The 141,105-nt window shown below is 51.1% G+C and overlaps 4 protein-coding genes across 12 annotated transcripts; 3 read left to right on the top strand and 1 right to left on the bottom strand.

Annotated features, from left to right (window-relative positions):
• The first annotated feature begins 21,016 nt into the window (after positions 1-21,016).
• Positions 21,017-44,959, top strand: LOXL1 (lysyl oxidase like 1). The gene is made up of 7 exons (XM_060097025.1): positions 21,017-22,487; positions 36,194-36,302; positions 39,090-39,227; positions 39,718-39,874; positions 40,446-40,541; positions 42,457-42,572; positions 44,621-44,959. Exons 1-7 carry the CDS (start codon positions 21,359-21,361, stop codon positions 44,625-44,627), a joined length of 1,752 nt encoding a protein of 583 aa, XP_059953008.1. The 5' UTR covers positions 21,017-21,358; the 3' UTR covers positions 44,628-44,959.
• A 17,258-nt stretch (positions 44,960-62,217) lies between these two features.
• On the bottom strand, positions 62,218-71,749 carry STOML1 (stomatin like 1). Its single transcript, XM_060097024.1, is given in 8 exon segments — positions 62,218-63,669; positions 64,196-64,351; positions 64,354-64,404; positions 64,858-65,053; positions 68,088-68,291; positions 68,572-68,721; positions 69,786-69,892; positions 71,503-71,749. Coding segments are annotated over 8 exon segments (1,221 nt in total). The 5' UTR covers positions 71,666-71,749; the 3' UTR covers positions 62,218-63,475.
• A 2,503-nt stretch (positions 71,750-74,252) lies between these two features.
• Positions 74,253-119,327, top strand: PML (PML nuclear body scaffold). 9 transcript variants are annotated; one of them, XM_060097015.1, is made up of 9 exons: positions 74,253-74,462; positions 76,185-76,651; positions 94,952-95,532; positions 97,060-97,130; positions 103,398-103,517; positions 103,948-104,206; positions 105,663-105,715; positions 114,656-114,806; positions 115,875-119,327. In XM_060097015.1, exons 1-9 carry the CDS (start codon positions 74,334-74,336, stop codon positions 116,657-116,659), a joined length of 2,616 nt encoding a protein of 871 aa, XP_059952998.1. In that variant the 5' UTR covers positions 74,253-74,333; the 3' UTR covers positions 116,660-119,327. The 9 variants fall into 9 exon arrangements, with proteins under 9 accessions (XP_059952998.1, XP_059953003.1, XP_059953000.1 ...); XM_060097020.1 differs by having other exon boundaries at positions 115,880-115,971; XM_060097017.1 differs by lacking the exon at positions 103,948-104,206 and having other exon boundaries at positions 115,880-119,327.
• A 12,625-nt stretch (positions 119,328-131,952) lies between these two features.
• Positions 131,953-136,210, top strand: ISLR2 (immunoglobulin superfamily containing leucine rich repeat 2). The gene is made up of 3 exons (XM_060095165.1): positions 131,953-131,962; positions 132,411-132,524; positions 133,959-136,210. Exons 1-3 carry the CDS (start codon positions 131,953-131,955, stop codon positions 136,208-136,210), a joined length of 2,376 nt encoding a protein of 791 aa, XP_059951148.1.
• Positions 136,211-141,105: the final 4,895 nt, after the last annotated feature.

Here is a 141,105-nt window from a genome sequence, read left to right as displayed (position 1 = left end):
GTATGTGTGTGTGAGAGAGAGAGAGAGAGAGAGAGAAAGAGAGAGAGATCATGTGCGCTGAATGCCAGTCTGGACAGGGTGGAACCACGGAAGTTTCTGAGCCAGGGAAGGAAGGAATGCAGAGAAGTCTGGGTTTGAGGCACGTTAATCTGGAGCCCATACAGAAAGGACTGGGAAGGGAGAGCTGAGTAAGGAAGTAACCACTCTGGGACAATTAAAAACGTGGACTGTGACCTTCTGTGGTTGTCTCCAGCCTGGGACGGGGGCCTTCATGCAGAGGTCCACAGAGAGAAGTGGGCCAAAAGCTTTAAGACTCCCTCCGCGTGTGTCTGGGAGGTTGGGCAGCTCCCACATAGGGATCCCAGTGGCTTCTGGCACTGCAGCTGTGAATTAGGTGGGGTTTGCTTCACTCCCCTTCTCTACTGTGGATTCCAGGGTGTGAGGGCTGAGCTGCAACCCCTGGGCTCCTGCAAAGCCAACACATTCCCAGCCCACTGCGATCCAATGTGTGGCTTTTGTAAGAATTTAAAAATGTTATCCCCTCTGGGCAGATGCAGCCCCTTGGCAGATGGTACCTTTGTGCCAAGCAAGAGGTGCCCAGTGTGGGCTGCACTTCAACCACCAACTCCTCCTTGGCCAAGCTCCGGCACATAAACCACATGACCATTCCCAGCGGTCCTGCATAATTCCCAGCATTAAGGGAAACTACAAAGGTGACAAGTCAATCTTGAAAACCACAAGCAGCCAGAGATGACTCTCCCTCCTGCATCCCCCTCCTCTTCTGGATCAGGGGCCCAGAGCTACCAGGGACTGGATGGTGAGGGGGAAGCACGGGGCGGGGGCAAGCTTGCTGGGCCCAGGGAGTCAGAGCAGCTGGCTCACGGGCCCAGGCACAAAGCCTGCTACATCTCGTCTCCTTGGAAGCCAGGTGAAAGCAACCCTAGGAGGGAGGCACAACAGAGAGTAGAATTCGTTTTCCAAAAAACTGAGGCCAAAAGAGGTTAAGTGACCTGCTCAAGATGACACAGCTAATAAGAAAATGGTGGATAGTGAGAGGCAATGTCACAGGGCAGTGAATGTACCAGGCAGACCTAGGGCGCATCCTGGCCCTGACCTTGGGCATTCATTTCACCCTTCTATCAGTTTGTTCATCCATAAAATAAATAATAGCTTGTGCTCCCCCTAGGATTAAAGTCGGCAGCACATGTAAAGTACTTAGTAACAGTTCTAGAAACTGGGACTAAAACCCCCATTTCTTGCTCAGGGAGAGATGTGGACACACTGTGGAGCTCCTCAATAGTTGAAAAAGTTCAGGATGTTAGAAAGTTGTCCAAGTACTGGGCCCGCAGACCTTAGGAAGAAGGCTCAGAGAGGTGTGCCTTCCACAGCTGTAGGAGCCCTGCAGGACCAGGGTGAGTATGGCCTGCAGGGCTCACAGTCCCTCCCCATGAGCTGCTCTCAGCCAAGGCCACATCCCCTGCCCAGGGCAGCTCCATCCAAGAACTGCTCAGCACGAGTCATGGGCCAGCTCTCTGCCTCACCTGGGGCGGCTCTGCAGGGCCACATGGAATCATCTGTGACTCCACAGCGGTTCAGCTGCCTGGTCTGCCCACGTCTGCTGCCTTCACTCCCTACAGGTGAGGGGCACTCCCCACTCAAATCCCTACACGCAAACCTTTATTGCTAAGTCTGCTTCCCCGGTATATTCATTTCCTCTGGCTGCTGTAACAAATCACCACGAACTTGGTGGCTTAAAACGACATCCATTTATTCTCTTACAGCTTGGGAGGCCAGAGGTCCAAAATCAAGTCTCACTGGGCTAAAGTCAAGGCGTCAGCAGTGTTGGTTCCTCTTGGAGACTCCAGGGGAGAATCTGTTTCCTTGTCTTTTCTAGCTTCTGGAGGCTGCCTGAATTCCTTGGCTGGCGGCCCCTTTCGCACATCACTCCAACCTCTGTGTCCATTGTCATGTTTCCTACTTCCTCCTTTGACCTTCTTACCTCCCTCTCATAAGGACCCTTGGGATGACATTTGGGATCCATTTGATAATCCAGGGTAATCTCTCCATCTCAAGAGCCCTAACTTAATCACAGCTGCAAAGTCCCCCCCCACTTTTTTTTTTTTTTTTTTTTTGCAGTACGCGGGCCTCTCACTGTTGTGGCCTCTCCTGTTGCGGAGCACAGGCTCCGGACGCGCAGGCTCGGCGGCCATGGCTCACGGGCCCAGCCGCTCCGCAGCATGTGGGGTACGAACCCTGGACTGGGGTACGAACCCGTGTCCCCCGCGTCGGCAGGCGGACTCAACCACTGCGCCACCAGGGAAGCCCTGCAAAGTCCCTTTTGCCATGTAAGGTAACATTCACAGGTCCTGGGGATTAGGACATGGATATCTTTTTTGGGCACGGGGTGGCGGGTGCTGCTATTCAGCCTACGACACCAAGGAACCAAACCTAAGAAAGCAGCCTCTTCCCTTAAGCTGGAGGCCCAGTGTGACACTCCTCCTCTCCTTCCAATCATCCTCTGTGACACTCCCCAACAAGGGCAGTCTGATCCACCAAAGGATGCTGGCAGGGGTCTGGCTATGAAAGGATTGCTTCTGGCAGCAGTGGATCCCTAGTCTTGAGGGCGTGTGATATCCAGTTACCAGGAAGGCGTAAGCAGGCTAGGAAGGCTTTGAAGTCCAGGAATGCCTGCTCCCTCTTTCCTCTACCTCTAAATACCCCTCATCATTCCAGGCTTGGCTGCCTCAGCCCAGGCACAACATCTGTCTCCTCTCTGACTCTACCACGCTTCCTGATGCCTCCACTGGTGCATGCCCCCAGCCTGCTCCCTGCATCTGTCATTGCACGGCTGCAACTTCCCTAGACTATGCGGACAGGTCCTCCTTTTCTCACCCCCTTGATGCCTAACATGGGGTCTGTTCCCCTGGAGAGCAGAGCCCTGTCTGCTTCCAATCAATCAAATAAATGCTTGCAGAACTGGTCATGGCGAGCCAATCCGTGATGCCCAAGGAGAAATATGGAAGCGCAAGACGTCAGCTAGGGCTCGGGCTGTTCAGTCTGAGTCGGTGCAGGCTGGGCGGGATGCTGCTGCTCCTGTAGACCCACCTGCTTGCTCTCCTGGGCTCTGAGCTACTCCGCAGTCTGCATGCAGCTCACCTTTTCCCCAGCCCCAGGGGCCTTGCAACAGTTCCCCTGTTGTCCCCGTACTTTTTGGAATCATTTATATTCTCTGTATCGTCTCTCATTCTTCCCATAAGTCAGTCCTCTCTGACTTCTGCCCCTTTATTCCTGTGAAACTGCCCTCCCCAGAGTCACCAACGACCCCCGTGCTGCCCAATGCAAAGGCAGCCGTCAAAAGGCACTGGCCACATGGGCTTCTCTGCCACTTGCCAGCCTGGGACCCAGGTCCTAGGCATATTGGTCTCTCTTCATAAGGGCATTTTCTGACCCTGGACTGAACTTGGCACCCACGTGGGTCAGATTGGAATGCCGGGGGCATTGACACCCCAAGAGCAACCCTCCATCAACAAGGAATGAACTGTAGTGGATGAATAACCCTGCTTCCCACCCTTGATTTGACAGTTCTGAGGCACGTTCCATACGTCAGTGGGGCCCCACCGGGCCGGGGCTGCAAATGCCCACAGCAGTAGCCTGATCATTAACACACGCTTTCTCCACTGTTCTCCATCCTGTCTACTTCCCTACTCCCTCGCCTGCTTTCTGGAATCACCTGGCAAACAAATGTCTTCACCCAAATCCTTGTCAAGAGGCCTGTTTTCACGGAAACCGAACTAAGGCAACAGATCACATTACTCTCCTCACTGCCTTCCAGAAAAGACCGGGCTCCTTCAAAGCCCTCCAGGACCCGGGCTCGTGTCTGCCTGTTCTGCACGACTCCCACCTTCCCCAGCCTCAAACTTCACCCTCTGGTAACACTGAACTGCTCGTGGTCACCAGCACCACCCACGGCAGCTATGTCCCCACCGACCCCATCCCCACACGTGGTCTGGCTCCTGCCCTCTGCTGGGAATGCCCTTCCGCCCTCTCTGGTACCTCTGCCTTCTGCTCCATGCAGGTATTTCATCTTGGAAGGCTTCCTTAGTGACTCTGGAAGTCAATCCTCCGGCTCCCTGCCCCACCCTAAGGTGAGCGTACTGTGAAGCCAGCTTCGAGGAGGTAGTAGCCAGGATGGAGTGAGGTGTTGGCCCGGAGCCGAGCCCCATCAGGCCCAGTGAGGCCTTGTCCTGGGGAGGCTGCAGTGGGCTGCTCTGGGGTCAGCCCTGTCGGCAGCCCCCCTCCTAGGTCCTGCAGGCAGGAAGGAAGCCCCTTCCACCCCCTTGCCTGGAGGTGTGCTGCAATCAGCGGGCACTGACTCAGAAGAACCAAACTTGTGTATCTCTTCCCAATTCTGCATTCAGTGACATTGTGCTGGTAGCTTGGAATCAGCCATGGTGAGAGTATTAACACCATGGAAACTGGAAGTGCTACAAGGCAAGGATTTCGTTTTCTTCCGAGAGCCACCGCTGCCTTTGCCCCATCCCCACCCCCTGCTACCGGTGGTTCCCAGGTGTAATGGAATCCTGACTGTGTTTGTGGGTTTGTAGCACAGGTTCTGGCTCTGATTTCCCTCAAGAGGCAGGGCAGAGTCAGCTAGAGGGAGGGAGGTCAACTGGGCAGCATGGTGCCAAGGAGCCAGGGACCAGCATACAGCTGGGAAAGCAGAGCAGGGAGGAACTGGGGCTGGAAGACAAGGCCAGGTGTGTGTGTGTGTGTGTGTGTGTGTGTGTGTGTGTGTGTGTGTGAGAGAGAGAGAGAGAGAGAGACTCCAAGGGAAACAGAGAGACAGCAAAGGAGAGAGAAGGAGGGGAGAGACATGGAGAGATAAAGCAAACACAGACAAAGCAAACAAAAAACACAAAAGAAGGGAAGAAGACAGAGTGGGACAAGGCGAATGGAGGCAGAGGCAGAAAGGCGAGGAAGACAAACCAAAATGGAGAAAGCCAAGGGCCGAAATCGAAGAATCTGGGGACAGAGGTGAAAATTGGGAAGTGATGAGCAAAGACAGCAGCACGAGAGGACCCAGGAGGGCAAGCAGGCCCAGGCCTAGCTGACGATGAAAACTGCTCCCACCGTGCTGAGCTCCTGGTGCACAGGGGGCAGCTTGCTACCGAGGCCCGGAGAACCAGGTTCCCACGCCGCCCACCCCAGCCAGGTATGAATACCTCCTCCGGTGTCAATGAGCTCCTCGATTCAAAGATGCAAATGTTTGATTGCTTCTTCAATTTAGGCACTAAATCCCTCAGTAATTCAAAAATACATTGCCCAAGTACTCACAGGACGGGACGAGCGCTTTTTAAATTAGGTAAAAAAATATGTAGGCAATTAAATTGCTAAGTGATCTGATTCTTGCTGAAAGAAATTCCCTCAGAAATGCACCCTTGAGTTTTTTATTCTCCCCTGTTAAATTGACCTGTGGAAGGGGCGCACAGATTTAGGAGTCTGCTTGCCGGCTCTTCCCAGCTGAAGCCAGCACATCCTTGAGGTTCGGGTCCCTGGATTCTGCCCTTCCCCTTGCTGGTGGTGTGCTGAGGTCAGCTGGTGCTGGCTCAAAAAAACACATTTGCACACCTCTTCCCAATTCTGCATTCTATGCAGCATGTTGGGAGGCTGAAATTGGTCATGGGGCTGGGGGGGCGGTTGTACCATGGAAGTTGGCAGCTGCTACAGGCCAGGGCTTCCTTTTCTCCTCAGAAAGCCACCATTGCCTTCACCCACCTGCTCCACGCCCAGCAATCTATGGCTCCCAGGTGAGCTGAACTGTGAGCACTCCTGTGGATTTACAGCATTTGCCCCAGGTCCTGGCTGTGAGCCCCCTCGGGGGCAGAGCAGAAGCCCTGTGGAGGTGGTCAAGCGAGCAGCTTGGTGTCTATGTGGACCTGCTGGGGCCTGTCCCAGGGCAGGCCTGTCCCTGAGCCTCCCCTCAAGGCATTGCGGTCTAGAGGGAAGAGAACTCAGACAAGGAAATCCAGGCCCAGCAGGGGAAGTAACTGGCCATGTGTCACCTGCAATGTGGCTGGGTGTGGGTGGGGCACAGGCAGGTCTCCTGTGCTCCAGCTTCGGGGCCTCTCTTGCAGCCTCAGCTGCTCAGACTCAGAGTCCCAGAAGGTTTGTGGTGCTACTTCTACATAGAAAAGTATTGTTGTTATTTATATCAGGAAGGTGTGCCTTGGTGCCTGGTGGCCCTTTGTGCTGCCCACCTTGAAGGATGTGGTGGGTAGGTGAACGGGGGGACCTAAGTGGGGAGAAGGGTGGAGAGAAATGTCAGAAAAGCATCTCAAGTGTTGCACTGGGGTGAGAGACCCTCCCTCTTCTAGGTCTTTCCACCCAAATTGTCAATAAACTCCAACTTGTTCTTTGAGTGAGTGAAACCTGAGGGGGAGGGGCAGTTTGAAGAGAAGGATGAGGGACCAGCCGCATCGGTTACACAAGGAGGGGACAAAGTGGTTGAGGAGGAGGGCAGACGGGGATAGAACCACAGACATGTGAGGAGAAGGCAGGAACTTCTCTCTCTATTCCTCTGGAAAGCAAATTGCTTGGGAAAACCAAGCCCAAGGCACATCCAGAGCAAGTGCCTCAATCTTCCCTTGTGAGAAAGAAGAGGAATGTCCGGGCCCATGAGGAGGGGCAACTGAGGTCACGTAACTCGAAGGGGCCTGACCCCAGCCATCCAGGAGGTGGCTGCAGTGCTTTGGATCTGAGCTTTGCCAAACGTTGGTCTACAGATCCCCCCTCACCCCGAAGCTGGAATGGCTCATAGGGCAATATCATGTATGCGGAGAAGACAATCGGAAAGGCCTGGAAGATTCTCCTCTGCAAGCCCTGTTCTCTGTCCCACCAGCCGTGATATAGTAGGGACTCCCCTTCATAAAGAGACCCCCAACCAGTCATGGTTCCATGCAAAGCTGGCCACAGAGACCCAACTCTGAGGGCGAGAAGCCAGGCCAGTCAGCTGGGCACCTCATTCCCATTCATTCATATTCTCTCTCTCTCTCTCCCTCCTCCCAGCCAATCTGGGTCCTCACTCTCCATCAGCTAACTAGCCCACAGCAAACAGCTAAATATAGTCCCTTATTCCTTGAATCCCAGAAACTGCCACTGTCCATCAACATTCATTTCTCAGTCATTCCAGCCACGAGCCAGCTGCTGCTCCTGGAACCTCACTGGCTGCTCTCAAGCCCATTTTCGGGGCGGGGGGTGGGGGGAAGTGTCTGCATGTAATGAAAACACAAGTTTGAGAGGGCAGCTTTAGAAGGTGTGAAACCGGCATGGACTTTGGAATCAGAGAGACAAGGGCTGGAATCTTACCTTCACCACTTCCTAGCTGTGTGACCTCAGGCAAGTTACTTAACCTCCCTGAGCTGCCTCATCCTCATCTGTATAATGGGACTAATACTGCCTGGCTCACATGACTGTTGGGATTGGCCAACCAAGATAATAGGTGTCAAGCTTCTAGTCAACGGCACAGACAGAGAGCTGGATCACTGTTCATTCCCCTCCCTTCATGCAGTCATTCTTGGCCTGTCCCACAGTAGGACAGAAACTAGAATTATAATGCCTGCCCAGAAAATGGTGTTACTGAGGTCTGTAAAATCAGTGGCTTTGTTACGGACAGAGTATCTCTCCCTATGCCCTGACCCGGGACTTCCTCTTTGACACTGGGAGAACCAGACACACACACACACACACATACACACACGAAGGCATGTGCACATTTATCGGCTCCAAGTACAGGCGCACAGAGGACGGGCTGACTGAGGCAAGAGGAATGGTCAGGGAGCATGCGGTACCCACCACCCTGCCAACCTGCCTCTCTGCTCTCCCCTACAGGGCCGGGCCTGGGCCCTGGATGTATGAAGAAGCTTTGGCGCCCTCTGCTGACGACGGTGCTACCTGCAGCCCACATCTGACCTAGCTAGAGCCTGTGTTAACAGGCCCTGGTTGCCTGGGGGAACTCCCCCCGCTCTAGTGCAGGAAGAGGGAAAACCAGAAGGGAGGAGAAAGAAAGGTGATGCGGGACAAAAGGAGAAGGGAAGAGTGGAGCCTGGGCCCCCTTTGTCCCCAGAGCCATCAGGATGGAAGATCAAGCTATGCGGCCCCTCCATCAACCACAGCAGTTGCGCATAGCAGAGTCACCTCTTCAGATACTCATCAGGACCTTCTGGAGACCTCATGGTGACACAACAAGTCCCCAGGGAGTTTCTCAGGCTCTGTCTGTGATGTCTAAAAGTCCATAACAGGCCAGGAAGACTTTTCTACCTTCTCTGGAAATGCCAAGGCCCAGACCTTCAGTCTTAGAGGCAGGAGAGCTGAATGGTAAAAACTTGTGGACTTGGGAGTCAGACAGACCTGGGCAGAGGGCCAATACTGGCCCTCACTAGCCACATGCCCTTGGGTTCCTAATCTTTCCAACTTAACCTCTGCATCCTCATTCTCGAAATGGATGGAAATAATACAGTTGCTGTGATGATTCAATGAAAACTCATATAGAGCACAGCCCACGGCCTGGCACATAGTAAGTGGGCAATAAATGCCAGCTATTATGATTTCTGTGATTGTTTCCCTTGCCATGGGATTCATGAGGGGTGAAGGCCACAGTGTCATCAGAACTTCTGCAGCTTGTGTGGCACCCTGGCAGGTGGAGGGGTGGTGGGGTCGTCAGAGCCCCATCCTTACAGAAGACCACAGTGTCAAAAGGTCAGATGCCTGCCAGGAACACCAGTTGTGAATGCCTGATGGCACCAATCCTCTTTTTCCTGGGATGGGCCTTCCCTGCTCCTCTGCGGAGCTGCCCTCCCCAACCAGGCTGACTGTCCAGGGTGTGCATCTGGCCTGACCCGACCAGTGAAGCCGTCCTCTGGGATCTTTAGACTGGGACCACTGAGAGTCAGTTCTCTCTTGGGACAGAACCTCCACGTTACAACACCTGGAAGCCGTCAGTGGCCATATTTTCTGTCTTCTGGGCAAAACCTGCATACAGTGAGAGGAAAGAACGAGGCTGACCTGCAGCAGGAAGGAAAAACGAGGGCTGGGAGAGGGCTGGTTCCAGATGTCACTCGTGCCCACCTGCATCACCACCACTCCCCTGACTCAACTACTGAACTCTTACTTAGATTCTGTGAGATGCTCCGGGATCCCTTCAATAAGTCCCCACTTCTACATAAGCTAACAAGAGCTGGGCTCCTGTCCCTTGCAAGCAAAAGGACAAGACATGCTCCTTGACCCCCTCGGTCCCCGGCCGATGGCCTCCCCTCTCTGTTTTCACTCACAGAAACTCCCATCCCCTTTTATACATTCCTTACCCCACAAATGTTCCAAAGCTGTTTTTTTCCCCTTTTGCTTTTAAGAAAGAGTTTGTCAAGTGTAACACGTTCATTGCAGAGTCTCAATTTGTTGGGGTATAAACATGAAATTGTTTTCTAACAACTAACCCCCCCTCACCCAGCTGTGTCCTGCTGAAAGCTCCTCTCCCGCTGGGTGGCAGGGCTCTTAATGACATCTTGGTTGCATCGCACAACTCCCCTACCATTTTCATCTATTGGAACAGTCTCGTTTCAGCAATCAACACTCAGTCCTGTTCGTCTCCCCCGGCAGAGCTGAGACCTCAGAGTGAGGGGGAATCTGGCTCTAGAGCCGTCTTCCTCCTCTCTCTTCTAGGGATCTCTGGGACTGGGGGGCCAGGAGAGGGGTGTGGAAGCAAATCTCACAAGGCTGTCCTCTCCTGGCTGCATTGCCACTGCTTCTCTGGCTACTCCCACCCATCCTTTGTTCAAAAGCTGACTCTCTAGGAGGGCCTGTGCATTTCTTGAAGCCTTAGAGCAAGGCCCTCCTGGGTGAGGCAGCAGCATGTCAGCTTGAGCCCAGCCACCTCCCACAGTGCTCTTTCTCCCCGCCCTGCCATCTGTCTCCTATTTCCCTTTCCCCTCCCCACGCAGCCCGGAAGTATATCACAGAGTCCACAGATGAAGCAGACATCCACCTGGGGATGACAAGCTTGTCTCGCCTTACAAGAAATTCCCTGTGGCTTCAGGGAGGAAAAGCACCCCGCCATCACCCCCCAAGAGGGGAGAGAGTAGCCTCGGCCACATGCACTGCACTCCCCACGTGGCAAATGACTCTCTCCAACCTGGCTCCTCTTCCAGTCACTGTGGGCCGTCATGGTGCCAGGAGAGAAGAGCCAGTCCAGCCCCCTTGCGAGCCCTGCAGAAGAGAGATGGTGTGAGCTCCCGGAGCTCACTGGTAACTCTCTGAATGTAGGGACACAGGGTCCCTGGTGTCTTTTGTTCTCAGTTTGGGGTCGTAGCTGCATCCGGAATAAGACAAGTCCCACACAGCAGCAGGGCATGCTGTTGCAGGGCTCTCCTCCCTCCCAGAGCCCAGCTGAACTGATCAAAAGAATATAAAAGAAGGGAAAGCCCAAATAAATAAATATATAAATACATTATTTTAAATTGAATTTAAAAACAGAAGGGCAAGCCTGAGTCGGCTTGGAAGCCAGGGGAAGCACATTCCCATGGCAGGAATGCTGAGGATCTGTGGAAAATATTCACAATCCGGATTGAAGGGAGACCCCGAGGGTTGCTTCACAACTCCAGTTTCTGAGAAATCTAAACTTCCTTCATGAGAAATAAGTAGATGAGATCCTGGCAGCATTTGCCAACTGCCTCTGAATTTGGAGGGCAGGTGGTGGGACGTGGGGCTTGCAGAGAATATGTCATTTGGAAGCCCTTTCAGTGCTGCGGATCAACAGCGTTTCGGAGGAGCTGATTGGGAGGCCTTGGGGTGCATGTGGTTGCTAGGCCAAGTGGATAACTGGGGGGAAGCTCTGAATCAGTGTCTCCCTGATACCACGTTTCTCCTTCCCTGACGGGGTGGGCGCAAGTCTTATCATGGCTGCTTATCAATTACCTAGAGTAGCCTAGCGTATAGCAGGCCCCTGGTGCAGAAGCAAGATTTCCCAGTGGGTCTAACCCCAGCCAACTCCCATTCTTCCCCCCAGCTAGATCCCTGAGCTGGTAATGGCCTTTGGAAGGCTCTGCTTGAGTGGAGAAAGAACAGGACACACACACACACACACACACACACTACAGCCAGCAAGACCCACAGGTCAACTCTGGAGATGAGTGGGGGGACATATGACATGGGCAATTTGTGTTCACAGCCAGTTGGTGACATTAGTTTGCATTTACCAGTCCTTCAGCCTAAAAGGTAACCAGACAGCTGGAAAAAATTCCAGGTGGATGGTGAGCTAAAGAGAATCCATTTCTTTCCCTCTTGTTTTGGGGAAAATAATAAGATTTTACAAAACATTCATTTTTTAAGGAGGAGTAAAAGCAAACACCCACCCACATGCGCACACATACACTTGCAAACACACAGAATCTTTGAAAAGATTCTGTATCATGAAGGGAAAAGAACGAGTCCCTCAAAGGGCAGAGAAAAATAATTCCTTTGAAAAAGATTTATCACAGACACATAAATAACTTTCAGGCCACATCTGCTTTGAGTGCGCTTCATTTAATTAAAATGTGAACTCTAAGAAAGGAGAGTGGAAAAACAAGACGGGAAGAATGAAATGAGAAGGCTGCTGGCTGAGAGGTAGGTGGAAATCAGAAGCAAACCATATAGGAGAAAGAAAGAAAGGCTGTAAAGAGACTACAAAGGCAGCAGCAGGATTTAAAATTGCATTACGATGGTAAAGAACAGAACTGAAACTACAGAAGATTGAATCTGTAAACGTGGAGACAGATATTAAGTCCTCTGAGAAGGCAGAGGAAAAGCCCAAAGGGATAAAAACAAAGGGAGAGACCACAATAGACATCGAGACCAAAAGAAGAAACCAAACAAATGAAACAAAAGCAAGAATCGAAAAAGAAGAGGATACTCCTGAGCTGATGGGAAGCCTGAGCCTATACATTTAAATGGTTCCTTTTTATCTAAGTCAAATTAATTTAAAAAAACAAAACAAAACTTAGAAGTACCATGCAGGATTTTGTCCATTTTAAGGGTGAAGAAATAATCCTATAAGCACCCATGCAGAGGGGAAAATGGGAGGAACATCTACAACATTCCTGAATAATGTTTAATCGGAAGAGAGTTTCCATTCCATGGAATGTTGGGAAGTACTTATGTTGGAGAAAAAAGCTTCTGTCATAAAACAAACTTGGGAGATGCAGAGTGAAGCAAAACAAGACAAGATTCTATACTGAAGCTTTCTCGGGGCTTTTAAAGCATTTGTGAAATTAGTGATATTAGCAAGCACAGTTTTCCAAGCTTATTTAACGATAAAACCTGTTTCCATTGCCTCTGTGGAAAGACAGGTGCTCTATGGAACACACTTTGGGAACCACGCTTCTACAGAATTTTGAGGGATCACAATTTTGTAACCTAAAATACTAACAATCTGCCAGGTGCACTCATGCATGAAGACAACAGAAAAAGACTTTCCTGCACTGCAGAGCTTAGGATACATGCCACGTGTTGTTCTACCTTTCACGGGAGAGAATCCTCAGGGATGCACTCTTAGCAAGCAGGAAAGAATCAAAATAAGCAAAATCATAGTAAACAAACAAACAGAAAATCAGTATGGGGAAGCTGTTGTATAAAGATGTGGAAGTGAATATTAAAAACTTGTCAGACGTATGATTATGTATGTATTCATCAGAGTCCAGTCACGAGACAGAAACCACAGCAGAAACCACATCCTTCCCTGTCTAGTCCCAGGCCCCAGGGGGCTGACTCCACAAACCACATTCATCCCCCAGGCTTCCTGATCCTCCAGCTTCTGATTGGATTCTGACAACAGGGCGCAGGGCAGGAGCCTGGAGGGTGGAAGACGAGAAGCATTGCTATATTCTTCCTGCTCCCTCCCCACTTTAGTGCCCTCTCTCTGGCAGTAGCAGTGTCCCCAGCCTCAGCTCTTGCCTGGACCTATTCTCCAAGGTGCCAGCTCTCTCTGGGTTCCTCCCTCATCCCCACAGCCCTGGGGATGGTGGTGTCTCCCCACTAGTGCCAATTTCTGGGTGCCTCACTGTCCCTGGTTTGTTCCCTTCACCTTATCCACACTTTTATAGGGAGTACCTTCATTAAAGTCTCTCTATTTAAACCATTTGGGGGGAATGTTTCTTGCCAGGACCCTGATTCACACACTTCTCAACTCTTTTGTAAACCTGGAATAACCCTAATACTAAAACTTGACAAATGGCACAAAACAGAACGAATGAATGAGTCATACACTAGTCTCTTTTATATAGATATAAAGTCCTAATAAAAATTTAATCAAAGTCCAAAGCAGTCCAAGAATGTATCAAAAGAGTGTGTCCAATGCTTTCGCCATAAGCATCCTTGCCACAGAAATCTTTGCCGAAAGCATTTTTGCTGTATAACTAATGGGCCGTAAGGCGATTTTGCTGAGAAAGATCAAATAACTGGTTGACAGTTTTTGGTTTGACAGTTTGCTTTCCACTGGTTGAAATGTGTTAGCATTTCTTCCAGTTAGCTACGTTATTGACGGCTTTATGGAGCTGACAGATGACGATGATTTGCACCAAGAGTTGGTTTCTTATTCTGAAACACACTACACTGGAGGAGAAAGAGGGCTCGAGGGACTTGAAGGTGCAGAGTTGAGCCCACTTTTCCCACACAAGCCTGGAAGGATGATCAACGGACAGGGGACATTATGGCAAGAACTAACGACAGTGTAGAGGCTTTCACGGCTCAATACAGGGCTCAGGTACAAATACGACTTGGAAACGGATACCTCTCCTAGTGAAGGAAGAAATTTTAGCCAGAAGGAAAAAGAGCGATGCCAAACGAGAAGTCAACAAGTGAAAGTATAAAATACTATGAATGAAAGACCTGGAAAAACAAGTGCAGATAGGGACAATCCACAAAATATAATCAGTTATTTGTAGAGTATTGCCATGAATCTATGCACATTTTAAATGTATTCAAATATTTTGTAATAAAGTCTTTTAAATTTCATTGCTCATTTTTTCATGTTTCTGTCCTTCTTAATGTCCCTCTTTAACTTTTATGGCAAAATTGCCTTACAGCCAGTTAGTTATGTGATATAAACATTTGTGGCAAAGATGTCTTGGCAAAGATGCTTACAGTGAAAGTACAGAACCATGAAAAGAATACACCGTGAGCGAACATTCCTGGAATGCACGAATGATGCTATATCAAAACTTCAGGAAACTGATTAACCACAGCAATAGGTCAAAGGAGAAAAAAGATCATTTTACGTGCTGAGTAGATGTTTGGTAAATTTCAACATCCATTCCTGATTTTCTTTTTAAAAGCTCTAGTGAACTGGAGATTGAAGTATAATTATTTCACATGGTAAAAAATATTAGCTCTCAAATTCACAGCCAACACCAAAACAGTGAAATACAAGAAGCATTCTCGTCAAATATGGGAACAAGACAAAGATTTCCACTGTCTTATTATTCAACATTACTCTAAAAATTCTAGCTAACGCAATTAGAAAAAATATAACCAGAGAACAAATTATAATTATTTGCAAATATGACTCTCTTAGAAAAACTAGGGAAAGAAACACAAAATTATCAGAATAGAAGAGTTTAGTAAAGTGGACAGTTATAAAATAACCACAGAAAGTTAATATCTTTCCTACTTCCTGATAACTTGTTAGAAAACATTATGCAAAAATTAAATAAATAAAGATGCTGTATTGGTTATCCATTGCTGCATAACAAATTACCCCCAAAGCTTAGTGGTTTAAAACAACAGCATTTATTATCTCACAGTTTCTGTGGGTCAGGAATCTGGGTATGGCTGAGCTGAGTTCTCTGTCTCAGGGTCTGTCACAAAGCTATGATCAAGTAGTTAGACGAGACTGTGGTCTCATCTGAAGGTTCAAATGGGTGAGCTCACTCACATGGCTGTTGGGCTGAGGGCCTCAGTTCCTTGTTGCACGGGCTTCCCATAAGGCAGCTCACAACATGGCAGCTGGTTTTATTAGAGCAGGCAAGTGAGAGAGCCCAAGAGAGAAAGAGAGCTCCAGCAGGACAGAAGTCACAGTCTTTCACAACCTAATCTCAGAATTAACATACCATCACATTTTCCCACATTCTATCCACTAGAAGCGAGTCATTAGGTCCAACCCACACATAAAGGGAGGGGATTATACAAGGGAGTGACTACCAGGGATCACTGGGAACCATTTCAGAAGCTGCCTACCGCAGATGCCATTGCCACGTTTCATGAAAAGAAGCACCAAACACATATATTCATCTATAAAACTTGACTGAAGAACAACAATTAAGAAGACCTTAATAATAGAAACATACACCATGTTCCTGAATGGAAACACTCAGTGTTGAGAAGAAGTTAATTATCACTACATTAATCTATGAATTTAATCCAATTCCAATTCCCAGAGGGATATTTTGTTTTGTTTTTGTTTAACGTGGCAACAACAACAAAAATCTAGAATTCATCTAAATGACAAGCACAAAAAGTAATTTTTGGCAGTCCAGTGGTTAAGATACCATGCTTCCATTGCAGGGGGCATGGGTTCAATCCCTGGTCTGGAAACTAAGATCCCACATGCTGCACAGTGAGGCCAATAAGTAAATAAATAGGACTTGTACTCTCAGTTAATAACCCTTGTTTAAAAGTCACAATTACTAATATAGGGCATATCAGTGTAAAAATGATCTGATAAGCCAATGGAACGGAATAGAAAGCCCAGTCAAACAGAAGAATATTCAGTATGTGATAAAATGGACTTTCAGATCACTAGGAATTCATTTATGGATTAATTTATGATTCATGTTGGGACAGTGGCTTAATTTGTTTTAAAGTTGTGCTCTTACCTCTCACCACATATGAAGATAAAATAGATTAAAGAGTTAAATAAAAAAGTGAAATGAAATTATAAAATCTTGAAATTTAATTGAAAATGTATACATTCTTGATGAAGGCAAAGGTCATACAACGATAAAGTCTGAGATCATAAAGGAAAAATCAATAATTTGACAGCTTAAAAATGAAGCACTTCAGTATATCAGGAAAGTATTAAAAATACTGATGCAAATGACAAACTTCAAAAATTACTTGCACAATATGTGACAAAGCGATATACAAAAAAATGCTAAATATACTCCATTTTATAAATCAATACTAAGCAGATGAACGTTACAATAGAAAAATAGTCAAAGAATATGAACAGGAAATTCACCATTTATTCATTTATTCAACAAATATTTATTGAGTGACTCAAAGGTCACAGAGTCAGCACAATGATTCACCTTTATTCAGGACAGTCACTCTGTTCTTGTCTGTTTACGTGTATCACTCTCACTAGACTGTGAGCTCTTTGGGGATCCCGCAGCCAGCACAGGGCCTGCATGCAGCAGGCACCCAGGGAACATGCTGACTGAATGAGTGGACAAATGAAGGAATAATTGGGAGAAACAGATGAGGCGGAGTAAGAGAGTTGTGAAAAAACAGAAACGAATAGTAGAGACTGCAAGCCACTGAAACGGAGGGAGACAGAGAAAAAGAATGAATGAAAGAATGAATGAGAAAATAGGGAGTATTGAAAAAAGAAACAAAAAAAGATAGAGTAACCCAGAAAGACCCAAAAGGAAGTTAAAGATATAGAGGCAGGAAAACAAAAGCAGAGAGACAGAGAGAGAAAAGAGCCTCCCTTAACCTTGCCAGGCTGCTATTAGAAGCACTGGGTTCCTGCCTCAGTTTCTCTGCCAGTTCTCCAGAGTTTGCCACGCTGCAGCCCAAAGGACTGGCATCCTGCTTGGTCTCACCAGCTCTCTCCTTCGGGCTGGGGGCTCTGTTAGCGCCTCCCTACCGCATGCTGGCTGAGAGCTACCCACCCCCCAACGTTGACATAAGGGGCTCTCCTACCCAGCAGGCCACACCCAACATCTTCAGCAAAATCCCTCCCCGCAAGGAAGGCCCCTGGGATGGTATCCCCTCTCCTGTTCCTGTAATAATGATCTTCCCTGCCTCTGCCAGCTCTGGACCCTGGGATGGAGGGATGGGGGGCGGGGGTGGGGTGGAGTAGGGTGGACAGGGAATGTTACCATTCAGCAGGCCCCAGAGCCCCGCCTGCCTCTCCCGAGGGGGAGAAAGTCAGGAAGGGGAGAAGCTGGCTGGGCTGGTGGCCGAGGGGATCAGGGGATCAGGAGATCGAGGAGGCTTCCTGCCTCACAGAGCTTTGCCTTGATGCCCAGACGATTTTATCAACTCTGGTATTTCCAATTCCCCAGGGAACCTTGGAAGCTACAAGGAAAAACAGTAGGAGGTGGCCAGAGCCACTGAATTCCCCTGGGTCCTAGAGAAGGGTGGGTTCCTTCCCTCCCCCCTCTCCCCTCACCCCATTTGTCCCTCAAAAGACTCTGACCTCACCTCCCCCATTTCAGGGCTTCTTCAGAGTTCCAGCCCTGAAGAGAGGCTCTTCCAAACCAAAGGCCCCCAGCTCCTTCCGTGGGCCCTTCCACAGCTGCCTTCCTTGGTTCTGGGGACCAAAGCCCCCCTGCCTCCCCAACCATTGCACCAGATGTGGCTTCGGGGCAGGGGTGGGCACAGGGCCCAGCTGGCAGTGGTCACTTGGTGGTCCTCTCCCTGCAGAGTCAGCGTGTTCTGTGCCAGCTCGCCAGGCCTCCTCACTCAGCACTTCCTCCCGCCCAATTCCTAGAGGCAGCGGCTGGGGCCTGCACAGTCCAGTGCTGGCTGGACTGGGGCTTCCATCCCCAGTTCAGCACAAATCCCATCAATGGCCTTTCCTGAGCTTCCCACCCAGGTGCTGGGTACTGGGCTCAGCAGCCAGGGATCAGGGTGGGTGGGGGAGACCCAGGCCTGTCCCATGTTGGGGACAGAGGGCAGGGGCTCCCGGAGGTTGTCTCATCATTTTCCCCCAACCATAGAAACATTCTGACCCACAGTGGGCCTCCTGGTCCTTTCCTCTGCAAAGCAGTAAGGCATCCCACTGCTCCTGTCCTTTCTCGGCTTCCCAAACCCTCTGCTGATTGGGTCTAAGGCCTCCTCATTCCCCCACAGATTTTCCAGAGCCTAGAGTTCCAGCACAGGGTCAAAGGACACTGGCTGTCCCACGAGAAGCCCAGCAGCAGAGCAGCCCGGTCCAGAACATATTAGATTCTTAATAAAGTCACACACTACCAACAAGCTCTTTCAGCCTTATACCCCAGCCCTCCAAGAACGCTTGAGCCTGGTTCCTAGTGCCAGGGACTGGCAACAAGCCTCAACCACATGGCTAGGTCTTAAAACTGTGGGTGTGAACACAGCCTGTAGGGACTGGGCCTAGTAAGGAGCCACCCACCACCCCATCACCTCCAGACAACTCAGGTCCAGCCTAGCCTGGTGACTGGAAGCCCTCATTTGACCTTAGCTCTGCATCCTTTGCAGCCTGCCCAGGTCTCTCTCAGACCCTCACTCTGCAGCTTCCAACCAAAGGATGCCAGGACATCTCCAGCTACTTGGGCAAGGTCTTGCCCTGTGTGTGGAGAGGTGGAACCAGGCAGGCTCCCCTGGGCTCAGAGATCTGAGGGGGTGTTGCCAGCAACTTTGGGAGACCCAGACTGGAAGAGAGAAGGAGGACGAGGGAGGGAGTGGAGAGGAGGGAAGAGGACAAGGCCCCAGGGGTTCACCCTGAGCTGGGCACAATGAAGGATGCTGAAGACAGATAAAACATATGAAAGGGACAGAGAAAATGGGGAAGGGGGGAACACCTTTGGGGATGAACCCCCCTCTTCTCTCACCAGTCCAGAAGAAAGAAAAAATAGTGGCCACATGCCTGGTACTGTGCTGGGTACTTTTCATAAACCTCTTATTTCATCCTCCCAAATATACCACAAGAAAGGTATTATTACCCCCAAGTTATAGATGAAGACTGTAGCTCCGAGAGCCTAACGGGCTTCCCCAGGGAGCATCTGGAGGCCAGGCCAAGACCCCAGGTCTCCAGTCTCAGCAGAGATGGCTGGCAGGGCCGCAGCCCTGGCCCCAGGAGCCTGCGCAGAGGCCCAAGCTATGCTCAGAGCAGAGTTTATTCAAACAGAGCCTAACAGGAAACTTGGCTCCTCTGACTCACTCTGATTCGACCTTATTAAGAAACAAGAAAGAGCAGCAGGAGCCAGCATTGGGTAGGGTTTCACGCCAAGAGCTGGCTCCCAGGCAGAGGCCGGCTGAGCACAACAGCATGTGCCCTGATCTCCCCACAGCTCCAAAGCCCTGAGGCAGCCCCTGTCCCCTGCCTGGCTCAGGAAGAAGGGTTCTGCCTTCTCCACTCTGCCAGTGGGGCTCCCCTACCTCACAGCCATCCTGTATCCTTCCTCTGTTCCTCCTCTTCCCTTCCCCTCCCTGCCTGGGGGTACCCTGAGGCCTGTTTCCACTGCTCCTCCTCCTCTCCTGGCGCTGCTGCCCAAATGGCTGGCGGGAGGGCCCTACAGGACCCCAGGGATTCCAAGCAGCTGAGGCCAGCACTGCAGGGGGCAGGGGGGCGGGAGGGAAAGCTTAACCCTCCTAGTCCCGGCCCTCAGCATCTGGTTCAGTGTCCTGAACCAAACCAGTTGCTCTTTGCAGGATTCCTGTCTGGAGTCTGAGATCAAACCCCATACCGGGGAGCTGAGGGGCTTGTGTTGAATGGTTGCTGGCTGGACTATGAGGGTAGACAGATGCACCGAGTCACCTGAACCGAGCCTCCTCCTGAAGCACAGTGGGATGGGGGAACAAATGCCGGCTGGCAAGGATGAGGAGGCAGGGGTCCAGGGTGTCTGAGGAATGTCCACTCTGGCTGTCCCCTCCCAAGGTGGTCTCCAGGCATTTCCAAAGTAGAAGGGGAATCTGGAGAGAGACCAAGTTAAGGGCAGGTTCTTCCTCCTTAGTGTATAAGCACAAGAGGGAAATTTCTGTCCTCCAGTTCTCATGACCAAGGTTGGAGAAGGCAGTCCAGAGGAGGCATTCAGAGTGCTTTCTTGGATGCCAAAGTGTTCAAGCTTCTGAGGCCCCTCTTATTTCTGCTGAGAGAATAGAGAACCTGCCAAAGCACTCTTGGGGACCATCTGGTCTAATCCTCCACTGATCAGATGTGACTGGATCAGAATGGGGAAAGGACTTGCCCAAGATCACCCAGCAACCTAGTCACAGCAACTGGACTAGTCCCATTCTCCTGACTCCCCCTTTCTGCTATGTGCTTACAGCACATAGTGCCTCCCAATGACGCCTACCCCATGTCAAAGACAGCCCCTGAGTTTCACTTTATCCATGTGCACACTCAGGTTATTTCTAGGTTATACAGGACAGAAACCACACAGGATGGGCAGGAAGTTGATCTCTCCCATGATTTCACAAATTCTGTTCAGCACAGGGGCACACTTCCGTTCTACAGACTGGGAGAGTTAAGGCCCAGGGATGTGCCAAGAGGGAAAATGCTGAAGCTCCATCTGCTTTGTGCTCAGGCCCAATGAACTAAGGTACACCCGAGGTCCAGTATTAGAGAATGGCTCAGCTGGGATTTAGCATCTTGCCCAAGAAGGCCCACCAACAAGGAGGGTGTCTGATCACTGGCTTTGGAGAATGGGAGCCCAGGAATCCTGGGGAGAGGCTGGAGTGGACACGAGTCAGGGGCTTATTCAAGCCCAAACAAGAAGCCAGTAAGGTGAGACCAAGGATGCTGGGTCCAAAGCAGAGAGAAATGGTCAGAGTGGTGCTGACACCTCAGCCCCGTTATGCCTGCCAGGGCCCCACTCGCCGGGCCTGAGTCCCCGGAGGCCCCCTCCTACTCCCTTCTTCATTCCCTTCCTCAGAGGCAGGTCTGGGGCTTGGCTGGGAGCTCCAGGGACTGAGGGAGCACAGCAGCTGTGGGACAGGCCACATAGCTAAAACCCGGCGGGCCATAGGGCCCCGCGGAGGAGGCCCCAGCAGGCGGACCAGGCTGCCCGAAACCTCCCTATGCTCCCAGCCTGTTGCTTATTCATTCAGAGTGGGAAAGCGCCAGCCCAGCGGCCAGCCAGTGCCGGGCTGGCCATGTAAGGCCCCCAGGCGGTCCTGCTTGCCCGGTGCCCTGCAGAGAGCCTCGTGCAGCCCTGGGCACAGCCCCTGCCCTGCCCCGACCCCTTGGCCTCGAAATGCTGTCATCGGAGGAGCCGTCCCGCTCGGGACAAGGCCAGGATGGACAAAGCTAGAGCTGGGGCAGGCAAGGAGCCGTCCTGTCCTCGAGGCCGTGGGAAGAGAAGCACGCACAGGGGGCCACTCCTGAGAGCCTCTCAGTCCACCAGGCCTCTGCAGAGGGGCCACCATGGCTCTGGCCCCAGCCGGTTGGCAGCTGGGGGCCCTGGTGTGGGGCGCCTGCGTCTGCGTCCTGGTGCACGGGCAGGGCTCGGACCAGGGACGCTGGCGACAGCTGATCCAGTGGGAGAACAACGGGCAGGTGTACAGCCTGCTCAACTCGGGCTCAGAGTACGTGCCTGCGGGGACTCAGCGCTCCGAGAGTAACTCCCGGGTGCTGCTGGCGGGTGCCCCCCAGGCCCCGCATCGGCGCAGCCAGGGGGGCCTCCGGCGTCGGCAGGCCCCGTCGCTGCCCCTGCCCGGGCGCATCGGCTCGGACACCGTGCGCGGCCAAGCGCGGCACCCATTCGGCTTCGGCCAGGTGCCCGACAACTGGCGCGAGGTGGCCGTCGGGGACAGCACGGCCATGGCCCGGGCCCGCACCTCCGTCTCCCAGCAACGGCACGGGGGCTCCGCCTCCTCGGCCTCGGCCGCGGCCTTCGCCACCACCTACCGCCAGCCGTCCTCCTTTCCGCAGCAGTTCCCCTATCCGCAGGCGCCCTTCGTCAGCCAGTACGAGACATACGACCCCGCGTCGCGGACCTACGACCAGGGCTACGTGTACTACCGCGGCGGGGGCGGCGGTCTGGGCGCAGGGACGGCGGCCGTGGCCTCGGCGGGGGTCATCTACCCCTTCCAGCCCCGGGCGCGCTACGAGGAGTACGGCGGCGGCGAGGAGCAGCCCGAGTACCCGCCGCAGGGTTTCTATCCGGCCCCGGAGAGGCCGTACGCGCCGCAGCCGCCGCAGCCGCAGCCAGCCGACGGCCTGGACCGCCGCTACTCGCACAGCCTGTACAACGAGGGCACCGCGGGCCTCGAGCAGGCCTACCCCGACCCGGCCCCCGATGCCGCGCAGTCCAACGGTGGCGCCTACGGCGGCGACCCCCGCCTCGGCTGGTACCCGCCCTACGGCAACATGCCACCCGAGGCCTATAGCCCGCCGCGGGCCGTGGAGCCGCAGCCCCCCTTCCGCGTGCTGGAGCCTCCCTACCTGCCGGTGCGCAGCTCCGACGCGCCCCCGCCGGGTTCGGAGCGCAATGGCGCGCAGCAGGGCCGTCTGAGTGTGGGCAGCGTGTACCGGCCCAACCAAAACGGTAGAGGTGAGTACATCCCGACGCCCAGGCCCTCCTCCATCCTTTACCGAAGGCCTCCCCCAGCTGCTAAGTAAGGACCCCCACCCTCCTCCCCATAGGCAGCCCCAGTGCTTCCCACCTCCCGGCCCTCGCCCTGTCCAGGCATCATCATCGGTGCCAGAATTTGGCCAGGCGGTGGGGGGGGGGGGGGTAGGGGGTGGCGGGACTGGACAGGCTTTGGAAAGAGACACCTTCCAGACCTGGCTTGGGTCATCTGAGGACAAAGTAAAGGAGCCCCTCCCCTCCTCTCCCTCATTCCCATCAGGGCATGTCCTCCACTCTTGGAGGTGCCCCTCTGCCAGCCTCACAGGGTGAAGCAGGGAGCATCAGGGTCAGAAAGGCCTTAGGGGACGCCTCTGGAGGTGTGGCAAGTTCCAGGTCACTGGGCATATGTGAGCTTGGCCTGAATGAACAGGAGGTTAGAAGAGAGATTCTGGGCTGACAGGAGTGCAGGCTAGATAACCCAGAGTTCCTTCAGGGGCACACTGCAAGGCCCAGACTAGAGAGGCGAGTGGGGCACCAGCCTGGGCACCGAAAAACTTACTAATCGAGATAAGTAATATTTTAATGCATTTTTAAATCAAAAATAATGCAAAAAAATGAACAAAATATCAAAATTTTAAATAGAATCAGTTATGGTGACATGCCAAATTGTATTCAAGCCTGAGGCACACTAAAAAATCAGCAATACTGATCGTCTTTATTTGAAATTTTGATGTTTTGTTCATCACAGATTTTTTTTGGCGTTAATTTTGATTTTTAAAAATATTGCCTGAAATGTTACTTCTCTTAGCTACTGAGTTTTTAGGCACCCTCTTAACTTTTGCACCCCAGGCCAGGGCCTCAGTCACTTCACTCAGTTCACCCTAGTCCTGGCCCTGGGGGAGAGTCCCAGTAGGCAGCTGTGGACACAGGTGCAGGGGGTGTTGAAGATATGACCTAGTCTAGGGAAAGCCCAAGCCATTTACACACGAGGACTCAGTGGAAGGGGCAGCCTTCCTTCTTCAGATGAGCAACTCCACATATGCTGATAGCAGGCGGGCTACCTTGGCAAGGGCCCACTAGTGGTCTGGGCAGGGCCATTGGTCCTGCTGTCCTAGAATTCCCCTTCCTGCTTCTGTCTCTGCAAGTCCAAAGTCAGCTTTGGTCAAGGTTTTCCATTCAGTCCCCAATGCATATGCGTTCCACCCCAGCCTTGCCTCTTTCAGGCTGCAATTAATACCCTGATTCTTTACTCCTGACTCTCTGCTCCACAACAATGTTTCTGTGCCAGGCGCACCAGGTGAGGGCTGAGCACTGCAGGGCTCAGGGGCACAGGTAGTGCACCCCCAGCCTTTGCTCCTCTGCCTCTGTCCGCACGGGGACGCTTCCTTGTCTCCAGCCATACTGACCTTGGGCGAGAGAGGCTGCCGCTGGGGTGCAGAGGTGGGGACTCCCGTCTCTCTAGGGGCTGCTGGAGCCCAAGGCTAGGGGAGAGGAGTGTCCACACTGGCAGTACTCACTCCCTCACGTTCAAGGCGTAGCATTCAAGTTGGGTGCTGAATCACACTTTGAGAACCTGCAGGAGCTCAGGACAGATGGAAGGCCCTTCTGTGATGTGATGAAGGATGCATCCTCCTGCCACCGTGGCCTCACCCACATCTGATCCTCTCCAGGGCTTGCAGCATCCCTGCAGCAGGGTGTATTACAGCTCTGCATCAACTGCTCCCAGAGCTCCGTGGAGGAGAGCATGTTTTACCTATAGGCTAAACTTTTGTGGTAGCTTTTCTTAGAATGCAAGACCGCAGAGTGGGGCTCAGCCAGAAGCACTCCACCTCTGGGCAGAGGAGAAAACCGAGGCCTCAAATAGCACTGCTGGCAGAGCCAGGCCTGGGACTTGACATCTACGCCCCAAGCCAGTGGGTTTTCTAAGGTCCTTCTTTAGCCTCTCAGTTCTTAAGGTTCAGAGGGGGACTGGCCAGAGCAAGGCTATGTTTGGAGAGGGGGGTGCTTGGTGCTTAGCAGGGCCTCTGGCCATTGCCCCTGAGCCCCCGTGTTCAATTGGGATGAAAGACATTTCTCCCTGGAATGCAGTATACTAGATGCCAAGCTGAATCCAGGCCCTGCCCTGAGGAAGGAATAGAAAAGGGGGCACCTCAGTTCTGTGATTGGGCAGGCAGTGAGGGGATGGGTTAGGGGACCCAGGGGAGGGGCCTCCCCAGTCGGGGGGCTCTAGGAACTCAGGAAGGACTTTCAAGAGGAGGAGGTGCCCAAGCATTGCCACAAGCTGTCAGCACCCTCCAAGTGCCCCTTCCCTCGTCATGGTGGGGAAGGTGTGGGGGGGGCAGTGCAGGCTAAATTGGGGCTCACAGAGAGGCCAGAGAGGGAGCAGTACCTTCTCCCCCATCACTTGTTCCCCTTCCCACCCTGCTAGGCTGGGACCATGGAAAATCACGGTTTGGGGAAGGCCAAGCCTTGTGCTTGAGATCAGACCCCCAGGCCTGGTGTGGGAGTCCAGAGCGGATTCTCCGAGACTGACCTCATTCCTCCTGGCCGCACACCCAGGGGTCTGAGGCTGGGCGCTGGCAGCCCGCATGCGTGTGGGCGTGGACGTGGACATGTCCTCACAACACCAAACACATGTGCGCACCACCCACGTCCTCCACGTTTGGGCAGTTTCCAAGCGCCTGTCCAGAGCCTGGTTTCTTCCTTGGGTGCCTGCACCCCCTTCCCTCCCACCCCGGGGAGGGGGGCTGCCCAAGGCCTCCTGCAGTACCATTGTCTCTGAAATGTGTAACGGGAGGGAAGGCGAGGAAACAGAGGCCCAGGTCACATACCTGGTCTGCCTGTCACAGCAGATCCGTGCAGAGGCCTGGAGGGTGGCTGCCTGCTTCCCAGCCCCCTGCGCTGTGCCCCTCCCTCTCCCAAGTCGGGCCCCTTCTCCTAGCCTCCTTGTCCCTGTTCCTGCCTCCTCACAGCCTCAGCTTCTCTGAGCTGGTGGTACCGGTGCAGACTAAGATGACTTATGGCCCTAGAAGACCACGGCTTTTCTCTCAGGGCCTCCCCCTTACACCCTCAGCCTGATTCACTGCCTCTGGCCACCCTATGAAAGTAACGTGGAGCAGCCACCCTGGCTGTCCTCCCAGGGCATCTCTGATGGCTATGCCCATCTTGCCTGGCGTGGGTCTTCCTTCCCTGTCCTCACACAACCAATCGGAGCTGTGACTGCCTCCTCCCTGGTCCCTTCCAGTCCATCCTACGCATGGGGCAGATACACCCTTGCATTGCTGACCATATTACTCTCCTGCTCAAGAAGGCTCTGTGGCTCCCAAGGCCTTCAGGACAAAATCTCAGTGCCTTAGCCTTTTGCACCAGTACCTGAGGCACCTCCTTCCTCTCCTCTCCTCTTTCTCCCTCTCTCAGGCCTCCACAGCCCCCACGAGGATCGTGCTGCTCCTAGGCCTAGGTGTTTCATGTCCCTGCACTCACACAGGGGTGTTTCTAGGGTACATCCCTCTCCATCCAGCCTCCTGCACCCAAGAGGCCAGACGGGGCCCCTTAGTCCCTGAGAGCAGCCCTGGCTCCCTGCTGCACCCCCTACTTCCTGCCCCCCTGACTCAGGTCGCCCACCCACCTCCACAAGGCTTGGAGTAGATGCAGGGAAGGACAGAGGAGGCCTGGCCACCCAGAGCATCCAGAGTTAGAGCCCCCAGGTGAGGATGATGATGACAACTTCAGCCATTGCAGAGGAGTACTTGCTGAGCTTTGTGGCTTGAATGTGCAATTTCATTCACCCACACAGCCTCCTAAAGAGGTGGGGATTATGGTCCTCTGGTACAGATGAGAAAACTGAGACCTGGGGAGGTCTCACAGCTGGATGCAGCTGAGCCAGAATTCAAACTGAGCCTGTCATCTCTGCATTGCACTGAGTTGACCCAGGAGGACCCCCACACCACCTGCAAGCCAGCTGGGGCAGGACTTGAGCCTGGACCTAGTTCCCCCAGCCACCTCCATAGGGATAATTCTGTTAGCATATGCTGGACATTTTATACATCATCTCTTAATTCCCACAGCAACCCCACCAGCCACATGCTGTTATCCATCCCGTTTCATAGATGAGGTGACAGGCTCACTTGCTGATTGTCACACGACCTCTTAGTAGTGAAACCAGAATTTGAGTCTGCATGACTCCCCATCCTGAGTTCTTAACCCCCATGCATTATTTTTTTTTCTAAATTTTCATGTATTAAGGCTTACCTTGCACATCCATTTGGTCATTCAGCAGATACTTGACTCCTACCATGCTCGGGCACTGGTTGCGACAGAGTGAGATGAAACAGAGAGACTGCACAGCTTTGAGCACCTCCCCAGTGAGGTGTTAGCATGAAGCCTTGTCATTCCCACTCTATGGACTCCAGAACATTTGTTTAACAAGCACATCTACAGCACCTGACACTGTTCTTGGAGCTTTACAATTAGTCGCTTAATTCTCATAACAACCCTCGGTATTGTTATTACCCCCATTTTGCAGATGAGGAAACTGAGGCCCTCGGAGGTTAAGCCCAAGGTTGCATAACTGGTGACCGGTGGAGGCAGAATCACAGCTCAGCATCCCTCCTTTCTTCCCAGAAGTTGTCTCAAGTTGCTCCTTCAGAAAGAAATGGAGTCTTCAGGCCAAGGAAGTTGGGGTAAAGGGTCAGACAACTATGGAGATAGAGGGACCTGGGTCCTCTTGTTACTCCCCTGTTTGGCAATGGAAGGTCACTAGTGTCGGAACAAACAAGTCGTGTCCGAGGCAACTTCATCGCAGGCAGATTTCCCATCTCCTCTCGTATCGTTTAGTTGCAAGGCCACATCCTCTCTCCCCTGTACTCAAACTGGACCATCCCTGCAAGAAGAGACAGCTCCCATTTTAAATAATCATAATAGCAACTGCTATTATTGAACGCTTAATATGCACCAGACACTATGCCAAGCATTTTATTTTTATTTCCTCATTTAGTACCTCCAGCAAGCTTGTGAGGTAGATGATATTATACCCCCATTTTACAGAGGAGGCAACTGAGGCTAGAGAAGTTCAGTAACTCATCCAAGGTGTCAGAATTCATCAGCAGCCAAGCTCGGACCCAGGCTGACTCTCTCCCCCACTGAACCATCCCAGCCTTCCCTCTGCTTCTGCCCCTCAGGGAAGGGTATGTCTCCGCGATCATTGTTTCTCTCAGGTCTAAACCCCCTAGGACACAAAAAGTTGGTTTTTTTTTGCCTTGAGTTCACAGGCTCCACAGAGCCTTTTGGGATGGTGGCTGAGCAGGGTGGGGTGTCCTTCGGGACTTATAGGCACCAGGCTACTGCCGCACTTGGCCCGGGAATTCTGGCCTTTCGTCCCGGCCTTTCATCTCCTCTCCTCCCTCTCTCCCCACCCCAGGGACCCCCATCTCAATCTCCTCTCACCTCCAAAGGGGCACTTCTCCCTAGTAGTCCCAGCCCAAGTCCAGCCCAATCCTGTCCAAGCCAAGAGCACATGGAAAACTCCCCAGGGCAGTGGCTGGAATGGCAGGACAGGAAGGGCGGGGGGGTTGGGGGGAGCGGGTGGTCCGCCCAGGCAGCCCACACCTGCTTCCAATTCTGTGCCCGGCATTCCTGCGGAGTAGCAATCCGCTTGGGAGGAGGCTGGAAGGAGAGGCTGGGTCTCGTGCCTCCCCTGCCCTGACCTAACAGCCTCCTCACCACAGGCGGCTGGACCCAGAGGGCCTTTTTGTCTGGATTCAGGATTACAGGACCGAGGCTGCACCTGGGTCCCTCTCCCCGTTACTGATGGACACCCAGAAACTGGGCATTTAGGTATCACCTGAAAATGGGAAGAGGGTGTCAGAACACCAGAGCAGGAAGGTACACGAATGTGGAAGTCGAGGCCTGAGGGGCCTTTGCCACCAAAGTCTCAGGAGACAACCCACCCTTCCTCCCCCTTGTGGGCCAACTGGAACCATGGGTTTTCCAACCCCAAAGCTAATCCTTTTTCAAAAGAAAGGGCTTTTGGAGTCTGTCCCAGCCTCTGCCTGATAATAAAGGCTGTGCTCACACAGGCAGTGCCAAGAGACCCTTTGTGGGGTGCCAGTATTTGTGCTTGTGCTCGCTGAAGGCGTACAGGTGCCAGTCCCTGAGCTGGGTACAGGGGATTCAGGGGCTCCCTGGACCCATCCCTGTTCTCACAGAGGTCTCAGCCCAGCAGCAAGAGACCAGGGAGGCAGGATGCCGCAGCCCAGACCCACTTCCATCTCACCCAACTCGCCAGCTGTCAGAACACTCTGTGCACCAGAGACCTGGGCCAGCAGCTGGGCGGCAGAAAAGACAGTCCCACCCTCCCCTTCCCCCAGGGGCTCTCGCCTGGCTGAGGAGAGCAGATGTCATCGCATGAGGAAATTCAGCCATTCAACAAGTAGTCATGGAGTGCCTTACTTTGTGCTGAGGCTGGTCTAGAGCTGGGTATTCATTAGTTTTAGGAAAGAGACAAAATCCTTGTCCTTGTGGATCTTGAATTTTCATGGGTAAACATAATAAGTAAATAATAGGAGGGGGTAAGTGCTGTGGAAAAAATAGAGATAAGTCAGGAAGATCTGGAGTGTTGGGAGAGGTTGCAAGGGTAGTCAGGGTGGGCCTCACAAAGGTGACATTTGAGCAAAGACTTGAAGGAGGCAAATGAGTGATCCATGCAGCTATCTGCAGGTGGAGCATTCCAGACAGAAGAAACAGCCAATGCAAAGGCCCCAAGGCAGGAATTCCGTGGGGCTTTCAAGTGTGTTCCAGTGTGGTTAGAGCAGCATGGCATGGGTGTGGGTGCATTACGGGAGACAGGTCAGAGAGGCAACTGGGTCCAGACCATGGAGAGCCTGTAGGCCACTGTGAGGACTTTGGCTTTTACTCACCATGCATTGGGGAGCTCCTGCAGTGACATTTAAACAGGGTCTCTGACTGCTATGCTGGGAATGGACAGTGCGGGGGGGAAGGCAGGGGGAGTCCGAGAGGAGGCCCGTACAGAGATGCAGGCGGAGATATTGGTGGCCGGGCCAGGGGTAACAACAGAGGTGGTGGGTAGTCAGTTTCGGGATATATTTTGGAGGTAGAGCTGATGGGATTTTCTGATGGATTGGATGTGGAGTGGAAGAGAAAGAGAAGGGTCAGGCATAACGGAAATGGTTATGTCCTGTGCAGCTGAAAGGATGAAGTTGCCATAAGCTGAGATGGGAAAGCCATGGGCCGAGTGGATTTTGTAAGAAAGATAAAAAGTTCAGGTCACTGTGAAGGATCTGAGGGGCAGGGAGGGAACCCAGGAGACCGCACGATCCTCAGGGGCTTCTGGAGGTGGAGAGAGGGGCACTAAGCAGGGACTGCAAGGGTGGGCTGGCAGGAAGGTAGGGGCTGTCTTCACACTGGGAAGAGTGTGAGTGAGTGAGGTGTGCAAGGAGGTGGCAGAAAGCTTGAACAGAGAGGAAGGTAGCTTACCTCCCCAGAGGTGAGCGGCAGCCTCCTCCCAGCCCAGCCCCGGCTACTTCCTGGGCAGTTTGCTCAATTGAACAAACGCACATCCCGTCCTCTGCGTCTGGTCCTGCCACTCAGAGGAGCAAGGCCATCGCTGCCCGTGAACTGCCTCTCCCAGCCTAGTGGGAGCAGCAGGCCCGTGCTGGAAGAGGGAAGAGGGAGGAGGGAGGAGCACCGGGTGGTGGCAGAGGAGGGCCTACAAGGTAGGCTTTGGGGCCTAAAGGCTGTACCCGATAAGGGGTGTGTGTGTGTGTGTGTGTGTGTGTGTGTGTGTGTGTGTGTGTGTGTGTGTGTGTGTGTGTGTGTGTGTGTGTGTGTGTGTGTGTGTGTGTGTGTGTGTGTGTGTGTGTGTGTGTGTGTGTGTGTGTGTGTGTGTGTGTGTGTCAAGGAATTCCAGGACAAGGGCACTAGGGGTCAGAGGCCAGGGGCAGAAAATGTCAGTTGTGTTAGGAGCTGCCTACTGAGCCTTAGGGTTAAGAGATCTGGAAGGCCAGACCACAGAAGGCCTTAGCTGCCACTCTGAGAAGTCTGGGCTTGATTCCGTAGGTGATGGGGAGCCAATGAAGGTTCTGGGCCAGGCTTTATGACCATCCTAGCTCCTTTGCCTGGGCTGTATTGCCCTTCATGGTGGACCGCAGCAGATCCTGCAGGCACCTTGCCTGCCTGCTCGTTACTCAGGTGTGGCACTGCCAGGCTGATGCTGACAATTTAATGTCCTGATTATTAGATAATAATTTCTCAGGACCCAGAGCGCTGGCTCCCGCCCTGGAGGCCCTCCCAGCTCATCTTTATTCAGGCCATGTTCTGTGAGCTTTCCGCTTTCCCCACCTAGGGGCTCCTCTGGAGTCTGGCCGCTAGAGCTAAAATATCCCGCTCTGTGCATATTTCACAACCCACTGACCGGTTCCTGCTGGACATTGTTTATCCTCCAGCCCCAGGCTCAAGAGATTAGGGCTCTTTTGCATTCTATTTTCCTTCATCTGCTGCTTGTGAGCAGGAGGCCTGGTGAGGAAAGATTTCAAAGGAGACACGAGGTTTAAGGAACCCACAGAAAAAGGGAAGCCAAAAGGAAAACAGGTGAGGTGTGGGCAAGCAGCAGGAATGTAACCTCAGACCCTCCACTCCGGGCAGCTGCCAGGAACTGCTGAGCAGAAAGGAACAGATTCCTCCTAAAGCAGGAAGGATTTAGGTCAGACGGTGGGAGAATTTCCTGTCAGCTAAAGTATCGTCTGCAGAGGTTGTGAGAGGTCTTGGGCTCTTGCCCAAGGCTGGGGAACGGACTGAATAGCTCCTGAAAATATTTTAATCTCCAAGTGTTTATGGAGCCATCAAAACTGCACTCAAGGGGCAGTTAGTCTAATCTCCCCATCGTCCACATGGGAGACTGAGCCTAAGAAAGGGAAGGGACCTGGACAGTAGGGCGTTGGGCGAGATGGCAAAATTGCCTGCTGGAGTCTTTCCCACAAGAAGGCCTGGCTGAGTCCTGCCAGGGAAGGGGAGGACAGTCCTCGGCTTCCCACGGGCTGGCATGTGGGCCAGCTGGCAGCTCCAGGCCCAGCCTGGGTGAGGTAGGAGGACATCGGTCCCGCAAGAGGCCTTGTGAAGGGGCCCTGGATCCCCCACAGAGGAAGCTCCAGGGGCAGAGCAGGAATACAGAGTGCTGGTGCTTGTCCCTCAGCTCTGTGTCTTCACTGCCCTGGAGGGTCTGATGGGGCCCCCCAAGGCTGAAGGGCTTCCTCCAGACCAGAGGCTGCCTGCAGAATGGCCTTGGGACCCGATTCACTCACATCCAGCCCCTCCCCAGCCAAATAGCCTGGCTTTGGTCATCCCAGGGGTCTTTGCTACCCTCTGACTCAGTGTCCCTCCAATCCTGGTCCAGGCTCTGTGCAGCCTGAACCCCCATGGTCAGCACATTGCTTCTGGGGAAGAGTTCTCACAACGGGCCGGCCCCAGGGTCCTGGGCATGAGTGAGGTGGAGGACAATCAGTCTGCATAAATGGAAGCAGGGAGGCCTAGAGAGGGGCCGGGCCCACCCAGGTCCACGCAGAATGTCTGTGACAGCAGGGTAAGAAGTCTGGCTCCTGTCTACCTCCTGGGCATGGAAGGCAGGATGCTGATGGTGAACAGGCCTCCCTGGGTAGCCTGAGCAAGACCATCCACCCAGCCTTTGAGTGGTCGGCCCCATCCGCAGGGGTCCATCCCTGGGAGACTGGCTAGATGGGCCATGGAGGTTGCATACTGTGGAATCCTACTACCAATGACAAGCAATGCACTTGACATATCTTAAAAGTTTACATTGGAAATCAAGAAACAGAATGAGACTATAAGACAATGTCATTTATACACTTCAAGGATACATACTCATTTCCAACACACTGCAGGTTTTACACAGAGACACAGATGTTCAAAGATATGTCTGAGGGTCAGGGTAAGGATAAACGTTAAAAAAAATTAATTACAAGAGGGGCCTTGCATAGACCAGTTTAGTTTGTTAGTTTGCTCTGAAATGAGAATTATGATCAATTCAGTTCTCTGCATTTATGAAAACGAGTCTCTGGGAAAACTTCCTACTGGAACCTACTTTATAATGTCTCCAGTGCCAGGTCCAAGGGCTGGATGACTCCGTATATTCTGGATAAGAGATCCCAGCCCCCCAACACACAAAATTATATCCCATGACTGATGGTTCTCCCTGCCTTTGAGTAAGCTTTATCCTCTCTCCAGGATCTTCCTTTAAAATGCACACTTCTTGGGATGGTGGGGAGGGGAGGGGAGCACAGGTCTGGTTGTAACCGGACTTCACCCAACATTGGCCACCCTACCTGGAGGGCCTGGTTGTACCCCACAAGCCAGAGACAGCAAACTGGTACCCTACATCCACAAGCCCCCACTCAAGCCTTCCCTTATCCTCCTTCCAACATCACACAACCCACCCACACACCCAAGCCCCTATGGAGGGGCTGAAAGCCCAAGCCTGCAGGCCTGGCTGCTGATGGAATGCCTCCTGGGAGAGCAGTGGAGAAGGAGGCATTGTTCCTTCCTGGGAAAACATACCAGCTGAGGGAGGGGGTCTGCTGTTCCCAGGGACCTCTCCAGGGATCCTGAAGGCGGGGGGGGGGGGGGGGGGGGACGACCCAGCCTGAACTCCCAAGGCTGCTCTCTTTTCCAGCAGCTTACCCCAGGGCAGTGAGGGTGTGACAGGGGTGGAGGGCGGGCCAGGGGTAGCTGGTTAGGGGAGTCACAGGATCCCAGTGATGGTCAGAGATGCAGAACAGAGAACATAAAATAATGATCAGGGTGATTCCATTTAAGTTCTGGAAAAGGCATAACATCTAAAGTGATTTAAAAAAAGATCAGTGGTTACCTGGGGAGGAGAGAGGGGGGATTTACTGGGAAGGGGCTGGAGGGAACTTTCAGGGATGATGGAAACAATCCATAGCTTGATTGTGGTGGTAGCTACACCATGTATACATTTGTCAAAACTTATCAAACTGTATGCCTAAGATCTGTGCATTTGACTGTATGTAAATTATAACTAAAAGAAATCATTTTTATAAAAAGAAGAATAACAAGCAGAGTCCTGGAAGGAGTTTGGGACCTAAGAGCTCCTCCTGGGGCTTCCCTGACTTGCTGTGTGACTGTGGGCAAATTCATTGCCCTCTCTGAGCCTCTGTTCCCTCCAGCACCTCTGTGTGCCCTGGTGTCCTGAGGGAGACAGGGTGAGGAGCACGCTCGTGGATGATTGGAACAGTAAAGTATGAAGCCACTAATCATTAAAGAAGCCTGCCTGACAGAGACTGACTGCCTAATGGTCAGTCAGCCCTGAAGCACGGTGGGTTGCCCCACTGAGGGGGTGAGTGGGGCCCAGGCCCTGCCCTCAGGGAGTGCATAGTCTGGAGGGGAGTAGACACAGGTAAATACAATAGAATCTAATTATAGATCAATACAGATCTAGTAGTGAGACAGAAGTGTGTGCAGCTTGGAATGTCACTGCCAATCAGGGAAGACTTCCTGGAGCAGGAGGCACCTGCCTGAACCTGAGATTCCTCCACAGTAAAAAGAAGATGGTCATCTTTGGCTCAGTATAGGACCAGAATCAGGACTCAGTATGTGATCATAGCTGGGGTGTAGTCAAAGGCCAGGAGTGGTACAAGCCCTTGCTGGCCCTGAATACCCCTGGCCTCTTAGCTGGCTCTTCCAGCTTCCTTGGACTGCATAGCCAACTCATGAAATGGCCTAGAGAGGAAGGGTCGGGCCAGAAAAGCTTTGTAGAGCCATCTGTGCTGTGTTTATTGAAACCGGGCCTGGGGTGGGGGGTGGTAGGCCATCTGGTGCCAAATGCTGGGTCTCATGAAGCTTCAGGCCCAGCTGACCCACCACCACATGTTGCTGAGGGAAAAGCTCTCTGGTAATGGAAAAGGGGACCATTCCTGTCTTCTTCACCTCCCCCTCCCCCCCCCCACAAGCTTCTAGGGACCAGAGGGTGAGAAACAGCTTGATACGGAGGTGGCCCTTGCTTTCAAGGCCTGAGGATCCCTTGGGAAATGACTGCAGGCATTCCTGGGGGCTTGAGTAATGGGGCCTAGGCTGGCCAGGACAGCCCCCATCAGCCAGGAGCCACCTCATCCTCACCCACCCTTGTGTTCCAAGCTTCCTCTTCATTCCAAGTAGGTGAGATCACACCGGCTGCTCCTGCATGAGGCCGGGGCCCCAGGGCGAGCAGGGGTAGGTTCTGGGAACCCCAGGCATGTGTTTGTGAGGGGTGGCGTGTAGCAGACACCTCTGGGAAAGGCTTAGAGGCCAGAGTTCCCCTCCTCTGCCTCATCTTCTGGACGTATAAGCTGACAAGAGGGTTTTGGCAGCAAGAAGGGGCTAGAAGCCTGTCTGCATGACTCAAGCCCCTTCACTGTGCCTGCCCCCCAAGAACAGAGGGCTTGAAAGAAGCTAAGAGGAACTTACAGCTTCATTTTATCATTTATCTGCCAGAATCCCTGCAGCCTGAGAGGGGAGTGTACATGGAGGTCCAGGCCCATTCCCGTTTAAGCTGGTGGCTGAGCTGAGATGGAGCCCAGGGCTCTGGAGTCCCCCTGCCCACCTCCCACCCCACCACGTGCCCCACCCCTTCCACACACCCAACATCAAGATCTTTCCTTCTTTATTCCATGTGGATAGGGTCTGGACACCTGAGTTCGGTTTCTGCTTATTCCTAATCATTCTCACTGGGACTAAGTTATGTACGGGGACGGGTGGGAGGCAGAATGGACAGACCCCTGGCTCTAGCATAACCTGGGGAACAAGTGATCCAGGGGCTGGAGCAGACTCCAGACTTCCCCTGGGTACTGGGCCCTAGGCCCTGCAGGGCAGGGAGCCAGGCCCTCCTCGGATTGGAGGCCTGAGGCTGCAGACAGGGGAAGGTGTGGTCAGGTCTGGGGGCCAATGACAGGATGAAAGGAATCCTGAGAAGGGCGGGCTGGGCGCCCAGGCTGAGAATCCTGCCCGGTCAGCAGCCTGCTCTGGGGACATGTTTTCCTGTGAGCCCCTCCCTTCCTCATCACCCCCACTTCTGCCAACCACCATTCACCTGGCTCTGCCCAGGAGCCTTCTGGGACCCACTTGGGGTCAGAAGCCCAGGGTTCTCTCTTGGCGGTTCACAAAGAATGCCAGCTGCAGGGGTGAGAGGAGCAGAGGGTGTCTGGAGTCTGGTGACCAGAGGCCTGGGAAATAAGGACACCAAGGGGAGTGTCTCTGTCAGGAAATTACTTGGTTCACTCAGTCCTCCCTCCAGGCCCTTGTTCATGCTACTCCCCCTGCCGAGAATACCTTTTTGTCTTCTCCTGCTCTCCAAATTCCACCCAGTCTCCCAGATCTGGCTCATGTCCCAGGAGACTCAGCGGTCCCAACAGCATGGAACTCCAGAGGTGAGCCCCTGCTCCCTGACCTCCCTGACCCCACACCTGAGCCTAGGGAGAATGGTTCAAATCACACACCTTGCTCACATGGGGAGGCTTCCAGGAGGAAGTGACAGCCTGTGTAGAGGAAGGAGAACAGCATAGGGTGTTTGGGGTTGGGGAGGTCTCTGGGCTTTAAACCTGACCAGCCTGACCCTCCTCAGTGCCAACTATTACTCCCTCCTCCCTCTCTCCCTCTCCCCACTCCAGGTCTCCCTGACTTGGTCCCGGACCCCAACTACGTGCAAGCGTCCACTTATGTCCAGAGAGCCCATCTGTATTCCCTGCGCTGTGCTGCAGAGGAGAAGTGTCTGGCCAGGTAAGGAGATGAGGATGAAGCGTGGACAGTCCCCAGGAGTCACCCAGAACCTGTGTTCATGGCGGCCAGGCTGCCTGCAGGCTGCACAACCCTGGCCTCTTCATCGGTGGGCCTTGCCTGCCTCAAGGCAGTCAGGTGGGGAGGGGAATGAGAGTGATCCAGCATTTCTGTATACATCACTATATGAGGAACTTAATGGTATTTAATCTTCACACCAGACCCAAAGGTCTGTGTTGCCCTGTCAGTAACTGAGGAGCAGTGAGAGGAACTAAAACCTGCAGATCTGAGGTGTCTCATGAGAAGGTTCCTCGTGGGGACCCCGGGGAAGTCTTACAGACGCCTTCCGGATAGAGGGCAGGATTATGGAGCCATCTCCACAGAGGACAGGTGTGGGTTGTCCAGAAGGGGCTGTGGGCATGGGTAACAATGAGGCCTCAGTTATATGGTGCTCTAGAGAGAAGGGAAGGACACCAGTTTACTTGAACCTGGGAGGTGAGCACAGCCAATCCTCCATTATTCCTGGGTTATTCTGCCTCTTGCGGAGCTTGCTTCTGAATTTATTGACAGTGAATGTTCTGTTCAAATATGTATGCTTTGGGGACATCTCCCTGTGCGAAAAGAACTAGTTAAAGATTATATTGACCTACTTCTTTTATTGACATCTGTCTATGTTGAAAGCTCCTATTTTTCTTAATTATTTGCTTTTTTTAAAAAACATTTGAACTCTATTTACTTTCACTTTTGAGTATCTGGGAAGCCCTTTAGAATCTCAATGTTTTCTCACTAATGAAATCTCGTTCACTGCCACTCAGAATAGCTGACCACAAATTGTTATCTATCTGTAACAAGATAAGGAGCTTGCACTGGAATGTAACTCAACTCACTGCTTCCTTCATCGAGGAAGTCTTGCTTCAAAAAAAAGAAGTATCAGCTGAACTAGACAGTGTGATTCGTGATGTAGTTGGTTTACATGCTGGTGCAAGTTCCTTATCTCACAGCAGACTGGCAACAGACAGTGTGCGAACTGGCACCAGTCCAGGAACCACACGTGAGTTCCACTGAGTCGGCCTGCCCACTCAGGTCTCGTCTCTGGGAAGAGAGCATAATGTACTTACTGCTCCTGCTACAGTTCCTCCAGTGGGGAGGAGCTCAGCCTCCACGGCCGTCCATTGAGGCTGAGCTTTGAGGAGTTTGAGTCAAAACCAAACTGTTATTCTGCCTTCGTGGAATACCCCGTGTGCCCACAACTGAGCTCCCAGATGGGCTGGGGCAGAGGCACTGGGGCTCCATCCCAGGGCTGTCCTGGTCTAGCTGGAGAAAGTGGCCTCTTACCCAGAACCAAGTGACAGGGAGTGGAAGGAGAGCTAGAAGGAGCAGTTGGCAGGCTGGAACTGTGGGCGGCCAGAGGAGGGAGAGGTTGGCAAGGGCGGAGGCATCAGCGGAGGTTGGGTGTGGGATACAGACCTAGAAAATGCAGCAGAACTGAAGCCCTGGAGCAGCAGGGCCCTTGGAGATTATCGAAAGTGTGGGCTGCAGACCGGTGCCAGTTCACAGACAGCAGGCAGAACTCAGATGAGGGAAGGGACTTGCTCCAAGTCTCACCACGAGTTTGTGGCCAAGCTGGGCCTAGAACCCAGACCCTAATGGTTTCCCACGGTGTGCTGAGCCCAACAGAGGGGTAGGACTTAACTGAACAGAGAGAAGAGGATGTTTAGTTCCAACACAGACAAAGACAGATTCCAAGCCTCCCTCAGACAAGGCCAAGGGCCTTACGTCCTGGCAGACAGGAGCCTACACTGCCTGTTGTCCAGACATCCTCTCAGAGAGAGCTAATCCCCATGACTGGCCACCTCCTACCTCTAGCCTTAGGGCCCAGACCTTAATGATTGCCAAGGAAGTGCCCCCTGAGTCTGGCCAAGACGGCTGTCCACAGTCAGCTGAAGAGGAAGGAGCCTTCATCTAGCCCTCGTTCCTACCTGTGGGACGTGGGATGTGTGTCCCCTCACTGCTGCCCCTGTTTTCTCTCTTTTCCCTTCTCTCCTCACAAGGCCCATCTCAGCTGGAAATTGGGGGTCAGCAAGTGAATTGTGAACAGGCAATCTACACCAGACCAGTGCTTCCTGAGCAAAAAAGGGCAGGTCGCTGGCCCTGAAGCCACACAATCAGGGAGAGGTGGTCTACTCACACTGACCCAGCTCAGGAGGTGTATGGTATCAGGATGTGTTGTAGGCAGCACTGTTAGATCTCACAGGCAGTCACGATTCCTCGAAGTGGAGCAATCAAGGCAGACTTCCTGGAGGAGAGGACCTGAGTTGGGTCTAGGAGGCTGGGCGAGTTCTGGGTCAAGTGCACGGCACAGGCAAAAGTACAGATCAGTGAAAGAGTTAGGTCTGTTTGGGAGACAGTGTTTGAAGCTGGAACCCAGGTGTAGGGGGAGGGAGAAGGTCAGAATCTCCCGGATAGGGCTATTTTATAAAAGCCCTCCGAAGATTTTGATTTGCCCCCATCCTCAGGGGCTGTCCCCAGCTGAGAGTCACCTGCAGGTATCAGGGACCCTCAGAGGGTCATTATCAGGCCAAATGCTGCTTTAGAAAGACTCCTTTGGCAGCTGCCAGCCACATGGCAGAGGCCAGAAAGGAGGGGCTGGCCTGCAGAGAGGAGCAGAGGCCTGAGCCTTGGCTGCAGGGCAGGGTTCAGATGTGAGAATCTTCAGGACCAAGCCGACCTACGCCGGGTGTTTGCGTCTGGTACCCAAGCCCACTCTGGTCTCCCCTCCTGTCCCCACAGCACAGCCTACGCCCCTGAGGCCACCGACTACGACGTGCGGGTGCTGCTGCGTTTCCCCCAGCGCGTGAAGAACCAGGGCGCCGCAGACTTCCTTCCGAACCGGCCGCGGCACACCTGGGAGTGGCACAGCTGCCACCAGTGAGTGGGCTGCCTGGCCCGCCCCCTCTTCTGGGCCAGGCCCTGGGCCTGAGTGCCCCTCCCCAGGAGCACTCCAGAGGGGCAGTGCTGGTGGGAGGGCCCCATGAGTTGTTTTCTGCCAAGGGTCCATCACTGGGGCAAGGATTTCTCAGAGGAGCCTTAGCAAAAGCTGCAATGGAAGAGGGGACACAGAAGGATCGGTCTTGATAGGGGGTGGAAGTATCTAGAATACAGGGCATCACCCAAGAGAGGCCGGTACAGGTGGGAGCCCAAGAGGAAGTGAGGGGTCCTGAGGAGGTACCCTCCTAGGGTGACTGGCTCAGTGAGGACACCAGAGATGCTGCCTGGGGGACACAGCGACCAAGGAGCCCCAGGAGCCCTCAGGAGGCGGTGTCACAGCAGGGTCACCTGGGCCCATCTCAGGAGGGGAACAGGCTGGGAAGCCAGGGGTGACTAGGCCCTCTTCTCCCTCTTCTTCTCCTGCCCCCAGGCACTACCACAGCATGGACGAGTTCAGCCACTACGACCTGCTGGACGCAGGCACAGGCAAGAAGGTAGCCGAGGGCCACAAGGCCAGCTTCTGCCTGGAGGACAGCACGTGCGACTTCGGCAACCTCAAACGCTATGCGTGCACCTCTCACACGCAGGTTGGGCTGGAGGGGCAGGGCAGGGGCTCTGAAGGACGGGGGGGAAGCCCGCCAGGGATGGGGAGGCTAAGCCAAGCTAAAGACGGGCTAGTGCCAAGGCTCCTGGCCGCTCAGCTCAGAGAGTGCAGGTCTTCTTGCCAGTCCTGAAGCCACCAGAGAGCCCCTCGGGGACTACCCTCCACCTCCATTCCCAGGGGTGTCTGCTCATGGAAGGAGGGGAACATTCCAACGAATTCTGGATGGCATGATATTCCATTTGCCTAGCTGTCCACCCGAATCCATCTTTCTGTCCAAACATCCAGAGAGTGTCCATCTATCCTGCCTGTCTGTCTCTCTATCCATTCCTTCATCTATCTCTCCCAGGCATCCCCCCACCTTCATTTCATCCCTCATCTCTCTGGTCCATCCACCCAGTGGGCTTAGGACGGGGCAGACCCACTCTGAGCAGCTACCCCGGGCCAGGGTCAGGACGAATCACAGAGGAAGGAGGGCCCCAGGCTGCTGACGTGGGCGTGGGTTGGCTCTGAGGAGTGCACAGCACCCCAACCTCTCTTCCTGTCCCTTTTCCTAGGGCCTGAGCCCAGGCTGCTATGACACGTACAATGCAGACATCGACTGCCAGTGGATTGACATAACCGACGTGCAGCCCGGGAACTACATCCTCAAGGTGGGGCCCCTGGTTGGAGGCACTCCTCCAACCTGATGCTCACCCTCGGTGTCCCCGCCTCTGACATAAGCTTCACCCTCTGGGCATATCAGCTGATGATGTCCCTGAGGTCTGCACTTCCCACCTGAAGGTTTTAGCCTCAGGCAGACACAGCCTCTTCCCATAAAAACACCGAGGAACCTTCGGCCCAAGTGTGGTGATCCTAGGGGAGATGGTGACTCTGTCTTCCCTAAGTGGCAGAGGACTTGGAGAGCCGTGGGGTCCATTCCCCTGTCTGTGGGCAGGGCAGGCTCTGTGCCATCTGGGAGAGGACACTGCCCTCCCTGAGAGAGACCCTCAGCTCCTCATACGACCCCTGCAAAGCCAAGGGCACTTGTGACCAATAGTTCCTTGTAGCCTGAACCCCTCCTCCACGTACACTCACTCCAGTGCCCCATCCCTTGCGGAGACAAGTAGAAGAGCACGCTAAGGACACACAGCCCAACATGGAACATCCATGCAGGCTGAGCGGGGTGCCGGGTCATCATGACCTCACCTGGGGAAGACAAATCTTAGCCTCCTCTTGGCAGGTGCAAAGCGAGGGTAGGGCTCACTCTAAGAGGCCCCCTGGGCCCACTGCTCTATGCTGGAGTAAAGGAAGAGCAGAGAAGGTAGGCCTGGGAGGCGGCTTTAACCTGCATGAGGACGGGCTGCTGGGTGACTGCATTCAGGACACGGCAACCTGGAAGCAGTTGGTTGCGCCCCATCCTGAGCACCTCTCAGTGGGCTCGGTGAGGCCTCTGCTCAGCCTCACCCAAGGGCCAAGATTGTCAAGGGTATTCTTTTTTTTTTTTTTTTTTTTTAATTTATTTATTTTTGCTGCGTTGGCTCTTCGTTTCTGTGCGAGGGCTTTCTCCAGTTGTGGCAAGTGGGGGCCACTCTTCATCGCGGTGCGCGGGCCTCTCACTATCGCGACCTCTCCCGTTGCGGAGCACAGGGTCCAGACGCGCAGGCTCAGTAGCTGTGGCTCACGGGCCTAGCCGCTCCACGGCATGTGGGATCCTCCCAGACCAGGGCTCGAACCCGTGTCCCCTGCATTAGCAGGCAGATTCTCAACCACTGCGCCACCAGGGAAGCCCCCAAGGGTATTCTTTTTCTTCCTTTATTCATCCACTCTCAACAAACTCGTACAAAGGCCTTTCTGAGTTCTAGGTTCTGAGGATTCAAGACACATAAGTAATGCACAGTTCCTGCCCCTAAGGAATGTAACTTAAATATAACATCATTTCCTCTCTGCTTAAATGTTCTGCAAATAAGGCTGGGTGTAGCCCACCCCAGCGAAGCCCTCCCCTATCAATCCAGCATTTAAAGGATTTCCTTGTGTCCAGACAGCTCCTCTTCAGACAGGTTATGCTTGCTTGGGTCATCATCTCAATGAGTGTCGGGTGCCTTGGGCTCCAGGGCAGGAGATGCTACCTGGCATCAGACAGGCCTTCCACGGGTCACCTAGACAGGCATACGAGGTGAAAGGGTGCGAGCCTCAGAGTCAGGGAGACCAGGTATGGGATCCCTGCTCGGCCCCTCACTCACTGCTGGGTTCCCTGGGGCAGTGGCTCTGAATGCCCCATGTGGGGCCCCCTGGCCTGGGCTCTGACTCTGGGGAAACCTATCTTCCAAGAAGGATGATCCAGTGATGCTTCCTTTGACTATGAGCTGTCTCTCTCTTCATTCCTCTCTCTGTCTCTCTGCATCTTCCCCCGTCTCTCCATCCGTGTGTCTCTGTCTCTGTGTCTCTTGGTCTCTCATGGTCTTTCTCCATCTCTCTGTCTCCCTCTCTCTGGCTCCTCTGTGTCTGCCTCTCCACCTTCCCTGGTGACCAAGTAAAGCACAGCCTCATGACCAGATCCCTTTTCCTTCTGTTCCTTTCCTTCTTCAGGTGCACGTGAACCCAAAGTACATTGTTTTGGAGTCTGACTTCACCAACAATGTGGTGAGATGCAACATCCACTATACAGGTCGCTATGTTTCTACAACAAACTGCAAAATTGTCCAGTAAGTGCTCTTCCCCCAACTCTCCGTACCCCAGCCCCTCTCCTACCTGAGGAGCAGGCAGGGCCACATGAAACACGTAGGATACCTGCCCTGTGGCTCACCTTGATGGCCGCACACAGCTGTGGCTGGACCAGCCACCCTAAGCGGAGTGCTCAGGCTGCAGGCATTGATCCGGGGCATGGCTCCCGATCTCTCCTCAGGTGGAGACCTGCAGTAGGCAGCGTCGTTGGGTGGAGGTGCATGGGCTCTGCATTCCTACTTCTGTGACTCCCTCACTCTGTGACATCGGGCAGTTCACCTCACCTCTCTGAACTACTTTTCTCTTCAACACTTCCCACACAGGCTTGTGGGGAGGATTTAAAGTCCTGACATCTGTGTGTGTTCCAGGACCCTTCACACTGGTGCTCAATGAATGGCAGCTGTGTGATCATTCGTGTCCGTATCAGGTGGAATGAATTAAGCAGTCTCAGATTAGAACTGATTCTGGTTGGAATCACTTCTAACAGTCATCAGTCCCTGGGCCCAGATGTGGAGGGAGTTGATAAACTCCCAGGCCTTTGGCACGTGGCACCTCAGCTGTTGCTGCCCCGGACTGGCTGTCCTCAGCCTCTCTCCTGATTCCTCACGTGAAGTACTTTGCAGAGGGACCCCTTGCTTACGAACTCATTAAAAACCCCATCCCACTCCATGTGAATTTTCAATGCTTGATCAGGTCAAAGCAACTCTTTTCCATTTAAAAAATAACGAAAAAAAGAGTAGTCTCCTAGAGCTTTAGTCCATCAGCTGAGGAACAAATGGCAAGGAATCCAAGGCCCAGAGAACCATCTTTCCCCAAACATGTCTGCTTATTAATGGTTGATAGGTATGAGAGGTTTAGGCTGTCACCAGGATTAAGGCTCAGCATGCGACCAGGGTCAGGGCTCAGCGTGTGACCAGGATTAAGGCTCAGCATGCGACCAGGGTCAGGGCTCAGCGTGTGACCAGGCTCAGAGCTTGGTGTGTGAAGGCTCAGTGTGTGTTTAGAGATAGCCCTTGCACCCTTGGCTGCTACCACTAAGCTAACGTTCACAGTCCTCCACCACACTGTGAGAACAGTAGCCTCTGGTTCAATTCAGAGATTAGATTCCTCATTCGCAGAATTAGATCAGAATTATCCAGGTCACAGAGTGTGTTTGAAACAACTGACTCCCACCCCATCCCTGGCAACTTAGCCCCTTCGGCAGGCCTGGGTTTGCAGCACCTTCTCGCTCCTCAGGGCTTGTCTTGTTCAGCCATTAAAAATCCAGGAGTCACCTAAATGGTAGAGGTTTTCTGGGAAGCAGTTCTAGGGAAGGAGAAGGAGGACAGGTACAAGGGAGGTGGGGAGCCTACATGCCCTCTTGTCCCCCCTGCTGCTGGGAAAGGTACATCCAAATAGCCTCCCACTTCCCCAGGTGGCACCATGAGCTGGGCCCCTCAGCAGGGCGGACAGAGAAGTTGCCCTGCGTCCCCCTCCAGCTACCCTGGGGCCTGTGGACGCAGGGCATGCCGAGGCCCTTCCTCCCGAGCCCTTTACATAAGTGCTTGGAGAGGCTCAGGTCTCATTAGTGCGTCTCCTCGACCCTGACCACAGGCGGGCAGCTGGGCCAGCGTGCAGGAAGCCGGACGGAGCATTTCCAGAAAGGCCACGGGACTGACGCCTGTGGGTTTCAATCATGTTTCTGAAGAGGAAAAAGGAGGCCTTTTTTTTTTTTTCCAAAAGTACTGAGTTAGAGAAAACAAGAAAGTATTTCCAGACAGTAGCAGCTCTGCTAATGGCCTAGAAAAGAATCTGGAACTCAGGGCATGGGGAGGGGTAATACCGAGACCATGCCCTGCATGGGAGTCCATGAAACCCCTCCTGAGCCCAGATTACTGACAGAAATGGAGGCCCGTGCCTGCCCTCCTACTTGGGATCCAGGCTGTGGAAGGGAAGTGCTCAGCTGGGGAGGTAGTGGTCGCCTTGCTGACAGTTGAGCGAGGGGCCCATGCCTCAGCCTGCCTTTGACCTGCTGTCTTTCTTTCCTTAGATCCTGATCTAGGAGAGAGTGTGCAGATGGCCAACCTCCCCACCTCCCAAAGCAGGCCCTGCTCCCCAGGCAGCCTCCTGCCAGGACAAGCCCGGCCCACGGGGCCCAGCCATCAACCACAGGCAGGGGCAGCTGGACGCTGGGAGCATCCTTCCCTGCCCGCCTCAGGGAGCGAACGTGGACCAAAACCACAGGGATTCCGGATGCCAGGCCCAATTGTGTACTTAACTTTCCCCTACAACGTGATTTTGTTGGTTGTTGGTTTTTATTTTTTATATTTTGGCCATACCACAGAGCAAGATTGCCCAGGCCTGGGCTGAATAAAACAAGGTTTTTCTACTCTGTGGTTCTGCATGTAGCCTGCCGGCCGGGTTGGCCAAAGCTAGGTTGGGCTCAGAGGACATCCTTGGGCTTCGTCCTTCCCTAGCAGAATGTGGAAAGGGCAGCCACCACCGTCTGAGGACCACAGCTTGACCAAGAGGGCATCAAACCCACTGTGGAAACCCCACAAGGTTTATCTCAGGGCCCAGCCTGCTGTGTGGGAAGAAGCCCACATCCTGCTGGGGGCGGGGCCCTGGGTATCTTACCTTCCACCACCACCCACCCTGCAGCCTCCCACTCCCACCCCCCTGCTCACTCACACAGTCACCAGCTCCACCTGCCACTTGCTCCCTTACTCTCCTATTGAGCACCTACTGAATGCCAGGCCTGTGGCGGGACTAAGCACACACAGGAGAATCAGATGCATTTCCTGCTCACAGCGGGGCGGGTGCACCCACCAGTGTGAACCCCTTACCTAGTGAGACAGCCCCTGGGGGCAACCGTGGAGCCTTCATCTGGGAGGCAGTGTCTCCCAGGAAGGGAAGGGAGAAAAGTTTACTTGGGAGAGGCTGATGGGGGCGGTGGCCCTCTAGCCCCTATCCTGGCAGTGGTACCCCGAGCTCCTGGACACTGGATAGGGGCAGGGAGAAGCAGAAGGAAGGCACCTCCCCTGTTCCTTCCCCTCCCAGAAGCCCTCAGGACACCTTTGCACCCACCTGCCTCCTGCCAGCTCCCTTCCTTCCCAGGGGAGTAACACTAGTGTGAAAGGGAGAGAAACTTGGTCCAAGAACCAGGGCTTTGGGTTCCAGGGCCAGTTCTCCTGCTCACTGTGTGAGCTGTGTGAGTTTGGGCAAGGCATACTACACCTCTGGGCCTCAGTTTCCCCATCAGTAAAGCAGGAATGCTCTCCTGCCTGGCCCATATGCTGACCTGGAGAGCCGGTAAGCTACTCCTGCAGAGGCAGGTACTGGGTGAGCTGCAGGGTGTTGGACCCACCCCTCCATATCACTGTGGTCTCCCCAGCCTATTGCACTCAGCACTCAGAGTCCTCCAAGGAGAAGGGGGTCCCCCCTTATGGCTCTCACACGATTCATGCCTCAGGGTCCCTGGCAGCAAGTAGGTACTCTGCCAGGGTGGAGAGGGAGGGCTTCTTGGAGCCATGCTGTGCCTCCAGAAGGACCTGGCCCCAGCCTACTGGAGCCCCTGGGCCACTCACCAGCCCAGGCAGGGGATGGAGCGGAATGTGGCTGCAGCCCCTCTAGCCTTCCCTCACTGAGTCTGTCCTGGCATGGGGTGAGTGCTGTGGCTCCGCCCCTCTCCATATGGGGCCGGGTAGCAGGACTGAGGAGGGGTGGGGGCAGAGGCCTGTCATCCAGAGGTCACCGTTCTGCTGCACCCTGCACCCATGTGCGCCTCAGAGATGCTGTCCTGATTCCAGCCCCACCTCTCTCCTTTCTAGGTGCCCCCAGGAGGGAAGGGGAGGGCTGAGACAAGGTCACCAAATTCCAGACTGTCTACCTATGAGGTAGAGTCAAAAGTCCCCAGTTCCCAGGTCAGAAAGCCGAAGCCTAGAATGGGAGCCTATCCCACTGAGGCCACAGGCTTCAGCAGATGCTCAAGGGAGGCTCCTGGGGAGGCACAGTGCTCTTGGTTCGGGGAGGAGGTGCTCTGGCTCTGGAAGGGCTAGAGGGTGGGGATGAGCAAGACCACAGCAGGAGGAACAGGAGGGGAGGAGGAGCAGACCACCTTCATGCCTGAACCAAAAAAGGGTTGTTCCTTGGAAGCCGTATTCCAAGAAGACAGTATGGGGCTTTCCTGGGCGGCAGGGGGCTGGGTGCCAAAGAGGCTCTCTCTTGGTCCACAGCAGCGCCTGTGCGCCCAGCCCCTCCCCTCTGCACTGGAGGTCCCTCAGCCTGCTTCCACGGCACCTGCACGGGCCCCACACCTGATGCCTACCCCTTGGGCCAGTCTCCTGAGGAAGGTTCCTGCTTGCCCTGCTGATTCAGGCTGAGGGAGCTTAACAACATCCGCCCTTCCAGCTTGGGGCAGGGGGATCACTCCCCAGCTCCCACCGGGCATCTCCCCTCCATGGTCAAGATTCCAAGGCCATCCTCCAAAGCCTCTGAGCCCTGCTGGTCACGCCCAGGGATGGGGCCTCCCCAGCTGCTCCACACTGGGGCTGCATCAGGTACACACGCAATCACAGCATTTGTTGGGAAGCCCTACACGCCTCCCCACCAACCCCTGCCATCCCCCAGAGTTAGTCTTACAGGCAGTGTCTGTGGGCAGGGTTGGCACCAGCTGGCCAAGGAGAATGAGAGGCAGTGCCCACACCCTGGAAACCTCACTGAAGTCCAGGGATTTGCGTGAGGAGAGCAGCCAGAACCCGGGACTCAAGGGTGCATCTGACACACATCACCTGGAAATAGCAGCAGAACTTTCTAAGAGTGAGAAAGTCCTGAAAAAGCTTTAACAAAGAAACTCAAGGTATGGAAGGCAGGGGAAGCAGGTATGGATTTTCGTTCCCATATGCCCTGGCTATGTGAAATCACTTATTTAAAAAAAATTTCTAAATAAAGTTTTATCCACTTTGAGCCTCTGGCTACCAGGTGGGAAATTCAATGTCCTGAGTAATTTTACTCCCACCCTGGAGGCCTCAAAAGGCCCAGAACATCAGAGAGGGGCCCTGCGGTCTTCGGTCCCATCTAGTCACTGCATGCAGGCTCGTTGACTGAACACCCGAGGGCGGGTGTCTCCACTTCCTGCAAAGCTTGGGCACAAGGACACCCAAGCAACGTGTCCCTCAGGGTTCATACCTGCTCAGGGCACCACCAGGAGCAGGACACCCTCCTTGCTACTAGAAGAGCCATGGCCCCCATCTCCCAAGTCTGGGGGAAGCTGTCTCGACCTCTTTCCTCTGCCTGCTTCCACCACATCCTCCCTAACTCCTCACTCCTTTCCTCCTCCTAGTTGGTTGGGGCAACCTTCCATCAACCCACAGTGTGCCTTGGCTCACCAAAGCCACCTCAGATCTGGCCCTTGGCGTGGGAAAGCACAAGTACCTCCTGGGGGTGGAGCGAGAAAAAGAGCCAGCAGGAGAATACCACTATTGATGATGATGATGATGTTTTAACTTCTTGAACAGTTAGCCATGTGCCAGGCTCTTCCCTAAATGCTATACAAAGGTTATCCTACTTAATCCTCACAATGACCCTATGAGGAAGGCACTGTTATTATTCCCATTTTGCAGATGGGGAAGCTGAGGCATAGAGAGTCATGTAACTTGCCCCAGTTCCCTCAGCTAGTAAATAGGAGAGCCAGGGTTCAAACGCAGGCAAATTTCTGGAGACAGGGGCGTGGCTTCCACCAGATCCTCAAAGGCAACTGAAACCAGACAAAAAGCCACATGCCGGTGCTTTGAAGCACAGCCAGGTCACTGTTCAAACTATCATATCCTTCCTCCTCAGCTCTCTGGATTCATGACTCCTGGAAACAGCAGCTCAAAAAGTGGCTGGGCAAGGAGAAGCATAATTCCTCCTAGAAGTAGAGGAATTCACATTTAGATTGTTCTTTATGGGAAGAAGCAAATTAAAATAGACAGCCCATTAACTGGTCTAATCAAGAAAAATACTACAAAATGTAAGGTTAGAAAGGAAATATTAACACAGCTATGGAGATGACTTTTGTTAATGTACTTTTAAAAAATATATTTATTTATTTGGCTGCGTCGGGTCTTAGTTGCGGCACGTGGGATCTTAGTTCCCCGACCCCGGACCAAACCCATGTTCCCTGCGTTGGAAGATGGATTCTCAACCACTGGATCACCAGGGAAGTCCCTGACTTTTGAAATTTAAGAGAATATTACATACATTCTCCATGCTTATTAATGACTGTTTCAACATTAAATAAAAATATTCTAGGAATATATTTGTAAATTGCCAAAATTGACTCAATGAGTGAAACACCTATAACTACAGAAGAAATTTTACAGGTCATCTCTAAAATAGATCCGAGATGTAGAGAGTATTCGCATGAATTCTTTCAAACTGGAAAAACAGGTCATTTCTACTTCTCTATTTAAACTTTTCCCAAGCATATGGAGGAAATGATAGATGAATTTTATGCTTCTGAATTGATTTTACAAAGCTCACGTAATCCTGACACTCAAATCTGACAAAGATAAGCATGCTACCCTACCCACCATCATGATGATAACCACAGACCAGTTTTACTTTGGCAATGGATACAAAACCCTGGATAAAAGGCCAGCAAATGGAACCCTGTATTATGGTGTTGCCTAATGCAGTCAGCGCTGCCCACAATTGTCCAGCACCCAGGGTCTGGCATGCTTTCCCGTGCCCCAGATCTGTGCCGGGGCAAAACTGGACCCGATATTTGGATCCAGGCAATTTGGACACAACATTCCCTTTTTATGGTCCAAAGTGCCCCTCTCAGGAAGCAGAGAAAATAAAATGGAGCAGGTGTGCAAAGCTTGCAAAAATACAAAAAGGCTACAGCTTGAATAATTGCCGCTTGTTGGAAACTTGCAGTCAGCTAGAATACTCTGTTAGGTTGATAATTTGTCATTTCTTTTCCTTTTTGAGAAGTTCTTAAGTGTTTGTTTGTTTTTAAATGTTACATTCTCTGCTTTCTCCCTGCTGGGCTTGGCAATGTCTGATTAAATAGTTAAGTCCTGGCAGAATTCCCTCTTTGCTGTATCAATATGCATACCCCCAAAAAACTTGGGGACAGTGACTGTGGGGACCTGGGCAACAGAACCCTGGGCCCAAGGGGCTTGATCCAGCTGGCAGCGCACCCCTGGCAGACAAGAGAGGTGGGTCCTTCGCCTCTGTCTGGGGTCCCAGTAGCCTGGGAGTTTCTCAGCTAGCAAATAGGACTGTCACTGCCCCTGGAGGCCATCACATAGCACAGGACTCTATTTCCAGAATATGTGACATCAAAGCCCATCTTCTTTCTTTTTTTTTAGAAATATGATTTCTTTAGGATAATTTTTTTAAATTACTTTATTTATCCATTTATTTTTGGCTGTGTTGGGTCTTTGTTGTTGCACGCGGGCTTTCTAGTTGCGGCGAGTGAGGGCTACTCTTCGTTGCGCTGCGCGGGCTTCTCATTGCAGTGGCTTCTCTTGTTGTGGAGCACGGGCTCTAGGTGCATGGGCTTCAGCAGTTGTGGCTAGAGCACAGGCTCAATAGTTGTGGCACAGGGGCTTAGTTGCTCCGCGGCATGTGGGATCTTCTCGGACCAGGGGTCGAACCCACGTCCCCTGCTTTGGCAGGCAGATTCTTAACCACTGCGCCACCAGGGAAGCCCCAGGCCATCTTATTTCTGATTCACAGCTATTGTCTCTTTCACTTTTGAAATATAATTCAGGCATTTTAAGGAATAATCCGCATCCAGTAAAATTCACCCATTTTAGGCATACATTTTGACGAGTTTTGACAAGTATGTGCAGTGGTAGAAACCCCCCCCCACAATCAAGATGTAAAATATTCCATCACCTTAAGTTTTCTTACGCCTCTTTGTAGTCAATTTTCTGCCCTCACCCACCATCCCCTGGCAATCATTAGTCTGCTCTCTGTCCCTACAGTTTTATCTTTTCCAGAATCTCATATAAATGGAATCACTCAGTATGTGGCCTTTTGTATCTGTCTTCTTTCTCTTAACATAATGCTTTTGAAACTCCTCCATGTTGTTGTATGTATCAATAGTTTGTTCCTTTTTATTGCTAAGTAGTATTCCACTGTGTGGACCACAATTTTTTTTCCATTTATCAGAAGATATGTCTTTGGGTTATTTCCGGTTTGGGGCCATTATGAAAAAAAACTGCTGTCAATATTCACCTACAGGTCTTTGAGTGGGCATACATTTTCATTTTTCTTGGGTAAACACCTAGGAATTAGGTTCTTAGTCATATAAGTGTTATGTTTAACTGTACAAGAAACTGCTAAACTGTTTTCCAAAGTGGCTATTGCTCCACGAAGTGGCTATTGCCAGCACTTCGTATCGTGTGTGTTTTTTAAACCATTCTAGTAAGTATGTAGTGGTATTTCATTGTGGTTTTAATTTTCATTTCCTTAATGACTAATCATGTTAAGCATCTGTTCACATACATATTTTCCATCATATCTCATGCTTGATTTAGTTTCTGTTCAAATCCTTTGCCCATTTTTAATTGACTTGTCTGTCATTATGGAGTTGGAAGAGTTCTTTATCTATTCCGGATACAAATCCTTTATCAGTTATATGTTTTGCAAATATTTTTTCCCAATCTGTGGTTTGTATTTTCATTTTCTTACCAGTACTCTTGGAAGAGCAGAAGTTTTTGATTTTGGTGAAAGCCAATATAATAATGTTTTTTATTTCTTTTATGGATTGTACTATTTATCTTATCTAAGAAATCTCTACCTAAACAGTCATATTCTCTTCTATTTTCTAATATAAAGCATGTAACGCTATAATTTCCCTCTAAGTGCTGCTTTAAATTTTGATATGTTGTTTTCACTTTCATTTAATTAAAATGTTTCTAATTACTCTCATGGTTTTTTCTTCTTTGAATCATGAATTATTTAAAAATGTGTTGTTTAATTTGCAACTGTTTGGGGTTTTTCCTGATATCTTTTGGTTATTGATTTATAGTTTAATTTTATTATGGTGAGAGAACAAACTTGCGTGATTTTAATTATTTTTAATTTGTTGAGACTTGTTTTATGGCTCAGCATATGGTCTAACTTGGTGCAGTTCCATATGCCTTGAAAAGAATGTGTATCCTGCTGTTGTTGGGTGGAGTCAATCCTATAAATGTCATTCGGATTAAGTTGGTTAATAGTGTTATTCAAGTTATCCATAGCCAGGCTGATTTTCTGTTTAGTCACTCATTCTATCAAATATTGAGAGACAAGTGGATTTGCCTATTTCTCCTTTCAGTTCTATCAGTCGTACTTGTATGTATCCTGGTGGTCTGTTCTCCAGTGCATATACTTTGAAGTTGTTTTTCTTCTTGATGAACTTGACCTCTTTATCATTATGTATTGCCCCTCTTTATTCCTGGAAATATTCTCTGTTCCGTAGTCTACTTTGTCTTGTGTTAATATGGACACTTGAGCTTTGGATCAGTGCACGCCTTTTTTTCTTTCTTTTACTTTTAACTAGCTCTTTATATTTAAGATGGGTTTCTTGTAGACAGCCTTGGGTTCTGGAGGGTTTTTCCCCCCCTGTTTGCCTTCAGACGTCCCTGCCTGCCTCCACCTCGGAGCGGGTCCCTCTAGATGCTCTTCCTCGCCCCTTGGTGGTAGACTGCTGTTGCCGTCTCTCGGTCCTCCTGGCCCAGCCTCACTGAGCCTGCACACCTGGGGCTCAGAGGGTGGGCCTTGGCAGTGTTCCTGACCGTCCTCTGTGGGTCTTGGACAGGAGAACCTTTCCTGCCCCTCCCACAGGGACAAGTGGGTGCGTTGACTTACCCTTCCCCCAGAAGCAGTGGATCTTAGTTTCTGCCTCTCTTTCAGCAGCCCTGAGACCAAGTCTGCTGTGGCCTGCCCTCGCCTCCCTCTCACACAGTGGCTTTGAGAGAACTTCCTTCAGGAAGAAGGTGAGGTTGTGAGCCTGCCCTCCAGCAGCAGCCAGTCACCTCTGGCACATCTGTGCCACCAAGGGGGTCTCTTCCCTCTCCTACTACTGCTCTGCCTCCAGTCTTCCTCCTGGGAAAGAGCTGGGAGGTGGGGAAAACTCCCCACCCCCATACATGCTCTCCCCAAGGCAAAACCCCGGGGCTCTTTGGAATTCAGTTCTCTTGGTTGTCTAGGATGACCTCAGTTCTCTGATGGGTTTAAAAAATTAAAGTTTTGCAAATTACCTGGCTTCTTCTTGTCAGAATGGGAGTAACATTTTCTTGTGGCTTTCTACATCCTAAGAGGAAGCGAAACTCATCTCTTTCACTTCTACATGCAAATAATCAAAGGGGTTTCTGTACACTAAGTGCCCTCTGAGTGATTCCTAACGCTTTCTCGGGCGACATTTGTGGCGTATATCTCACGAGTTTTTTAATTTCCCCACGGTTTGGGTTGTATTTGCTGTCACTTGTGTAGCTGACTGACATTTACTGAGCCCTTACTATGTTCCAGCACTAAGTGCATTAGCCCATTTCAAACCACCCCTCTCTTTTTCTCTCACAGCCACATCCAATCTATCAGGCGATCCTTTGGCTCTATCCTTAAAATATACCCAGTTCAAAACTAAAAGCAGAATTAACAAGGGCCCAGCCATATGCCAGAGAAATGAAGACTTATTTTCATGGAGGAACTTGTACACAATTGTTCACAGCAGCTTTACTTGTAATAGCCCAAACCTGGAAATTACCCAGATGTCCTTCAGAGGGGCAAAGGTGAAACCAACTGTGGTGCATCCACACCACAGAATAGCACTCGGCAATAAAGGGGTGAACTGCTGACACAGGCAACACGTAGGATGCATCTCCAGGGAATTATGCTGAGTGAAAAAGCCAACCTCAAAAGAATACATACTGCATGATGCCAGGTATGCAACAATCCTGAGTAACAATCACAGAGATAGAGTGCAGATTAGTGGCTGCCAGGGTTAGGAACAGGAAGGAGGGGTGTGGCTATAAAGGGGTGACACCAGGGATCTCATGGTGATGGTACCATTGAGCGTCTTGATTGCTGTGGTGGTTATTCCAGGCTACACACGTGACACAATTGTGTAGAGCTACACACACACACACACACACAAATAAGCGCACGTATAACCAGTGAAATCTAAGTAAACTCGATTGATTATGCCAATGTCAGTTCCTTGGTTTTGATGCAGTTCTGTGGTTATATGAGATGCTAGGATGGCTGGGAGAGGGGCACATGGGACTTCTCTGTGCATTTCTTTGCAACTGCTAGTGAATCTATAATTTCAAAATAAAAATAATAAAATATGCATAACTATAATCCAACCCCTTCTAATCGCCTGCCCTACTACCAGCCTGGTCCAAGCCACTATCATCTCTTGCCTGGATTATTACAAAGGCCTCTTAATGGGTCTCCCTATTTTACACACAGTCTGTTCTCAACAGAGCAGCTTGTATAATGTAAGGCAGTTTCCATCGTTTGTGGAAATAAATGAAGACCAGCCAAATGAGAAAAGCAAAGGCTATTTTTTCAGAGCTTGCAAGGGAGTCAGCCACTATTGCTCTGTTTTGGCAGAGACTCAGACAGGCAGAGGAGTGGAAAGCTCTATAGTGGAAAACAGGGAAGGCTTCAGGTGTGTCCTGACCGGGGACTGCGAGCCCCAGGAGCTGGAGGCGGGCTGACCAGAAGGGGGCAGCCTATGGGATTGGTTAGGGATGCATATTTGGCTTTCTCTGGTTGGTCCCAAGTTGGAAGCAGGGACAAAAATTAGTGAAGCTGTGAGTTATTAATTGAGTCCTGACCATTGGCGGCTGATTGTTATGTTTCCTGGATTGTCACTCGAGATAGCAGGCTGGCTTCCTGCGAGTCTGACTTCTGGCAGGCTGCCTTTCTGGGCTGACTGTTGCATATAAGGGGTTGGTTTCCTGGCAGGTTGCTGCAGGTTGAGGATCAGAGTTGTTTTTATGTGTGGTCTGGCCCTTGTCTGTTTGTACAGTCAGTCCCCCATGTTCCCCTCCTAGAACTCTCCAGCAGCATCCCACTGCAAGAGTCCTTAAAATGGCTACAAGGCTCCACATGAACTGGCTCCATTTTCACCTGTAGCCTCATCTTCCACTCTCCCCCAGCTCTCCACTCCAGGCACACTGGCCTCCGTGCTGTTCCAAAACATGCCAGGCCCTCTCCCAAGGCACCAGTGGCCTTCTAACATACTGTATGACTTTTTTTTTTAAAATAATGTATATTTAGGCGAAGGGGCAGTGATCAGGGGAGCTGGTATCAACATAAGCTGCCCTCTGGAACCTTCATCCTCTGTGCCTGAGTCGCAGACTCGGTTTTTAAGGTGCCAAAGCTGAGTTTGGTTAATCGAGGCTGTTTGCAGTTCTTCCCAGCCCAGTATCCCGATCAGCAAGGGTGTCAAAATCAGTTCCGGAAGAGCAGGCCCTCATGCGGTACCCATGTCCTTTCTTATTCTTAATGCTTGTTGTTTATGTCTGGCTCTCCAAACTAGAATGTAAATTCCACAAGGATAGGCATCTTGGTTTATTCATTCACTACTATTCCAACACCTATGACATTGCCTTGTCTAGCACAGAGTGAGTGCCCAATGCAATTTTTTAGAATGAATGATCAAAAGAATAGGGGGTTATGCGTGTGTGCAGATATATTTAATGACATCTACTAATTCTTATTGGGTGCTTGGAGTTTACTGGGCATTGTGCTTAATGCTTTCATATATTATCCCATTTTTATTCTTTATAGCTCTCCTATAGGGTAGGTATTATCAGGGCCACTTAATTGTTCAGGTAAGGTAGTCCCAAGGGTCACAGTGCCCAGAGTTGCAGAGCTTCTCAGGAACCTACATAAATGATTAAAACCTGAGAAAAGTCTGACTCCAAAATGCAAAAACTACAGAATAACCCAAATTAATAAATGTTTAATCAAATGTCTACAAACTGTCATCAATTGTTAATTTATGCCATTAATTCTGTGTCAATTTCTTTAATTACTAAATGTAGTGTTCATAAGAATTTCATTCTATTTGAAAATAATTTGTAGATTAGATTTTTTTTTAACTCTGCAAGTACTTCCAGAATGCAAACGAATGCCCACAGAGTGCTGAGAACTTGCAGATAATTATACTGTGAATGAATTACTCTTAGCCAAATAATTTCCAAGGCAAACTTATGAAAATCACTTCATATTATTTTACAGTAATATATTTAATGTAGCAATTCTGTGCCTTTTAATAATTGATTTGGGGGAGGAACCTCCAAAACTAATAGCACCTTATCCTAGGAAGGCCTTAAAATGGCCTTTGATATAATTAGCCCCATTTTGCAGATTTAGCTCCATGATCTGCAGTTTCCTGGTTGCTCTGGTCAACCTCCCCCAATTCTCCTTGCCAAATTCTCGCACCTTCCCGTCCCTCACTTCTCTCCCTAACCCCATCACCGCTCAGCCCGCCCTGGGCCTGGGTGCACACAGGGATGTGTGTATGTGTGAACGTGTATGGGAACGGTCAGGCAAGGTGAGCATCTCCTAGGCCTGCACCTCAGGCTCTGGTTCTGCTCTGCGCTTTTTCTCCACAGTGGCAACTCCTCTGTCCCCAAGATCCTTCCCAGCCCTTGAAAGCACATCTGGAAAGAGAAACCAGCCGTCTCCCAAACTGCCACAAGATGGTGCCACAAGCTCAGGACTGGGCTTCTGTGGGCTCCCTTCTAGGAGAGGAAACTCAGACCAGGAGGACAAGCCGCCCGGGAGACCACTTGAGTGCCCTTCTCACAAGCATCTTCTGCTCTTCAGGGGTGACTCTGGCCCCTCCAGGGTGACTCTGAGGGCCCTGTTCTGGGCCCTGGCTCCTACTTCCTCTTGCTGTCCCTGTCTCCCTGTTGTTTTGTCTCTCCTTGTTCATCTTCCAGCCTCCCTGTCTGTCTCTATCTTTCCCTCTCTCTCAGTCTCTCCCTCCGTCTCTCCCTCCGTCTCTCCTCTCTCCCTATCCCCACCTGTCTCCCTCTGTCCTCTGTCTGTCTCTCTATACCTCCATCTTCCTCGGTAAATCTAATGCTGCTTCATCTTATTCAATAAGTTCATTTTAAAAACCAGCCGCTGGGACTTCCCTGGTCATCCAGTGGTTAAGAATCCGCCTTCCAATGCAGGAGACGCGGGTTCAATCCCTGGTGGGGGAACTAAGATCTCACATGCCGCGGGGCAACTAAGCCCGTGCACCGCAACTACTGAGCCCGCAGGCCACAATCTACAGGCCCTGGAGCCTGCGTGCCACAACTGGAGAGAGAAAACCCATGCGCCACAACTAGAGAGTAGCCCATGCGCCACAACGAAGAGCCCGAGCCACAACGAAAGATCCCACATGCCTCAACTAAGAGCTGATGCAGCCAAAAAAATAAAAAATAAAGGAAAAAAGGAGAAATAACTATTAAAAAATAAAAATAAAAACCAGTTGCTGGTGCCCATTATATGGCGGACACTGTGCCAGGCTCTGGAAAGTCAATGACAGCACACTGGACTCACAGTCTAGGGGAAGAGGCTCCTAGCACAGGACTGTGGTGGGCAAATCCCTTTTATCCTCAGCCTTCTCCCTCTCCTCGCCCTTCCCTTTCCTCTCTGTTCTTTTCCCGTCTTCTCTCCTTTCCTCTCTCTCTTTCCAGCCTCTCTCCTGGCTGAGTGGCAGAGAATCTGGGGCAGCAGATGGGGAATGCGCCCCTCTCTGTCTACCCCTACACAGTCCACACCCATCCCCATACAGTGGAGTCGGGCTTAGCAGAGCAACACAAAGCCCCAGGATCTTGAGACCCCCTTTATTCTAAGCCATTCCCACTGCCCCATGGCCCCCACTGATGTAGAGGAAGAGTCATGGGCTAGGAGCTATGAGACATAGGTTCTGGGCCCAGCCATGCCACAATCCCTCTGGGAAGGCTTTCTCTGGGCCTTGGTCTTCCCATCTGTGGACCAATCATCTCCTGCTCCCTTCCAGCTCTGCACCCTAGTTCTCCAGGACTGTCCCTACCTGGCCACCTTCTAGGCTCACCTCACACTCCCAGCTTCTCTTTGTCAGTCTTGAAGACATTGGCCTGTGGCCATCACTAAACGACTTGCTGTCCTGGCTGGGGAGCTGGACTCCACTTGGCCTAGGATGGAAATCAAGAACCACTCACCAGGATGAGCCAGAAAACTTCTCCTTCCAGCTACCCCTCCAACACACAAATCTCCCCAAGTCCCCACCCCCTCCACACTCTCATTTCATGGTTTTTGGCTTGGAGGCCCCACCGAAAGGCTAACCCTGCGAGGCCTGTGTGAACGACCCAATGACTAAGATTTTACCCAATGACTAAGATTTTACCACTAGCACTTCTTTCCCTTGAAATTGTTACAGTTAATAAACATCCCAGAGCCGCACCCCTACCCCACCCCGTCCCCATGTGCTCTAGGCTGTGTGTGGGGGAGGGGTGGGGTTTGCCCCCATCCTTATTTCCTCCCTTCTTTTTTTTTTTTAATATATATATTTATTTATTTATTTTTGGCTGTGTTGGGTCTTCGTTGCTGTGCACAGGCTTTCTTCATTGTGGTGCGCAGGCTCCTCGTTGTGGTGGCTTCTCTTGTTGCAGAGCACAGGCTCTAGGCACACGGGCTTCAGTAGTTGCAGCACGCAGGCTCAGTAGTTGTGTCTCATGGGCTCTAGAGCGCAGGCTCCGTAGTTGTGGCACGCGGGGTTAGTTTCTCCACGGCATGTGGGATCTTCCCGGACCAGGGCTTGAACCTGTGTCCCCTGCATTGGCAGGCAGATTCTTAACCACTGCGCCACCAGGGAAGTCCTCCTCCCTTCTTTCTCCAGGGTTGAAGGAGGTGTCAGTCTTCATCCACAGCTAATCCCTCCATCAGGGCTCAGGATACCATATTCCCTTCTCTTCCTCTAGAGTCTCCCTTTCTCTCTCCCTACTGGATCTTTCCCCTCAGCATAATACCCCCTCACTTCCACCTTAAAAATACCCACCTCTATGCTAACCAATGCAATTACACGAGAAAGCATTTTAAAGCACTGAAATGAGGTGACGTTTGCAGGTGACTGTATATTGAAGATGAAGTACTATGAATAAAAATACAGTTAGTAAGGTAAGAATTATGTTAGTAATGTACAGAATTCCTACAGAGCAGTAAATTGCATTCTGATCGATAATATAATGAAAGGAAAGACCTTATTTATAGTAATAGTATCAGAAAAGGTAAAGTACCTGGGAATAAGCTTGATAAGAAATGTTCAAGACCAATATGAACACTGTAAAACTTCTGAAGAACATTTAAAAAAAGACATAAAAACATGCCAAGTTCACAGACAGGAAGAGTCAGTATCATAAAGATTGCAATTTTCTGAGTTACTTCACACATTTAACATGATCTCAATAAAGATATAAATTATTTTAACTAGACTGGGTAATTCTAAAGTTTATTTTTAAAAAAACAAAAGAAGAAGAAGAACAGGCAGGAAGAATTTTTTTTTCCTTTTCTTCTTTTTTTTTAAATTTGGCCGGGCTGCACGGCTTGCAGGATCTTACTTCCCCTACCAGGGAATGAACCCATGCACTCTGCAGTGAAAGTGCAGAGTCCTAACCACTGGACCACCAGGGAATTCCCAGGAAGAATTTCTTAAGAAGCATTAAAAAGAATTAATCTTACAGATATTAAACATTTTATGAAGCCTCAATCATTAAAACCATGTGGCCCCAGTGCATGGACAAACATTAGTCCAGTGTAACACAACAGAAAACCCAGATAGGGACCCCAAGACAAACAGAAACACATGGCATTGAAAAAAAAATGTGGTTCTATATTTTATATTTTATGCTCATTTAAATCCCGAGTGGATCAAACAGCTACATGTAAAAAATAAAAGAGTACACAGAATTCCTTTATGATCTCAGAATGGAAGTTTTTCTTATGACTTAAAACCTAAAAACCATAAAATAAAATATATATCATTTCAAATACATTTGTCAAATTTCATGGAAAAGTATCATAAGCAAAGTCAAAATACAAACAAATTGGGTTAAAAAAATTTTACAACTCATATAAAAAACAGCTAATCTCCCTAGCATTTAAAGAGCTCCCAGGTATCAGAACAGAACTAGAAACAATCAACACTAAAAAAATGGACAAAGTAGATGAAATAACAGTTCACAGAAAAAGAAACACAATGGCTCTTAAACATATTACAAAATATTCAACTTCACACAAAATAAGAGAAATGAAAAAATTTAAGTTTCGAGGTAATTCAATGGGGAAAATATATTTTTTCAACAAGAAGTGCTAGAATAATTGGATACCCATGGCGGGGAGGGCGGTGGGGGGAAACACCTCAGCCTTTTATCTCATACCATACACAAAAAGTAACTCAAAATGGATGACAAGCCTAAAAGTAATAGCTGAATCTATAAACTTTTAGATTTTAGAAGAAAACATAGGGGAAAATCTTCAAGACCATGAGCAAAGATGAGCAAAGACTTCCAGGAAATGACACAAAACCTCTAACCATTGAAAAGTTATATAGGGCTTCCCTGGTGGGGTAGTGGTTAAGAATCCGCCTGCCAATGCAGGGGACACAGGTTCGAGCCCTGGTCTGGGAAGATCTCATGCCGCAGAGCAACTAAGCCTGTGTGCCACAACTACTGAGCCTGCACTCTAGAGCCAGCGAGCCACAACAACTGAAGCTTGTACACCTAGAGCCTGCGCACTGCCACAAGAGATGCCCCCACTCGCCGCAACTAGAGAAAGCCCGCACGCACCAATGAAGACCCCACACAGCCAAAAATAAATAAAATAAATAAATTTAGGGAAAAAAACCTGGATAAAAAAAAGTGTAGACTGGACTTTATCGAAATTAAAATCTACTGCTTTTCAAGATAAAGCACTAAGAAGTTAGAAAGGCAAGCTACAGACTGAGAGAAAATATTCCAAATATGTGCTAAAAAACATGTATCCAGGATTTACTAGGAAGTCTTAAAGCTAATACGAATCTATACTGATAAGATAAATAAGCCATTTTTTTTTTTTTTTTTTTTTTTTTTTTGCTGTATGCGGGCCTCTCACTGCTGTGGCCTCTCCCGTTGCGGAGCACAGGCTCCGGACACACAGGCTCCGCGGCCATGGCTCGCGGGCCCAGCCGCTCCGCGGCATGTGGGATCTTCCGGGATCGGGGCACGAACCCGTGTCCCCTGCATCGGCAGGCGGACTCTCAACCACTGCGCCACCAGGGAAGCCCTAAGCCATTTTTTAAAGTAAGAAAAAATATTGGACAGACACTTCACAAAAGAAGACATATGCCCAATAAGCACCCAAAAGGAGGCTCAAAGTCATCAGTCCCACCCAGTGAAAAAGACTGACAGCACCAAGTGTTGGCACGACTATCTTGGAATTGGTTGACCCAGAAATTCTACTCCTGAGTATTTACCCAAATGAAAACATATATCCATACAAAGACTTGTACACAGACAGATGTTCAGAGGAGCTCTGATAATCAAAACTGCAAACTACTCAAATGTCCATGAACAGATGAATATATAAATTGTACATCTATCCATACAACAGAATATCACTAAAAATAAAAAAGAACAAACTACAAATACACATAATAACACAGATGATTCAAAAACACTAAAGGGAAAGAAGCTAGACAGAGACGGGTGCACACGGTATAGTTTCACTTGCATGAAACTCTAGAAGAGTGAAATTTATTTTTTTATTAATTTTTTTTTTTTTTAGCGGTACGCAGGCCTCTCACTGTTGTGGCCTCTCCCGTTGCGGAGCACAGGCTCCCGACGTGCAGGCTCAGCAGCCATGGCTCACGGGCCTAGCCGCTCCGCGGCATATGGGATCTTCCCAGACCGGGGCACGAACCCATGACCCCTGCATCGGCAGGCGGACTCTGAACCACTGCGCCACCAGGGAAGCCCAGAGGAGTGAAATTTAATCAACAGTTACAGAAAGCAGATCAATGGTGACCTGGACCTGGGGGGGCAGGGGCGGGGACAGTGAGGCTTGAATGGGAAGGGACACAAGGGAACTATGTGAGTTGATGGAAATGTTCTATATCTTCATTGCGGTGGCTGGTGGTTACATGGTACTCACATCTGTCAAAACACATCAAGCACATTTAAAATGGGTGCATTTTATCATATCATACTTAAAAAAGTAAATGCTGGAGAAAGACAGCAAAAACCCTGTGCTTTTGCTGGGACTGAAAATCCAAGTCTTAAAAAGCAATAAACAATTGAACAACTTTAAAAAATTACACTGAGATGCAATTTTTCACTTACTAGACTGTCAAAAAATCCAAAAGTTTAAAAACACATTGTGTTGGCATGGCTATGAGGAAAAACAGACTCTCACTCACTGATAATGGGAGTGTAAATTAGAATAACCCCAGAGAAGGCATTTTGGGCAATATTAAATTAGAAATGCTTTAACCTAGCAATTTCCTTTCTAGGACTTTATCCCACAGATGAACTTCAACCACAGGTGAAATAGCATATGTAAAAGAGTATTACTGCAAGATTGTTTGAAATAGCAAAACACACACAAAAAATCTGAATGTCCATCAATGCAAACCAGGTTAAATAAACTATGATACATTTATTCAATGAAATCCTATGTAACTACAAAACTGAATAGGGAAAGTCTAGGTGTGCTAATACAGAAAGATCCTCAACTGTAAGGTTAAGTGAACAAATCAACATTGTATTTGCTATGCTGCCATTTCTGAAAAAAAACAAAAACCAACCAACCCCCGTCCAGAGAATAATATATTTGGATTTTCTTGTAAATGTATTTTTTTTAAACCTCAACTTCTGGAAGAATAACCAAGAAACTAATACCATGGGATACCTGTTTGAAAATATATGGATGGAATCAGGAGTGTGAGGGAAAATTTTCATAGCACGCCATTTTAAAATTCTCTATTCAAAATTAAATACTTATTTAAAACTTCCTGTGCTCTCACAGGGACTTTCCCCTCTGCCGAATGTCTTTCCCCCATTTCCTTTCTTCTCTCATCTCCATGTAGCTGTGAGTCTCAGGCATCATCTCCTCAGGAAGCCTCCTTTGATGGACACCCTTCTCCTTCCCTCCCCACACCCTGGCCCCATTAGGTGCCCCTCATCCCCCACTGGGGACTACAAAGTCTGCTGGGTCCTCTGAAACTCAGAGGCCTTGAACCTGTGGGCTCCGTTTCCTGGAGTGCTGGCCTCACCAAGAAATGAGTTGCCCTGGACAGGAGGGTATTAACCGCTGGCAGCAGGCTTTGTTCTCCACCCACACAGACATCTAGGAAAGTTTGTTTCCCCGGTGATGCTGATCCTCCAACGGCCACAAAGAAAATCTGAGTTTTGGTTTCCCTTAAGCTTTCATGAGGAAGACGCCTGGGGTTTCCCCTCTTCCCCCTGGGGCACTGTGTGCAGTAGCAATGGAGGGGACAGCGATGGATGGCTCAGGCATGAAGCTCATGGGACAGCAGGGAGGGCAGGCGCTTACACAAGAACAGTGACAGACCCAGTGGGGAATAGGCACAACGACAGCGCCAAAGTAGAGGGGGAGCCCAGGCCAGGCAGAGAAGATCATGCCCCACCAGGGCTCACAGGCAGCGGGATTGTGGCCGGTGGGGACTGGAGGGAAGGCTTTTGAACAGGCAGCCCTGGCTGGGCGGCCTCCAGGAGTGGAGAGAGGGACAGAGCAGGGGCAGCAACCTGGGGCTCTGGCCCTCCAGGAAGGGGCCCTGGGGCTGAAACCTGAACCCAATGGTTCAGGACTCCTCCTCCAAGATACCCCCGTGGCTTGGTGCCAGGCTCGGGGCTGGGCTATGGACAGTCAGCCAAACCTGCTACTTCAAGGCCCTGAAGACAGTGTCCAGCTCCATGAACGCAACCAGGTCGCCCTTCACCTTCAGCTGCCCGCTCAGGTAGGCCTCCAGGGGCTGCAGCTCCCTGCACAACAGGGCCTGCAGGTCCTCCTCAGCCATCTCCAACACCACATCAGGCATGGCATCAGGCACCCCATGTCCCACCCTCCCTTGCCCTGTGGGGAGAAAGAAAACTGAGCATTAGTAGGGGGACGACTATGCTGCAGGGGGTAGAAGAGGTTAGCATGTCCCACTGGGAGGGGTGTAAATAGTGGTTAAGCATTCAAGTTCTAATACCCTGGGTTCAAGTCCCATTGGCTGTGTGACCACTCAGAGCCTCAGTTTCCAAATTGGTAAAATGGGGATGATGATAATCCCTAAATCATATGCTGATGATGGTAAGTAGGTGAGATAAGGCACAAAACATGCTCAGCACTGAGCCTGCCATGAACAGGACTGCAACGTGTGTGTGGCTCTTGGTATAGGAAGCTCAGCCATCTGAGTTGTCCTGCTGACGAGGACGGGGCAGGGAGACCAAGGCCTGGATAGTCACTGTCTGCAAATGGCATCTGAGTCCCTGACTGCTATGGGTTTGCCCTAAACTGCTGGCAGGAGCAGGGCCCAGTCTGAAAAAGGACCATGGGTGGTAGGGGCTACAAGCAACCCAGGTGGGAAAGAAGAGAGCAGGGAGGGCAGCTGCACCTCTAGTGAGGTCCAAGAAGTAGATGCTTTGTGCGCCACTGGGCAGGACGACATTGAACTGGTAGCAGGCCTCGACCTGGCTGACCAGGGCCTCAGACAGGAAGGGCTTCAGAGCCATCAGCAGCCCCTCGGCCACAGGCTGCTTGGGGCTGGACCACCACCACGAGGGGCAGATGGCTCAACCTTGTTCACCATATCCAAGGTATCTGCTGGGGGAGGCCAAGGGGCTTGGGGAGGGAGGCAGAGAGGAGGTCAATGTGCTGCCAGGGTCAACGTGTGGCCTCCGTACCTTCACGGCAGTTCCCTCTTACACCCTCTTCAGGCCCACATTCAGTTTCCTCAGAAGCTGCCCTTGAGTTTTTAGCCATAACCCCAAATCCCATTTCTAAGCTACTTCAGCCTTGAATCCAAAACTCTTTTCTGGCTGCTGTTGCTTCCTCCCATGGAGGCTCCCAAAGGCCTCCACACACTCAGACATCTGGACTCTTCTCACTGCCCTAGCTCTGGTCAGCTCTAGAATTGGGGTGGCCTGAACAGCTGGGCGGGGTGTGCACTGCACAAGCTGCTTGGTTAAGGGAACAAGTAGCAAAGTTCAGTCGGTGCTAGGACACCAAGCTGAGCACCCTGGGGAGCACCCTCACTCTTTCCCTGAGGCTCCTTACCTGGCTCGGGGAGTGGGGCACCTCCTGCCACTGAAGACATGCCTCCTCCCAGGAAGTGGAGGGCCAGCTGCTGCAGGGTGCTGTACAGGTTGAGTCCAGCTGGACTGTCCTGGGGCAGCTGGAGCACGACCTCCACTGCCAGAGCCACGCGGTCCACCTCCAGCCCCCAGGCCCTGGTCACATCGTTGATCTCCAGCTGGAGGATGGTGTGGGGAGAAATGGCACTCATTCAACAAACCTTTCCAGAGCACGTTCTTTAGGCAGGCTGGTGTGGCCATGGTGGGACGTGAGGCCCCAGGCCTGCCCTTGAGAAGTCCCCAGCCTGGGACGGAGGCAGAGGGCAATTACAACCCAGCTGTGGGCAGCTGGTAGTGAGCAATCAGGAGAGGGTGTGGGGCAGGGAGGAGGGGGTGATGCCAGGAGGAGGAATCATACAGGTGAAGGGGCATCAAAGGAGGACCTTTCCAGGCAATGGGAAGAGCAGGTGCAAAAATGCAGAAAGGAGCACCTCAAATGTTCGGGGAACTGTGAGGAACCAAAGTTCCATTTAGCTGGACCCTCAGTTGTGGCCTGGGACACCAGAGACAGCCAAGGGCTCAGAGGAGGCTGCTCCCGCTCACTTGGATTTATTCTGAGGCTCAAGGAGTCCCGCAGACGAGTTTAGCAGGCAAGTGACAGAGCAGTCCTGCTTGTTGCAAAGATTCTCTTGGCTGCTATGTGGACACTGGATTGGAGGGGCTGAGGGTAGAGGCATGGAGACCAGGTAGGACGTTGTTTCAAACTGCAGGCAGAAGTGATGCAGATGCGGTGTCAGGCAGAAAGGCGGCTGTGAGCCGAGACACACCAGGGGAGGGGCACAACTCTGTAAACTCTATTAAGCTACAGAAGGACACTAGAGAAATAGAACCGCTGGACTTGTCGGCTGCCCGGATGTGCGAAAACAAGGAGGGCGGTGAGGAGTTGGAGGAGCCACGTTTCTAGTATGGCTGCCTGCACGGATCATGAATGTGGGCATTTATCCAGAGAGCATACACAGAGGAAGACACAGATTTGGGGGTGGGTAGGGAAGGAATGGTGACTTTTTAAACACGTTAAGCTTGAGGTGTCTACGGGATGGCCAACCGCAATTGGATAAGTGGGGCCAGGAAGCAGGGCAGAGTGGGACTGGATCGGAGTGTTGAGAATAATTAGTGTCTAGAGTTAGCAGAAAGCCACAGGTGGGTAAGCTTTCCTGGGAGGTCACAGGTGAGAAGAGACCACTGAGGGAAACCTGGAAACAGAAGGGCAGGAGAACAGGGAGTAACCAGGAGTGTGGAATAATGGAAGCCCGAGGAAGCAGAGGATCCAAGAATAAGAGAAGGATGAGTCCATGGAGTCAAAGGCTGCCTCCAGGTGAAGTAAGGGAAGGACTGAGAAGTGCCCCTGTGCTAGCAAGAGGGAGGTCACCATGAGGTCGGCAGTGACATCAGTCTTAGGAGTGTGGGGGGAGCCTGGATTAAGGACAGGAGGGGAGGAAGGAAAGGGGAGAGAGGGGTTAAGAGCTAGAGGGGGTCGGGGACAAAGGTAGAACATGTGTCCTTGCAAAAAGGCAAGAAGAGGCTGAACTGAGGGAGGGAGCCGAGTCCTGGGCCCAGAGCACTGCCCGGTGCAGAGGAAGCAGATGCTTCCAGTGAGACAGGAAAACAGCACAGATATAGATGAGTTTGAAGGGATGATGCGGGAGGAAGCTGAAAGAGTTCTCACCCTAGAGTGTTTTCTCCTGAGGATTAAGAGGCAAGGCCTGTGGCAGAGGGACGGGTGGGGTGGCAATGGGGGAGGCTGGGCTGGGGCAGTGAGGGGCTGGCCTGGAGCAGCTAGGGAGGGCCCAGCAAGTGAGAGGTGGGGAGCATGCAATCCCTCTAGAGGAAAAGTACGCAGAAGCGGGGGCGCGGTGAGAATGAGAAACGTATGCCTGAAACAGGCCTTAGGGAGGTGTGCTGGGTTTCCTGAGATTTCATTTTAACCAGGCACTGACCCCACTTTACCAGGAGCCAACTCAATCTGGGCAATGACCCTACATGACTCTAATGTCCTGGTATGGGACTCACTCCCTCAGATGGCTTCTCTTGGCTTTGCTGCACCAAAGCCATGTGCAACAAGGCCAAGAGCAATTTTCTCTTCCTAAAGGTAGATCAAAACGGAATGTGGTTTCATGAAAAAAAATTATCAAATTGTGATCTGGGTTGTATAAGACTGAGCACTGGATTGGGGGGTGGGGGGCACGTGACCTGGCTCTGGTCCAGCTCTGTCTTGACCACAGCTCTTAGGGGCAAGTCAAATAATTTCTGAGCCTTAGTTTCCTTCCTCCAAAATAAAACAATAATACCAGCCTTTGCAGCAAAATGTAAAGCAGAGATACACTGAGGCAGGCAAAATGCTATGCATGTGAGAGCTCCTCTTGGGAATTTCACCCAGTAGATTTATTTCCTGAAGGGATTGCGACCTCCAGGACTGGCATTACCCCACTCCCCTTCCTGTCCTCTAACCCTGGGGAAAGCAGATCTTAGGGGAACGAGGGGAAACTTCACCCACGGACCCCTGCCAGGACATGGGAGAAAGCACAAGGTGAACGTGAGGAGCAGGGGACATGACTTCACATGTGTATTTCAACCCCATCTTGTCACAGGAGGGATTTGAGGTAAATTCCAGTGTAACTGCTCACACTCAGAGAAGAGGCAGGAAAAAGGTCCAAATGTCATCATGTCCCTTTGTTCTCTTCAGAACAAAGAACACAAACCCACAAAAATGCACAGGCTGCCTTGGGGAGCATGGAATTCCCCTGAAGGTGACTGGGCCAGGAAGGCCCCTGCTCCTTTCACCCACCTGCCTGCCCCATGAGGCTGCTGAGTGCCCCTGAGGCCCAGGGTTGTCATGGCAATGCCTGCAGAGCAGTGAAGAGTAAAACCTCAGGCAGTCCGGGCAGGACCCAAGAATTTCTGTCAGGACACTCCCCTGTCCCAGCCCCTTCACCTCTCAGGGATAGATTTGCCCAAGATCGCTATGGTCTGTGCCATCTTCTGTTCCTCAACTCAGTCCCACCCAGACCACTGACTCTTCAAAAGTTGTTACACTCTTGGGACATAAGGCAAACTGAGGCCCAGAGTGATCTGGTGCTCTGCTAAAGTGCCCTGGCAGGCAGAGCTGGGCCGGGGTGCCAGCCACCGAACTCTGCCCTGTGTGGAACTGCCTACCAGGAGCTGGTCGCTGATCTTGAGCTCCTCCATCAGGATCTCCCACAGAGGCCTCTTGAGCAGAGCCTTGATCATGGCATTCTGGGCCATCATGCATGTGGCTGTGTTCAGGTCCTTCACTGTCATCACCGACAGTACCGGGTCCCAGATGCGGAAGTAGACATCAGCCCCCACAGACAGCACAACCTCAGCCTTAGAGGTCAACTGTTGGGGGAGGCCATGAAAGAGGGGCTGGGGGCACAGGGAGGCCAGGCCCACTGAGACCACCCAACTTGACCCACTCGCCTGGTCACTAGCTCCTCAAGAGCAAAATGGTATCCCCAAGTGTGTGGGCTTAGGTATATGGATCAAGGATGTCCTCCCAGCCCCCTCCCCCTTTTTCTGGTATCTTCCTCATTCCTCACCCCTAATGGCTACTCACAGGCCAATACACCCAGCATAAGCCCCCACTCCCTCTGTCCACGGGAACCAAGAAGCCCCTCACCTTGCGAGGAGGGACACTGAAGGCTCGTGTCCTCAGATCCACCCTCTGAAAGGAGTCAATGAAGGGCAGGAGCAGAACCATACCGGGTCCTTGAGGGGTGCGGATCCGGCCCCGTCGAAACACGATCATGCGCTCATAGGTGGGCACGATCTGTCCGCAGCAGCAAGGGAAAGGGTTGAAAGCACTGAGCTGCTGCTGGCAATGATGTCTCCCCAGGTCCCTTCCTCACCTCTCTCCCTCTGGCCTTGTTCAGTGTCAGGTATCCTGAGCTCTGTCTTTCGATGAAAAAACCAAAGCTCTGAGAGGTTAACTGACGTGCTCAAAAATCACAAAGCCCCCAAGTGAAACACGCAAGATCTGAACGCAGTTCTGAATGACTCCAAAAGCCATGCTCTCAACTGCCATACTGTATTGACTTGATCCTCAGTGAAACCTTTCACCTGTGTGATCTGAAGCTAGACATGACTCAAACCAGGAAACTGTCTGCCCTTGTCTTAGTTAAGGGAAAAGCTGGGCTGCTCTAATAGCAGCCCTGAGCAAAGGGCTTTGCCAACTTCAGGTTCCTGGAGTCCTCAAACAAGGAAATATGTCCAAATTGAGAAATGAAGGCTCAGAGAGGCAGTGACTTGCCCAAGGTCACCTGATATTTATTTCAGTGGTAGTTTGGGGACTAGGATTTAGGACCTTCTAAGGACTCCCTTCGAGACCACCCCAAACCCCAAGCTTTCTAGAGACACTGGCTGTTGCCTGGGGCCGCACGGGGGTAGGCTTCCACCTTCACTGCAGCTCTAAGGTGCAATCCTCAACTCTAGCTCATCCTTTCCCATCTGCACCATCCCTTGTTGAAAACGAGGCCTGAATTCCTATTACTCATCACCTGCTGGGCCAGGTTGAGTGTTTTTCATTTCTAATTTAGCCTAACCCAAAGGGAGGAAGATATTTGTGTGTACCTTAAAGCCAGTGTTCAGACCCCCAAACTTGGGAGTTTGGGAAGACTTGTTTCTGCCACTTATTGGCTCCCAGTATGACTTTGGACAAGTCTGAGCTTCTGTTTCCTCAGCTGAAAGGTGAGAATGAACAATTCTTGTCCAGCCCATTTCACAGAGCTGTGATAATATTTGGGGAAAGGGGGCAGAGGATGGGGAATTCACCCACCAATGCCAAAGCTCTCAACATGGCCCAACCATTCTGGGGGCTGACCCAACCAGCCTTACCTTCAGGGCAAACCAACCAGAAATGGGGAAGGTGATCATCAGCAGCAAGAACCCCAGGAAACTGATGAGGCCATGGCAGAGGCAGGAAGGCCAGCTCTGAGGTGCATCTGGGGACAAGAGAGCAGAGGTAGTCAAGGAATGCCGACTGGGTCTGGCAGGACAGCTGCTGGCTGAGTGGACTCAGTCAAGTGTACCTTTTGCCCACCTCCCCCTTCAGTGGCTCCTTACTTTTCAGGGCTAAGATGTTCTTTCCTAGCTCACAGTTCTTCACTCTACTTTAGTGCCATGCCCTAAGGACCATCAAATACTCTTCTTGCCTAACACTACTCCCATATCTTTGGGCAGGTGCTGGTTAAGGACTGTTCCTTCCTCCCATACACCAAAACAAATCTGTCCCAAGTCCCACCCTCACAAGGCCTCTGCTAGACAGTAGTCATTGGAGTTGAGAAACCAATCACACGATGCTCTCCTCACTAGGCTGAGCAGGAGTCAATCCTTTTGTCTGATTCATATTGCCTCCCATAGCTGGCAAAGCCAGGAGTACCTGGGCATCTGTAAGCACACGCTGGGTTGAACTGAATGCTGCTGGCATAACACCTCCTCTACTATCAGCCCCAGAAGTGTGCTTTCAAGGAATCCTTTTGGAGACAGCCTAAGGCTATCTGGTGAGGGGAGAAAGCACAACTCCAGGTGGCATCACTGGACCTTAGCTTAAAGGGATAAAGCATCAATTGCTTTTCAACAGATGCCAGAGATGAGGACAAAGATGTTCTTTCCTAGCTCACAATTCTTCACCCCCCTTTAATGCCCTCTGGGCCATACCTCGCTTGAAGCAGCTTCAGGTGAGAGGTGGGGGACAGAGAACTAAGAAAATGAGATTCATCTGAACCACAGGTCCCTGGCCCCGTGAACCAGAAGCCCAGAATGGGAGTGAAAGCTGAGAAAACCCCAGAATCTGGGAGAGGTTATTTTCTGCTCTCTTTCCTCTCCCAACCCTGAACAGAAAGCAGACAGGAGCCTCGGCTCCACACTTCCAGGAACCCTATACTTTTGGGCTCTCTGAGCCCTAGAATGCTAAATCTCCTTTCCTGCCTCGTTCTGACCCATGTGGCCCCTGCAGGAAAGGAACCCTTGGATAGGGGCAGCTGTCATTAGAGGAGGATCACAGAGGGGCCACATCCTCTGGGGTTTTGGTTGTTAGGCTGTGGCATGTGGGATCTGGCCTATGGGCCAAGGAAATTACTCAAGGATTTGGAGCAAGACAGGGCCTGGAAGACATGACAGGCACCTGAGGGTCTGCACATCTCCACCAGGAAACAGGGAGATGCTCAAGCTTAGGGAGTCTAGAGGTGCCCCCTGAGGTGAAGATTCTGACATTTCTCTGCAGCCAAGTGCCCTTGGCATGCTGGTGACCTCCTATGCCTAGACCTTAGTTTCTGTCTAGGCAAAATGGAAACCTGAAACCTCTGGGCTGATAAAAGCCGAAGAGAAACGACGTGGGGCGAGGCTTCTTGGAAGATGAGAGAGCTCTGGTGCTGCAGCCCCGTGGCCCTAGGAGGGCTGGATTAGCAGTAGCATCCCAGCGCCTGATCCAAGCCCTTCTCCACATTGTGGAGACCCCCTCTCGGTCCCTCCTCTTATTAGGATGTGAGCGCGCAAGACCGGCTGACTCCTGAGAGGCAGAGAGTTCGGGCCCAGGGGTGCCAGCCGATCTCACCCGGGTCCGCTGTGCTGGGCGGCCACTCACCGGCCCCCGGCCCCATGCCGCCCGGCTCCGGGGACAAGCAACCCTCCTGCGAGCCCAGGAAGCCAAAGCTCGACTGATGGAAACGGTAGAAGTCCCCCAACGGCAGCGCCCGGGACCCAGACCTGCCGAGCATGACTCCTAACGGGGGTACGCCCCGCGCCCCATCACGGTACGGAGCCTGACCAGCCGACCGTTACACCGCCCCGCCCCTGCTGGCCGCCGTTTCCGGTTTCGCCCGCGCGGCCGTGGGCGGTGGCCCTGGCGCAGGAGAAGGAGGCAGGCCGGGCTCGGCTCTCACCGTCGCACAGCGCCCCCTGCGCTGGAAGGACCGAAATGCGGCCGCGGGGCAGGGAGGGAGGGTAGTCTGTGTTCCCGGAAGCCCGCAGGAGTCCGTCCTCCTACACCCTGCTGCCACTAGGCCTTAGAAAAGGAGCAGAAAGAGAAGTTGAGCTTTGTAAGGGGGTTTTCAGGAGCTGAATCTTCTCCAGAAGCAAGGAAATGCTACCAGTCTTCTCAGCACAAACTCAAAAACTAGGGACGGATTTTGGGAAGGTTGCCCTTATGTGGAATTAGGTTTTCTCCAAGGCATGATAAACAAATTATTCCTCTTTGTGTCCCCCCTCAGCCCAGCAAGCAGGGCCTGGCACAGAGTGGATCTCAGTGCTTATCTGTTGAATGAAGGAGTAGCCAGGTCATTGTGGGTCAAGGTGGGGCAGGAGGGCCTGAACTTGGGCACAAAAAGAAAGAAATTTCATGTGCAGACCTCAGGGAGCATGGCAGAGTAAGGAAGGAGGGGATTGCACAGCGCTAACCCAGGGCAGCCCTCCAGAGCATCACAGAGGTGAGATCTCAGTCTTGCAGTTGCAGAAGCAACATGCCCCTTGATCCAGGTACCCAGAGGTAACTTGTCTCTCCATGGCTTGAGAAAACCCAAATGCAAATGGTGAATTTACTCTGAGAAGCATTCATTTCCAACAAGGTATTGGGCAGGCTGTCTTCCAAAGCGGGCAAAGAAATTAATAAAGCTTTCCTTGTCTCACACATGCCAGCCCTCAGGCCCCTCAGTCCACTTCCAGGTCCCTTCTGCAGATGGCTGCTTACCAACTTTGGCTTTTACTGGTTTGATGGCCTGATTCTAAACCCCTGGGGGCACTGATCAAGCTGCAGGGTAGGGTAGGCTCCTGAGGCTTTGCACTGTCCCTGGGAAGTTAGTTCTCCCCGCATCCCCCCACCCCCACCCCAGCCTATAAACTTTACAAGAGATAGGCCCCGTCACCATCCCTCTAGTCTGTCCCGGACTGGATCTGAGCACAAAATGGGTACACGGGAGTCAGCACAGTGACTGGGATGCTTTGAAGTTTGAAGACAGGGGTATTGGCCCAGTGATGCCACCTGGGGTTGTGCTTTCTCCCCTCACCAGCTTGGAGCTGGGCTTCTCCTTTGGCCAAGAGCTAACTTGCTCTCTCCTCATTTTTTTTTTAAAATAAATTTATTTATTTATTTATTTATTTATTTTGGCTGCGTTGGGTCTCCGTTGCTGCACACGGGCTTTCTCTAGTTGCGGCGAGTGGGGGGCTACTCTTTGTTGCAGTGCGCCGGCTTCTCATTGCAGTGGCTTCTCTTGTTCCAGAGCACAGGCTCTAGGCGCGCGGGCTTTAGTAGTTGTGGCACATGGGCTTAGCTGCTCCGTGGCATGTGGGATCTTCCCAGACCAGGGCTCTAACCCCTGTCCCCTGCATTGGCAGGAGGATTCTTAACCACTGCTTCTCTCCTCACTCTTCTCATACCTGCCCATCAGCTCTTCCCATTCCCTCCCCACTCCCTACTGCCTCAGATTCACCAGCCCTTCCAACTATCACACAAGGCATCATCTTGTTCCCCTCATCTCCACTCAGTGTCCTCCTAGTGTCTCTGACTCGGGTCTCTCCCCACATCCCACGGCCACTATCCTAGACCAGGCCACCTGCCCCTAGGTTGTCAGAATGACTGTCCCAATATACACTACAGATCATGTTGTTCCTTGTTTCCAAACCCTTCACTGACTCTCTATTGCCCACAGTACTTGTCCATCTGCTTAGCTATCACCTTGCCCCAGCCCACTCCTGGGTCGACATTACTCATGGGTCCCCTCTTAAATCTGAAAATAACCAAAACTGAAACTGAAAACTAGTTGTTTTTTCTCAAAACTACTTTCTAAACAACCTCTCCTATTTCAAACCTCCATGCCTTTGCATGTGCTGTTCTCTCTGCTTAAAGTGTCCCTCAAATTTCTGAATCCCTGGCGAATTCCCACCATTCCTTCATGTCCCAGATGAGGGATCTCCTTTCCAGCCAGTCTCAATACTGTGTGAAAATCTCTTTTTGGGGGCCTGCTCCTCCATTAGACCTGGGGTTCTTCCAAAGTAGGAGCCACGTGTGGCTCATCTCTGCGGCTCCGGCTCCCAGCTGAGGTCTGGCACAAAGCTGTGCCAGTGTGAGATGAATGAATGTTTCAAAACCGAGGGCGGGGGCTGCCTCCTTCCAGGTCAGCTCTGACACTGTCCAGTTGTGCGTTTACTCCTCTCCTCCCTCTCCCTCCTCCCTGCTCAGGGCGAGTCTTCAGAACCCACAGCCGACTTCTCCGCCCCTAGAACCGCCCACAGCTAGTGTCTCACTTCCTCTCGGGAGGCGGACCCTCGCGGGGCCCCTCCCCTTTCGGACGCTTCGACGCTTCGGGAGCTCAGACGTCAGGCGCACGCCTCTGTTTCAGCTTCTCCCGCCCTTCAGCATCAAAAACGAGAATCGAAACTGCGCTGGATTCCATGCAGCAGGAGGCTGTACCCGCCCGATCTCCGGGGCCCCAGCAGGACCCCGCACTGCCCCACGCCCCCACCATGCCTCCCCCGGAGTCCCTCTCCGAAGGCCACGAGCCCAGCCACAGCCCCACAGAGGTACTAGTACTGCGTTTGGGGAGATGGGGTTCAGGCTTTGTTGATTTTCGTTGGGGGAGATGTGGGGAGGGACAGGGGAACTTGGCCAAGCACCTTAAAGAGTGACACAAAGAAGGAAGACCAGGCATGAGGTCCTGACCTTCTCGGTTTGGGTCACGGAAAGTAGAAAATGGGATGAGGATAAGTTAGGGGGGGCCTCTCTGGGCTGCGATTCTCCACGAGCAGGGGGGTAAGATGCTGAGGGTCAGTGGCATCCCGGACCGGACTCTTCCGCCCCCACGCTGGGATCTGCCTCTTACCCCTGCCTCAGACGTCCCCTGCCTCAGACGAAGGACCACCTATTAGGGAGAGTAGTAGCCTTATTGCACCGGCCTGGGAACCCCCAACATGTCCCAGGTGTGGAAAAACAAGAACCCTAGTTCCCAGATCAGAAAGTGGGAGAGAGGTGTCTTGGCTAAGGCCTCAGAGTTCCTGTGGTCTCTCCTTTAGGAAGCTTCTTGGATCCTTTTCTTGGAGCACCTTGCTCCCCTAACCCCCATCCCCAAGGGGTTTATTAGGGGTTTATTAGTCTTCTGTGCAAACTCCCTAGCTACCCCCGACCCCCAAAGGAACTACTTAGATCAGTTGCTCTATGTTCTTCTATGTCCTTTTTACTGTCCTTCATGAAAGTACAAATAACACCATATTGCAGTAACTTTCATTATTTGCATTTACACCTAGGAATAATATTAACAATACTAGTTAACATTTATGAATATTTCTCATGGGCCAGGTATGGTATTAAGCACTTTTTTTTGTGGTAAAATGTTATCAAATATATATATTATGTATGTTTTCTCCATTTCTAAGTGTACAATTCAGTGGCATTAAATACATTCACAATGTTGTGTAGCCCTCACCACCGTCTATTTACAGAATTTTTTTATCCAAACAAAGCCTGTACTCTTTAAGCAATAGTTCCTCATTCCCCTCTTCCCCCAGTGGCTGGTAACCTCTAATCTACTTTCTCTGTGAATTTGCCTAGTCTAGATATTTCCTAGAAGTGGATTCCTACAATATTTGTCCCTTTGTGTCTGGATGATCTTACTTAGCATAATGGCTTCAAGGTTCATTCATGTTGTAGCATGTGTCAGAATTTCCTTTTTAAGGCTGAATAATATTCCATTGTGTGTATATACCACATTTTGTTTATCCATTCATCTCTTGATGGACACTTGGGTCGTTTCCACCTTTTGGCTATTGTGAATAATGCTGTGTACAGAATAATGAGTGTACAAGTATCTGGGTACTTATTTTCAGTTCTTTTGGGTATATATCTAGGTGTGGAATTGCTGGATCATATGGTAGTTCTATGTTTAACTTTCTGAGGAAACATCAAAGTGTATTAAGCACTTTATGTGAGGTTATATGATGTACACTTAATGAATCTCATTTTTAAACTTAAGTTCCTTGAAGGCAGGGATTTGTCCTATACATCCTTGTATCTCAGGGCCTAGTACTGTGTCTTATGAGAAGTAGATGCTCAGTAAATTTTGGAGTGAGAGTGGGAAGGCCTGAGTAAGTGGAGGATTGGGGTCCTGATAAGCCTGGGTTTTGCATCATCCAATGACAGCCTGGTATGGAATAGGAAGTCCCACTCTGAGCCTCCAGCCATAGGGGCGGGTGTCCATTGGGTGGGAACTCCTGGGACTTCAGATCTCATCTCCCTCTCTGATCCCCCAGCAAGCCACGGACGAAGAGTTCCAGTTCTTGCGCTGCCAGGGCTGCCGGGCAGAAGCCAAGTGCCCCAAGCTGCTGCCTTGTCTGCACACGCTGTGTTCAGGATGCCTGGAGGAGCCAGGCATGCAGTGCCCCATCTGCCAGGCGCCCTGGCCCCGAAGCCCTGATGCGCAGGCCTTGGACAACGTCTTCTTCGAAAGCTTGCAGCGGCGCCTGTCGGTGTACCGGCAAATCGTGGACGCGCAGGCACTTTGCACCCGCTGCAAAGAGCCGGCCGACTACTGGTGCTTCGAGTGTGAGCAGCTCCTCTGCGCCAAGTGCATCGAGGCGCACCAGTGGTTCCTCAAGCACGAGGCCCGGCCACTGGTGGAACTCCGCAGCCAGTCAGCGCGGGAGTTTCTGGATGGCACGCGCAAGTCCAACAACATCTTCTGTTCCAACCCTAACCACCGCAACCCTACGCTGACCAGGTGAGCAGGCCTGCCCAGGGTGGGGTGAAGCATCTAAGAGCGAGGTAGAGGGTGCGGGGAGCAGAGATCCAAAGTCTCACAGCCGGGAACTTGGGTCAAGGAGCTTCTAACGTCTTGCAACTCAAAATAAGGTCCACAGACCAGCAGCATCAATAGCAATGACCCCAATTTATGCTGTCCCTTGCAAATGGATGGATAGCAGTAGTTTCCAATTTTCCCTTATAAGAAATAATGCTGCAGAATCATCTTTTCACCCATATCCAGTCATTTCTTCAGGATAAATTTTTAGAAATGCCATTTCTAGGTGAAGGGTTATGAAAGTTTTACATTTTAATATGTTGCCAAACTGCCCTTTAGAAAGTCTTATAGTGGAATTTTCCAGAAGCACTGCCATGGAGTCTCAGTATAGCTGGATTCTAGGATGAGATGTGGGTAGTTAGTTTTTGTCTGAAGAGTCAAAACCGAACAAAGCACTTCCTGGGAGTGTCTGTATGAGAAAAAAAAAAAGCCATGTCCAATATTAATGAGTTTTACTAAACAGCACAGGATTTTAATTCAGGATTTTTTGGATAGATAATACATTTATATGGTGCAAAAAATTACAAACAAAATTTATAGAGAGGACAAAGTCTCCATTCCACTCTGTCCCCCATCTGCCTAATACCCACCACTTCTCCCTCCCCCATCCGCGTTTAACCACGGTTACCAGTTTTGAATGTTTCCACAGTTTGTGAATATACACACAGGTAGGAGTATATAGTCTTATAGGTCTTATTTTTTCCCCCTTTAAGCAAAAAGGTAGCATACCTATGAGAACTTTTAATACTCCCCCCCCCACATAGATAGCTTGTATGAGATTCTTGGGGATCTGCTTGCAAAGTGAAAGTATTCTTTGCCCATTGAGGGCACACTCAGACAGAGCTCCATTCCTGCTAAACTGACTGTGGCTTGCTTACTTCCTGCTTGGAGATTTACCACCTGTACTACCAGATTCCTCCACAGCTGATACTATTGTTTGAATTTGGATTTCTTTATTTATTGTTAAGGTTGAGGTCCAGTGGCTTTTCATATGTTTGTTGGCCATTGAGCTTCTTCATTTGTGAATTGCCTCCTGAGGTCCTTTGCTTGTTTGTTTGTTTACTTTTAGGAATTAGTCTTTAATTGTAAGAGCTTGTTATACTGCAGATATTTTTCCTGTGTTGACCTTTGTCGTTCATTCAATATGAGGTGTTGTGTTTAAGTTTTTAGTTCTATGTAGTCCAATCCATCAATCTCTTCCTTTATGGTATCTGGCTTTGATCATCCTAGGAAAGATTTTTCCTATGCCAATGTTGAAAATATTTACTTATACTCTATTTTAATAATTTGTTTTTATAGTTAAATTTTTCATTCCCATGGAATTTATTTTTGTGTGTGGTATAAGGTAAGAACCCTTGCTTTGCATTTCTCTCCAAATGGAAAGCCAGTTCTCTCAACAACTTTTATTGAATAATTCACTCTTTTTGTTTGTTTTTTCCCATTTTTTAAAATCGAAGTATAGTTGATGTACAATATTCTATGTTACGTGTACAATATAGTGATTCACAATTTTTAAAGGTTATACTTCATTTATAGTTATTATAAGATATTGGCTATATTCCCCATGTTGTACAATATATCCTTGTAGCTTATGAATAATCCACTCTTGCTTTGATCTGAAATGCCCTTTTAATCTTATACTAAATGTTCATGTAGTCATGAATATGTTTGTAAATCTCTCTTCTGCACCAAACTATTCTTATGCTAATCCTTACTACTGTAAGGAGTTCTGTAGCTTTATATTTGATAGGGTGAATTCCCATTCTTCTTCAAAAATAATTTGGCTTTTATAATTTGTACAGTTGCTTTTGCTCTTACAATTCATGCAGTTTCAGAACTTACATATTCATTGAGATTTTGACTGAGATGACATTAAATCTTGGAAGAATTGTCCTCATCTCTGGTTATATCTTTGGGTTTTATAGTTTTATTCACAAACGTCTTGAAATTTTAAATTATAGTTAAATTTATAATATGTAATAATATTATGAATGGAATTTTTTCCATTATAGTTTCTAACTGGTTATCATTAACATTCACTAATGCTATTAATTTATGTATATTTATATTACATCTAGCCATCTTACTGGGCTCTTTTATTCTTGTAAGTTTTTCAGTTGATTTTTTGGATTTTCTAGGTAAACAGTCATATCACCTACAAATAATAAAACCTTTTTTCTTTCCAGTATTTATACATATTACCTCTTTGTAGCTTTGTTTCATTGGATTGGCCAGAACTGCCAGGACAGTACTGAATAATGTGAAGCAGTGGTTAGAAAAGGCAACTTTGTCTTGTACCTATCTTTCATGAGAAAGCTTCTTATGTTTTCTTGTTTAGTATGATGCTTATTATTGATTTCCTCAGGTGACTTTTAAAAATCACATTAAGAAAGTTGCCTCCCACTTCTAGTTTTCTAAGAGTTTTGTTGTTGCTGTTATTTTGTTTTATTTTTAACTCAGGAGTAGATGTTCTTTTGGACTCTGAAGATGTCCTTTCACCTTGTAATATGATGAATTATATCAATAGGTTTCTTTATGGTGAACCATTCTTTAATTCCTGGGAGGAATTGGTCATGATATTTGGTCATGATATACTATTATTTTAATTTCTAGCTAGATTCCATTTAGTACTGTTTAGGCTATTATTTAGGGTATTATCTATATTTATAAATGTGATCAAATTTTATGAATATGTATGATTTCCTTGTCAAGTTTTCTTATTCATTTGATAAGACAACTCTTTCAATGAGTTTGCAAGCTTCTTTGAACATGATAATATGTATAAATTGCTTAGCATAGTGCCTGGCACATATTAAATACTCAATAAATGTTAAAATGCTACTCTGATAATTTCTCTGCTGTAGACTAGTTTAAAGAACATAGCAGGGGCTTCCCTGGTGGCGCAGTGGTTGAGAATCTGCCTGCTGATGCAGGGGACACGGGTTCGAGCCCTGTTCTGGGAAGATCCCACATGCCGCGGAGCAACTAGGCCCGTGAGCCACAACTACTGAGCCTGCACGTCTTCAGCCTGTGCTCCACAACGGGAGAGGCCGCAATAGTGAGAGGTCCGCACACCGCGATGAAGAGTGGCCCCCACTTGCCACAACTGGAGAAAGCCCTCGCGCAGAAACGAAGAACCAACACAGCAAAAATAAATAAATAAATTAAAAAAAAAAAAAAAAGAACATAGCAATTCAAGCTTATAGAAGTTTCTTGAAAAACTATCTGATACAGGTACCTTTTTTGAAGAGTAGGTTTTTTCCCCCCTTTTTTTGGATCTTGAATTAGATTTTTTGGAATGTTTTCTAGTTCATCCTGAGTTATCTTTTATAATTTAAAAATCTCCTCTATACGTGTAATTGTGTCCCCTTTCTTATTTCTAATGTTGTATATTTGTGGTTATTTTAGTGATCTTTTCAAAGCACTAGCTTTTTGGTCTTTCCTTTTATTGCTTACTGATAGTAATGTTTTCCTTTTTTCTAATTAATCATTTTGTTTTTATCATCATTATTTTCTCTCTTCTACTTGTCTCATTATTCATCATCTAACTGAACATTTAATTCATTTATTTGTTATCCTTATTGTTTAATACGTTCTCCTGTGAATATGACATTGGCTGCGTCCCATAACTTTGATGTAGTGTAATCATAGTCAATCATTTCTCAAATATCTATAATTTCAGTCTTCTCTTTTTAAACATTTTTTCTTTGATAGAAGAGTTTGGGGGAGGGAGTTTTCTAAAATTTTCAAGTGGCTTGTGATGTTTGATATTTAAATATTTGATGTTAATTTCTACAGTATGGTCACCTAGTATTTGAGTTATATCTGGGACTATACTGATGTTTTCTTTGGGGCCTTGGACCATATTCCGTGGACTAGCATATTCCTAGGATTTTTAAAAAATGTGTATTCTTTGTAGAGATATATCATATATATCTCTCCTCTTTCTATTCTGGTTTAAATTTTTAACAAACATATTAGAACGCGTGTGTGTGTGTGTATCTCTCACCATCAAGAGTAGATTACAACTGTTCTTCCAGATAAGATAAAACTTTTAGCATACTTCTTTTTCTCCCCTCTTTCTCTTACCACATTCAGATATAGTTGAAATAACATGAAATTTTAGTTCTAGATATTACCAAATTTTATGTCTTTTCTATTCTAAGCATCCTTTTTTGACAGTTATTAAGTGTCATCATCACATTATAACCCACTTGTTATCTATAATCTTAGATTTTAATTAGTTTCATTGCTCACAATAATTTTTTCTATAACATATCTTCCTCTTTCTTCCATTATTTAATGTTATTAATTTCCCATTTGGCTGGAATACTTCAAGTAATTTTTTTTTGGTTGCTTTTCCGAGTTTACTTTCTGGAATCTTGATTGTCTTAACTTGCATGTCCTTCATTTGCTGTCACATTTATTTTTTAATTTATTTTTTATTTTTATTTTTGGCCATGCCACGCAGCTTGTGGGATTTTAGTTCCCTGACTAGGGATCAAACCTGGACCCTCAGCAGTGAGAGCACGAGTCCTAACCACTGGACCGCCAGGGAGTTCTCTGCTGTCACATTTAAAGGAAAGTTTAGCTAGGTGTAAAATTCTGAGGTCACAATCACAAATCTTTCATCTTGGAGTATATACACATTGCTTCATAAATTTGTGGCCTCCAGTGCTGCAGATGAGAAATTTAATTATTATCTAATTATTTTTCCTCTGTGGGTAATCTGTTTTTGTTTGCTAAGGATCTTTATATAATTTTTCTTTATTCTTGAAGATGATTGATCAAGCTATAGGTCTTTTCTTTTTTCAATAATCCTCTCTGACATTGTTTAACTGAAAATTCAAGTCTTTCTTCAGCTCAAAGAAATTGTCTTCTACTTTTTTATATATTGATTTCTGTTCATTTGCTTATTTTTTTCTTTTTATAGCTATTGTTTTTGTGTGTGTGTGGCTTTTTTTAAATTAACTTTTTATTGGAGTATAGTTGATTTACAATGTTGTGTTAGTTTCTGCTGTACAGCAAAGTGAATCAGTTATACATATACATATATCCATTCTTTGTTAGATTCTTTTCCCATATAGGTCATTACAGAGTATTGAGTAGTGTTCCCTGTGCTATACAGGAGGTCCTTATTAGTTATCTATTTTACATATTGTACTGTGTATATGTCAATCCCAATCTCGCAATTTATCCCTCCTCCCCCACTTTCCCCCGTAACCCTTCCCCCACTTTCCCCCATAACCCTTAAGTTTGTGTTTTACATCTGTGACTCTGTTTCTACTTTGTAAATAAGTTCATTTGTATCATTTTTTTAGATTCCACATATAAGTGAGATCATATGATACTTATCTTTCTCTGCCTGACTTATTTCACTCAGTATGACAGTCTCTAGGTCCATCCATGGTGCTGCAACAATTGCAATCATGTTTTTTTAATTGCCAAACAAGGTCAGTGTCCTCAGGATGCTTTTTCTTGTCAGCCTGTTCTTGTTTTCTCAGTGTATGTTCTTAAATCTCCCTGGAAAACAAACTTAGAATTTTTAGAAGGTTTATGTTTCCTATATTACCCTTTTTTTCAGTGTGAGCCAGGAATCAGTTTGGTCCCCATTTTGGCTGCTGATTCTCTTTATAGGTCCTGTGGTTCTGTGTTGTCTGCTCACATGTAAATGTGGACATCTAGATTGCACAGTCTTAGTAGCTGATAGGGACTGGCAGCAACTGTATAAACCACAGTTTACACCTCCTACCCTGTAGTGAGGATGGGGCCTCTCCCAGAGCCCCAGATGGTGGTAGCTTACAGAGTGCTTCACCTCTAGTGTGGGGGGGTGGATTTCTCCACAGTGGGCAAGGTACAAGGGGCAAGGAGGTCCAGCCAGCAAGAGGACAGGATTCTTTTCCCTTGAGCATGGTAGATGGCTTCAAAAACCTGACAGTATTGCTTAAAAATCATACACACACAGTCACAATTCACAGTTGTTTCACAATCTACCAGTGGTTACTAGAAAAAGTCGTTTCTTCTGCACAAAACCTTAGTGTCATAAATAACCCACAACTTCTTGCAGGTTACAAGTCAATAATAAACCGTTTCATCCTTTGACATTGAGCTGACTTAAGGCTCACACTGGGGAGCAGCATCAGAAGTGGCTTTAAACTTTCAAACTCAGCCTGGGAGTGTCCTCCCTGGGACCATTGGCATTTGATCACCATACTTGTGGAGTCCATTCTTTCAGCCCACATTCCTACTATGTAGCAAGCCCTCTGCTAGGTGCTAGGGTATAAATACAAACAGATACAGCCCTGGCCCTCTGAGGTCACAGTCTGGTGGAGGAACCAGATCTGCAATTAACAATCAAGGCTGCAGAGTGCTTCAAGGAAGCCTGCTCACCATTGTCACTGTGCTGATAGTTGCCCTTAGGACAGTGTGCTAAGACACCATCCTCTCCCTCATATTTTCCCTTTCCAGACGGCTGTGTGTGCTCAGTTATTTAAGGGCAGAAGGAAGAAGGAAAGGAGGCACCAGGCATGTGATCTCAGAAAAGGCCACTTACCCAGCCTGGATTGGCTGGGGATGGCAGCTTCCAAGGGGGTGTCACACTTAGCCTGGCCTGAAGGAAGCAGAAAGGGGAGGGAGCATGTACAAAGGCAGAGGCACCAGCAAGTCTGCTGCATTTCAGGAGCTGCAAGTAAAGGCTGTGAAGGAGGGCAGGAGCTGGAAGGGTGAGCTAGGGTCAAACATGGGAAAGTTGGAGGAATTCGGACACTATTCTACAATTTCCGGGACAAAGAATGTTCTCAGTTTGCTCCATTTTCCTGCAGTTTACTCCTGTACCAGTGAGTATCCTGTAGAGCACAGTGTGAATGGACCTTTGGGGACTCTGTTGGAAACCCACTGGTGGTATTAAGGCAGAGAGTGGGATAATATTCAGATCCTCTTTCTGCACTCTGGTACTTTGATTGAAGTGGGCAAGTTTAGGAGCAAGGAGACCAGGATTTTTTTTCTTTGGCTGCATGCTTATTTACATTTTACCCTATTCCATAAAGAATTTGAGATTTACCACCTTACCGTTGGATATATGACCCAAGCGGAACTGAAGCAAAGAATCTGGACCTGGGGAAAGGGAGCCGCATTAGGAGGCTGAGCCATGGTGCAGGTGGGGGTGAGACCTGCAAGAATGCAGAGGTGGCAGCATGGGGAGAAGGCCAGAGTGTCACCCGGCCATGGCCTGCCTAACCTGGAGGTCAGGGTGGCTGCCAGCCTTTTCATCACATGTGCTGGGGAGCGCTGGGGAGTGCCTTGCAGCCAAGGGTAATGGGGGTTTAGGACTGTCGATGGAGCTGAGACCCATGTTGGGGTGTCAGATCCCAAAGCTTGGCTGGATGGAGTAGGGGAATTAATCCAGGACCATCAAAACTTGTAGCGGGAAGAGCTTTAGTTACAGTTGAGTGGGGAAAATCAAAGACCTATTGTTCAAGTTTGAGACGTATGATGAGATCATAAACTGGGAAAAGAGCTCCCAAGACCAGAAGTTGGAATGATTGGCAACAGGTGGGGAGAGGCATCCTGGGCAGCCCAGGGGAGGGTTCAGGGCAGAGGTGGACATCACGCAGTGGTAGCAGGAAGCAGAGTACAGGGGACAGGCTTAAAACCAGCCTTGAGTGACGCTCCCCGATCCCTTGGTACCTGGGCAGCGCCTTTCAATAGGAAACTGAAACCTTTTCCAATATGGTCAGAGAATGGGCTCTTCTGGTTGGATTTGACCTCTTCTTAACACAATAAAGCACTTTCCTGTCTTTTGAGATGTTTTTTCCTGTGCTGTTACCTTACTTCCCAGACCCTCCTATAAGATTATTGAGGAAGAGAGAATTGTTGCAAGAGGCCCAAACATTAACGGGAGCTCATCCCCAAATAGGAGATCTTATCTGAGCCAGGGCCAGGACAGGACGCAGGATTTCTGACTGCAGACCCTGCAGAGTCTGTCCTGGTGCTGCCGGCCTCCACATACAGGTAGTTTTCAACTAACAACCTGGCCGAGTTGCAAAAAAAGGATTCTACAAGTTGCTTGTTTCGAGCTCAGAGTGTATCTTCCCTTACAATTAGCTTATTCAAAGGAAGCATGCTAGTTAAGCAATGTTAAATTTAATTTTCCTTGACTTTGATGAAAGAAAAAGATACTAAAGTAAAATTAGACTTGCTAAACTTCAAAGAAATATTTCTTCATCCTAAAATATTTCCTAAAAGACCTCTCTAAGATTAAGCAAAAAAATTACCAAGGCATCAAGAGGCTGGAGTCATTATAGTTTGTATTTAATGAAATGAATCCATTTTAGACAGTAACAAAGTCTTTGCCGTGAAAGACCAGGATGGTCCACTCCCATGTTTGTAGTCTTGGTTCCATGTCACAATGGCTCTAATGCACAGCACTGGTCCTTTCACTTTAACACCACTTTTCATGGATTCTTTGTTTTGATTCGGCTCTTGGTTGGACGGATGTTGTCAATCAGCAGTTTTTCTCAAGAAGGACTTCTGTGTTCTGAATTCCTAGAGTGTCTTGGTGTTGAGAATGTCTATCAGTTGCTTTTACGCTTACATGACATCTTGGCTGGGTGTAATATACCTGATCATGGTCTTTCCTTTAGAGCTTTGTAGACTTTGCTGCATTATCTTCCAGCATCAAACGTCCACCAGGAGAGGCCTGAGGCCAAATTTATTGGCTTTTTCTGTCTCGATGCCTAAAGATATTTTTCATTCCTTAAGTTTATCAACTTAACCAAGCTGTCTTGGTGTGGAGCATATTGTATCAAATTATTCTGAAACCCAGCTTGCTCCTTTAGTTTAAAAATTCTGTTTATTTCAATGAAATTTTCTTACATAACCCCTCCTCCTCTTTCTTCCTCTTCCTTTCCTTCTCATTTTCCTCTTGCTCTATTACCATTAGTATTACAGTTTTTAATTTATGATTTTATTTTTTTCTGATTAGTAATCTTAAGAGTATTACCACGGTGTGGGGGAAACTTAAATATTTAGTGAGTATTGAATGAGTAACAAAGATCAGAACCACAGTATACACTCAGAGCTACATAAAATAATTTTATACCTATTTTAATAAAAGTACTTCTGGAGAATATCAAAATTGTTTGTGTCACATAAGGAGTTACTGCTTGTTTCCTATGTCACCAGATTCTATTAACATTTAATGATTAACTTTATAGTCATTGAATTTTGTAACAAATGCCTGCTTTGGCTTTTTTTAAAAAAATAAATTTATTTATTTAATTTTTTAATTTTTGGCTGTGTTGGGTCTTCGTTGCTATGCGCAGGCTTTCTCTAGTTGGCGGCGAGCGGGGGCTACTCTTCGTTGCAGTGCGTGAGCTTCTCATTGCGGTGGCTTCTCTTGTTGTGGAGCACGGGCTCTAGGCGCGCGGGCTTGAGTAGTTGCGGCACGCGGGCTCACTAGTTGTGGCTCACGGGCTCTAGAGCACAGGCTCAGTAGTTGTGGCACATGGGCTTAGTTGCTCCACAACGTGTGAGATCTTCCTGGACCAAGGATCAAACCCGTGTCCCCTGCATTGGCAGGCGGATTCTCAGCCACTGCGCCACCAGGGAAGCCCGCTTTGGCATGTTTTACAGTTTGGATTTGTTCTGCCAAAGCTGTTAGAGTTGGGGAGGTATTTTGAGATAGGGACAACTGAATAGAAGCGCTGTCTGTTTATACCATATGTTATTTAATACAGTATTAAGTTATTGTTACCTTAATATCCAATAGCATTTTTCTTATTCATGGCTCTAGTTAATTGATTGTTTCAGCTATTTCCATCTCTTTTGCCGTTTTATTTCTTGAAATTAGGTTGGATTTAAATGAAATAGCTTAATCAGATTAATAAGTAATCACTATACTTATCTATGTGATAAACTTTGCCTTGTTCTTTTGCAACATTTACTGGCATGTAAATCCAAATTGTGTTCATGTTCACTAATATCCAATACTATATAATTATAGTACATTATTATAAAACTCAGTGAATTTGCCCAAGTGATCTAACTTTGTTCAAAAATTGTATCTCCTTCATTAACAAATTACTTATGTGTTACTTAAGATATTGCTTGCACTTGATACTATTCTGACTGTACTTCCAAGGGGGCATCGTTGCAGTCACCTCAATGTATGGTGATAATCACTTTTTTTTTTTTTTTTGGCTGCTCCACGCAGCTTGTGGGATCTCAGTTCCCCAACCAGGGATCAGACCAGGGCCCTTGGCAGTGAAAGCATGGAGTCCTAACCACTGGACCGCCAGGGAATTCCCAGATGATCACATTTTAGAAATACCATGTGGTGGCACTGGGAAAGGTTGATTGGAGAGACCAGAGGCAAGGAGGCCTATTAGGGGACAGTGCTAAAGGAGATAAGCCATAACTGGGGCAAGAACAAAGGCCGTATCAATGGGAACTGATGTGACAGATTTAGGAACCAGAATTCTACCTTAATCATCTCTACATTCTAGCCCCATACCTGTACATAGCTGGTACTCAGTAATTTTTTTTAAGTAAATGAAGGTAGACCTTAACAAGACTTAACAATGAGTCATTGTTGAAGCAGTCGAAGAGGGGAGGAATCTGGAATTCCCCTTGATCTTTGGCTTGAGTGGCCTTTGAACAGTAGTGCCATTCACTGCCATAGAGAGGGCAGGAGAGGCAGGGCACCCATGCAGCAGTGCATCTGCTACCTACTGAATGAGTGACGTGGCCCAGCAGAACACTGTCCACCATGGATGTGCCAGTCTTGAAAGCAGAGACCTACATAGAAAAGAGTGGGGAAGAAAAACTACAAACTTTCTCTTCCTCTTTTTTTTTTTTTTTTTTTTTTTTTGCGGTACGCGGGCCTCTCACTGTTGTGGCCTCTCCCGTTGCGGAGCACAGGCTCCGGACTCGCAGGCCCAGCGGCCATGGCTCACAGGCCCAGCCGGTTCGCAGCATGTGGGATCTTCCCGGGGCACAAACCCGTGTCCCCTGCATCGGCAGGTGGACTCCCAACCACTGTGCCACCAGGGAAGCCCTCTTCCAGCCCTCTTCCTCTTTCTTGGGTGTGGGACCAGCATAAGACCATAGTGTCCCCTGCATCGGCAGGTGGACTCCCAACCACTGTGCCACCAGGGAAGCCCTCTTCCAGCCCTCTTCCTCTTTCTTGGGTGTGGGACCAGCATAAGACCATAGTGTGAAATAGACAAGGCTTCCTCCCCTCCTCTTTCTTTGCTGCTTCTCTCTTTTTTTTAAAATTTATTTTATTTATTTACTTTTGTTTGTGTTGGGTCTTCATTGCTGCTCGTGGGCTTTACTCTAGTTGCGGCGAGCGGGGGCTACCCTTCGTTGTGGTGCGCGGGCTTCTCACTGTGGTGGCTTTTCTTGTTGAGGAGCACAGGCTCTAGGTGTGCAGGCTTCAGTAGCTGCAGTGCGTGGGCTCGGTAGTTGTGGCTCATGGTCTCTAGAGCGCAGGGTCAGTAGTTGTGGCGCACGGACTTAGTTGCTCCACAACATGTGGGATATTCCTGGACCAGGGCTCGAACCCGTGTCCCCTGCATTGGCAGGCAGATTCTTAACCACTGCGCCACCAGGGAAGTCCCTCTTTGCTGCTTCTCTTAACTTCTGTTATCTTCCTCTCTGAGACCGCAGGTTTTCCTATCTCTGTCACCACCTTCTCAACTAATGAATAGTTGGAGGAGGGGAGGTCAACAGGAATAATGCTTTCACTCTCTTTGAGCATCCCAGTCTCTACAATTACTCATCTCCTCTCCTGGTTTCAGAAATCTTATTTCCTCAACTGTGTCACCCTGGAGATGGCAGGAAACCAGCCTCATTAAATGCATCCATACTACTGTGTAAATGACTGACGGATCCCTTTAATTACCCTCTAGCTAATTATTTGAATTTCCAAAAGAGGCTACTCCTTTCCATACTCCACCAAAGTGAGAGCTCCCATCAACCCTTGTTGAGATGGGGGCGGTGAAGTGGAGAGTTTTTCCGTCAGCATTCAGGCAAGCCAGGCCCTGCCCTGGAGTTTTGCTCTGGGGCCATCTCTCCTCCACTAGTCCTGTTTTCATAGGATTTTTGCTTCCTGCGTTCTGAGTTATCCTGTTTCCTAGGACAGCAGAAGTGCCATGTTGCTCTGGTCCTACTGGGAAGTGTGGCTGGTCTAGGGCGGCATGTCCCTACTGGGAAGGGAACAGTCCAGAGACCACACTCAGTGGTGATGTTTCCTACTGCCTGAGGTTAAGAGGCTCACCCACCAGCAGCAGGGCTCTCCCCTGCCACATGTACATATGCGGTTAATGCCCCCTCTTCTTTCACAGCTCCAGAATGTCCAATGTGTATCTGGCACTGTGCTGGTCACTTCACGTACACCAGCCCCTTGTCTTTGTAACAGTCTATGAGAGAGTATCCTTATGCCCATTGTATAGATGGGGAAATTAAGACTTAGAGAGAGAAAGTAATTTACTCAAGGCCTCATAGCTAGGAATTGTGGAAGAGCTCAGATTCAGGCCTAGGTCGGGCCACCTCCAGAACCCATATCCTGTCTACTGTCACGTGGCCTCTGGGATGGTGGTTTAGACACAGGCAGCTTTTGGATGGGAAGACTGAGAACCCAGGAAACATGTTGGGGTTTCTATTAAAATATTAATCATGCAGTCAATTCGCTGAACAGTCATAAAGGGATAAACAAAACAATATATCATAAGGCAGAAGAGAAAGAGCTTGTTGTAATTCCTAGAGGGGATGTTCTTTTACGGTTCCCCATTGCCTCCTATTTAAAGTCCAAATTCGTTTGTTTAGAATTGATTGCGGAAACTTTTGGAAAATCTCAATCAGTAAAAAGGGGGAGGGAAGAAGAGAAAGAGGTAACTACTACCAATCTAGACTTTCTCCTTTCCTCCCTGCTGTCTCTGTAATCATCTAAAACAGAATGAACAACACTTGGGGTTACAAAGTGTGCTTTTCTTATAATAGGAGGTCATGAATGTCTTTCCAAAAAATAGAGAGTTTTGAATTTTCAGGCAGCTGCATCTGTTGATAGTATGATTTCTTCCACTTCTTCAGTGGTTATAAGGTCTTTACCATCATGAGAGTAAATAGTCAACTGTTATATCTCCATGGTGTTATTTTTCATATTTAACTCTGAGTCATCAAAAATATATCTTGGGGCCTCCCTGGTGGCGCAGTGGTTGAGAGTCCGCCTGCCGATGCAGGGGATACGGGTTCGTGCCCCGGTCTGGGAGGATCCCATATGCCGCGGAGCGGCTGGGCCCGTGAGCCAGGGCTGCTGAGCCTGCGCATCCGGAGCCTGTGCTCCGCAACGGGAGAGGCCACAACAGTGAGAGGCCCGCGTACGGAAAAAAAAAATATATATATATATATATATATCTTGGTGTAGTGTATGAAGCAAAGCTCTGACTTGATTTATTTCCCCCCCTGTAGCCAGTTTTCATGATCTAATTGTTGAAAATCCTTTAATGTCCATTAGTTTGGGATGCTTTATTATATAAAATATTACATTCTGATAGATGCCAGGGCCTCTTTCAGGACTATCTGGTCTGTTGTGCTGATCGTCCTCTTGACTATTAGACTAGTATGTACACTTTTAAGAATGGTAGTTCTATAATGTTGTCAGTGGCAGAGAAAATCCCCTTCCTTACACTGATTTTTCAAACAATTTCTTAGCTATTTAATCTGTTTACTCCTTCATGTGAAATTCATTCTTTTTTTCTTTTTTTTCATTGTGTGAAATTTAGAATCAGTTGGTTAAGTTTTAAAATCTCATTTGTAATTTGGCTCAAATTGCTTTAAACCTTTGTATTAACTTGAAGAAAATTAACATTATACTATTTAGTCTCTCCCGTTGGGACCTTGATACACTTTTCTGTTTTTAGACTTTCTCTCGTAGTGGGTTTTTGTCATTTACTCCATATAAGTTCTATGTATTTCTTGCTAGGATTATGTCTAGGTATTTTTTTTTTAGCATTTTTTAAATTGCTGTTGTGAATGAGAACATGGAAAATTTTTCCATATTTCTTTTCATTTGCTTTGCTGGAATAGAATTAAGCTGTTTTCTTCTCTTAATTCTGGTACAATCCAGCCACTTTGCTGAGCAACTTCTCATTGATTCCGTGGTGTTTTAGTTCATTCTTTCGAGTGTTCCAGAAGCAAATAAGTGCCCTTTTGCTTTCCAGAGCTACACCTCTCTGTCTGTGTTAAGTCTGGGTCCTTGTCATGGAGCTCCTTGTGGGTAGGTGCCCACCTCACCTCTGTCTCCCCCCAAAGTGCCAAGCACACAGTGGGTGCTCAGTAAGTGTTCTTTGAATGAGGGTGAAGGAACCCTAGGCCAAGGAGGTCATCCTTGGTCTTGGGTGGCAGGCCCACAATGGGTCATTCTGATTCAGGGTTTGCACCTCAGTCTTATCAGAAAGTTGGGGGCTTTGGACCCCAGGGCATCTGATGCAGGCCCCTCAACAGAGACCTGAAGCCAATTGTCTCCTTCCATCCAGAGGGGCAGGGGTGGCTGGTTTCCCTGGGGAGACCCCATTTGGGGCAGAAGGGGCTTAAGAAGAGGACCCAGCAGAGACTGTGGTCCCCCCCAGCAAGTCTTGCTCTCCCTCCAGCCAGGCCACCCCTAGGGGTCCCCTTCCCAGGCCTGGAGCACTCTTTCTAAGGAAGGGTCACTCACCTCGGTCTCAGCCCCTCTCCCATGAATCCAAAGCTAGGAAAATGACAACTGGTTCTAGTTCTCCCTTTATTTCTATAGCCTATCTAATTGCCCACATCTATTAGAATTCTGTTCTTTAATTAAAAACATAGGTAATATCAATACATTCACAAGGTTCAAACATGAGAGCAACCTAAAAGGCATACAGTGAAATGCCTCACTCCACCTTTTCCCTGCCTCATCCTGTAAATACTTTTATTAATTTGTATCCTTCCAAGGTTTCTTTATTCAAATGCGATCAAATATGAATATATTCTTATTTTTCTCCATTCTTACACAAAAGGCAGCATCCTATAATGCACTTCTGGGTTTTTTTTGGCTGCGTTGGGTCTTTGTTGTTGCACGCGGGCTTTCTCTAGTTGCGGCGAGCGGGGGCTACTCTTCATTGTGGTGCGTGGGCATCTCATTGCGGTGGCTTCTCTTGTTGCGGGGGATGGGCTCTAGGCACACAGGCTTCAGTAGTTGTGGTGTGCGGGCTCTAGGGCACACGGGCTTTAGTAGTTGTGGCACGCAGGCTCAGTAGTTGTGGCGCCCGGGCTTAGTTGCTCCACGGCATGTGGGATCTTCCTGGCCCAGGGATCGAACCCATGTCCCCTGCATTGGCAGGCAGATTCTTAACCACTGTGCCACCAGGGGAAGTCCCCTATAATACACTTCTACACCTTGATTTTTTTACTTAAAGTATACATTGTCATAATTGAACACATTATATGGTAGTCACTGTTCTAACCTTTTATATATATTAACTCATCGAATCCTCCTAATACTCCTATTATTATCCTTATTTTGCCAGAGAGATTTTTCCATATAATGAACTTCCACAGTTTTTTTCAGCTGCATAGTACTCCACTGTACGGGTGCATTGTAATTTGTGTAACTCATTGCCTAGTGATGGTCACTTAGGTTGTTTCTATTCTTTGCTATTATGGACTGTGTTACGTTGTACAAATGTTATTTTTTATGTATGGAGATAGAGCTGCAGAAAAGATATCTAGAAGGGAGAGTGCTGGGTCAGAGGATAAATACATTTGTAAGTTTGATGAATACTGCCAAATTGCCCGCTGTAGAGTTATTCATTCCTTTCATAATTGCTTAACATTTCTCATTAGTAGTGTCTAATTAGGGAGCACTAATATTTCAGGCAATTATAATCATAGTCTTTTTAAAAAACATTCATGTATGGCTTACCTCATTTGATCCTCTCCAGCACTCCCATATGAGGTAGGAATTATCCCTATTTTACAGGTAAGAAAACTGAGGTGCAGAGAGGTTAAATGACCTGCCAAGGAAGGGCACAGAGCTGAGGTCAGATCCACATCTGCCCAGCTTTTTTCTCTGCTCCAACTGCCACTTACCACAGCCACTGGCCCTGACTCTAGGTGATGTGGGTCTCTGTTACTTAGATCCGATTTCCTGAGGCTGGAGGAGCTCAAGGCTCATGACCCAGTGGCACCCCCCATCCCACTTTCCACACACTTTTCTGTCTCCAGAAAAGCTTTGCTAGCGTGGCATAAGTCTCCTGTGTTTGAGCAGGAGGGTCAAGCCCTGGGACTTTACCACCTTGGGTGACTTGGGAAGGTTGAGAGCTGGCAAAGCTGAGGACTAGTACCTGGTTTCAAGATTTTAGAATTGGGTCGGCCAGCAGGCTCTCTGTTGGCAGTTGTGGGACAAGTTGCTATCAGTAAGTAAGGCCAAAATGGCCCCAGCTAAAATCCTTTCTCCTGGCCTCAGGTGGGCTAACTTATTATTTTCATTGCCGGTGAGAGTAAATTACAGCAGTATTTCTAGGGAAGTAACTAATATTTTTCCTGGTAATATTTGAAGAAGCAGCACTGCAGTGTTTCAGAGCATGGACTCTGAGCCAGGCTGCTTGGGTTTTTTATATTAGTTTCCTATTGCTACTGTAACATTTACCACAAATTTAGGGACCTAAACCATTAGAGATATATCGTTTTGTACCTCTGGAGGTCAGAAGTCTGAAATGGGTCTCATTGAGCTAAAATCAAGACGTCAGTAGGGCTGTGTTCCTTCTGGAGGCTCTTGAGGAGGATCCATTTTCTTGCCTTTTCCAGCTTCTAGAGGCTGCCTGCATTCTGTATTTCATGATCCCCTTCCATCTTCAAAGCCAGCAGCATAGTGTCACTGTGACCTCTACTTCCATCATCACCTCTCCCCTCTCTCACTCTCCTGCCTCCTGCCTCTTTCCTTTATGAGGACTCTTGTGCTTACATTGGGTCCACCCAGATAATCCAGGATAATCTTCCCATCTCAAGATCCTTAATGTAATCACACCTGTCAAGTCTATTTTGCCGTGTAAGGTGCCATATTCAGGTTCCAGGAATTAGTACTTGGATGGGGGCCATTATTCTGCCTACTACAATTTGTATCTGGACTCTGCCACTTACTAACTGTGTGACCTTGGACAAGTTATTGTACCTCTTGCTCAGTTTCCCCATCCTTAAAATAGGGATAATAATAATCCCCACTCCATAGGATTGTTAGAAGGATTAAATGAGTTGATATTTGTCAAATGCTTATAATAGTGTCTGACACATAGTAAATGCTATGGAAGTGTCTGCTGGCTAAAATATATTAAATAAATAAAAATATGCATACTCTTTGATCTAGCAATCCTATTATTTTGTAATGTATTTCATAGAAACAAAAGGATGCATGCATTAGGCTACAGAAAGCATTGGGCATATTGAGGAAAAATGCACAAACAGGAAATCACTGGGATGTCCATTAACAGGATGAATGAATCAGTGTGGTCCATCTGGAATGTAAAGAAGCTATTAATGAGAATACATCAGGTCCATACTTGTAGACCTAGAGGAGTGTCCTGAACAAAAGTTCAATTAAAGGAGGAAGTTACAAAGGTTTAGCATGCTCTTATTTTTTTTAAGAACATCAACCTGCCCAAAACTGTTGTAGATATTTGAGCCAATTATTTAAACTCTGAATGTCTTGGTTTCTTTATCTGTGAAATGAGGATAACAGTAATTCTCCCTTAAGAAACTCTACGGAGGATTAAGAGGAATGAAATGTATCAAGTCATTAGAATTCTGCTAGCAGCAGCATAGTCTGGATATTTATGTAAAGCTGTTTGAATAGAGAGAGGTGTGAAGGATGCACCCAGGGTGCTCACCTGGTTGCCTCCGAGGTGGGGAAAGGAAATTCAGAAACGCTGGGAAGAGATGATTTAACTTTCTTGTTGTACGTCTTTGCATTGTTTCACGGATGGAGGCTAGCTATTATTACTTTAGTAACTTTTGATGTTCTAATAACGTTTTATTGGTATTTTGGATACTATCACCATAACCACAAACATTGAACTGAGAAAAGCACGAACGTAGAAACATACCATGATTCAAAGTTTTGTAATTTTTGAAGAGGAATTTAATAACGAATATAAAGAGAAAAAAAGCAGACGAGCCCTAAATCAGGCCAGCCTTATGTGTCCACAGCATCTACTGCCGAGGCTGCTCCAAGCCGCTGTGTTGCTCCTGCGCGCTCCTGGATAGGGGCCACAACGAGCTCAAGTGCGACATCGGGACGGAGATCCAGCAGCGGCAGGAGGAGCTGGACGTCATGACCCAGGACCTTCAGGAGCAGGACCGCGCCTTCGGCGCGGCGCAGGCGCAAATGAGCTCGGCCATCAGCCAGCTGGGCCGCGTGCGCGCGGACACCGAGGAGCTGATCCGCGAGCGCATGCGCCAGGCGGTGGAATACGTGAGGGAGCAGGAGCGCCAACTGCTGGAGGGGGTGAATGCACGGTACCAGCGCGATTACGAAGAGAGAGCAGGCCAACTGGGCCGCCTGGATGCTGTGCTGCAGCGCATCCGTATGGGCAGCGTGCTTGTGCAGAGGATGAAGCTCTATGCTTCCGACCAGGAGGTGCTGGACATGCACGGCTTCCTGCGCGACGCACTCCAGCAGCTGCGCCGGGAGGAGCCCCAGAGCCTGCGAGCTGCCGTGCGCATGGACAGCTTCGACGAATTCAAGGTGCGCCTGCAGGATCTCGTCTCTCGTATCACCCAGGGCACAGGTAAGCCACCCTCATGGCTGTCCTGTTTACCGTTTAAGGGCTTGGGCCTTGCCGCTGTCCCTTGGGAAAGGCGAGGTAGAGAAGATCAGTTCCGTATGACAGAAAAGGAAACTATGGGGTTTTTATTAAGCCTCTTGGGTTTGATCACATCATAGGTTACAGGGTGCAGGATCAATCTGGGGGAGAGGAGGCACTGACACGAGGCTGCAGCCACCCAGAGGGGTCACGTTTGACTGATTAACAAGGCCCTATGGATTAGCTGTGATCTTGTGACCCTAGAGGAAGTTAAGAAACGACAAAGCTGAGAACCAGACCCTGTATCATTTTAGCCCCAGAGGGACCAGCCACTTCAGGAGATTCTCTTAAGCCACCTGTGTCCAGCAACAGAGAAGTTAACTGGAACATGCGGTATGGGCAAAGGGGCTGAAAACCACTCCCCCTATCCCCTGTGGTTGGGTGCTTACCCAGAACCATGCTAGGGCTCAGTGGAGGAGACCTTTTTCCCCTGGGATGGCCCGCCATCTGGACCAGCTTCCAACCTTTATGGGCCCTGCCTTGTACTGGGCCCTTGGGAAATATGGGGACAGCACACCAGTTCCTGACCTGGAGTTGTCCAGTCCAACTGGGAGACAAGGTTGGGGCACATTACATAGCTGAGGAATGAGACAGTGCTTGGCTCTGCAATACAAATCCAGGAGTTGCAGCACCTTTATAGGAGCTGGAGATATCAGGGGAGTTCCAAGAGACACAGGGGGTACACAGGAGGGCCTCCAGGGCGGGGAGGCTTTAATGGCTCTTTGACAAAATCTCCAGGCTGGACTCTGAGTTCTGGTCAGCTGGTGTGAGGATGCCCTTACTGGGTAAGGGGAGGGAGGCTACAGAATCTGAAGGTTCTCAGGTAGGTGCCAGTGATGGAGACCTTGCTCACTCCTGCCCTTGGCGATAGCGGATGTGGGCTTATAAAAGTGCAGTACTAGAATGGGCGTGGACTTGTGCCTTCTCCACCTAGGTGGTGACTGTTACCCCATGTACAGGAAATGACTTGCATAGAGTTTAAACAGCTTGCCTTGGGTGTTGTAACCGGGAAGTGGCAGAGAAAGGAGTTATTTTATTCTGAAGCATGAGAGATTTAGATTTAATAAAAACAGGGTGCAGGTCAGAAGAGTATCACGGAGCTCTCATTATGCAGAGAAATCAGTGAGCAGTAACGGTGTTAGGATTGTCCGTGCTTTGCCTTGGTGGTGGCCCCAAGATGGAGAGAGCTGTGCTTGGGGTTTGGAGCCAAAGGCAAGCACTCTCTAGTGCTACCTCTCTCTTCCTTCTGGCTGAGTTCATGCCCACTGCAGTCAGGAAGCTTTCTTTCCAATTACAGCCCCTCCATGGAGCTTCCCCAGTGCTGCCAGAGGCCCTGGAGAATGGGTCTCCAGGAAAAGCAAGGGGGATGTTTCCTTTGTCACTGTCCCGAGACAGGATGCTTCTCACCAGGGATGTCTCTGACCTGCCTGTGACCTTCTCTGTGTTCTCCAGATGCAGCTGTTTCCAGGAGAGCCAGCCCAGAAGCTGCCTGCACTCCCAAAGACACTCCTGACGTTGACCTGGTGAGATGGGCTTGAGGTCTGAAGGGGAGGTGGTATGTCCTGCTGGTCAGGTGGGTTGGGAGTTCCCCTGTGTAAGGAAGGAAACTGAGTCTTGCTCTTCCTGTGTCTGCAGGCAGTAGAGGAGGGAGAGCACCTGAGAGAGGGACAGCAAGGACCTGGACTGGAGCCTTCAGTGGGAGGGAACAAAGGAAGGGCTGGCTGGCTGGCTCTGGGCTCCTGAATGCCAAAGTAGCTCTTGATGGGTTCAGGAGGGGTTAGGCCCAGGGATGGACAGGAGATAAAGGAGGTGGTCACTGGTAGGCAGGCCCTTGATAGATGCGGCAGATGACCCTCCCTCTGTGTGCCCCACCCCAGGTATGTGGACCTTCCCCTCGTCTCCCCCCACACATGGATCTTGGAGACGAATGAAGAATGGGGCCAGGAGTCAGACAGTGATCACAGCAGCCTGGGTTCTATCGGTGTGATTTCAGGGTCAGCATAGTTCCAAGAACCATAGTTTTCAGGGTTTGGGAGTGCCCACACTCCCTCTAATGTTGGCATTACCTCTGCAGCACCCCTGACCTGTGGCTGTCCAGCTATCATGCACACCCTCCGGGGACAGGAAGCTCACTCATTCTTGAGGCAGCCACTCCCATCTCTGGACTGCTCTTAGAGTGCGTCCCTGGGTGGAAATGCAACGGCATCCCTTTAACCTGTCCTCTTGGGTGCTTGCATGCATGGCTCCTCTCTGCCAGGATAAGCTTCTTCAGTTTCTTCTTGGACCGGGTGTCTGGTCTGCCCCCCATCCTGGTCATCCAGGTGTACGTGCCTATTGAGGATATGGGCCCAGGACTGACTAGTCCTCCATGGAAAGCAAGTCTTATGGTGAGGGTGTTCAGCCTTTCTAGCTTTGCCATGGCATGGCCTATAGGAGAGAGAGATTGCTGTAGGCTGAGGCAATCAGGAGAGGCTTCCTGTTAGAGGCAGAACTTAGGATCTGAGAGTTTCAAAGCTAGGAGAGATCTTGGATTCTGACCTTCTCTTGTACAGAGGATGAAGCTAAGGCTCCCAGAGAGGGTGTGACTTAACCTGAGGCCACACAGCAAGCTAGGGGCAGGACTTGAAGCCACTTCCTAACTGCCTTGGGTACTGCATTCCCATATACCCATATACAAAAGTAAAAAACACCAGGGGGGAACCTTCCTGGTGGTCCAGTGGTAAAGACTCCACACTTCCACTACAGGGGATGCAAGTTCGATCCCTGGTTGGGGAACTAAGATTGCATGTGCCTCGCAGCACACCCTAAAAAAATAAATTAAAAAAAATAAAATAAGATGGTGCATTAAAAAAGAATAAAACAATGATAAAAATAAATAAATAAATAAATAAAACAAAAATCATTAAAAAAAAAAACACCAGGGGAGTTCTCTGGTGATCTAGTGGTTAGGATTCCAGGCTTTCACTGCCGTGGCCTGGGTTCAACATCCCGCAAGCCACATGGTGCAGCCAAAAAAAAAAACTTAAAAAAGGACATTTTAGCCCATTTTTTTAAACATGAAAAACACATTTTATTGCACTTAAGTTACAAGAAAATAAAATTTCTAAGTGAATCAAACCATAGACACAATCCCTTTAAAGGTTGTTTTCCTCCATCATGTCAGGTTGTTACATAACTAAAATTAACCAACTTGAATCTGATTGTTTTAAATCAGACTATAAATAAAACAAACAAAAAAAGAAACCAGAAGAGGGAAAAAAAGATCACCTAGGACAGTGTTAAACCACTTTCACAGTTCAGCTTGAGTTGTGGCTCTTGGAGAATGAGGCAAACCATTTGACTTTTTCATTCATTTTGCTTGTTTACGTGTGACGCCTTTGCTACAAAAACTGGATAGTTTCTGCTTTGTCAGTTACTCAGAGCAATAAAACTGTAACAGTTGTTTTCCCAAATACTGTAAAACACTAAGACTGACCAGCGACTTAATTTTGTTTTATATATTTTTAAAATATTTTGTGAGTTTTATTATGTATGTTCATCCATTTACCACAGCCCTCAAAAAGAAAAGTTTCTCTGCAGAACAGGCGGCAACAGCTCTGTTCCAAGGAATGTGTTTTAATTTTTGCCCAGATAAAAGAAAATAAGCTTTGCACACACACTCAGTTCTTTACTTGCAGGCATACTTCACTCCTTATTTTCTGAAACTCTCCCATTCTCAGCCTCTTAGAGGTACAGGTGGTTCAAGTTTCAGTTAGCCCACTTTTTGGATAAGCAATACAATCACATGGTCAGAAATAAAAACCTAAAAGTAATAATGTCTCTCTCCCACCTTGTCCCCTGTCTGTCCAGTTCTTATACCCATATTCCTATCTTTATTAATTTTTACATACCCTTCCAAAATTTCTTTATGTAATTACAAGCAAATATGACTATATATATTTGCTTTCCTTTTTTTTTTTTTTTTTTGTACAAAAGTAGCACAGTACCACATATACATAGTATTGTGCCCTAGGCATAATAGTATTTAGGAATTCTTTTTTTTTTTATTGTATTTTATTTTTTGGCTGCATTGGGTCTTCATTGCTGCATGTGGGCTTTTCTCTGGTTGCAGAGAGCGGAGGCTACTCTTCGTTGCAGTGCACGGGCTTCTCATTGCAGTGGCTTCTCTTGTTGCAGAGCACGGGCTCTAGGGCGCGGGCTTCAGTAGTTGTGGCGCACGGGCTTAGTTGCTCCACGGCATGTGGAATCTTCCCGGACCAGGGCACGAACCCGTGTCCCCTGCATTGGCAGGCGGATTCTTAACCACTGCGCCACCAGGGAAGCCCCAGTATTTGGGAATTCTTACCTTATCAGTAGACAGGGAGCTTCCTGATGCCTTTTTGCATCTGCATGGTGGTCCATTAAGTGGATGTAGCATGGTTTATTTTTAGCTGACTCCTTGGCTATTTAGGTTGTTTTGGCATTACAAACAGTGCTAGAATGAAAAATGTCCCCAAAGAAATCATATGAATGATAGTTGAAAGTGCCGTGGGTCCACAGATTGCACTGTCTTCCAGGTGTCAGTCGCTGGTTAACGAACAGCAAGAGAGCCTGTACTCTTGTGTGAATAAGGTCTAGGCATTTTGCCAGGTCTGGTCTTGTGACCTCTCACTACCAGCTACTAAGCAGTTTGAACTTGGAACCTCAGAAGAATCCTCTTCCTGCAAAGTCTCTTGCTTTCACTTCGGTAATAGGCTTGGGGGTGAGGGTGGATGGAGCTGGGGAATGGAAGTGGGTCACACACCATGCGTGCAAAGGACAGGTGTGGCCGCTTGAGGGTGGCAGGCATGGTCTGGTTGTGCCAGAAGAAAGGCAACCCTTGGACCCACATTCCTGCCTTAGGAGGCAGGAACTGGGCTTCTAGGGCCGACACTCATCTCTCTTGAAACTGCTGATGTACTTTCATCGCCACCCTGTGCCTGTAGGCGGAGAGGGTGAAAAACACCAACAGGCTTAACTAGGAGCACATGGGTGGGACAGTGGCTCGGACATTTTCCCTCCTCTGTTTCTCACAGGCTCTTTTTGCAATGACGTCACAATACAATGGAAAAAAAATAAATTATTTTAAAACTGTAAAACAACTATAAATCAGTCATCATGATTTTTTTTCTTTACTGAGCCCTCATGTGTGTCCCCTGCTTCATTAACATTGCAGGCGGTGTCAGGGAGGATGGGACGGAGGTGGAGAGGAGCCCAGCCCTGTCTTGGGGGAGTTCACAGCCCAGGTGGAAAGAGGTTCTCTTACATGCCAGCAGTTTGCAGAGACATACATGAAGGATAGACCAGGACCTTTTCAACTCTTTCATTTTTTTTTTTTTTTTTTTTTTTTTTTGCAGTACGCGGGCCTCTCACTGTTGTGGCCTCTCCTGTTGCGGAGCACAGGCTCCGGACGCACAGGCTCAGCGGCCATGGCTCACGGGCCCAGCCGCTTCGTGGCATGTGGGATCTTCCCGGACCGGGGCACAAACCCATGTCCCCTGCATCGGCAGGCGGACTCTCAACCACTGCGCCACCAGGGAAGCCCAACTCTTTCATTTTTAATGGTGATCAAATACATACAACATCAAATTTGCCTAGAAGTGGAATTGCTGGATCATACACTAATTCTGTTTTTAATTTTTGAGGAACCACCATACAGTTTTCCATGGTGGTTGCACCATATTCTGCGTTACCACCGACAGTGCACAGTGGTTCCAATTTCTCTACGTTTCTCATTCACACTTTTTTTTTAATAGTGGCCATCTTAATGAATGTGAAGTGATTTAAACTTTTTTGACTACTACCCACTGTAAAAAATATATTTTACATCTAACCTACAGGGTATACACATGCACATACCTGTAGCTAAAACAGAAGTTTTGCAAAACAAATTATGCTTATAAACATGGGAGTTACTCTAATTTTCTGTTCTGTATTATTCTATGTAATACAAAAAAATGCTAGTCATGACATTGCTTTCGTGATCCACTCATGGGTCACAACTGTAGTTTGCAGAACACTGGCACAGAGAGTGCTGTGGAGTCTGTGTACTTTCCCTAGAGACCTGGGAGAATATGACCTGGGAGATCATCCCCTCTCCCCTTCCCACACACAGGTGCGCTCTCTGATCCAGCTCTCCTCCCTTTCTGTAAAGATGTTGAGAAAAATAAACCCGGGAAGCAAGGAGGAGGGAAGGAAATCAGTCCATTATAGCCAATGATTTGGGAGCCCACATTTCACATGAAAGCACTCGATACCAAGAAGAGCCCCACCTCAGGGTCCTGGTCCCCAGCACATGGCCTGTCGTGCGGGGCTTTCCCTGCCTTCCCCAGCCTGGGCTCGGCCAGGTAATCCCTGCTGTGCACCCCGTGAGGGTGGGCCTGACTATGTTGCCCACCACACGGGAGGGACAGAGCTTGTCCTAAGGAAAGCACATCCCTGGCCTCATCCTCTTCCAGCCCAGTGCCTGGCTTTTCTCTGCTCAACCCAGAGCCCCCTCCAGCTGTGTGAGAATCCCCTTCCTTCACTGGGTGGACAGACCGCAGGCTCCTGATGGATGGTCATCCACTGAGCGCACAGGGGCTGTGAGGTGCCATGGGGTCAGGATTGCAGGCAGGAGTGGCAGGCCAGGGCCCCTGGATTGAGCTCCGGAGTCTGGGCCTCCCCTTTCGGAGGGACACTCCCCACGTCACCCACTTGGTTTCAGCAAAAGGTCCAGCTTATTCTTCAGTGTCACATGGTAGAGAAGGATGGTGCAGAGGGATGTTAAAGGATACAGTGGGTGCAGGAAGGGAACTTGGATTTCAAAAACACGATTCAAGCCCTGGTCCAGGCCCTTAATTAGGTTTGTGACCTTAGGAAGTCACTTCACCTCTTTGTGCCTTGGTTTCCTTTTCTGTAGATAGGCAATAATCTTAATATAGTACCATCCTCTTTTTTTTAACTATAATTTTATTGTAACATTCACATAAGAAAATTCACCATTTTAACTATTTTATTAAAGTGTACAATCCAGTGACATTTAGTACACTCATAGTCTGGTACAACCATCCCACCTCTAGTTCCAGAGTACTTTCATTACCACAAAAGGAAACCCGGTACCCATGAAGCAGTCACTCCTCACTTCCCCTCCCCCAGCCCCTGGCAACCACCAATCTGCTGTCTCCGTGCATTGGCACTTCTGAATATTTCATATAAATGGAATCAGACCGTATGTATTCTTCGGTGGCTGGCTTTTCACTTAGCCTGATGTGTTCAAGGTTCATCCACGTTGTGTGTGTCAGAACTTTATTCCTTTTTATGGCTGGATAATATTCCCCTGAATGGCTATCCCACATTTTGTTTATCCATTCATCAGCTGATGGACATTTGGGTTGTTTCCACCTTTTGGCTATTGTGAACAGGTGACAGGGAGGCCAGTGTCAGCTCAGTAGTGAGCACTTTGTCCCTGGAGTTGTCTAGGCTGGGCCTATTGTCAAGCGAGCCTTGAGTTGTTGGGCAGTGTGATCCCTGAGGTCATCTTCCAGCCCCGTTAGGATGCACAAGCATTGAAGTGGTCCCTGGATGCCAGCACCTCAGGGTCACAAGGGGGTGAAGTCATGGAGGCTGTGGGGAGGACTTCTGGTCCCCAATAGGCTCTGGGCTTTGGACTGGGCAGCCTGCACCTGTTTCTGGGTGAAGCCTTGGGGACTGGGCTGACCCCAGGCCTGGGGACCTGGCCCTGGTCCTGCTGCCTGGTCATTTCTGACTACCCTCATTTCCTGACTTTGCAGCCAGAGGAGGCGCAGAGGGCCCAGGTGCAGGCCCCAGGATTGGCTGTGGTACAGCCGGTGCCAGGGGCACACCCTGTGCCAGTGTACGCCTACTCCATCAAAGACCCTTCCTGCAGAGAGGTAAGGTTCTCCCCCACCCTCCCCTCCCCTCCCGAGGGCCCAGATCCTCCTAGGCGGTAAGAGGTGGAGCTGAAGTGAGAATCCAGACCTCAATAGGCACCTATTCTACACTCTCCCTGCGCTTGGTTGCCCTGTCAGGAAGCTCCTCTCCAAGCATGAGCCCCTCCCAGGGCAGTCAGAGGCCAGCAGAGGTCAGTGGTCAGTGGTGGCCAGCAGAGGTCAGTGGTCAGTGGTCACCAGCAGGGCCAGTGTGCATGCTGACCTGGGAAGGCATCCTGTATAGAGAGGCGTGATCTACGTGGCAGATAGCAGAGAGAACAGCAGGAGCAAAGGGCACGGGGGGCACAGGTTCCTGCCACCCAGGTCTGGTCTCTGCCCGCTGCCCCAGTAGGAGGCTCCTGACCCTACCCTGTGACTCCCCGTTGCACAGGAGGTCTCCAACACAGCCACACCACAGAAGCGGAAGTCCTGCCAGACCGAGTGCCCCAGGAAGGTCATCAAGATGGAGTCTGAGGAGGAGAAAGAGTCAAGGTTGGCTCGGAGCTCCCCTGAGCAGCCCAGGCCCAGCACCTCCAAGGCAGTCTCGCCACCCCACCTGGACAGGTCCCCCAGCCCCAAGAGCCCCGTCATAGGAAATGAGACCTTCCTGCCTGACAGCAACCATGCGACCAGCGACCCTGGGGAGGCAGGTAGGGAGGTGGGTGGGCAGCAGAGGCTGAGGCCTGCACGCTGTCCTCCAGGGGCTGGGTGGGACCCCTCTTCTGCATCCTGACCCTACCCACGGAGCCCAATGCCAACAGCATTCCCTGTGTGTCCTGCCCTCAGCTGCCACCAAATGGGGAAGGGAAAGCCCAGGGCTTGTCTGGGGGATGAGAGTGGATAGTTTAGCCTGTGCTTTGCTGGGATGCCAGTGTGACGAGTGTGACGGGCCAAAGACCACATCTCCTTAGTTCCTTCCCCTAACAGTCTTCACACTCTTACAGAACCCAGCACTGTGCCTCTGCATGGGGTGGGTCTCCCCAAGAAATGCTTGTTGGTGGGTGCCTGGCATGTGCCCAGAGAGGACTTGGGTAAAGTCCACACCCATCGGTTCCCAAATTTTTCTGCCACCTGCCTAAGGTACCTCATTTGTCCTAGATACCTTTTACGGCCCCTGCCAGAGAGGGAGTTGAGGTCAACCCATAGAATTCTGGAATGTTCAAGACAGTTCTTCCTGGATCTGTTTTACCCAGAGTCCAGCTTTATTTTCATTGTAGGTCCCACACTGACCCCTGTCCCTGGTCACACTGAACCCCGACCCTGGTCACACACTCAGCCCTGACTGATAATCCTTGCTCACAAATACTATTGGTAATCAGAAGGTTTTGATTAACCTAGATAAAGTATCTTTTAAAAAAATTAATTAATTAAGTTGTTTATTTATTTATTGGCTGCGTTGGGTCTTTGTTGCTGCGCATGGGCTTTCTCTCGTTGCGGTGAGCAGGGGCTACTCTTCGTTCTGGTGCTCGGGCTTCTCATTGCAGTGGCTTCTCTTATTGCGGAGCACGGGCTCTAGGCGCGCGGGCTTCAGTAGTTGTGGCACGCGGGCTCAGTAGCTGTGGTTCGTGGGCTCTAGAGCGCAGGCTCAGTAGTTGTGCACGGGCTTAGTTGCTCCGGGGCATGTGGGATCTTCCTGGACCAGGGCTCAAACCCATGTCCCCTGCATTGGCAGGGGGATTCTTAACCACTGCACCACCAGGGAAGCCCGATAAAGTATCTTTTAACTCAAACATCTCGTGGCTCACGGAGCTGAGAATTGGAACAAACCAGTGTTCTGCTTTAGGACGGCAAAAGGTTCCAAACCAGGTGGTGCTTGCCACGCCCCCTCCACAGATAGTAAATTCTGAATCACTCCAGGGCCAACAGCTGAATTAAGTGTTCACAGGCAAGGCACAGTACGCAGTGATGGAAAGCCGCTTTGAATAACCCCTCTGCACAAACAGATCCACGCTGGCACACGCGCTGAACGTTCACATCCCCCCTTGCAGGGCACACGTCACCCACCCAGTCCACTGGCCTGCAAGGATTCCCACGGGAGAACGCCCTGGGCCCCATCCACGGGCATCCCGGGCAGGCCCTAACGTTGTCTCCCCTGCCCTGTTTCAGAGGAGCGCGTCGTGGTCATCAGCAGCTCGGAAGACTCAGATGCCGAAAACTCGGTGAGTGGCTCAGAAGTTCGGCCTAGGAATCCTGCCTCCCCCCATTCCAGGTCCCAGGGGGCGCAGCCACAGCAGGTGACTCTCAGACTCGCCTTGCGCCTGGGGAATTTACCAGCAAGGCAGTGAGTCCTGAGCTGTCCAGAGGATAGTCTCCACATGCCAGCTGTGGTCTGGATCACCCCGACCCTCCCTCCATACCAGGGCAGGAGCCTTCAGTAATCACATGTACTCTTCTGAAAAGCTGGGAGAGGGCTTCCTTCCAGGGCTCTGTCTCATCTCTGGACTAGGCAATGCCCGTGTCTGGAGCTTCCTTATGCATTTTCTGCCCTCTTAAGTCCTCGGTGAGGAGGGCGGACAAGCGTTCATTCCCTGGTTAATGGCAGCTGTTGAGGGCTCTGGGGATGTGAGCGTGCAGGGCAGCCCCATGCAGGGCCCAAACAAGCACGTGGTGACTCCATGTAAGAAGAACTTCTTTAAAGCCATCCCACAGTGGAACAAGTGACCTTACGGGTTGTGACCCTTCTGTCCCTGGAGGTTTGTTAATGGAGGCTGGGCTGTCACCTGTCCAGGGGCAAAAGGGATCGGAATAGAGTGGAAGGTTGGACTGGGTGGCCCCTGAGGTCCCTTCCAGCCCTCAGTCTGAGGTTCTGTGTTGGAAAGCGTGTGGAGCCCATGGAGACCGTCGCACCTCCCTCCTCGCCAGCCCAGCCCCCGCCGAGAGCTCGCCGAGCGTCCCACCCCTGCTGGGCCTCTCGTCTGCCCCGTGGCACATGCCGACCCCCGGCTTGGCCTCCCCACCATCCTGCCGAGCAAGCTGCCGTCCCTGATGCTGAGTGTCCCGGACAGCCTGCCGCTCACCAGCAGCAAGCTGCCGTCCACCGTGGGATCCACTTCCTATCACGCAGAGCACAAAGAAACCTGCGCTTTTGCCACATCTTACGCCTGCCCCTCAGAGTGTATTGTACCCCCACGTGGACTTGCTCTCCCTCCCAAGGGCCGGTCCAGGCCACCGCCCCGGCCACCACCGGGAATCCCAGCCAACCTGCCAGTCTCCAGGAGTGTCCCGCCCGCCTCAAAAGGGCCAGTGGCCCACCCCGCCGGGCGGGACAGGCAGCACGATCCCGCGGCCGCTCCCTCCGCGGCTCACCACGTGTGACCCAGTGGCTCAACAACTTCTTTGCCCTTCCTCTCTCCTCTGTGGCTCCCCAGCTTGATGCCTCTCTCATGGGGGGGCTCGGGGGAGGCGGAGCACCCCAGCCTCTTGGAGCAGGAGTCTCCCCGGGGGACTCTGGCAGAGCCCCCAGGGGGAATCCCCAGGTCCAGGTCCCACTGGAAGTACCTCCAAATGCATTCCCACCACCCCACCCTCCAAAGAGCCCTCCCAGCAGCACGGGCCCCCCGCAGACCAGCCTCTGAGAGCCCCAAGTGCCTCCCTCCTCTGCAGCCCTGACCCTGGTCACCTTCCTCTTGTAACCTTGTGGCAAACACACCCCCTCTGCTCCCCAAGCCCCCTCCACCCTGCTCCCCAGCCCAGCCCACGCACCTAAAGGTCCTACACACAGTAGGCATCCAGTACACCATTAGAGAGTGAACAAGGGAATGAATGGCTCCATGGACCTCTGGGCAAAGAGACAAGTCTGCCCCAGCCAGTGGGGCGTGACTGAGATTCAGGCCCTTGTTCCTCACTTCCTCGGGCCTCTTTGCCCAAGACAAGGAAGCTTCTCTCGCCCTTTGCGCCTCCCACTGCCCCCATCCCCCCACCCCAAGCCTTCCCACTGGGCCTCTGCCAGCATGTAAGCCCACGAGGGCAGAGACTGTGTCGCTCCCAGGACCTGGCAGGTGCGGCTGCTCAATAAATACTTGTTGAACGATCACCCTTGCAAACCCTTCTTCCATGACCATCAGATTCCCTGCTGGGCTTAGCTCTTCCCTGCAGGTGTTTTTTGTCTCCTCCCTGCACTGACGCTTGGTTCACCTGTGGGGCTACTATGTCCCTCTTTCCCCCACACCCTGGGAGCATCAGAGGTGGGAGGTAGGGTCCAGGCCCTCTGTGCCTCCTGTTTGGGTCCCACCGTCTGGCAAGATCCCCTGTGCCTTTGAGGTTCGGGCTCTCCAGGTGAACCCCACTTGCCCCAGCTCATCTCAGACATCCTCCTGCCTTTCCCCACGTAGGAAGACTGCCTCCTGGGTTTCCTCTCCCACGCAGGTCCAGCCTTCCTGGGTGACTTCACGACCCAGCACCCTGGTCTCTCCTCGCCTTGACCTTTCAGGGATCTTTGCCCCATTCCCATGCAGCCGCCAGCCCCATCCCCCATGCCCCTCCCCCCAGACCTCGCCATCACTGAGAACTTTCCATCTCTAAACTGTCCCATGCAGACTCTGACCACAGCCTCCTGCTTGAGCTCTCAACCCGTTCCTTCCAGGACCTCTGCCCTCTCCCTCCCAGCTCCTTCTGCCTCTGCCTCCTGCCCACCAGCCAGCAAGGTCCCCCATTTCAGCCAACATTTCACCAGGGTCTCGGTGCCCTGCCTCCCCCACCCCCCCCGGCCTCCTGGTAGCCTGCCCTCCAGAGACAGCCCTGGAAGGATTCGGTAGCGTTCCCCTGCTCCACGCCACCACCAGGAGGCCGCCACTTGTGTTGGAGAAAAGGCAAGGCAAGGCAAGGAAAGCTGCAAATGATTGTCTCCTGAGCTCCCTGGCCTCCTGCCTCAGCATGCCCCTCTGCTCTCCACGGCCCCTTGCTGCATGTCCACTTCCCTAGCTCTGGTCCCTCATCCCCGCCCCGCTCGCTCTTGCCAGGTGGCTGCACCTTCTGCCCTCGGAGGATGACAGGTGGCATGGGAGCGGCCCCCATCTCGCTCTCTGATGACAGATTGACCCAACCCGGTTACATCCTTCCCCCGTTCCTTCCGTTAGGGTGGTGGGGATGGCCACCTCCCTGTAGGACTCACTCCCCCTCTTCCTGGCCCCGCCCTCCTGTCGCCTTGGGAGCCTACTGCATCTCCCCATCCTCATTTGTGTCTTCCAACACTTCCTGTGGGCTACAGCTAGGCACCCTGAAGAAAGTCTTTCCTATCTTGGCAATTCCCCACCTCGGACCTTCACCCCCTTGGTGCTCCTTCCTCAGCCCACTCCCCGGCCCTCCCCCACCATACCAGTGAGCCCTGCCACCAGCACCAAGGTAACCTCCACTCCTCCAAGTCCAGTGGTCACCTTCAGTCTTAACTCCCCAAAAGACTCTGCTGCTTCCCTTGGGTTCAGGACACTTCCTCCTGCAGCTCTGGCTGCTCCTCCCCACTCCCCCTTCAGGTCTCTTTGTTCTTTTAACTGTTGTTCTCCAGCTTAGGTCTGGGCCTTCTTCTCTTTCTAGTCTGTGTACTCCCCCCCATGATCTCAGCCACACCCACGGCTTCACTATGGGCTCCTGCCCGCAGGACCAATAGAGCCAATGGCGTCCTGACGGCTCCACTCAGATGCCCCATAGAAGCCTCAAACTAGTCTCTCCGCCTCTCCTCCTCTCCTCTCAGTAAATTGCAACATCTGCCTAGTTACAGAAGCCAAGACCCCAGAGCTGCCCAGGACTCCCCCTATGCTTTTTATTATTCCTCACAGCCAGTCACTTTTTGAGTCTTTCCATGTTCTAAATTCCTCTGAAATCTGGACACTTCTTTCTATTCCATAATCTTGATAAAATTAAAACAAGACTGACCTTAGGTAGAGACAGAAGCCTGGGAAGGAAAGAGCGAGAAAAGGATTGGAACGCCCTTAGTCTTGCCAGACTTCATGAGTGTCAGGTGGAGGCACGGAAACCAGCAGTATTTTGGGGGTGGGGTGGGACCGGGGTGGTTAGTCTAGTGCTCAGCTGTCAGCAAGGAGCCACTGGATGATATCTGAGGTTGATCAACTCAGGAAGGAGAAGCACATTTCAGGTCAGGAAGAATTAGACGATTAGAAGCCGCTGCTCACCTTTGGAGAGCAGGTCTGGAGGCAAGAGAGCCAGAGGATCACTGCCTTTGTGTAGGGGTTCTTCCGACAAGTTTTTCAAATTAACCATTACACGAGTCCAAAACTTGTTGGGAAAAAAATTTTTTTAAAGAACACAAATTAGGGCTTCCCTGGTGGCGCAGTGGTTGAGAGTCCGCCTGCCGATGCAGGGGACATGGGTTTGTGCCCCGGTCCGGGAAAATCCCACATGCCGCGGAGCGGCTGGGCCCGTGAGCCATGGCCGCTGAGCCTGCGCGTCCGGAGCCTGTGCTCCACAACGGGAGAGGCCACAACAGTGAGAGGCCTGCGTACCGCAAAAAAAAAAAAAAAAAAAAAAAAAGAACACAAATTAGATCCCCCTAAGTAGGTGCATCTCTCACCCACTTTCCATACCCGCTTCCAGATCCCTGGTGCTCCCAGAGTTCTTTGGAGGAAGAGAGCAGGGCAACATTTGCAGGGTGCTCCAGACTCCCCTGTCCTCCCCTCTCTGCAGCCTTTATCTAACCTGCCAGTGTGTGAGAGCTGTAGAATACTGGTCTGCTAAGATACTGCGTTTCCAAGTGTACCAGGGTGTGTAGGCCCCCTGCTCGGGCTGCAGCTGTCAGTGACTGGAAGCGAGACATGGGGGGCAGGTCGTTTCTGGCACAGACCTGGCGTGGTGGGCAGGGCTGGGGAGAGGCTGCCTGGGCAGCAGGGGTGCTCTGTAGGAGACCTCGCCCCTGCTGGGAGAGGCAGTGGGGCTGTAGTCTTGGGGTGGAGGGGCGAGACACAGGTCTGATGCTGGAGACCTGGAGTGAGGACTGTGCTTAAAAACGAGGTGGGTCAGACACATGTCTGCTGCGGGCCCCGGGTTCACGGATCCAAAGCCGAAAAAGATAGATGCTCTCGTCCACTCTTCGGACAGAAGACTCACCCCAGTGCCCGATAGCAGCAGGACCAAGTGGAATCAGCAGGAGGCCTAGCCGAGGGGGCAGCCCCTGGCAGAAGTGGCAGTGGTGACCGGCAGTGGAAGGGAGGCCTGTGGGGAGCAGCCGATCCAGGGGAGGGACCGTGATGCTGGTGAGTGAGTATCAGAAAAAGAAACAGGTGCTCAGCTGAGAAGATGGGAGCCGTGTCCTCCAATGGGTAGCATAGCAGCAGCCTGCAGAGGGGCCAGAGCAGTGGGCAGAGGGCAGTAGGGGCCACAGGCTGGCTAATGGGATCGTTTAGGTTAACAGATAACATGTGAAGTATCTCTGGGGCCTTCAGGCTTTGCAAGAGCTGTGGTTTTGTGTCTGCAAAATACAGCAGTGCGTGTCTTGCCACACTGATCCCAGCTGTTGCTTAAGCTCGGGTGCTAAGAAAGTTCCTCAGGAGCTGGGGATTCTTGATTAGTATTAATGTCAGATACTAGATAGGTATCTTCAGGTGGGAATGTTGAATATCAAAGAGTTTGGCTCCTGTCTGATTTGCTGATGCCCAAACATGGAATAAATCAGTAATTAGGACAGTGGTTGCCAATCCTGGCTGCACACTGGTGTCACTTGGGGGGTTTTACCAAGGACAGATTTCTGGGTCCCACCCCTGGAGATTCTAACTGACTTGGTCTGGGGTGCAGCCTGGACATCAAGATTTTTTTAAGCTGCTTATGCACAACCAAGGTAGAGACTCACTAAATTGGGGGAGTCAGTTGCACATGTGTGTCAGAGAAATGCTGCCCATTTGTATACGTATCAGCCTTGAGCAGAGGTGAGGTGTACATTGCTGGGATATGATCCAGGTGTGGAGGGGAAATACTGGCTCTTCCCAGATAAACCTCCTAGACTTCTAGAAGGTGATGTCAACCCAGCTGCTTCCTATGAGCACCTTGGAATGGCCATTACACCTGCTGTGTTGAGTTGGGATGTGATTGATCTGCTAAGTTGACTGTGATGAAGATAAGTGAAATAGAGCTCATGAGCCTGATTGCCTGTGTGTCCCGAAAAAAATCCCAGATCCCACGTGGCCCAGTCTGAACACAGTTTTGTAGTCAAAGAAACACAGTCCATTAACCAAGTGTCCAGTATTTACTCACGTCTTTCAAAGACTATTACAGGGGATCCAACTCATAATTCACAGCAGCACTCCTTAAATCCTCCACCACTTCACCCTAGCCCTCATCATCTCCCACTCCCTGGTCCTTCAAAGCCTTGTCCCACTTTTCACTTTGAGTCCTCACACATGGGCTCTGGTCTCTTCCCCACTCCAGTTCCTTCTGCTGCCATTCCTTTCCCTTCCAAGCAAATCTCAGCTTTTTCCAATGAAAGGCCCTCTCCTAGATTCTTGGGTTCTGGTCTCTGCCACTCTCCCTCTCTATCCCCCCTCCCCATTATCCTGATTGTGGAATAAGGTCGGGAAGTGGCAGTGTCGGGGTGTGGAACAGGGGCAGAAAATGAGCAGGGCCAGAAAGACATCCTGCACTGGAGCCTCTATGTGCTGATTCTGTTAACTCTGGGTCTTTAAAAAAGTCTTTTTTAATTGTGTCAGTACTTCCCAGCTGTACTGCTGGGATTTAAGGCAGGGAAGGGGAATTGCGTTTACAGCTGGCTGGATTACAGTGGGAGGCATTCCAGTGAGACCACTCCCATGGGGTAGCCATACTTGATGGAAGTTCCCAAGGACAAGAGGAATCTGGGAGGAAAAGGAGTCACAGCTGGAAGATTCAGCCCTCCCTCCCTCAACAACTCAGTGGAAAGGGGTGTCCTTTTATGAAGGGAGCCAGCAGGTCTTCAGGAAGTTCAGGACGAAGGATATTTCCATGACTATAAAAGAGAAAATGACCCCAGGACCATGGGAGGCTCTTAAAAAATGAGGTTCTCATGGCTATCATAAATGACCCTGGTATAAAGATGGGGGAGTTAGCTCAAGGATGCAGCTGTGCTGCTTGCCAGGGAGCTCAACCCTTGGAGGAGAATATCTGAAGAGAAGACTCTGGCCCTACAGCCTGAAGAGACAGTACCAGAAGACAGATGGAAGCACCCTGGGCCACTGCAAGGGCTTCTGCAGTTTGGAGCAAAGAGAAGAAGGAAGAAGGGAAAGCCCAGCGTACTGTGTCGGTGGGTGGCAGAGAAGACTTGGCCAAGGGGACAGCTCTTCAGCCGAAGCCCAGGGGAGGCCATAGCAAGGGGAGTCCAGCTCTTTCCACCAGCCCAAGTGTGAGAGCACCCCTGCCTTGTGATCAGAACAGGCACTGGAAGATTGGAGATAGAAAACAACTTGATTCTCCCATGGGGAAAGAAGGCAGCATCTCCTGTCTACAGGCTAGCAGCTTTAAGGAAGACTCCTGGAGAAGGCTCCTCATAGAGAGGCAAGGGAGCCGTGACAGCGAGACAGAGACTCAGAGCAAGGCAGGCCAAATGGATGTATGGCCAAATCACAGATATGCAAGGCATATCTCTTGTCAAATTAGGGCCTCAGGTATAAAGTCCCAGAACTCACAGGCTGCTGTAAGCAAAACCAGCTCTAGATGGACTCATAGTGAATGTCTGTTTCTATCAGTGACTGGAGGAAGTTGGTGAGCCTGGGGTAGGGCCATGAAAGGCAAATACAGATCAGCCCCTCTCAGGAAGCACATTTTAATTGTGATTAGTAAAGACTTTGCTCTTGGCTGAAGTTTTGGTAAAACAAATGTTTCACCTGGAGGGTGGAAGGGCCTAAGAAAGTATGCTAATTCTGCCCCAGACCAGGGACGTTAGCCAGAGGCCAGAGTTCAGGGAGGCCTCAGATGGCCCCAGGTGAGGCCGACTCCATCAGCCACCAGGGACAGTCCCTAAGGGGGAACGATCGAGGCCTTCTCTGGACTCTGTCCCAGCAGTGCCCCCGGCCGGCCCTGTGACATTGGCCATGTCCCTCCCAGTGTCTGGTTAGTGTCCACAGGTGGCATCCACAGGAGGTTCTGAGCAGGCCACCAAAGACTGAACGTCTGGCTTTGGCAGGTGTGCAAATGATAAGCAATTAACTCTACATTATGAAAGACTCCACCTCTCTCTTTAGCTCCAGCCCCGGGGTTTAAACTCTTATAGCCAGAGCTCTTCCCCAGCCCCAAGCCCTTTCAACAGTGTTCTTGCCTTGGTGCGGGAGAGAACAGACCCTCAGGTGCCAGCCTGGAGGAGGCCTGGCCTCTGGCTTCCCTAAGCACCATCTCCTGGATGCCAAACCTGAGGAGCCTTCTCTCTACTGTTCTCACAGCCAGGCTCTGTGTATCCTCCTAGATGTGGCTGGCGTCCCGGAGGCCCAGCTGCCTTCCCCTCTCCTTTGTGCAGGACACTGGGACCTCAGCTCACTTGGGGGACAGGAAAAGCCAGGCACCTTGCCCCTCCCAGAGAAACACCTGAGGTTCGAGATGAGCCTCCTTCCCCCTGTCCCAGGTTTATGACGTTTGTTCTGAGTCTGCTCAGAGAGACGAAGTCAGGAGCAGACACGTCGGACCCTGCCAGCCTCGGCCCTGGCACCTTCCCTGATCCTCCACATCCAGCCCTGCTCACCCATGCGCACACTCACCCACAAAGTATCACACTTTCACACACACGTGTCAACACAGGTCCACAATCCCACACCCCTCGTGCACACCCAGATGCACACACACACGATATTTGCATTCATTCCCACACATTTTTCACGCACACTCACACTTACCCACGTGATCTCATCCTATTCACGCACTAACGGACATGCCCTGGTTCACACGCACAACCCTCACACGTGCACGTTCACATCCATTCATGTGCTCACTTGGAGACCTGTCTTCCCTTTCCCAGTAACATGCCCTCCCTCAGGTGCACACAGATGCCCCCACCATACCCATGTGCTTGAGTCCCCCTTGCCACACTCATGCACGCACAAGCATGCACGCCTGCTCACGGGCGCAGGCTCACATTGCCACCGCGCTCCCTCTCGCCCCCCGCAGACCCCTGACCTGTTGGTTTTTCTGTGTTGCAGTCCTCCCGAGAGCTGGCCGACAGCAGCAGCGAGTCCAGTGACCTCCAGCTGGAGGGCCCCAGTTCCCTCGGGGTCCTGGACAAGAGCCTTGAGGACTCCCGAGCAGAAGCCAGGCCCCTGGTTTTCTTTGACCTCAAGATTGACAATGAAAGTGGGTTCTCCAATGGCCACCCCCCACCCCTTTCTAGCTTAGTCCCTGAGTCCCCAGGATAAGTGCAGTCAGAGCCGTCTGCAAGTCCGGGAGAGCCCTGAGCTCTGGCCGATGGCTGCAGCCAGAGAGTGGGCAGAGCACTGGGCCTCCCAGGTACTTGAACTTGGTTCTTTGAATAAGGACGTCTGCTTGGACCAGTGCCTAAAGGCTTCAGGCAAGAGCTTCCAGGGGTTCCCGCCCACCCCACCCCCATCTTAGGGAGCCTTGGGAACACACTTCTAAACAGAAGCACGATGTGAAAGTCGCTGCTGTGAGACCAGCAATCCAAGCACAGCCTTAGGCCATGACTGCACATTTCTGAATACAGGGCCCATTCATTCCACGGTAGCTGCACGGGGAGGCCAGCAGAGCCAAGGTCCCAGAGAAGTATGACCCCTTCTCCCTCAACTCCATAGTGCTTGCCCTGGCCCTGCAAAAGCCCAGGCCCTGTCCTGCGGCCTGGACTCAATGTGGTGCCAGCCCAGGCAGACGGAAGCAGCAGGTGTTTCCATAGGACGGAGAAGCAGTTTGCACACCTCACTGGAAGATTCTGGGCCATGCTTTGCATAGAGTGGACTGGGCAGGTGTTCTGTCTGACCCAGTGCTCTGACAGCTGAGGGCCTTAGCTATGTGACTGATGGGATTGGAGGCCAGGGGAAAGGGAGTGGAGGGCTAGGCAGAGACAGTGAGGGGTCTCGAGTGCAGGTGGGTGGAGGCTGGCAGAAGACAGACAGGAGGGACCTGGAGTGAAAGTGTTTGGTGAACTCGGGAAGGTGGCAGGGCAGGAGGGAGCTGGACTCCCAGCAGGGGAGCAAGGGGGCGTGGAGGGCAGCCCCACCTCCCCTTCTGAGCCCCGTCCCCATCAGAGCCAGGGTCAGAGCTGCATTTGAGGCTGATGTTTGTTTCCTGCCAGCAGGCCCCAAGGTGGGGTCTCTGGATGGGGGTATCGGCAGCCCTAGAGGACCCCCTGCTCCCGGTGGTACCTTGCGGTACCCTTGGGGCCTCACGCTGCCCTTCTCTCCTGCCCAGCCCAGAAGATTAGCCAGCTGGCGGCCGTGAACCAGGAAAGCCAATTCCGCGTGATCATCCAGCCCGAGGCCTTCAACATCTACTCCAAGGCCGTCTCCCTGGAGGTGGGGCTGCAGCACTTCCTGTGCTTCCTGGGCAGCATGCGCCGGCCCATCCTGGCCTGCTATAAGCTGTGGGGGCCTGGCCTCCCCAACTTCTTCCAGGCCCTGGAGAACATGAACAAGCTGGGGGAGTTCCAGAACACCATCTCAGGCTTCCTGGCCGCCCTGCCCCTCATCCGGGAGTGCGTGCCCGGGGCCAGCAGCTTCAAACTCAAGAGTCTGGCCAAGACCTACCTGGCGAGAAACATGAGTGAGCGCAGCGCCCTGGCAGCCGTGCTGACCATGCGCGACCTGTGCCGCCTCCTCGAGGTGTCCCCAGGCCCCCAGCTGGCCCCGCACGTCCACTCCTTCAGCAGCCTGCAGTGCTTTGCGTCCCTGCAGCCCCTGGTGCAGGCGGCTGTCCTGCCCCGGGCTGAGGCCCGCCTGCTGGCCCTCCACATGGTCAGCTTCAAGGAGCTGCTGACTGCACACCGCCGTGATCCGCAGGGGGGCCTGAAGAAGTACAACCGCTTCCTGAGCCTACAGACCCACTCGTTGCCCGCAAGCCAGCCTGCACTCAACCTGCAGGCTCTGGGCACCTACTTCGAAGGCCTGCTGGAAGGGCCGGCCTCAGCAGGGGCAGAAGGCATTGCTACCCCTCTGGCTGGCCATAGCTTGGCAGAAAGGGCTTCCCAGCAGAGCTGAGAGGAAGGGATGACTGGCTCAGGCTCTTCTGGGGACAGAGAGGGATGGGGCCCCCGAGCCAGGCCCTGCCCATCACAGCATTCCCAGGTCCTGGTCCCCAGTTCTCCTTTGTCATTTGGTCCAGAATCAGTTTCCTTCTCTGGGACCAAATTCCTCTTCTCTAAAAATCCCCCAGAGAAGGTTCCAAGGCCAAGCAGCCACCTGCCAAGCAGCCACCGCACAGATCCCCGTGCGGCCCTGGGAGCACGGGAAAGTTAGCTCACCAGACCGCTGGCCCCTCTCCCCAAGGTGCCAGAGCCAGGGAGGTCCCTGGTGAAGAAGGCCTGGCCGCTGGGCTCTCGAAGTGGCCCCCGTATTGCCCCAGCCACCCAATTCCCACTCCCAAGGGTGCCCTTGCCGCTCCTCCCCGACCCCTGGCCATGGCCCCAGGGGGGACCTGCTGACAGCACCCACAGACACTGCCTGCAACACCAGCGGTCCCACGGGTACCTAAGTGCCTTTCAAACCAAACCACCCCTTAGGGATTTGGGTTCTCCTAGCTTTTGCCTGCCCGGAGGCCAGCTCTGTTCACCTCCCCTGTGGAGTATTTTCACCCACAAAGGGCCTCCTCAGCAGAGACAGGGGCTGCTGCTCCATGCCTGTCCATGCTTCCAGACTGTGACCCTTCCAAGCCTACTTCCCTCCTCCTGCCCACACAGATGCCTCCCCTTAGTCGAGGCTTTGCCCTTCACGCTATCTGCACTGCCCCCGGCCCCCAGCCTTCCTGAGGTGTGTCCTCCAACCCAGCGCCGCTTTCAGTGGACTCCAGAGACCCGCAGCATTGGAATCTCCCAGCAAGCTGCTTTAGTGCATTCTCCAGACAATTCTGATGCCTGCCAAGTTTCAGAACCATTGCTCTGATAGACTGCTCCTCCAGGGACAGGCAGTGTGGAACAGCAGAGAAGGTCCTGGCCCTGGCCCTGACTGTGTGCATTGAGTGGAACCCAGGGAAGGGCCCCTTCCTGAGCCCCCACATCCCCACCTATAAAATGGGCTGGTTAGCCAGCATGGTCCTAGAGCTCGCATCCAGCTCTGCCATTCTGGGGTTTTAGGAATGGACAGCAGGCCTCTGAGGCAGTGGTCAAGGAGGTTTTCATTCTTGAACCCTTGGTCCCAGCCCTAAGCTAAGGTCCCCAACCTGTAGTCACACTAGAGGTCAGCAGCATAACACAGGCAGGTCAGGCCAGTCTCGTCTGACTAGCAGAACCACCGTCCCTTCCCCTCTGCCCCTCTCCCATCCCTCTTCCTTGGCCCCCTGATACTGGGATGCCTCCATGGCCTCAGCTTTCATGTGGGTGAAGGCTTTGCACCCACACCCCTGCCCCCATCCAGCGGGGGGGGCCGTGAAGACCCACTGAGGGATCACATAGGAACGTGCCACCACGTTGAGAGTGCTGGCTCTAACAGTGAACTCTGTTGCATTTCAAATAAGATTCTGATTTAAAGTAGGCGCTGGCTCTGAAGCTCAGTAAATCAGGCTGGTGGGTGAGCGGGGGAGGGGGCTGGAGCCTCAGTCTGGCTGTGATGACCATCTTGGCAACAGCAAGGCAGCGCTTGGACCACTCCTCACAGCATCTTCCCTTCAGCCCCACCTCGGGACTGAGCCTGCCGGGCCCAGCCTCACAATGCTTTCTACCTTCAGATGGAGTTGATCACAGGTTTTACAGCAAAGGGCTGTTCTGCCCTCGCTCCACTGTCACAGCCTCTAATAAAGATGTGAATCGTCAAAGCCTGATGCACCAATCACAAACTCTGCTCAGCCCACCCCAGGAGCCACTGAGCAGCCTCTTGCCTGGCGAAGGGGGCACTTGCTGGCATAGCTGTTCTTTGTGGGGGGTCTTTCAGGACTTAGCAGAGCTGAGAGCCCCTTGTTGCTCAGGTACGGGCCTCAAGGATAAGAAATCCCATTCCAAGTGGGCAGACCAGGGTGGGCCTGTCTGGGATCATCTCCAAAGCGGGGAGCCACCTGGAGGGAAAGAAGCACCAACTTCAAGAATTACCCCCTAGAGGGAGCCAGGGACCAGAGACCAGAGTCTGTAGGAACTTTACCTCTGCCCCCTGCTGGAAAATCCTGTACCCTGGATGTCACAGATGGAGTTCTCATTAGTGCCTGCAGGGATTCCCCTGGCACAGGCAGTGTAGGAATTAGCAACCCCCCTGGCCTGGGTGACGAGCCAGGTAATGTGATTTGAACAGTGCCACTACCCTTAGCCCCACCTACCTGTCCCAGGTGCCCAAATTCCAGTCCTGGAGTTTTAGTCTCTAATTGTGAATCCAAATATGTCTCCTGTGCTTCATCTTTGAATTCTGTCTCAGGTTTATCCATGTCAACTAACCACAAGCTTGCTGGACACTGAGCTGGACACTGGACACTGAGTCAGGACACTGAGTTTCAGTCCTCACTTAGATGCCTCTGACTCTAGTCTGGTGCATCAAACTTGTTGATGCTTAGGCTCTGACTCTATAAAATGGTATAATATGGGTTGTTTTACCTCATAGGATCTTGTGTGAACCAATCAAATGTTTCTGAAAGTAGCCTTTTAATGTATGAAGAACCACACAAATGTAAGATCTTATTTTACTAACAACAAAGATGACAGTGTTAATGCTTTATAAGTTATAGAAAAATAAACAGATATTGGATCTTAGCAAACAAAGGACTTCGGCTTGTCTTCAGGGGAATAAAGAACAAGATCTGGCATGGAGCAGACAACTTAGTGGGGCTGGGGGTTCCTGGGTCCCAGGGAGCCAGGAAGGAGAGCAGGGGAGTTTGCCTTGGAGTGGTTGAGCAGTAGGTGGCTTTGTGTCCCAAAAATACCCAGATGGGAGGTTTCAGCCATACAGACCTGGAGCAGACAACAGCTTTCCTGTGGCAGCCCAGCTCAGCCCTTCCCAGCCCTCCCCTACTCTCAGGCCCCTTTTTGAGGCCCAAGAGCTCAGTGACACCCCCAGGAAGGTCACTTGAAAATCTGCTTTAACCTCAACCTTGCTCTTCCTTTTAACTGCACAAAACTCAGCCGCTGCTCCAGTGCTTGGCCCAGCTGTTCCCCCACCCTGCACCCTCCCCTCATCCAGCCCTGGCCGGCCCCACCTCCACCCTTATTCCTACCCTAGACTCACTCTGACCCCTAGTCCCAACCTTGACAATTCTCCATAATTCAGAGTTGACCCTTCACCCTGCACCTCCCTCAGGCCCCACCTGCTCCCACCTCCACCTCCTCTGACCTTAGACTTGTCTCCACCTCACACCCCGGCTGCCCTATATCTAGAGGAAGGGGTCCTTTCTCACCTCTCTTCAGTTCTCACAGTTAAAGGAACTACACAGCTAGTGACATGAAATGTCAAGTCAGAGAGAGTCGCACCTTGTGGATCCTGCCCAGATGGAAGGGGAGCTGAGCTAGAGCAGCTCCCAGACTCGCCAGCAGAGGGCGCTGCAGCCCCACAGGGCCCGGTGTCGAGGCTGCTGCTCCCCGCGGATGGCGAGGGGTGTGGTGTCAGATAAAGGCTCTGGGCAGCAGCAGTCTTTTCCAAAGTGCCACGCATACTTCCGGTGGTGTGGGAGATATCTTTAGGTAGATGGTGCATGGAGAAACATTTTTAACGTGTTAACCGCCTTGTATTTATTTTAACATCTATTAGAAAAAATACAGCCAGCCTATCAACACCGTGATTTCTGGAACATGCTTGCTCAGAATGATGCTAAAATGGGATTCTTTACAGGTCTAATTTAAAGACAAATATGAAGTAACTACAAGCTCAGAAGGAACACAGGTATAGCAAAACTTGTGACTGTGGAAGTGGGGGACTTAATTTTGGGAAATACTGGGTTACCAGGGGCATTAGAGTGAGGATTAGAGCTAAGGTTAGGGCCCACGTTAAAACCAGAATAAGATGGGGTGGGGTTAGGAGTCGGGGTGAGGCCTAAGGTTAAGATTTGGGGTTATATCAAACTTAGGGTCATATTTGGTCATTAAAGTTAGGCACTGAGTTAGGAATTTAATTAGGAATGGAGTTAGATAGGGAATTCCCTGGTGGCCTAATGGTTAGGATTCGGTGCCATCACCGCTGTGGCCTGGGTTCAATCCCTGGTCGGGGAACTAACTGAGATCCTGCAAGCTTCGAGGCATGGCCAAAATATATATTAAAAAAAAAAAAAAAAAAGGAATGGAGTTAGAGTCACTCTTCAAGATACAGGTGTCACTTTAGCAACAGAAAAGTCCATGAAACTGTGGAGAGATGGGCAGGAACTTCTGAGGAGGACCCCCTAATACAGAGCCTCAAGTGTAGTCAGACTCCCTCCCCATCCTTTTCTAGAAGCATCCAGCAGGGGTTCCACCTGAGCTCACTGAACCCTGGAGAGAGCACAATGACCCATCCCATCCAGGTGTGAAAGCCTCCTGGACAACCAGGTGAATAAAGCTCCCAGCTAACACGACTGAAAGATAATTACATGCTGGACACTCTTTTCTCATTCAGCACAGCTAACCTCATTTAGTCTCCCCAGACACCCTGTGCGGTTACATCATCATCCGCGTTCTGTCCAGGACGTGGGATGGGGGTTAGGGCAGGAAAGTGGAGTACCTTGCTCCAGATCATTAAACTTGAATGTGGCAGAGTTGGGATTTGCCCCACAGGGAGACTGTGTCTACATTGAAGCCCTCTGTGGCCCACACTGCCCGATGCATTGCCATGCATTTGGGGGGGCGGGTGGGGGTGGTTTTCCACTCTCTCCTTCCCGTGCCCTCCTGGTCTGTTGATCTCACATGATGCAGGGCCCAGAAAACTCACACCCCAACCTTCTGGTCCCAGTGTCCCAGAATTTGAACTTATCCTAATTCTATTTTTTGATTTAAGGACAGTGCTTCTCCAATTTTTTTGCCCATTATTGCCCCCCTAAGGAGCCTTTTTAGACAATTTTTTTCCTAGTCATGACTCCCCCAGTGAAATTTTAGTACTGTGATTCCTTAGGATTTTCTATATACAAGATTAGGTCATCTGCAAATTGAGATCATTTTACTTCTTCCTTACACAGATGTACTGTATATCTGTTTATGTTCTGTGGTCCTTTGGAGGGTCAGAAATCACTGGAATATCTAAGGCTGTTAGTGCCCTCTCCACCCTGGACCAATTTTCATCCTCTCTGGGGCAATGTTGCCCCTGTTGAGAATGCACGATTTAGGGTAAGACCCTATTCCCAGTTATAATGCAAGTAAGAAGTGTCATGTGGGTGTTAGCCCCTCCACGAGGCTCAGTTCACAGGTGGGGGTGAGGTGAGAATAGGCTACAGGGAGATGGGAGGGAACGTGGGCAGAGGTCTCTGAGGACATGCTTCCCCGGGGTGGCCTTGGTCCTGGACTCAGTCCTAGGCCCAGGTCCAGGATGAGCCTGGGGACAGGGAGGGATGGGGGGCAGCGCCATCACTTATTTTTGTCTCGGAAACCAGGTGTCAGCTCCAAACCTTTTGGACCTGAATAAAGCAAATGCCTGCGGGGACTCTACTGAGAGAAGGGTCAAGAATTTCAACTGACTCCCCCTCTCAAAAAACAAAACAAAAAGTTTGAAAATCTCTACCCACTCCTACAAAATGCATTTGCTGCCAACAGAGGGAAAAATTCCTTCATTCTTGGCTCAAGGAACTTCCTTAAACTCAGCCCAGAAGAATTCTTTAAAGACCAGCTGCCTGGACGATGCTAAAGTCAGTTTATAAATATTATAAATATCCCAAATTTGATAGCCAAGCAGATTACAAAAGCTAGCTAGCAGACCACAGAAATTTTCCACAAAGTTATCCAGCCAAACAAGTGTGATGGGAAACATTGTGAAATCCAGTGTCGCTTGTCTGATTGTCTAAAACTGAGAGCTTTGTGCAGACCAAGTTCAGAGGGCCCAGGGGTAGAATTTACCCGAGGGCTGACACTCTCCTGGAGTTCTACAGCCATAAAGCCCTGGCTTGACACCACAGTGGACTGATTCTAGAGTAAATCAGACCAACGAAAGAGGAGGCAGTGGGTGGGTGAGGCTGGGCCCACGGTGGTGGTGCCCTTGTCAAGTCTGCTTGGGGTGGGCAAGGATGCTGAGTAGTAGTTAGGACGTGGGCTTTGGAGGGACCTCGTTCAAATCCCAGCTCTGCTGTGTGACCTTGAGCAAACTACTTAACCTCTGTGGTCTCATAGGCAAACTGGGGGTGACAATACATACTTAGAAAATTGTGAAGAGTAAATGAGATACATAAAGCACTAAAGTTTGTGAACTGGCAATCCTCAATAAAAAAAATAACTCTATACATCCAACGCCACAGAGGAGAAGGCATTGTGCTGACTCCCAGAAAGCACTGCAGGCTTCTCCCCTCCTCTCCTCCCTCCCCTCCCTCCCTTCTGGTTCCAGTCCATTTAGGATTTGGGCAACTCTGTCCCTAAATCCTTCTCCTGGTGCCTCTGTCCCCATCTCTCCAAACCTCCTCCACTGTCTCCTCTACCCCGACGGGGTCACCCTGCGGGCCGCAGGCAGGAGGGATTTACGGTCCCCTCCCTCCTCAGCCCCAACCTGGGTACCAGACACAGCCATCTGCAGGCAGGTCACTTTCTGGCAGCACCAACAAAGATGTGGGTTGAACAGAGGAGGTCCTGGGAGAAGCAAATAAACACATCAAGTTTCCAGCTGGGTCTGGAGATAAGGGCTGGGGGTGGGGGGGATGGGGAGACAGGCTGAGGTATCTCAGGCGCTGCACCGGTTCACCCTTCCCAGCCTGTCCATGCTGGTTTTGCAGGCGGCAGGAAAGCCTATTGGGAGAACTTCAAAGAGGACATTGCAGAGAACTGCGGGGGGTGGGGGGAGGCTGTCCCTCCTGGGGATGAATTTGAGTAGGGTTAGGCCAGATGAGGGAGAATGTGACAGATCTGAGCTACTGTCCCAGCTGAGGCAGTGGGGTGGGGAGGGATGATCAGCCCCAAGGCACAGAAGAGGAAACTGGAACCAAGAAGGGAGAGAAGCTTTTCCAAAAGTCTCACAGGAAGTCAGTGGAAAAGTCCCCACCCCCTGATCTCCTGCTCTGGATCCCCTTACACTGAACTCTGACTGGTTGTTACCAAGATGTGGCCATTAGAACTGGATTTGCCTGGGTGCAGATTGAAGGCACGTCTGCATCGGGCCAAGACCCACCCGAGGGAGGGCTCCCCTTCCTCCAAACCTCTGCCCCAGCTGGCTGCCTGGCTGGGGGTCAGCATGCTGCGACTGGGGCTGCTCCAATCCAGGGCACAACCTCGTCCCTCCCAGACATGTGCATGGCTCTGCTTCTGGTGCCCACGAGCCCTGGAGGAGGACTACAGTGAGCTAATACAAGAGACCTGAAGTAGGGGCACCCGTCCCACTCCAGAAACAGCTGCCCTCTGCCACTGGAGAGGCCACATCTCCAGAGAGTCTCAAGGGCTTCCTAACCGGCAAGGTCAGCGATGGCCACTGAGCTCAGCTTGCCCTTGACCAGACTGCCCTGGGAGGGCATCTCAGAGAAGCTGAGTGCTGGGGGCATTACCCGGCCCTACCTGCTCTGTGACCTCCCTCTTGGCCTGTCTTCTCTCCAATAAAGCGGAGGGGTAGGGAGAGAAGACCTCCAGGCCCTGAGCTCTGATGTTCTGCAACTCTGGACAACTCCCTGTCTGTCCTTTGTCTAAGTAAGACAAGTGCAGGTTTCAAAGAGTCCTTCCGGCTCTGGCGCCAGGTGACCTGATGGAGGAGATGGAGCCTGTCCAAGGGACGCTAGTCTTTCAGAAGCCCCAAGGTTCACACACACAGGATGTCTGAACATGTTGGGAGATGCGGGAGCCTGTAAGCTCTCTTAGGGCAGAGACATCATCTGCCTGGTTCATAGCAGCACCCAGGCCAATCAGGGCACCTGGTAACATGGGTTGGGGGGGGGGGTTGGGGGGTACTGAATTACTATTTGTGGAATGAATGGCGTAGCAGACCTGTTTCTGCATGCCCATCCCTCTGCTTCTGTGTGCTTTACTTCTGACAGCTCATACCTGTGACTTTCTTCCGAGGCCTGTCCTTCAGCTACTGGACTGATTGCCTACAGGCACAGAGAGAGGGAAACGCCTAGAAGTTTCCATCCCCAAGGGCAGCCCCTAGAGAATGTCCGGCTGCTGTGCGTCTGTGGAAGCCAAGCTTCCCTACCTGAATCAGGGCAAACTGAGGTGTGATTATGCCTAGAGCTTCCTGGGGTCAGGCTGAGACTGCCTGAAATCATACCCTGGCTTGGCTTCCTCCCCTTCCATGGCTTCCCTTTTCCCTTGCTGGTTTCTGCTAAGGCATTTCCTTAACGGATCACTGGTGTGTGAATCCTTGTCTCAGCTCTGCTTCTGGGAAACCACATCCAAAAACAAGTGAAAAGCCTGGTGACAGCAAGAGACTGAAGATACCCAGGAGGAAATTCAATTTGGTCCATGCCGCCATGTGCCCCCATGGGCTTTGATGGGGACAGTGGATGCAGAGACCTTGGGTGACCTTCCAAGAGCTTTGAGTCTGAGGGATGGAGGAGGAGATTCCCTGGGCCCTGCCCTTGTGGGCTCTGCTGGGGACCACACTGGGTTGCGGGGAGGGAGTCTCTGACTACATATTTATTATGACCTCTCTCCGTGTTCTCTGATGGCACCAGGCAATGGACAGTTGAGGGTCCCAGAACAGAGAGGAGTGGCCTCAACTGCTGGAAGAGTTGTGTCTCCCTTCTGCATCACGCGTCCCCATACCCCACCCCAGCAGCCAGGGAGCTCCTGGCAGCTTTGGCCTTTCTTCCTGGGCCTACACACCAGGCTCCTGAAACATTCATTGGTCAGGTTTAATCTATAATCACATCACCCGCTCTGCCCACCGCCCCCCCCCACTCCTACTATGTGAAGGAAGTGTTTTGTAGCAGGACTCCCCCTACCTACAGAGTTGTGTGTAGCAGTTTGGGGAAGGGGGTGGTTAGCTCCTGGGCCCAGGTGTGCTGACCGTCTCAAGAGATGAGGCAGGCTGCAGTGTGGTGGGGAAAACAAAGAAACTGCCCAGGGGCATGAGGAGGAGGGTAAGCGGTGGTCCCCAGACTTTCTGAAGACCTCCTCCTGCAGGAAGCCCTGGCAGACGCTCCCTAGAGGCCCCAATTCAACCTGCAAACCTGCTTCTCAAGCCACAGCACCCCAGGACAGCAGCCCTGGAAGGGCTCCAGAGCACAGCTAGCCCATTCTTCTACCTTCGCAATGGCAGAGACTTAGAATGAGAGAGTCCAAGGGGTTGCTTAAGATCACGCGGCAAATTTGTGAAGCTGGCACCTTTGTGCTGTCTCTGCATTCTTCATAAGACCAGTAGAATTCTTCCTCCTGTTTTCCACCTCGACAGTAAAGTGCCTCTCTCCTCTGCCATGGGACCCGGTGACATGTTCAGGATGTGAAGTCATGTAGGAACATCTTTGAATTCAGAAACGTCTCCTGTTCATAAATACCCAACTAACGACTGAAACTTCCACTGCTCCCAAAATAGCTTTGGATCCCAGCACAGGCATTTCCAAGAACAGATTTTTATCCTTTCAAGAATTCTATGAAAGCAGAGAATAGTTTGTATGCCTACCCAAAAGAGCTCCCTGATCCTGGTCACACATTGAGCCCTGACCCTCGTCATGGACTGTGGACATAGACTGGTCTAATTTCCAGGTAAGGGGGTATCTACTACAGTTCATTATAATTATGTCACTCTCAATTCATTTTGATACAATGTTAGATTACTCTGATCCTGCAATTCCCCAACCTCTATTTCAAGGGGATTTCTTGCTTGTAGTGAACCTTGGGATTGACTCCTCAACATCTATTTCAGGGCTACATGATTACTCTAAGCCAATCAATTCCATCCCCTTTGCCAGTGATTGGCTCAAAGATGGGGAGTCCTAAGCCAATATGTATCAAGAAGACCTCAGGAGAGGTGATGGCTTCTGGAAAGGGAATCGAGTCTCTCTCTTCCGCTAGTCTGCTACTGATAAGCAAGTTACTCCAGCTGCTGCTGAAGCCCTCCAATGACACCGAGGGACATGAGTCTCAAGTTGAAGCCCTGTTAAGGGAGAGGAGAGAGACAGAAAGAACCCGAGCCTGCCGATGTCATTGAGCTACTGAATCAACCAGCCCTGAAGCCGCCAGCCTGGCTTCCTGCTTGTGAGATGATACGCTTAATAGTTTAAAACACTGAGATGGGAATTTTGTTATCTGCAGATGGAAGCATCATAAATAATTCCCTGACCTCCCTTCCCCTGCTTCCCACTGCCATGGAGGGGCTGGCTGCCCAGGACTCCCACTCTGGGGGAACCAGTCCTGCCTGGGCTGGGTAGAATAGCTAAGCACGTTGCCCAGGCAGGAGTGTTGCCTCTTCCAGGCAGGAGTTCCCCCATCTTTGGTGAGACAAGCACAGACCCAGATAATTACATGAGATGCCACTGGAAGAGCTGTCGTTAATTTTGATGGCAATAAAGAGCCTTGCCAGAAAGTTAAGCTAATTTCATGAAAGCACTGGGAGGAAGATCATGAACTGGATCCCAGCTTATTAATAATGTCAAGCTTCATTTGAACCATTCAGGAAATTCCTCCCAGTTGCCTCCAGCAAACTGCCACAGGTTGCTACTCTCCTCTGAAATCAACAGTCTTCCCATATGCAAATGTGGATTTTTCTGTTTTTCCCTAGAAAATAATTAAAGTTACGGAGCCCAATAAATACTTAAACAGATTGTGGTTTTAATTAAAAACCTTTCTCCAAGCCTGCAGCTGCAGGTCTCTCTTCCCAAACAGGCACACTGGTGACAGCTGCAAATGTCAGAATCTGGGTTTAAGTATCTGAGACTAGAGATCTTTACAACTAATAATAGTAATTCTGATTTTTACCTATGCCATGGTGTGTGGGAGGTGTAGGGGGGAGTGAAGAGAGATATTTGGAGGAAGGGCCAAGGTCTTTCCCCCTACTGGGGAAGCAGGACACAAGCATGTTCAGCAGAACATCTCATCATACCTGTACCCAATGCTGCAAGGTAATAATGATGGCTAATTCTAGCTATTGTTGAAAAAAATAAAAGCTCATTTCTGCGCACTACCTAAGTACCAGGTACTAGGTGCTTTGCATGCATTGACTCATTTAATCCTCAAGCAACCCAATAAAATGGGTATTCTTATTTATACCCCTTCCCCACCCCCAGGCACAGAGAGGTTAAGTAACTTGGCCAAGGTCACACAGTGAGTACCTGGTGGAGCCTCATGCTAGAACCTTCCCTCTTAACCACTATGTAGCATGTGTATGAGGGAAAGGAGAGATGGAAGTTGGCAGGGGTTGGGGGTGGTTTATAAACGGGGACTCCAGAAGTTGAAAGGTGGGAAGCTGAGTGTTTGGGAGATTCTGGCTGGAGGGCAGGTGGGAAGGGTCTGCTGAGTAGGCTGTTATGCTGGGGATCTGTGATGCCCTTCTGGGTCCTGGCTTTCTTACTCTCAGGGGCTCTCCCTCATTCATTAAATCACCCACCTGGCACGTTAAATACAAGGGCATGTACAGCTCTGAGTGCAGGTGCACTGAATTGTCTGCACAGTGTTACATGTCCTAAACCTTTAATCAAATATCTATTACTTCCAACTTTGCAGTTTTCTATTCCCCTCTTAGAGCCTGAAAAAGATTTTCTTTTTCAGATCTCGGGCATTTTATAAGTCCCTTGCAAAATTAGAAGACTTAAGGACTGCCTTCTAGGCCTGGGTACTGGACTCAGAGAGAAAGCACTCATGCCTCACGGGGAAGGTTGGGGAGGAGTACAGGACGGTTTCGTCCCAGGAGAACTAAACTTACTGGCTTGCTCAACGAGCATCCAGAGGGTGCCTATTGTGCCCTGGGCGTTGAAAACACAATGGGGTGTGAAGCCGGGGCTGTGCCTGTGTTGGGCAGGGGTGAGGAGGCTGCAGATTCCTGGGACACACGCTGGGTGGCATGGGAAGGAAAGCTTCGGTGCCTTGGTTTAGCGTCTCCCACTTCGGAACTTTGCGCCACAGGATGCAGAGCCGGGAGCAGTGCACGCCTGGGTCCGGGGCTCAAGCCGCCGATCCTCGGGGCCCAGGGTACCCCAGCCATTGCCCCGCGCCTCTGAGCCCGGCAGGCGGTTTCCAGCAGGGGGAGCGCGCGAACCAGGCCTGGGCCCGAGACTTTGAATAGACAGAACCCGGGTAGCTGGTGCCGGGATCCGGGGGTTTTAACCCGCCCTACTCTCGGGACCCTGCGGATCGGCAAGGTCGAAGTTAGAGGTCCACAAAAAGCTGCCCAGAGCTCCAGCTCTCCGCCCTGGGTGTATCTAGGGTCGGCACCCCAGCCTGGTCAAAAAGCCTTAGCCCGGGTTCTGTAGATTCCAAATCTGGGTCCTCCACGCTGGTGTCTTGGAACCTTGTATCCCTCCTCTCCCCTACTTCCACACACCTAATTAGGTGTCTGTTTCTTTAACCATCAAAGGCTTGGGCGGCGGTGGGGGTGCTATCTTCGTTCCCGGTTCCCCAGCCCTTCAGTAAGTGTACTATTATCAACATTACAGACATTAGAGGCCCCTGCGCGCCCGGCGGCGCCGGTCGAGATGCTCTCAGTCTTCTCCTAGCTGAGCTCGGAGGCTGATCCTGGATTCGTACCTCCCATCCCAGGCCTCGGCGAATTCTGCCCGGGGCGACTCGGGGTCTAGCCCTGCTAGGGCGGGCACTGAACTCTTCAGGGTCCAAGGCGGGGGTAAGGGTTGTCTTTCCCCTAGGGCAGGCTTGGGGAACAAAAGCGCTTGCTGGAGAGTGGGCGGGAGCTGCGGGGGTCCGCGGGAGTCGGCGCCTTCGCCTGGGTGACCACTGCGCCCTTAGTCGCCCTCCAGGCGCCTGATGCCCTGTCTCCCTGCAGAATTCCCCTGGCTTCTGCATCCCCGGCAAAAGAGCAAGGAAAGGGGGTCTTTCTTGGCTCGCGGGCCCCAAAGGTTCCCAGGACTCGGGCGGGTGGGGTCCCTGCGGTCCGGGAAGCTCTCCGCGGAGAGTGAGCAAGCTTATTTTTCTTTCCATTCCCCAGCCTCTGTCTTCCAGTCCTTCAACCCTTCCAAGTTATCCCCTGCTTGCCTCCCTGTACGCCTCCTAGCTGAAAGCAAAGAGAACCCCCCAACACACAAAATAAAGAGAGGTGAAAAATGGGTGGAAGGTCCACAAGTCGCGCACCTCCGTGCCTGAGCCTCGGTCACTGCCTTTACGCCAGGCTCCCCTCCCCCCGCCAGGGAAAGTCTCCAGGACCCCCATACAGGACCCTATTCTCTAACCTCGCTGCTGGGCCCCCGGCTCCCCAGATGCCTCTTCCTCGGCCAAGGCTCCTCGAATTGCCCTTCAGGATTACCAAGACGCGCGGACAACACACCCAGGACGCCCCCCTTGCTCCGCAGACAAAGAGTCTGTGCCAGGCCAGCCGGCCACGCCATTCCCCCCGCCCAGTCAGGCCCAAACCGCCCGGACTCACTCCCGGACTAGGGACCTGCTCTCGCTGCCCCCACCGCACAGTCAAGATCCTCTTACTCCTCCTCCCTCCTCGAAGACACCTTCTCCCTCAGAGCGCCCCCGCGCCCCTCCCCCGGGGTGTCTGTGGGAACTACAGGCACAGGCAGATGGAATGAAGTTCTGGGTTCTGAATTCTGGGTTGAGCGAGATGCGCTGGTCCCAGATGGCTGGGCTGCCTGTAGCGACCGCAGGAATAGGAGAGAGGGAAGGATGCGAAGTGTGTGTGCGCCAGTCTGTTCATATTTAATTTATAAAGGCTCCTCGGAACCCCGATCGGGTGGTCTCTTTAGAGGCAGAGCTCCTCACCCGTCTCTCTCCCCCACCTCCCCAGCTCATTAAAATGCTCAACACTGAAATCGGAAGATTGATCTCAGAGGCCCCAAACCGACCCACCTCCAGAGACCGCCACGGCCCGAGTGAGGGCTGGGGGGAACACGTGTGCCCGGAGTGTTCAGTGTCTATGGAAAAACCGGGGAAGGCAGGGGCTCTGCGTGTTTCCCGAAGCCTGCACCCCTTTTCCGATTCTGGTCAGCAACTCTGTCTCCAGGGCTCCCACGGGCACTGAGGGGGAACAGAAATCGCGTTTTATACAAATGCCTCGACATCCCTGGGCTTCCACTTCTTTGTCGCCAAAAGAAATAGCGGGGTTTCGCCAGAGACAGGAAGCGAGAGTCCGGAACAGCAAATATTCGAGTTTGCTGAGGCCCGTTGTTGTGTTAGGGTGTGAAACATTAGGGCGGTATCGGGCCGCAGAGGCTTTGGGGGCTAGTGTGTGGGGTTGATGGTGTGTTTGCTCGTTAGACCGTGAAGATGATGGCGGGGGCGGAGGATGGAGAGAGACGCTCAAGCCTGAAGTCTCCAACCCACAGTGCTCAAAAGGAGCACACGTTTTGGAACCATCCCTTTCCATACCGCCGTCTGCTGCAGCCCCGGAGCCCCATTCGCCCCTAGCTGGCAAGTCCTGAGGGCGAGGCTCTTGGCTGTGCTCGGGCCGGCTTCCTGGGAGCGGAGGCTGGTACCAACGCACCTGCCCCACCCAGCGGTGCGCACGGGCCCACGAGCTGGGCGGTGGGCTTCCAGCGCTGGTTTAGCCACAAAAGGCGAGACGTACAGAGTCGACCTGAGGAGGCTGGGCAGGGGAGCGCCCGGTAGGGCGGTGCGTTCTAGTCTTCGGGTTGGACTGGCAAGAGGTGAGGTGGGAGCTGGGGAAACCAGGGCTCGTAGCTGCCCAGAGCCAGGCAAAAATAGCAGGGAGGGTGAGGCGCTCTGCTAACACTATCAATTATGCATCGTGTTGAACGTGGCTTCGGGGAGGAGGCGGCTAGCAGCAGGGGTGCGGGAAGGAAGAGTCCGCGCGACCCCTGCGGAGCGCAGCTCAGCCGGTCCCGCGTGAGGACTCTCTGTGCCACAGCCTGCCTTTGCAAAAAGAGTTTTAAGGCAAAGACACGCTTCCCCCCTTCAGGCGTGAGCTCTTCCTTCCCCCAAATTCCTCAAAGATGGTTTGTCTCACGTGTTGCGGGGCGTAAAAGAGGCTCGCATTCAATTAAGCAGCAAAGCTAACGGGCTCTGGCGGGACCCGCGCGTGAGGGTGAGTGCTCATGAATGTGTGTGCATGCAGGAGGGGGGAATGCTGAGCGTCCCGGGTGAAGGTGTGCCTTTGAAAATGTGTGTGAACCTAGCGAGATCTCAACACATTGATGCGATTATTACATGATGATGGGTAATTCTAACATATGAAGAGCGACTGTGTGGAGGGTGCGAGGGTCTGTGACTGTGCCAACGCGTTTGAATGGGGAGGGAGTCGTGTGATTAGGGATAGTGACAATGTCTGCAGATGTGTAAATGGGGGGGGGACGAGGGTTATGGGAGTGTGGTGAACTGGAAAGAGCCAAGCCGGGGTGCTGGGCGTGGGGGCGCCCCTTTGTCACCAACGTCTCTTGGCCAGGGGAAGAGTCTCTATGGCTTTAACAAATGTAGATGATGCGGGAGGTGGGAGAGGCTGTGCGCGTCCCTGCTGAGCCCGGGAGCGCGCAAGGGCTCTTCAATCTGCAGCCAGTGAGAGGTGGGGGGAACAGAGGCGAAAGGAAAAACTGAAGTGGGACCTCAGGGCCAGGGGAGTCCACAACTTACCTGTCCCTTTCTCTGCCTCTCCCCCATCTTCCCCACAGTCGCAGCAACAGATGTGGGAAGCGCCCTTGGGCTGTCGTCCTGGCTCCACTACCTCAAGTCTGGAGAAGGGGTTGCAGCCCGAGGGCAGCGCGCGGAGAGTCGGCGAGCAGCGGGTAAGCAGCGGAGACCACCCTGTAACGCTGACCCAGATGGGGGTAAATCCCGTCCAGGGTGCCAGACCCTGCCGGCTCTCTCTAGGCGAGACCGGGAAGAAGAGGGGAGGGGCCTTCCCTCCGGAGCGAGAGGGAGTGGGGAACGCGGGTTCCCAAGACCAGAGGGTGGGAGGGGCTCTGCCGAACCTGCCAGGAGTCCTAAGTGGGAGAGGAGAATCTGTTTGTAAGTGCGTTTGTATGACTGCGGGTACTAATCTTTTATTGGGGGGGGGGGTTGTCCTCAGGCATTGTGGGCTGCAGAAAAGAGGCAGAATCTTGAGCCTTCTGCTTGATTAGCTAGTGGCAGCCCCCTTGACCCATCGGCTAGGGACTCCCTCGCCCCCATGGGAGCCGTCTGGGAAGATGCAGAGGGGGGAGCGAGAATCTTTAGTGACCTGCCTCCATTGCTCTTGGTCCCAGCTCAGAGGAGAACCTCCTTCCTCAGAAGGAAGGTTGATCGAGGGGCCTGATGGTTTTCCCCTCCTAGGAGTTGCAGCCCAGGGCAGGCAGCTTCAGTTGCAGCCAAAGAGGGACCTGACGAGTCTGTTTCCCCGGTCCCAAACCTCTTGCCACCTGCAGCAAGTTCTCAGCATTTGCTGATCCGGTGGGATTTCAGTCTGAGAGGGCTGTGTACAGGCGCAAGTGCTCGCCTGTGTCCCTGTGTGTGGGTTGGTCTGTGTGAGGACTTGTGCCCTGGTGTCTGTCAATTCTCACAATGAACAGGAAAGCACTTTGCCCCGCGGTGGAGAACGCTGTACAAGTGCTGTGTTCAGTTGAGAGAACAATGAGGTCTCCAAGATAATACTGTGTCTGTGTCTGGGTGTCTTTGTGTTTGTATGTCTAGGAAATGTGCTGTGAACCCCTAAGCCCCTGCAGAAGTTGTCGGTTTGATGGCAGGTGCCTGGGCGTGTGTTTGTATTGTTGTGCGCTTGTATGGGCGTGTGTGGGCGAGTGCCGTGCCGTGGGACAAAGAGTTCAAGGGAGGACAGGCGGTCACGGACAAAAATACCCTTTCTATGTATCCCTTTCACTGAGTTAAACGAAGGCTTAGAAACATAGTCAGGGCTCGATGCAAAGCCCAGGGCAGACCTGCTAGCGGCCCACTCTGAGGAGGGCTCAGCCCCAGGCTGATGGGATAGGTAGAGAAAAAAGAGCAAGGTACGAGGCAGCTAGAAAAGGAAGTCAGGGCCCTGAGAGGGAGCAAGCACTGAATCCCAAGACTTGTACTGAGCTCCAACTCGTGCCTAAGAGAGGCTCCTAGGCACAGAGGAGAAAGTTACCGCAGCCCTGGGACCTGCCCTAGACTGGGTTTACGGAGGAGGCAGATGGATAGGGAAGGGAAGCTGGGGCTCAGTGAGTCACTTTCTCCCCTCTTCCCCCGGCTTCCACCTGCAGGATCCGCGATGGTGCCCTTGAGGGCCCTGTGGCTGGCTTGGGCGCTGCTAGGAGTGGCCGGAGCGTGCCCAGAGCCGTGCGCCTGTGTGGACAAGTACGCGCACCAATTCGCCGACTGCGCCTACAAGGAGCTGCGCGAGGTGCCGGAAGGACTACCGGCCAACGTGACCACGCTTAGTCTGTCGGCGAACAAGATCACCGTGCTGCGGCGTGGGGCCTTCGCCGACGTCACGCAGGTCACGTCGCTGTGGCTGGCGCACAATGAGGTGCGCACCGTGGAGCTGGGCTCGCTGGCGGTGCTGAGCCAGCTCAAGAACCTAGACCTGAGCCACAACCTCATATCCAGCTTCCCATGGAGCGACCTGCGTAACCTGAGCGCTCTACAGCTACTCAAAATGAACCACAACCGCTTGGGCTCGTTGCCCCGGGACGCACTCGGTGCACTGCCCGACCTGCGCTCCCTACGCATCAACAACAACCGGCTTCGTACACTGGCTCCTGGCACCTTCGATGCGCTAAGCGCTCTGTCACATCTGCAACTCTATCACAACCCCTTCCACTGCGGTTGCAGCCTTGTGTGGCTACAGGCCTGGGCTGCGAGCACCCGGGTCTCGTTACCGGAGCCCGACTCCATCGCGTGCGCCTCTCCTCCTGCGCTGCAGGGGGTGCCGGTGCACCGCCTGCCCGCCCTGTCCTGTGCACCTCCCAGTGTGCATCTGAGTGTTGAGCCGCCGCCTGAGGCGCCGGGCAGCCCCCTGCGCTCCGGCCTAACGCTCATGCTACACTGCGTCGCCGAAGGACACCCCACTCCCCGCCTGCAATGGCAACTTCAGATCCCGGGGGGCACCGTAGTGTTAGTGCCGCCGATCCTGAGCGGGGAGGACGACGGGGACGGAGCGGAAGACGGGGAGGAGGAAGGAGATGGGGACGGGCCAACGCAGACAGAGCCTCCAACCCCGACTCCAGCACCCGCTTGGCCCGCGCCCCCAGCTACCCCGCGCTTCCTGGCCCTTACAAACGGCTCCCTGTTGGTGCCCCTCCTGAGTGCCAAGGAGGCAGGCATCTACACATGCCGTGCCCACAACGAGCTGGGTGCCAACTCCACGTCGGTTCGCGTGGCAGTGGTAGCTGCAGGGCCCCCAAAGCACGCTCCTGGCGCAGGGGGAGACCCTGATGGGCAGGCTCCAACCTCTGAGCGTAAGTCCACAGCCAAAACCCGGGGCAACAGTGTCCTACCTTCCAAGCCCGAGGGCAAAATCAAAAGCCAAGGCCTGGGCCGGGTTAGCGTCCTCGGGGAGACACAGGAGGGGCCGGAGGGGGACGAGGAGGCAGGTGAGGGTGAAGAGGCGGAAGACCAGGTCTCTGCTGACTCGGTGGAGGAGCAACGCTGTGGCCACGGGGACCCCTCGCGGTACGTGTCCAACCACGCGTTCAACCAGAGCGCCGAGCTCAAGCCGCATGTCTTTGAGCTGGGTGTCATCGCGTTGGACGTGGCGGAGCGCGAGGCGCGAGTGCAGCTGACGCCACTGGCGGCGAGGTGGGGCCCTGGGCCCGGCGGGGCTGCGGGAGCAGGGCGGCCCGGACGGCGGCCATTGCGCCTGCTCTATCTGTGCCCGGCGGGGGGCGGCGCAGCAGTGCAGTGGTCGCGTGTAGAGGAGGGCGTCAACGCCTACTGGTTCCGTGGCCTGCGGCCCGGCACCAACTACTCCGTGTGCCTGGCGCTGGCAGGCGAGGCCTGCCACGTGCAAGTGGTGTTCGCCACCAAGAAAGAGTTGCCCTCACTGCTGGTTATCGTGGCGGTGAGCGTGTTCCTCCTGGTGCTGGCCACCGTGCCCCTGCTGGGCGCCGCCTGCTGCCATCTGCTGGCCAAACACCCGGGCAAGCCCTACCGTCTTATCCTGAGGCCGCAGGCCCCTGATCCCATGGAGAAGCGCATCGCCGCTGATTTCGACCCGCGTGCCTCCTACCTCGAGTCCGAGAAAAGCTACCCGGCAGGCGGCGAGGCGGGCGGCGAGGAGCCAGAGGAGACCCCCGGGGAGGGCCTTGACGAAGAAGCAGAGCAGGGGGACCCAGGTGGGGACCTGCAGAGGGAAGAGAGCCTGGCGGCCTGCTCGCTGGTGGAATCCCAGTCCAAGGCCAACCAAGAGGAGTTCGAGGCGGGCTCCGAGTACAGTGATCGGCTGCCCCTGGGCGCCGAAGCGGTCGACATCGCCCAGGAGATTAACGGCAACTACAGGCAGACAGCGGGCTGAACCCCCAGCCCGTCTGGCAGCCCATTCCCATCCCCCACCCTGGGTGCCTGGGAGCAGAAGCCTTGGGCTGGCAGGACTTATGCCCCCCCAACTTTCACTTACTCCACCCCCTAACCTTGACTACTGGGGACTTCTAGTGGGGAGTGGGACGATTTTACCAGTCCCACCCACGACGGTCATTGTCCTCGTGGCCTGAATTCCCCTCCATGGCGAGCACAGTTCCCCGCTCCTCCCTCCCTGTATAAGACACCACCCGCTGACCGTGAGGCGAAAACCCAAGCTTCTCCGTTCCCACTGCAATTATCTGCGAAATCCGCCCCGAGCCCGCTCCACAGTGGGCTCGGAAGCCAGAGGAAATGGGAGAAGACTTTGGAAACATCTGATGGGCATGCTGTGGCTCGGGGGTCAGCCCGGAACCCCCAGGAGATGTCCTTAGCGTGGAGCGCTATGGGGTCCCGCCTCAACCCCTATTCCGCCCTTTCCGGGGTGCACATCCCAGAAGCCAGGATTCTGTGGCAACTCCCCAGTTTTTAGTTTCAAAGCCCCCTTATGACTGGGGAACCAAACGCTTCTGTCCCCCGTCCCCCACTCCGCTTCTGACCAGCTGGAGCCGAGACGGGTGCCTGCGGCGCCTTTCAGCTCCGCGCTCCGATTTTCATATTTTCGTTGTTTTCAAAGACAGTGACACTCCGGATCTGGTGCTAACACTCCCTTGCTAGCCTCTGGGAAAACTGGGTGTGTGTGTGTCTGGGGATGGGGGGAATCCATCTTCTCTCGCCCTCTCTCCTAACTTAAAGCGCCGCAAAACCACGCGCCCTGTTTCCGCGGAGGTGCGGCCTTGGTCCCGGGCCAATTTCGTTGTAGGTGAGTCGGGAATTTCTGGAGACTCGACAGCTCCGCTTCCGCTGCTGCATGCGGCCCAGACCTCAGCTCGAGAAGCACCAGGGGCGCCGGAAGCCAACCCCGGCCTCCTGGACCGGGTCTCTGGTGAGGGGCGAGCGTCCCGGTTCGCACAAAGCCTGCGCGTGACCGTGCGGCGGGATCCGGATGGAGAAAAGCCCCTCGGTCCTCGCGCCCCCCCCCCCGCCCCGCCTCTCCTTCCGCGAGAATAGTAACATTTGCGCGGCTGTAGTCCTAGACGAGCGTGCTCTGTAGGAGAAAAGTCTGTGTCCTGTAAAAGTGTGTCAAGGGTAGTGTAGGGAGGCGGGCGGGAGGGAGGGCGGGGAGAGGGGATGCGGCGCGGCGACTCGGGCGCTGGTCTTTTTTCTTTCTTGCAGAAAAGCCTAGGGGTTGGGGTGGGGGGTTTGGGGCATCGGGACCAGCCCTGTCCGTGAAGCGCAGCACAAGTGCGGCCCGGGGCAGAAGAGCCCCCTGGAGTCCGCACCCTTTTCTAAAGGCGTCTGTATGTAAACAGTCAATAAAACAATCGATTTGAACTGGCCTTGGTGACTCTTTGTCGGGGGACAGAGGGAGGAAGCCTGGAGGATGCAGGAGGAAACAGCAGAAGGAAGGAGCCCATAGGATCCTCCCGTTGGGATCCTTTGTGTGATTTTTTGTTTGACTGTCTTGTGGTTTTACCAGGTGTTTACACCTGGTGCCTGCTCTTGGTGCCTCCAGCTCCGGGATGGAGGGGGGAAACCAGGTGGGATGGGGGAGGCTGGAAGTGAGTGGGGAGGGCTTGCAGAGAGGGAGGGGTGGCTCTCTGCAGACTGAACGCGGGGAGCTCCAGAGTGTGTGTGTGTGAGTGTGTGCGAGTGCACAATCCTCCTTGGGTTGACACTGTCACTGTGATGGGGTGTGGCTGTGCGTGTGAGGACTGCCTAGTTTCTGTGTCTCAGCACCAGCTTTGGTTCTCTGAAGATGCATAGAGGCAAGACTTGTGCACAAAAGATGTCACAAGTAACACAAATTACAGAGCAGGCAAATGATGGAGAGCAGCAAAGGGGGAAATTGGCAAGGTTGATTCCACAGAACAAGCTGACGCTTTTAGCCCAGGAGCCATGCATGTGTGTGCGTGTGCGTGTGCATGTGTGTGTGTGTGTGTGTTGGGGGATTATGCTCAGTGAATGATGCATGGACACCTGGCAGGGCGTGTGACTGTTGGTGTGGGCTGAGGTGGGTGCACATGTACCATCAGGGTTGGAAGCAAGCTGATTTAATAGTTCTAGAAATGGGGCTTCTTGGGTGGGGAACAGGAGAGACAGAGAGATCCAAAGTGGATGCTCCTGTCCAGCCCACAGTGCTGGGGTTGGGCCGGTTGTATTTCAGCTGAATCCCCCCAGGGGATGGGGAGCAGCCAGGAAGAGTGGTGGAAGGGGAAAGGAATAGAAATGAGGGGGGCAGGTGAAGAGTCCATCTCTACTCTCTTTTCTTCCTGCTTCTAATCTCTTCTCATCCCTCACCCTCTCTGTGGGTAGCAGGTCTTCCTAACTGGACCAGGCCAGTCTGGGGACCAGGCCCAGGTCCAGACACCCAGCATCCTGTCCTAGCTTGTCTCCTGGCAGAGGCAGTAGCTGGGACATTTCCCAGGGCCAGAGCCCAGGTTCCCTTCCCAGACCAGCAAAGCTGTCTCTGAGAAAAATTCCCCTCTGAGGACCACAGCCCAAGCCCCACCACTGCAGCCCACGCCACTGTCAGGGACATAGCTGAGAAATATCTTTTAGGAAGAGGGCTGCTTTGTTCTATGTGCAAATGCTGCCTTTGAGCAGGGGGCAGGGACTGGCTCAATTCCCGTGGTTCAGGAAGCCACCCACACAGTTGTATTTGGGCACAGGCCTGGCTGGGCTGGTGAGTGCTTACCAATGTCCGTCCCACCCAATCCTCTCCTCATGGGAGGAGAGGGTAGAGGGAAGTCCTCCTTCTTGTTCCCCCCACCCCATCCTAAGGATTAAGAACCCTCCTGGAGACCCCCTAGGATCCTGAGTGCCCCCAAGGGATTGTGCAGAGTTGCTGAGACTTCTGCCCCTTCTTTGTCCCAGGCCAAGCTTTCTAATGAACACATCACTGCTCTGCTCGGCCTCATGCTTCCTGGACGAGGCCAGGCCCAAAGTCTTGACCCATAGGACAGGAATGGGTGGGTGCTGGAGGCTGAGGACCACAGTGCTGAGACACTCTGCCGACTGCCCATTGAGATACCAGCCCTCTCAGGAACTCTGTAGCTTCTGTCCAAATGTTTGGCTCATGAACAAAATGGTCCCCAGCCTCTGGCCTTCCTTCTTATCTCCTTTTAAATTTTATTCTTTCATTTCCTCCCCTTCTCTCCTCTCTGTTCTCTATTTTTCTCCCTCTCCCTTTTTTCTTCCTCAAGGAATCTTATAAAATCTCAGGGTTGGAAGGGACACTGAAGACTTACTAATTCAACTACCCACTTGAGGTTTAATTCTTTTCTACACAGTCCCCATCAGGTGGTTGTGCAACTTCAGTTTATATTTATCCAGACAAGGGGACTCACTATTCACTCCCTCCCGCCAAGGAACCAGTTGTTGAGCAGTTTAAAATGTGTTTCCTCACTTCCACCCCCCAGGCCTGATGTTGCAATTGGCACATGCTCTGTGAGAACCTGCAGAGGTGTGGAGATGTGATCCCCACCTCCATCCCTCACTTCAGGGCTCCAAAGCTTTTCATTCAATGCACATTTTTGAGCCTCTGCTATATGCTTCAGGTGCTGTGCTAGCTAACTCTCTCCAGTGTATTTTGTCATAAAACTTATGTGGATGGGAATGGAGTCTAATGGGTTGAAGACAGAGAGAGAGAGTCTGAGTGTGTATGAGGGGACCTGGAAAATGGTCAGAGAATGCAATATGACAGCAGTAGCCTTGGAACTCAGAGCAATTTATCAGGATCAGTAATTCTTTGAGCTACAGAAACCAGATGCCCAGGATGTGGCCTTGAATCAGATTGGAAAACTGTCTGCAGAAAGGTGATTTGAAAGGAGTCCTCCCCAACAAGTGTCTCCTAAAGATCAGCTGGAATGAGAACCATCTTGAAGATCATTCGAGAAAGTCCATTTATAAAAGGACAAAGGGAGGCAGGGCTTCTTTGAGGAAGAAGCAGCTGGTGTAGGGTCCTCTGCTTCCTGATCTTGTGTCTGGAATGCAGCCCTGCCCATGACACCTGAATAACAACCACAACTAAAGTTAACATCTCTGAAGATTACTTGGGTCAGTAAATGTTTGGACTGCTATTCCCTGGTTGTGATGCTAATCTTGGTTTTCCTTCCGGGATATCAGAATGATGCATTTTGGTACATAGAGGAAAGGGAGGTAGCATCTTGCTATGACTGCCTTGCCCCAGGTTTGTTAATATCAGAGCTCCAGTTATGAGACACTCCACAGGGAAAGAGGAACCTTCTGTCTGCACAACAGGAGGCATCATCTGCAGAGAAAGACCCATGACTGCAAGAGCACTGAGCAAAAGAAACTGGGAGACCTTGTTCTTTTACGGATTAGATGCATTTTCTCCTGAAAAAGCCAAGCCCAGGATATAAGAAAGGCCCCAAGTAGAGATCATAAATTGCCAAGTCTGACCTAACAAATACCTTTACCTTGTAAATCTCCAACACAAAGATATTGAGAAGAGAAATTCTGGGAAATTGAGGATGGAGCAAGCAGAGCCACTTCAGTTGTAATGTGTCAATTAAATGATTGCATTTACAACACTCCCACCCATGCATATGTGTTCAATGACAAGATTTTGCCTTATGACTCAATAGAGAATAACGTTATATTGAAAATGAAAGATGTACTGTGACTGGCATATAAAAGAGATTGAATTATAAAATGTCTTACAATATTAGCGTTTGTTTCAAAATATGGCCAGTATTCCTCATGAGACTTGATACGGATTAAGAAAAAAAAAAAAAGAGCCATCCAAGGACCCCATGATGGGAAGACTTG

Source organism: Mesoplodon densirostris, chromosome 4, assembly GCF_025265405.1.
Source record: "Mesoplodon densirostris isolate mMesDen1 chromosome 4, mMesDen1 primary haplotype, whole genome shotgun sequence".
NCBI lineage: Eukaryota > Metazoa > Chordata > Mammalia > Artiodactyla > Ziphiidae > Mesoplodon > Mesoplodon densirostris.
This window is presented reverse-complemented; position numbering and strand designations above follow the sequence as displayed.

Bases quoted from the DNA above. Each gene is read 5' to 3' on its own strand.
- LOXL1 (XM_060097025.1), top strand. From the start codon at position 21,359: ATGGCTCTGGCCCCAGCCGGTTGGCAGCTGGGGGCCCTGGTGTGGGGC. The intron at 39,228-39,717 runs GTGAGTGGGCTG...TCCTGCCCCCAG, and splicing joins GAGTGGCACAGCTGCCACCA to GCACTACCACAGCATGGACG. The intron at 39,875-40,445 runs GTTGGGCTGGAG...CCCTTTTCCTAG, and splicing joins CGTGCACCTCTCACACGCAG to GGCCTGAGCCCAGGCTGCTA.
- PML (XM_060097015.1), top strand. From the start codon at position 74,334: ATGCAGCAGGAGGCTGTACCCGCCCGATCTCCGGGGCCCCAGCAGGAC. The intron at 74,463-76,184 runs GTACTAGTACTG...CTGATCCCCCAG, and splicing joins CCAGCCACAGCCCCACAGAG to CAAGCCACGGACGAAGAGTT. The intron at 114,807-115,874 runs GTGGGTTCTCCA...TCTCCTGCCCAG, and splicing joins CCTCAAGATTGACAATGAAA to CCCAGAAGATTAGCCAGCTG.
- ISLR2 (XM_060095165.1), top strand. The intron at 132,525-133,958 runs GTAAGCAGCGGA...TTCCACCTGCAG, and splicing joins GGAGAGTCGGCGAGCAGCGG to GATCCGCGATGGTGCCCTTG.